General features: G+C 36.1%; 5 protein-coding genes, 1 long non-coding RNA gene and 1 pseudogene across 7 annotated transcripts; 4 read left to right on the top strand and 3 right to left on the bottom strand.

Moving 5' to 3' along the window:
* Positions 1-11,141: 11,141 nt before the first annotated feature.
* On the bottom strand, positions 11,142-27,079 carry LOC125681048 (glycerophosphocholine cholinephosphodiesterase ENPP6-like). The gene is made up of 7 exons (XM_048920950.2): positions 26,296-27,079; positions 19,034-19,182; positions 15,948-16,110; positions 15,569-15,858; positions 14,782-14,949; positions 12,532-12,622; positions 11,142-12,426 (listed from the first exon to the last, which is right to left on the bottom strand). Exons 1-7 carry the CDS (start codon positions 26,513-26,515, stop codon positions 12,197-12,199), a joined length of 1,311 nt encoding a protein of 436 aa, XP_048776907.2. The 5' UTR covers positions 26,516-27,079; the 3' UTR covers positions 11,142-12,196.
* A 4,120-nt stretch (positions 27,080-31,199) lies between these two features.
* Positions 31,200-41,745, top strand: LOC125681040 (glycerophosphocholine cholinephosphodiesterase ENPP6-like). The gene is made up of 7 exons (XM_048921735.2): positions 31,200-32,053; positions 32,861-33,018; positions 34,992-35,157; positions 36,257-36,543; positions 37,014-37,193; positions 41,173-41,287; positions 41,522-41,745. The coding sequence occupies exons 1-7, from the start codon at positions 31,795-31,797 to the stop codon at positions 41,686-41,688; spliced, it is 1,332 nt and encodes a 443-aa protein (XP_048777692.2). The 5' UTR covers positions 31,200-31,794; the 3' UTR covers positions 41,689-41,745.
* A 9,966-nt stretch (positions 41,746-51,711) lies between these two features.
* LOC125681030 (glycerophosphocholine cholinephosphodiesterase ENPP6-like) lies at positions 51,712-61,399 on the top strand (annotated as a pseudogene).
* Positions 61,400-64,789: 3,390 nt separating this feature from the next.
* LOC125681706 (uncharacterized) lies at positions 64,790-106,135 on the bottom strand. Its single transcript, XM_048921899.2, has 14 exons — positions 105,840-106,135; positions 97,473-97,593; positions 96,426-96,526; positions 92,290-92,431; positions 85,030-85,124; positions 83,815-83,920; positions 81,701-81,785; positions 81,175-81,373; positions 70,831-71,055; positions 70,420-70,494; positions 70,206-70,316; positions 68,334-68,567; positions 65,162-65,245; positions 64,790-64,979 (listed from the first exon to the last, which is right to left on the bottom strand). Exons 1-14 carry the CDS (start codon positions 105,981-105,983, stop codon positions 64,902-64,904), a joined length of 1,800 nt encoding a protein of 599 aa, XP_048777856.2. The 5' UTR covers positions 105,984-106,135; the 3' UTR covers positions 64,790-64,901.
* Positions 76,067-79,221, top strand: LOC125659296 (zinc finger protein 862-like). The gene is made up of 3 exons (XM_048890919.2): positions 76,067-76,672; positions 77,101-77,288; positions 77,517-79,221. The coding sequence occupies exons 2-3, from the start codon at positions 77,151-77,153 to the stop codon at positions 78,465-78,467; spliced, it is 1,089 nt and encodes a 362-aa protein (XP_048746876.2). The 5' UTR covers positions 76,067-76,672; positions 77,101-77,150; the 3' UTR covers positions 78,468-79,221.
* A 13,894-nt stretch (positions 106,136-120,029) lies between the features above and the next one.
* Positions 120,030-129,823, top strand: LOC125681184 (uncharacterized). The gene is made up of 3 exons (XR_007372181.2): positions 120,030-120,178; positions 128,656-128,751; positions 128,951-129,823. It is a non-coding gene; the product is annotated as an uncharacterized LOC125681184 (long non-coding RNA).
* Positions 129,824-130,539: 716 nt separating this feature from the next.
* LOC125681129 (serine protease inhibitor dipetalogastin-like) lies at positions 130,540-142,285 on the bottom strand. Of its 2 annotated transcripts, none has more exons than XM_048921073.2 (9): positions 142,188-142,285; positions 141,491-141,680; positions 137,406-137,525; positions 136,791-136,916; positions 136,169-136,288; positions 133,617-133,736; positions 131,827-131,946; positions 130,736-130,798; positions 130,540-130,634 (listed from the first exon to the last, which is right to left on the bottom strand). In XM_048921073.2, exons 2-8 carry the CDS (start codon positions 141,664-141,666, stop codon positions 130,744-130,746), a joined length of 837 nt encoding a protein of 278 aa, XP_048777030.1. In that variant the 5' UTR covers positions 141,667-141,680; positions 142,188-142,285; the 3' UTR covers positions 130,540-130,634; positions 130,736-130,743. The 2 variants fall into 2 exon arrangements, with proteins under 2 accessions (XP_048777030.1, XP_048777025.1); XM_048921068.2 differs by having other exon boundaries at positions 142,119-142,234.
* Between the last annotated feature and the right edge of the window lie 1,894 nt (positions 142,286-144,179).

The raw sequence follows: 144,179 nt of genomic DNA, 5'->3' as shown, positions 1-144,179 counted from the left end.
ACAAAGCCTTTGAGCTGAGTACTGAAGCGTCAGTGCCAGTACTTGATGCGGTTTCAGCCCGCAGAGTGCGAGTTCCTCCGCACACTGCGCAAGTGATCGAGTGTGACTTGAGCGCAGATATGCCAGAATTTATACTGGAGCCTACCAGTATTTTTCCGCCTGGCATAGTAGCTTCGCGGACATGCAATGCCGCAGGGAATAAAGGCAAGTTATGTATTTTAAACCTGACAGACAGGAGTCATATTATTAAGACAGGTACCAAAGTAGGAGAGGCAACCCCTGCTGTTTCAGTTGAAAGTACCGACCCCACAGTGCGCCGTATGTCAGTAGGTGGGGAAAACAGTCATCAGCATATTGCCCCACTCCTAGAACAGTTAGGTAAGAGCGCGCCTGTGGAGGTCGAGTCCCAGGCTGTAGAGCTAGTTAAGGAATTTGCTGACGTCTTTGCTGTGAATGACCTGGATCTAGGAAATTTTTCCGAGATCAAGCATCGGATAGATACTGGTGATGCACTTCCCGTTAAGCAGCGGATGCGCCGCACTCCTGCTGTGTTTCAGAGGAGGAAGAGAGTCATTTAGACAAGATGCTAGAGGCCGGAGTCATCCAGCCATCTTCCTCGGACTGGGCGTCAGCGCCAGTTCTAGTCAGGAAGAAGGATGGCAATGTCCGCTGGTGTGTGGATTACAGGGCTTTAAATAAAGTTACTGTTAAAGATACTTACCCTTTGCCACTCATCGAGGAGTGTATGGACACACTAGCGGGCAACCGCTGGTTCTCTAAGCTAGACGCCAATGCGGCCTATTGGCAGATTAAATTAGATCCGGAAGACCGGAAGAAAACAGCCTTCATTACAAAGTATGGGCTGTTTGAGTTTACTAGAATGGGATTTGGTCTGTGCAATGCCCCCGCTACTTTCGCTAGGGTCATCAACTTAGTGTTGCACAGACTGAACTGGAAAATAGTTCTAGCATTCCTGGATGATGTGTTAGTGCTGGGAGTTTCGGCACAAGCTCATTTAGATAACCTACATGTACGATAGGTATTTGAGCGATTCCTAGCGTATGGTCTCAAACTCGAGCCTCGGAAGTGCGAGCTCTTTAAAACTAAAGTTGAGTTCTTAGGCAGAACAGTGAGTGAGCAAGGAGTCGAGATGGGGGACCAGTACATAGAGGCACTACGTGACTGGCCTGTGCCATGTGATGTGAAAGGTGTCGAGCGATTTCTAGGCTTTGCCAATTACCATCGCAGTTTTATTCCCCCAGTTTTCTCGAATTGCCGCTCCGCTGTATGCGGTGACCGGAAAGAGTGGTTTCCGGTGGGGAGAAGAGCAACAAGATGCTTTTGAAGAACTCCTTAAGTTAATGACTAAACCCCCAGTGCTAGCTATCCCGAATAGTACAGGACACTTCATCCTGGATACTGATGCCTCGGATTATGTCATAGGCGGGGAATTAAGCCAAATCCAGAACGGGAAGGAGAGAACAATTGGTTTTGGCAGCGCAGTGTTATCAGCAGAGCAGCGTAGGTACTGTACTACCCGGAAAGAGCTGCTGGCGGTTATTAAGTTCACCAGACAATTCCGCCATTACCTGTTGGGCAGGGAGTTCACAGTAAGGACAGACCATCATAGTCTGGTCTGGCTGATGAATTTTAAACATCCGCAGAATCAGATTGCTCGCTGGTTGGAAGAGCTGAGCCAGTACAATATGCGAATTGTTCACCGCCCAGGGAAGAAGCATTTAAACGCTGATGCGCTATCCCGAGACGTACCTGATGATTGCCATAGTTCTCTACTAAAGTCAGACTAGATGATTTGCCATGCGGTGGGTGTAGATACTGCACTCGAGCACATGAACGCTGGCATGACTTTAACACCGAGATTGACGATATTATACCTTTATCCCAGCTCTTTCAGGAATCGCCTGTGAGCGCGGAGAGCCAGTCCGCTCAGGGGAGTAGCTGTGAAATGTTAGATCCTACTCTTCGTCAGGCCTTTGTGACGAGCACTTGGGAAGATGTTCCGTTGACAGCAGGTGCCTCTGATTTACCGAGTTTTGAGATCGTTGTCAATGGAGTGTCGAGTTTGAATCCCGAGATTGAGGAAGTTGAGCCTCGGATTTGTCAGGTATGGTTTCATCCTGGGTGTGTGGGTACAAGTGAGGCTTATGCAAAGTCCGTTCCCCAGTATACATGTCCTGAATGTAGTCCCGTCAGTGTCACCATGTGGGATTGTAAATATTAATTAGTTCTTACTGCTAGGGAAGCAGGTATCTTTTTCTATACAGGGATTTTGCCCTGATCGTGATGTCCATTCAGAATTGTGATTATCGGTGATCTAGTTCTGTCGATTTACTTACCCGTGATGTCCGCACTTAGATGTTCTCAGGAGGAGAATAGGCAGAGCTTACCAGTTCCAGGATGGAGCGTTCGCGACGGAGTCGAGGACGTGATGTCACGTTAGACATCATGTCTGTCCTGGGTTGTGATGTCCATGTCCGGATGCGAGAATGGTGGATGTTGTCGTGGGACCACTTGGTGAGAGGGAGACGACGATAGACCTAGTGGTGGACCTGAGAGGACTCAACGAGGGACGCCCAGGACCAGGGACTAATGTGATGTATCATCTTGTGAACTATAGTATTGACTGTTAATATTATAAAAATGTATTATGGACATTAATGTATAATTTTTTTATGTGGTAGGCCCTGCTAGGTTTTAAGTGTATTTATATGTTTGTACATTATAGTTTGTCCTAATGTATTACGGGCGTCCCATATGTATTACGGGCTGGGACGCCCTTTCTCAAAATGGGGAGGAGTGTAGTGGTCCTGGAGGTGCTAGGCACGAATTGCCCTGCCACCTCCGATTACGTAGTACACTGATCACACGCCTGCTGTGACGTGTACAGCTCGTCGCTCTCTCTTGTCTGTTAACTGTCGACTAGGACAGACGTGTTTCTGTCAGCTTACTATTGTATTGTAATTGCGGGCACTGGAATAAATGGGGATTATTTTACCATAGTGTTTCTCTGTTCCGCCATCACCGCAATTGGGTTTAAGTTAATGTAGAGAAACGCTATATGACCATTTCATGATGTTTTTTCATTGTCTTGGACAGGCAGCTTAGGAGCTGAAGTATACCTGTTCACTTTTACACCCAAAAGATCAACTTTTCATGGCATTGATAAAATTAAGGCAAGCAAAGGATGATATCCAACTTGCCATGTTATTCAAGATGTCAGAGTCAACTGTTTCAAGGGTGATTGTTACTTGGATAAATTTTTTATATTTTCAGTTAAAAGAACTTGACATCTGGCCATCTAAACAAATAGTCAATGAAACCATGCCAGATGATTTCAAAAGAAAATTTCCTAACACAAGGGTCATTTTAGATGCTACAGAGGTTCCTATAGAATCAAAGTACTCCTGGGAGTTGAACATTGTGGAAATTCAGGTAGAACAGATAACACTGGAAGGGGAGGGGGATAAATGATTGAATATTATCATGATTTTAGATACAAATCAACTGTTGTTTTTCAAAGCGTTACAACAGCAAACATGGATAATGGAAGGCCCATAGGCCACAACGCTCCTCGAGTAACTGAAGTCGTGTTGTTGTTTTCTAGAATTTCACCCCTTTATATTCTCATGAAAAATGTGACCACATATTATGGCCCAAACATTCAAATCAATATGGTTATCAATGCCTTGCAGTTATGAAGAAGTGTTTTCCCCTGTATATATACATTCAAGTTTAATCCTAGTTGTAGCTAATTCTAAGGATTCATTACTTGAAAAGATAGTCCAATATGCTAAACTGTCACCTGAGTATATTACAGTCCTGTAGAGGATCAATGGAATGGTAAATAATTGTATAATAACTCAAAATAAATGAAATGCAAAAAAATTAAAAACCGGGAACCGGCAGAAAAGTTTGCAAGAATTATCAAGCAGGGAGCAAAATTTTGCGTACATAAATTTCAGCCGACTTATATTCTTTATGACCTTGACCTTTGATCCTTGACCAAAATCCATAGGCTTCTTTGTCTCATCAAGGGCGATAATCCATCTAAGTTTAATTGAGATCCTATAATTTGTTAAAAAATTATAGTGCAGAAAACAAATTTTTCTCCAAATTTCAGTCTATTTATAGCCACTGTGACTTTGACCTTTGACTTTGTGACCCCGGAATCGATTGCCTTCTTGTCTTACTGAGGATGACAATCGATCTAAGTTTGATTTAGATCCTATAATTCGTTCAAGAGCTATGGTGTGGAAAACAAAATTTTCTCCAAATTTCAGTCTATTTATAGCCACTTTGACCTTTGACTTAGCGACCCCAGAATCGATAGGCTTCCTGGTCTTACTAAGGGTGACAATCCATCTAATTTTGAATGAGATCCTATAATTTGCTCAAGAGCTATGGTGCGGAAATGAAATGTTGATGCATGCCCGCCCAAGGCACTTCATCAGATCATAAGCCGAGTTCGACTTCATCGCAACTCCGCTAAAAATGAAACACTAGTCAAATAATGTTATTTATTGCCAAGGTATTTGGGATATTATACTGTGGCTCAAACAGGGAGTGAATGAACCTGACAGTATGGGAAACCTATAGTGATTAATAAACTATACATGTACAAGATCCATAACTACTTTTTTTTCAGTTTGTGAGGAAGAATCCTCATGTCTCTTTCATCTGTAGACAAATAAACTGTAGACAAATAAACAATGTGTTTTGACCAGAGCAATTTCCAATCCTTTGTTTGAATTTCAGTGCAATTGTTTCATCTTCTGTCAACATTCTTGGTAAATTATTCACTGTTGACATCACATCTGCAGGGACATTTACATTTCCACTTATGCTTAACTGTCCACCCCTGGGTTTTTCTAGTAACTGCATGAAAGGTATCCTTGGTGCAACTAAGCGTTCTTCTAAAGAAGATAATTCAAGTTCTGGTGGTTTTGATGGAAAACTCAATGAATTCATTATGGAACATGGTGGAATTCTATTTCCTTTCATATGTTGATAACAAGTTCTGCATATTAAATCATCACTTTCTATTTGACACTTTTGAAGCATTATCGCTGAAATGTTGGATGCTTTTCGGACACTTTCTTTGAACCAATTTTTGAGTGCAACACCTACAAACATAATCTGGCCCAGATACAACACTTTTATGAAACTTTGCAATTAGCGCATCCCCGGTCTCATCATGCTCATTAGCAGGTTGTATTTGTTCAAATTCTGTGTGACAACAAATGTCGCATACATTCAGATCAACTAACTTGTCTTGTCTTTTGACAGACAAACAGCATTTTCTTGTCTTGTAAAGTGTGCACGATCTCTCACAATAAAACCACCCATCTGATACAAGTCAAACTGGACATTTTCTTGACAAATAATTGTCTTATCAATTTATTGACACCAGAGAAAATATTTACAGTAAATATAACTGCTTTTCCATCACAATTTGGTTTCCCAGAAGAATCTCTTGCATGTGGATCAAACACATGAAAGTACGGATCGGAATACAAAATAGACACAGCCGCGTCTTTGCATAAAAAAAATACCTGATTGTGTTGATCCATAAAAACATGAAGCCATGGCTGATTCCAGGGACAGAAAAGGGTCATTTTCCACAAAAGAATCACAAAGATTACCTGAGAATGTTAAACCCACTGAACATCGCAGTAAAGATTTCTCAAAACAAAAGTAACTTGGTAAATCATTTGGATGTAAATATGAATGGGTACAATATTGACGAACATGCTGATACAGCTCATCCCCACGTCTTAAAATAAAATCTACATCCTCCTGTGGGCTCCATTCTCTAACTTCCCTCACATTGATATACTTGCACAGAATACTAACCAGAGCATTTGAAACACACTACCTTCCTCTACCACCTTCCAAAAATACATCAGATCCTTGGTGTAAACTACCAAACGTGCACTTCTCAATTTCAGTGCTACCAGTACCAGACATTCCATTGTCATTTGTTGGTCTTTTCTTCCTTTGATTGGAAGAAACGGGTGATACATATCTTTTGGGCATATTTTTCACATACAATTATTAATAGAATTTTTGTACTGAATTTTCCTATAAAGGAGATCTTTTTTTTTATCTTCACAACTCCATGGGTTTTTTTTAATTCCACAATTTTAAATTTCATCTCCAGAAATTTCCATCTCTAAGTAACTATGCCTTGATACACAGCTCCATGTTTATTCACAAAAATTTCCACAACCCAAGGTTGAAATTATCATCTCCTGAGTGATTCATCTCTTGATATCTCTTGATAATATGCTTTATTTAAAAAATCATTATGTTTTACTATATCATTATTCCTCCTAGATAGGTTAGTGATAGGGGCAAGGATTACTGAACACAATTATAAATGATTACTCTTTGTGATTCTGATTTGATACAATTTCAATGCGATTAATGCTAGGAATGAAAATGCTTAATAAGTGTTTCGATTAATTTTCAAATATCAGACATTTAAGGACTACAGTTTGAAATAAAACTATTGATTTCAAGGAAAATTACCAGGAGTGCAACATCATTGGTGTCATAACAATGTTTTCAAAAATTAGTCACTCTCTTTCATGCAAAAATTAAATATCTAGTTTTTCAATCATATTGTATTACTACAACACTCCTCTACATGCAGACATGTTGAGATGCATAATGTAATGTCAGAAACATGTACCGGGTAGATCTAGTCCATTATTTCTCATGTTCAGTGTTAAACACACGACCCACTGTATCCTTAAAAGTTATCTTGGAAAGGGTGGGTTATCAACTAATAATGTTATCTGAAATCATCAAACGTTTGCTTTTCTCTAATCAATTCAACTTCGCGCTGCATCATCTGAAATTCTCTGCACAGTGTCTGCCCTCATGTGCCACTTGTGTAGTTGATAAAATATTATTTGCGGGTTTTAATATCTAGTTTTCTTCCTTCATGTAAAACTTATACGGTACCAATTTTGATGCACCAGATGCGCATTTCGACAAATAATGTCTCTTCAGTGATTCTCAACCGAAATGTTTGAAATCCGAAATAACTATGAAGTTTTAGAGCTATTCATATAACTTTTTAGTGTTTGAAAGTCATATACCAATAAACAACACAGAAACAGATGTAAAGCAGCTTCAGCTTGTTATATGAGCCTAGTGTTGACAGTCATCGTAGTTTCCACACTTAAAATATAGTTCGATGTCCAACCTATAACTGCTCTGGCTTATATTAACGAGTATTTAATACAACAGAATGCCTAAAAAAAATTATGAAAACAACATGAAAACACAAAAAATCTTGATCAAGTAGTTTACCTTTCACCTTTCAGCACACGTTTACGGTTGACAAATTCTCTCGTCTTCGATGTAAACAGATCACTGTCGCGTATGACAATATTAGCGTATGGGAATTCAATATTTAACAAACAATTCATTCATATCCAAATCAATATTTTATCATTTTGCAAAGTATTGCCAGGTAAAATATTTTCAAAACTTGAATATTGCTGTCTTTGAAAGTATGAATAACAATGTGTTTGAACTATTGTTTATTACGCGTCAGCCAGTGCAATGAGGTTTCGCGCCATATTCGATATTTCGCGCCACGGTTTCAATAGGTCTTGTGTGCAGTTATCGTTCGTTTCCCTATCAATGTTTATAGGTGACATTGCGCTACAAACGACAATTTTCAACCTTATCTTTTATTCTTCTATGTATATCAGTATCAATTTGATCGAAATCTTGTATTCAAATTGATTTGAATACAATATCATTGCATTTACTTGCATGTCAATTATCAAAATTAGATTAATTCAGAAAAGTTACATGGATTATTTAATGGCGGATGTTTATAAAAGTTTATGTTGATTTACCTAGGAGTAAATCAGCTGACACAGAACCCCCGCTGACGACCACTATACAAATCAATACAAATTACTGCGCAGAAAAGTGCGTGATGACCCAGGGAGATTGAACAAAGTTCAACTCCCAAAAACCTGTCCATGTCCAATGTCAGAGTATAACTTAGTCTAATTACAAGCATAAAAATAGTCACTTTTGTATCGGATTCTTTTGGTGGTTCAGCTAGTGATAGACAAATTATTGAAAAATCTTGTCTTTTAGATCAAAGAAATGTGATGTTTGATAAAGATGATAGCATTATGGTAGATCATGGTGCAAGATTTATTTGCATGTCAAGATGTTATGGTGAATACACCTACATTTTTGAAAGGTAAACCACAATTAGAACCACCGGAGGTTGTCAATGACAGGCGTATTTCATCAAAACGAATCCATGTTGAAAGGGTAATTGGATTACGTAAAAGCTTCAAGATATTGAAACATGGAATTCCACGTACTAAAATTTCTCTTGGTTCCAGGATTGTATTTTTCTGCTTCATCCTATCCAATTTCAGGAAATGTTTTGTTAATAAAACTGCACAAATACACAATAACTGTCATGGTTGTAATTATTTTATTTATCAAAACACCATGCCAGGTTGTCTGTTGAGATTAACATATAATAATGATAGGTGTGGCAAGTTGAATTATATTCATCAAAATTTTAGTGGGGTGTATATTATTTTTTAAAATTGTAGATAAACAATGGTATTAACATACAAATGTGCTATTGAATTTTTTTTTTTTTTTTTACAAATTAAGTTTGGTAAAATCCGTGTATTTGAAAATTCAATAACTAGTGCTAACATAGTAATTGGGGCCAGTATTGATAGTCCCTAAACATGTTTCTCTTGAAAAAGTGGTGCTGATTGCATATCTTGACATGAATCATTCAATACACATTTCACACAATAAAAATTTCACAACATTTCCTTCATTTAACTATACAAGTCATAGCATTGAGTATTCAACATAGTTGAGATAAGAAACTCAAATTAAATCAAAGTTAACCCACAGTTGCTTACATTACATTGTTTTAAATCCTGGAAGCAATGTATGGTCTGAAATATTTTTCAAAGAAAGTCTTCAGTTTTGGTAACAGAATTTTCTACGTAACTTCTGTCAAGGTAAATTTTTTGTACAAACAAATAACAAAATGTGTATACAACAAAGAAAAAATTTCACGATTTTCGTCCAAATTTTGTTATTCACTTTAAATGATCAAAATCTATAGTCTAATATGTTTAGAAGGTTTCACAAAAAATAAGGGTTATTCATCATGACAGAAGCTCATTATAGAGAGTTTAGTATTTGTTTTGAAAACAAAGATTGATGTGTGATATTGTTTACGAAGTTTTCAAAATAAATGGATATTGATCCATGTTTATTATATAAATCACATTTCAAGTATACTTTAGATAAAATGTGTCATTTATAAGATAACATTTGTGATTGTACAACATGAAGATGCTTTAAATTACAAAATTAACGTTTCACTGGTTGGTTTGTTTACATAATAAGACTCAGTCTGTGTTTACATAACACAGAATCAAAGCTAAGATATTGCTCTTACCCTTGCATTCAGACGGTCCAAATTTTGGTTGTCAACATTAAATGAGTTATAAGTTTCATTTTTAACATCAAAAATGAAAAATATTTCTTTCGAAAAACATGAACCAGTCCCTTTTAAGTTAATTCAATTAAATGTCCTGCCATATCTTGGGCGTGTGTTGAAAAAGTTCGCCGGCGTAATTTATAATGCATTAGCGATTGGAGTTCAACTAAACATTTTCAACCCGGAGACTGTGCAGGCTAGATTACACATACGTCCTTCTATAGTTTGGGTAAGCAACATAGGAGGTACAAACAAAAAGTACACTAAATATAAAGGTTGTGATAGAATTGTTTGTATGGTAGGGTTATTTGTACGATGTCACTACATGTAAATGGACCATTTTCTCTTGAATACATTTATTGGATGTGATTTTTAAAAACTATTTTAGATGCACCTTATAATCTTTACAAAACGTGGAAATCACATCAATTTGATGTCGGAAACTGGTTATTTCCAACTCTGTTTCCATTATTCATAGTTTAGGTGGTCGTGGTACTCCTTTGTGCGATTAATGATAGATCAACTCAACGGAGGGTTTTCATTGTGGAGAACCAGAGTTTGGTGTGTAAGCACCTTCATAGATCACAGAAGATGAAAAATACTACTGCGACAGGTTTAAAGGGAGATAAGTATTTTAATGATTTTGTTTCTCACTGTTTTACTATCAGAATGCCATGACTTCATTTGTGACATTGGTATTGCTTATTCTCTTTAAAAAATACTTTCTGTATAGATCTGATAAATTACATGTCTATTTGTATGCTTTGCAGAGCAATCATGTAACATTTCCTACAGGAAGTACTCTGCTTAGACTCTTAGTACAGTGTGTATTTCTAATGCATGAAAAGCGATGACACTCTAGTCATTTAATGAAATACAGGTTTAGTGTACAAGATTTATTCTTTCAATACTAGTCAAAAGGATAAGAGTATTTATACCAAATGCTGACACAAGAGAATTTCAATGTCAAAGCCAAAGGAAGTTTCAACGAAATTGATTGATTATTGTTTCAACGAAAGCGAATTCGAATATGGTAGCTTGAAAATTCTGATGGACCAGGATCAGCCATCAATTATGATTCTAATTTTCCCAATTGATGTTAAAAGCATACTAAATGCCTTAACATGCGATATGACTGCCTTTGACACATTCCACAACAAAGACGTAGACTTGTTGGAGGGAAATCTTACAGCAGACATCAAATAGTAATTGCAGCTCAATGAATTACTGTACTTCTTGACCTGTCATCATATGAAAACACTAAAAAATACATTAATCTCATTCCATTTGAAATCATTACAAAAATGCAACAAACCTTTCCCATGACCACGACTGAACCTGTACAAGGCAGTGATGATCATCTCAGTTCCTTTCCCAATTTACCTGAACGCGGATGAATTTACACAATGGATAAACTGAAGGGAGAAATAATGTGCGCAATAAGACAGGAGCATTTTGCAAGAGAAAGCGAGAGAAACAAAGGGAGAGAGTTTACACTCAGCAACTTGTACACATTTTGATACAAAAACAAAACTTTATTTTTTTGCATAGACGAAGATTAAGTCTCGTCATTATGACAAAATAATAAGAAAAGCTTATATACTTCATGAAACCTTTATTTCAATCATTTCTTGATGGTATGGTGACAATTTTATTACACTGTAACATATACCAATTCATATCAGTCAGAATGAAAACAAAAAGGGCACATCGAAATTCAGAAAAGAGAACGCTGAGAATAAAACTAACAAATAGCGTGTCAATTGGATTAAGTTGAAAAAGAATGGAACACCTTTCTGGAGACGACTTCCGTTTCACAGATTCGACGCAAGGCGTTCGTTGTAGGAACTTCCATTAAAGGATGACATCTGCAAGATTGATATCAGGCCTTCAAGCGGCCTTATATTTCCTATAAAATCCCTATATTTGATAACCCCCAATATTTCTGCTTGAAAATGTCATTTTCCCCTATAGTATCCCTATTAATTCCAATAAATTTGTCGAAAATTAAATTTCATTTTGTTTTGCCCGCTTCATTTACTTTGAATAAAGTAGTTTCTGCTTTCCATTATCTTGTATATTTAAACACCACCACCACCCCCCCCCCCCCCCCCCCTCAATGTTTTGGGTCACGTGGTCGAGTAAACTCGGGTGATCTATTGCAATTGGTCTGCATCTATCGTCGGCCGTCTTTCGTTAACGTTAAATTGTGCATTTTTAATGCATATAATTTTTACAAGAATGTGATTTTTACAGAAAAACCCGAATACATTTATAATAAAACTACTTCTATCCATGAAATGTTATACATATTTTTTTTTTACCTAGTTACATATTCTTAACTTTTTTGCTTATCGGATTTAAATATAAATCAATCTTACCCCATCTCTTTATCAAAATAGCAATTTTATTAAAATGCACGATCTCCCTCACTTTCAATCGTTTACACAATGACATTATACTGACCCCCCCCCCCCCCCCCCCCACCCACCCACTAATGTCTTTACTTGTACATGCACAGCGTATATAGGTGAGGTGTTTAAGAAAAATGTCTTAAAAACATGTTTCTACAAGCTACATGATCTACCTGACACAATCCACTACAAATGTAAAAACACCCCGAGACACTATAAACACGAATAAGGGATTCTGCTACTAGTGTTGACAAGATAAGAATTTCAGCGTAGAAGTGGTCACTGAAATCATGATCAAGATGAACGAGACTGTTGTTGATCGTCCAGCAGATGGGTCGGTTTTGACAAGCATTTGCGCAACATTACTCCAAGTTCCATTATTTGCATTAGGTTTAAGTCCGAGGATGTCACACATTATTTGATATAGTTCAATATTACTTATGGGTTGGCTCACAAAATTCTTTTTGAAGGCTGAAATGAAGATGAAGAAATTAATACATCATATCATTACCCCCTCCCAAACTTAATGTTCTACGACAAACTATGATATTCTCTTTTAAACAAATCGCTACTTGCCTGGTCCGGCAGCTCTAAATATTGCTCTCATATCAGAATGAGCATTGCTGTATCCGTGCATCCCTACGTTGGTTGTTCCAGGTTTCATACTCTGATTTATTGAAAGAAATCAAAATACGATTATACGACATGGATGCTGTACACATGATATTGATAAGAGGTGAAGATAAGGAACAGTGATCAATCTCATAAATCCCATAAGCAATGGAAAATACACAATTGGGCAAACACGGACCCCTGGACACACCAGAGGTGGGATCAGCTGCCTAGGAGGAGTAAGCATCCCCTGTCAACTCATGATCAATGATAATCAATAATGATAAGATGCACATCGACCACAGTGCACACCCGAGTCAACTCCTTATATAGAGATAGGGTTTGTAAGCGTTGGAACCTAATGATTTTTCATGATTAAAGGAGCATTAGCTGTCATTTTGTCACAAAACATTTAATTTAATGAAAACTGCCCCCATCTTATGCATTTCAGAAATAATACCAGTATTTAATTATTTTTAAAGACTTTTTACCCTCAAAACAAGCACATGAATATGTAATTCTGGTGATTAGATAAGTATTGCCTCGCAAGCATATAATTCTTCCTTATATATTTCTCTAAACTAAAAGTGGGTATCTAACGTAGTTTTTTCAGCTATGTTTCTCTTCTTTATGTACAAAAGAAATGTTTTTATTAGTCATTGATATCATAATATGTATTCTCATGCCATCGAGAGATTTTGAAAAAAACATATGGTTGCCATCACTTTCAAGTGGGGCGCAGCCGCCCCCCCCCCCCCCCCACCCCCCGCCCCTAAAATTTTCAAATTTAAGGTAAATCGCGGTATCTTGTTTCGAAAAATGTACTAAACGATAAAAGAAGCAATAATTTCTTCCACTCCTGGAGAAATAAATGAAAAAATCGTTTGATTTCTTGAATTACTTTAATGGGAGAACTTAATCATCCCCCCCCCCCGAAAAAAAATCTTTAAAATTTGGGTCATTTTATTAATTTCACCTTATTAAAATGATAGAAAATAGTACAAATGACTAAATGGGAGAAATGTCAAGCCCCATAAAATCTGTATAATCCAGAAGCTTTCGGGGCTTTGCCCCCTGGACCCCCACCAGGGCTTCGCCCTGGACCCACTGCCTCATAAAGTGGCGCCCCCGTAACCGCAATTCCTGGATCCGCCCCTGGCTGCCGACCCTAAGCCCCCGCTTAATTACGCTCAATCGCCGCTGGACTTTCTAATCAATTTTATTTCACGAAACATTGGCGAGTTTCACCTCTCGATCTCAGCTTCCGAGGCGAAAATGCAAATGGCGATGTGCTTACAGTCCGCTTAGCAACGGCAAGGGGGATAACTGCTCATGCACAGTCGCTTGCTATTGGGGACTAGAAACTACCCCAAGAAACTAGAAACTTCCCCAAGACGGAAATCTTCATATGAGTGAAAAATTCTCCAGCGGGACGTTAAACAATATACAATCAATCATAACACTGTACCTTTGTAATTGTTTGGAAAAACACACATTCTATTCTGTTTTGCGTGAAACTCTGGCTCAAATACATGTATGCTTTACGGCGTGATTGTTGAGACGAGCGCAGACCTTTAACATCAAGTAACAAAATAATGGACACCTGGTCCGCTTATTCATTTAGCACAGAAAATATGCATAATATGCAGTTGATGTAAACAGTGACGTCATATTTTCTTTCAACCAATAAAAACTTTACAAATATGAGAAGACTTGTCTGGTTATTAAAATGTTTGTAGTACAAAAATGAAGAATTTGACCATTTATTTTATCTACGGGAATTTCGATGCCGCAGTGACGGTGAACATTTTCACAGCACTTTGGGCAATCGTTATCATTTTACAGCTTGTCTCGCTTGTGTAATCTCCTTAAGGTCATGTTATGAACTAGTTGTATTTAGATTGCATTAGAATAAGCGTTTCTATACGAGTGAGGATTGATTGCTTGGTGGGTTTTTTTAAAAGTTTTATTTATTTATTTTTGTTTTACGTCGCGTCGAGAATTTGTCACTTATATTGGGTCGTCAACGAGTGGGAGAAAAAACTCCGAAAACAGCATACAAATACAGCAAAAACCATGATGATATGTTTCATAACCTGATATTGGAACAATTTGGAAATCTTATACACATGGTTGAAGTTGGTCAAAACGTTAATAAAGAGGTCAGAAACTTGTGTTCTTAGAGAACTACTGAATTTTGGTTTTACTACATACTGTGCAATTGTTGCATTTCCATGGTCCCACTATTGCAATCCCGTTGTCGGGTTCTATCACAATTGGTGGTGTACGCCGATGGATTTTTAGATGATAACTGTCAGGAATAGATTCCTTTTTGTAGATCGTTATATTTGATAAGTTTGCAGTGAGTAAATCGTTGTACACCTGAAATTGATGAATTCTCATGTAAATACTTGAAAAGCAGAAAATTCTTTGTTGATTTTCCCAGTAACTAAAATATCCTTGAGAAATGCTAGATTTTCATACCCCCCCCATCCCCCCCCCCCCATACATATGTACAACTATATATATGACACAATGATATAAAAACAAGGAGCAGATGTGTTGCCTGAACGATCATAAGTATTCGTACATATACACTAAATGTCATACAGAAAGGGGATCCGGGTTAGAATAGGTCCTCAGTACTCCTTGCTTGTCGTAAGAGGCGACTAATGCGGCGGTCCTTCGGATGAGACCGCAAAAACGGAGTCCCCGTGTCACAGCAGGTGTGGCACGATAAAGACCCCTCTCTGCTCAAAGACTATAAGCGCCGAGCATAGGCCTAAATTTTGCAGCCCTTCACCGGCAATGGTTACGTGTCCATATGAGTGAAATATTCTCGAGGGGGGCGTTAAAGTATATCTAATCATTCAAACGAAAAGGTCATGCTAAATTTTCTTGCCGAGTTCTACGTTGTGACAGATGAACAGTCTGAGAGATGATTCACGAAGTAATCTCAAAGCGTCGCCATATTTTGCAAGTAACACAAAAAGTAGCTGACCTTATCAAGTTTTCCATCCATCGGCCATATGCTGACATAAGGAACTGGTGAGAAAATCACTTTAATGTCGTTTAATTCTATGGCTTCTGTAATATTCACCATCTTTGTTATGTTTGTCATTCCATGGTCAGAAAAAATCATTATGTTAACATCGTCATGAAGGCCGAGTGAAGTCAGATTTCGCCTGAATTCGCCCAAACTGTTGTCAATATCATGCAACACTGTGGTCAAATTGAGAGAATTCACTCCAAATTTATGTCCATAGTGATCCGGAGCTTCTAAGTATATCCCTGTAAATTTAATACGAAAGCTTGCATATATTGTTTTGCTATATAAAATGTAAAACATGGTACAAGTATGTATTTTTCGATAAAATTACCTATGAGATCTGCCGAATCGTTCTGTAGTAGTCCTACAGTCTCTTGAAGTGAATAATCAAACTCCGGTACCAAAGAAAGCTTGTATTTGACGCAGACTGTGGGTTTGGTCTCCCTTATAGTCACCTCACATCCGGGCCAGTAAAAGAAGTATGACTTCTTTCCCTTCAATATATTTATTAAGAATTTGACGTACTTAGATAGACGGTGCCTGTGTTAACAGTTGACATATATTAGGAAAGTCTTTGTGAAATATAAACAATTGTCCATTGGACTGAAAACTATAAACAAACACATATCCTGATCAATAGTTTTAAGTCAAAGTCAACAATATATACAATATGTAAACCTCTGTATTTGCTTTTTAACAAATCACTGTCTGAAAACACATTTCCCAGTTGTTGGAAATTAGCCCATGTGCTACCTCTTTTCAAGAAAGAGGACCCTTCACTTTCATCAAATTACAGACCCATTTCTCTATTAAGCTGTGTGAGTAAGATAATGGAAAGAATCATTTTAAAACATGTCTATAATTATTTTCATAGTAACAACCTGTTTTATAAGTACCAAGCTGGGTTCTTGCCTGGTCACTCTACAGTTTACCAGCTTATTGAAACATATCACAGTATAGTGAAGAATATTGATGAAGGTAGATCATGTTGTATGGTTTTTTGTGATCTTTCTAAAGCTTTTGACAGGGTTTGGCATAAGGGACTTCTTTTTAAATTACAAAAATATGGAATATGTGGAAATCTTTTTCAGTGGTTTAAAAGTTATTTGTGTAACAGACGTCAGAAAGTGATGTATAAGGATTTGTTATCATCCAGCTTAACTAGCAATGCTGGAGTGCCTCAAGGATCTGTACTGGGACCGCTCTTGTTTTCAATCTATGTTAATGATGTAGCACAAAATTTGTTATCGTTTTGTAGATTGCACGCAGATGATAATTCAATTCAATATGCAGATAAGAATATATGTAATATAGAAAATGTTATGAATCATGATCTCAAAATTCTTGAAGAATGGTCAAATAACTGGCTTTTGAAATTTAATCCTAATAAAACTAAAGTTTTATTTTTTACCAAGGCAAAGCATAATGAAATTTCAAAACTGCTTTTTCAAAATTGTCAATTAGAACTCATTTCTTCCCACAAACATCTTGGTCTCACTTTTTCCAATGATTTAAAATGGTCTGTGTATATCAATGATATTGTAAACAATGCGTATAAAAAACTAGGACTTCTAAGGAAACTCAAAATCACTTTATGTAGAAACAAACTATCTAAATTGTATATGACTTTTGTTAGACCTATACTTGAATATGCTTCAGTCGTATGGGATGGATGTTCTTCTGCAGAAATTGAAAAGTTAGAAAAAGTACAGCTCCATGCAGCTAGAATAGTAACGGAACTGCCAATTCTTGCATCCAAAGAATCATTATATTTAGAAACGGGTTGGGAAGCACTAAGCAAAAGACGGGAAATCGCAAAATTAATGACAATGTATAAAATTCACCTCAATCTTGTACCACAATATTTAGGTGATATCATTGACAATTTTCGAAAGGATACATCGCGCTACAATACTCGTTACGAATATGACTATATACCTCCTAGAACTAAGCAAGAAACATACAACAAATCATTTTTTCCAGATGTCATTCGCAAATGGAACTCTTTAGCAAACGAAGCAAAGAAAACAACCTCTATCTGTCAGTTCCGTCGAAACATTTCTAATAATATCAATATTTCAATAGTGCCTAAAAATTTTCTTCTTGGCAAAAGAATAGTAAATATAATTCATACTAAATTAAGACACAACTGTCTGCTGAACTATGATTTACACCGAAAAAACATTGTCAATTCTCCTAACTGTCATTGTGGTATGAGAGAAGATGCATATCATTTCTTCTTTGTTTGTAAAAGATTTTCAGTAGTAAGAAATGTTATGTTTAACGAACTTTTTCAAATACAAGAATTATCTATTATTGATACACGGATTTTACTTTGGGGCAGTGGCAATTTGGGTTATGAAACTAACAGCAAAATTTTTAATGCTGTTCACAAATTTATACATAATTCAGGCAGATTCTCATGATAGTAATTCACTTTATGCTAAATGTACATGTATTTATTTTATCTATACATATGTTTTATGACAATTGTTATCAATTAATCTAAGGTGAGAACCTCGTAAGTTGTAAGAACTTGTGTTCAAACCTTTTGTATGCAATAAAATATGTTCAAACCAAGTGTTAAAAACCAGAATCAAAGTTCATATATCAGTGTCAACGGAGAAAATGTCTATAGACACAAATGATGTCTAACAGTAGACATTTATAAATATAGTAAACAGTTGCTTGCATCTGGAGGACACATTTGATAACTAATCTTTTCACAATTGAAATAACACCTAAAGAATAAAAATCACAATAATCAACAGCTTACTACATCACAATAATCAACAGCTTACTACATCACAATAATCAACAGCTTACTACATCACAATAATCAACAGCTTACTACATCACAATAATCAACAGCTTACTACATAATTTCTTTGAATTTGCATTGTGTAACGCGGATTGGGCTATTATCACAAAAACGTTTTAAGGTCTGTTAAAAATTGTGAAGATAACTAAATTTCTAACGTGCAATTTCCAACCTTTAAAATTAGAATATGCACACTCTGCTCTTTAAGCCATTTACCATACATGGGACGGGCGGACACACAGCGGTAAAACAGTCATTTTACAATTCGCCCTATATACATGTAGATAATTAAAAGCGAGAGTCGAAATCTATTATATTATTCGTTATAGAGTCATTCACATCATTTTTGGGAAAATTAGTATTCTGAAAGTATTTAATCATCGTATTTTCCATTGAGTTCTTAGATGAGACTATGAGAGATACATTGTAACCACAAACTGGAAGCACCCAGTTCTTCTAACAATATTTATCGATATACAACTAATTTTTGTGGAGATATTTAATTGTATATACTTTGTAATGCAGCCCGATGATCTTATAAGACTAAACCGGATTATGTCCCAAAAGGACCATTGAGGGTAAAATTCTTGACCCACCTGCTTCTCTGCTGTGACCCAGACGGGCTCTGCATCGTCCCACCAAAACGGCAGATACTGGTCAGGATTTGCGCCAATAAGGAAGTTCTTGCCATGAATAGTATCATGCATAAAATTTCCAACCATGCCGTGTGATTCTGTGTGCAAACCTGTATCATAAAATATAAAGTCATCTTTCCTTTTGCTTCAATAGTCATTTAAAGGACATATATACACCAATCTACCTTGTATTTTTCTGATGAATAAATTGCAATTAGCTACACCAAGTCGACGATGATGTTTTGTCAAAATGTAATCTGTATATTGTAATATGATAAAATTATAAAAAGGAAAAAAGGTGGATTTACGTTTCCACATCCATCTAAAAACGCCATAATCAATTTAAGATATCTAAGCGCTTCACATTAAAAGCATACAATTAAAAGTTTTTGAAACATCCTGCATTAAAATAGCATTATGTGTTGGTTAAAGTCTGCCAGTCTTTAAATTATTCTGTAAAACCATGAATTGTCGCTTTCAGTTAAACACTAAAGGCAATGTTAAAGAAATGAATCATGAGATGTTATTTAAAAACGGCCAATGATTTTGGCACGACGTAATCCTATCGGTAAAGCGTTCCATAGTGTAGGCGCTGAATAATTAAAGCGCTAGTCTTAATTCCAATCGGGTTCGAATCCCGCTCACGCCGGTAAGTGAGAACATTTCTCAGTTTACTTTCGGAAGGTCGGTGGTCTCTTCCCCGGTACATTGTATCTGGGTTCTCTCTTCCACCAATAAAAAAAAGGGCGCCACCAGATAACTGAAAAAAATTTGAGTGTGGCGAAAAACAGCAAAAACAATAATTAAAAAAAACACCAAAAACAACAATCCAATCCGGTGAACGTTCAGAAGCATCCCATTTTTCGATCGCAAGTTTTTTTTGGGGGGGATAATACATATATATTATTACTACAGTAACTTGATCCGAAGAGTCGGATCACGTCGAGTTGATAGGCGTGGATCATCAGATCACACGAGACGCAAAGCGTCGAGTTTGATCTGATGATCCGCGCCTGTCAACGAGACGTGATCCAACTCTTCGGATCAAGTTACTGTAGTAATGATAAATTTATTATATACCCCCCTTATGCATTTTAAATCCACATTTATCAGATAAAAAAATTAATGTAATCCAAATTATCAAAAACACAGACATACCATGAAATTATGTTTTGTGTACGCAGTTTTGTTTGTGACGCGGTCAATATTTTCCACAAATAGCATTGCGTTGATGCATTGTGACGGCATCAGTTTCAGAGGATACTGATACTGAATCAGAAAACCACAGTGTGCTAATCCGGAAAACCGGATCACACGCTGTGAAATCCACAGTATCAAAGAACGATACATTAATGGGTATATAATAAAGGGTAATAACGTTACTAAAGAAAGTGGGTCAAATTCTGTGGACTGGTTTGCAGGTTATTCATAAAAACTATCCTGACACAGTACATACATTGATCTGAGCGTCTTCGTGTAGGGAGGTTTGCCTTTGACGACGCATTATGACGATAAGCATTGCTTACTACAGAGGAAAATAAAACATAAAATAACACGGCTTCGGAGCAAGGGCACACACTACATGGATTGAGACAGTATTAATAAAAGGTGAAGATAATGAACGATGGTAAATTTCATAACTCATAATTATTATTATAATCCACCTGTGGCGTCATTCTTTGTTCGAACGCTTACTTATTTTTCAGGGTTGGGGAATTTTAGACAACTACAGTGTACTTAGTGCTGTACTATCGTGTTAATTATTACGAGGGTCATTAAAATAAAACGAAGGCTTTTGGTATAACTTTTTTCTGAACGTCATATTACATCCAAAATTGGTAGGCATAAAATAAATGATTTCAATTATACTGCTGAAAATTCAGATATTTTACGATATATCGGGAAATATTTCATAAATCTAAAAATGAGGTCACGGCGCATGATGAAATTTTGCTATTTACCAAAATGCATCATATGATATTTTAATTAAAATTGTCAAATCTCTCAAAAATAGCGTTAAAACAGAATAAAATTTATCCGTTCAAGTAGTTAAGGAATGCATTTATTATTTTTTTCGTTGAATGGAGGTATAACACGAAAAAATAAGACGGAAAACTGCATCATTGCGCGTAGCGCATGATGCAAAAGTTTTCCGTCTTTTTAGCTCACCTGAGCTGAAAGCTCAAGTGAGCTTTTCTGATCACCCGTATTCCGGCGTCCGTCCGTCTGTAAACTTTTCACATTTTCAACTTCTTCTCAACAACCACTGGGCCAATTTCAACCAAAGTTGGCACAAAACATCCTTAGGTTAAGGGAATTCTAAATTGTTAAAATAAAGGGCCAGGCCCCCTTCCAAGGGGAGATAATCAAGAAAAGGTAAAAATAGGGTAGGGTCATTAAAAAATCTTCTTCTCAAGAACCACTGGGCCAGAAAAGATGAAATTTATAGATAAGCTTTATTAGGTAGTGCAGATTCTAAATTGTTAAAATCATGGCCCCCGGGGGTCGGATGGGGCCACAATAGGGAATCAAAGTTTTGCATACAAATATATAGGGAAAATCTTTAAAAATCTTCTTCTCAAGAACCACTGAGCCAGAAAAGCTGAGGTTTATATGAAAACTTCCTTATATAATGCAGATTATAAATTGTTAAGATCATGGCCCCCGGGGGTCGGATGGGGCCACAATAGGGGGTCAAAGTTTTACATACAAATATATCGGGAAAAATCTTTAAAAATCTTCTTCCCAGAACCACTAAGTCAGAAAAGCTGAGATTTATATGAAAGCTTCCTTATATAGTGCAGATTCAGGTTTGTTAAAATCATGCCCCCCTGGGGTAGGATGGGGCCACAATAGGGGATCAAAGTTTTACATACAAATATATAGGGAAAATCTTTAAAAATCTTCTTCTCAAGAACCATTGGGCCAAAGAAGTTCACATTTACATGAAAGCTTTCTGACATAGTTTGCAAAAACCATGGCCTCCAGGGGTAGGTTTGGGGCCATAATAGGGACTACGGTTTTACATGCAAATAGATATGAAAAATCTTCTGATATGGACCAAGGTGACTCAGGTGAGCGATGTGGCCCATGGGCCTCTTGTTTTTTTCGTGGTATGCCTCCACCCAACGAAAAAATAACAAATTCATTTCTTATCATTTAACATTTTAAAACATTGAGTTTATATGATAAAACATGATATGATTTGAGTTGAATTAACGAGTTATTCTTGCACTACATTCTATGTCATTTCGAGATGGGGGTAGTAATATGTGAATACACAACTTTTAGAAAAAAAACTAAATCCGTTAGGCCTAATGACGACTTCCACAAACTGTTGAGCAAACGGGTTTCTTGTGGACTGAAGTTTGCAGTTTTAAAAGTGATGAGTTAGAGATAAGTCCTGTTGAGAGAAAATTGCAGGAATTTAGTTTGTTGAGTGGAACTGGAATTAAGTGCAAAGTTCGATGTCGGTACTAACCAGGTTGGGAACACTTCCCCTTTAGCGAGATATTCTCGCTAAAACGCGATTATCCCTCTTTGGCGAGAAATAAACATTACCATAAACAGGAGTTTTGGCGTCTTTATTGAAAATAATGGCAAATCCTGTGCAACGCTGAATAAGTGCGACACGCACTCAACATGATGCGAATTGTTTCTATGAAATTGACAACATACATGTAGTAATGAAATTGCATATCAAAGTTGCTGCGTAAGAGGGAAGCAGTCTGAAATCCAATACACATCATCAGTGTTTTTGTTTTGATTCATATATTTGCAGAAGTATCAAACATTTTAGCACTTTTTCTTCTTTTCACGTGAATCACGAAAAGATGTACTCCGCGGGTGTTTTTCTCTGTTGTACGCGATATATTTATTCTCGCTAGAGATGGATAATCGCGTTTTAGCGAGAATATCTCGCTATAGGGGAAGTGTTCCCAACCTGCTAACGGGAAGCGTGCACGTGGAACACGTACATGATCAAGATGTGGAATGCCAGGTAGGATTCTCTTGAGGGTTGTCACGGCTTCCAGGTGGCCAAGTGAGTGTTACAGAGGGTTTTTCGAGTTATATCAATGAATTCCTAAGGCGTCACAACTGTCGTACGGAAGCTCAGCACATCTTACAGTGAGGGAAAGTGTACCGGGTAGTAGATAGACCCAGGATTTTGACAGATTCTGCGAGAAAAGAGGTAAAAATAGAATGAGATAGAACTCATACGTGAACTAAAATTTACGTTGAGATTAGTATGTCCGTTGGAAAACCAAGAGCTAGGAGAAACACACACAGGACTCAGGAATTCCAAAGGGGGGATGTGAACGTCAAGTATTAGCCAAAGTACTCCGCCATTTTGGGTGCCTAATATGGAGCTTTACTCACAATTTGTGGTGAAAAAGGGGGGGGGGGGTCTGCCCCCTCCCTTAATCTGCCATTGGGACTTGCGAAGACATGTACAAGTCGATAGTGCTTTAAAGGTAAGTGCTATTTTTTACCTGAAAACGCCACGTGTTAGTTTAAAAACATTGGTCAATAGGAACATGGAAGGGTTAACCGTTTCTGTTGAAAATAATGATTTAGAATTACACAAGAAGCAGGGAGTAATTTAATACTTGAAAGGCGAGTCTGGACCCCTTAAGGGGTTTCTAAATATTTTCTACACAACACCTTTGCTGCCATTCAAAATCACATGATGTAAATATGAATTTTAAAAGTCTGAGTCAGCATGAAGAAACATTTGCATTACGGATGATCTTCAAAAGCGCATTTGAGAGCAAATCAAATTTGTACATCCAAATTGTTCAAAATTGTCAGTATCGATATGATTTTTATCATTTTGTTAATACGTGTCTAAAAAAAACCCACTCGATTGAAATATGGAAAATGAGCTGTAGTGTCTCTTTAAGGTGGCTCACAACACCTTGAAATGGTCTCTCAAATCAGTACGAATTGATTTAAGAATAAAAGATTAGATGATATATAATTAAGTATACAATGCATATGCCAAAAAAGGCGGAAAATAATTATGCATATTTGGATAAAAACTTGATTTTCAAAACAATTCAACATATATGAACAAAAGACTCTGGCGGGTTTGAACTCCAGATTTGCGGTTCACCAGCCCAATGCTTTAACCACTGAGCTACGATGATAGACAAACAAATCGATCGATACAAATAATTTCACAAAACATTTAAATCGCCATATTGTGGCATGGTGTCATGAAGATATAAGCTTTAGTGTAGCGAGTTGTTCTGATTGACCTGATTACATATATTATGAAATTATGAAGTGCATTAACCAACGTTTTAACTTCGATATACTCAATATTAACATTTTCTTTAAGAATTATGAAAAAATCAATATATGCACCCAGGGGTGCATAAGCCGAGTTGCAGGGGATACATTGTAAAGTCAGGAATGATGTGGCATATTTATAATTGTGAAGAGCTAATTTCAGTTTTAAACTTTTCAAGTTACTGTCCAGAAACCATATTTGTCTGAAGTTTTCAATCTATTTTTTGTCACTGTGACCTTGACCTTTGACCTTTTTTCTCCAAAATCAATAGGGGCCTTGCTTTGCTGGTATCCAACAATATAACCAAGTTTCATTTGATTCAAATTAAAAAAAATTGAAGTTATTCTCGGGAAACTAATTTTTTTTTAAAATCTATTTTCGGTCACTGTGACCTTGACCTTTGACCCATTTTCTCCAAAATCAATAGGGGTCTTCCTTACCTGGTACATAACAACATCTTTATTAGTATCATTTGATTCGGATTTAAACTTTCTGAGTTATCACCCGGAAACCAAATATTTCTGAAATTTTCATTCTATATTCGGTCACTGTGATCTTCACCTTTGACCTTTTTTCTCCAAAATCGATAGGGGTCTTCCTTACCTGGTACCCAACAATATATCCAAGTTTCATTTGATTCGGATTTAAATTTTCTGAGTTATCATCCGGAAACCAATTTTTTCTGAAATTTTCATTCTATTTTCGGTCACTGTGACCTTGACCTTTGACAATTTTTCTCCAAAATCAATAGGGGTCTTCCTTACCTGGTACCCAACAATATATCAAAGTTTCATTTGATTAGATTGTAAACTTTTTGAGTTATCATCCGGAAACCAATTGTTGACGCCCGCCCGCATCACCAAACCAATAGCCAATCGACCAGGGGGTATAATGACCATTATTATTGTATACAGCGCTTTATCTAATTGACACAATTACCCTAAAGCACTTTACATGTAAAACAAACTAAAACCAAAGAACAATAAAATAAAATTGATGCATAAAGACATTTAGGACCGGGGAAATGCTTTAAATCGACTGTTTTATCGTACCACGTCATCAGGTCATTATACCCCAATATCAGGTTATTATTATACCCATGTCATTTTTTTTCTGTCAAAGTCAAATAAAAACATATTTAAGATGCATTTTATATATTTTTTGATAAATAGAAAATGTTAATATTGAGTATATAAGTCAAATAAGTTTGGTTAATGCACTTCATAATTTTATAGCTTGATAGAAATATATGTATAAATCAGAACATTTATACCCTCCCTGTTTAAGTCAAATTTTGTTTACATGATTTGACAGCAGTGAACTCGTGCAGACTTTCGTAATCAGATTCACTGTCCACAATGTTTATACTTTCTCGCGGATTTTTATTCACATTTAATGATATTTTGCTGTTCTTATAATCACTGTGCTCTACATGTAGTTTGTAAGGTCAGTTAAAATACATAGCATTAGACACTGTTAGGACCAGCAACAGGGATTCTCTTTATTTCTTATGAAACTGAGAAATATTACAATCGGTATTAATTTATTTCCTAACATGACAGTCGAACAAGGCCATAATATAACATCGATATATATTTAATTACAGCTAATCTTATGCAAAATTCACCTGCGTTAGATAGCCAAAGTCTGTGTGACGTCACCGAGTGACAACGATGTAGTGCCAATCGGAACTCCTCGAATGTCTCGCGCACTCGACAGAGATGTAGTGCAACTGTTTATGTGTTTATTCTCATATAAAGGGTTATATAAATTTACATGCGTTTTGAATAATTCGAAAATAAGGTCTGAGACTATCTGACAAATGGTGACAGTAATATGTCACCATAATATATCCCATTATTCAGATCCAAAAGATGAATACATTATACGTTAGCGTTGTGATCTTTTAAACTGATGATAAATTTACCTGTCATGATGGAGTAATAATTTGGATAGGACAACGTAGGATAATCCGATGTCATATACTCGGCTTTCACGCCATCTTTCGCCATTTTAGCAAAGCCAGGCAAATCCACATGGTCAAAATAATCCCATCGAAACCCATCCATGAGAATCACCACAAGCTTGGAGCAGGAGACGATATGGAAAGTCCCAAAGAACAAAAGTAATTTTGAGGCACGGTACATTTTGTTTCAAGGAAACTAGATTGCTAAAATAGAAACTAGCTAGTTCTATCCAGATGAGTCTTCAGACGAGTGACATAGTTGTAAAATTACTGTCGATAATACTGATACGGCGCACCGTGTTTGTCTAAACAAACATGCACACCTTGAATTCACTTAAATTGTAGTATTCTTAAAGGACGCATGGCATGGAAAATTTCATTCGGAAAATCACTCTGTTAGCCTCTTGATTTAAAATTCACAGAAAATCTTTAAGATCAGAGCGCACAACTGTATCCTAGAATGCCGACAGTTTATCATAGTCACGCTTGTGGACTTCCAAAGGAGCAATTATAAATTTGCTACAGTAAACAATCAGTGAGTACACGTAGATCTCGGAGTGGCCGGACGTGTTTTGTGAACGCCCCATACATCTGCGTTCTATTCTGCCTTTGTTACAAACGTTGCAATGATTGTATGAGTACATGATAACTGGCTGTTTTCAGTGAATGTTTTAAATTAAGGAAAAAAGACGGAAGAAAAGTATAGGTAGTACCGACGATAGTAGTATTAAAGAAGAGTCACCAGTTCTCGGTCAAATGATAAGCTAGGCGAACTATGTCTTGTATGAAAATACACCTTATCAAAGCCGACACACAATCCTACTGCATCGCAAGAAACTAAATGTATTCAACAAACAATTTGAATGTAAACAGAAAACTTTATTGTATCATAAAAAGGGGACAAATTAGACCAGGCCTGGGGGGTTATAAGACTGTTACCGTAATAATACTCAAACTCAGCCATATTTATTTTGAGTACAATTCAGAGCAAGCTCCGAAGCATACTCGAAAAACCTTTATTTGAGTATGAGAATAATTTTATAAACGTTTTGTAACATTGCTGGAACTTGATGCGACCTCGCCGGTATTACCGGGCCGCCGGTTTTTGACCTGCTGAACACTTGATTGGAAGCCGATTATGCGTGCGCATCAATCGGGCCGGCCCGCTGGCGCCGAATTTTTTGACAGGCGTGAGCGGGACCAAGATGGTGTCGTTTGTAGATATGCAAGTTTTGTCAGTTTCATTAACGAACAGCAGCTTCTACATAAGTGCATTATGCATATATTTTTACAAGATCTTGTAACAACATATATTTTTATTATTCATTTCATCACATTTGTCAATGCATACACCTCGAAGACCCTACATTTATGAAATAACAAAAGAATGTGAGTTGTTTAGTTACGACTCATCCAATCTTACAGGTCAGTTGCCAATTTTTATTTTTATTAGGGTTAAATAAATAGTTCTAGAAAAGCCACTTGCAGTTGCAAGAGAGGCTAGGACAGACAGCAGTTTATGTATGGTTGTCCGATTATTGTCTCAAAATAACTATATGGCATGCTATCAATAGATGTCTAGTTAACATAACTGACACACACGGCATTGTTGCGGTAATGAATACTTCGTCGTTATCATCGTCAAGCTCTTCTTCTGAAAATGTGTATAAAACTGTAGCGGTTATGCTGGGCGCAGCCATATTGGATTTGGAGCCGGGGTTGCCGCCACACTTGATTCATTTTCAGCCCGGTCACATGACCGGCGGCCCGATTTTGCTGCGAATCAAGTTCCAGCATTTGGGTACGAGTACGATTTATAAGCACGGAGTTCCAGTTTGAGTATGAAAACGTGCTCAAAAAATTATAACCTCCAGGCCAGATTGTTGAAGTTGGATATAACCGAATATAGAAACCGAATGGATGTACATGTAAGTGTTTCGCAAATAGAGAGATGAATCAAATCAGTTGAGGGGAAAACAGTTGAAATAGAATCTGTTGAATATTTACCTAAAAACTTTAAGAATTTGACCACAAATGCAGCGAATTGTCTGCACAGCTGAGACAATATTGCAAGGGGCAACAGTGTGAGATAAAACCTGTCAGTAAAGATTTTGGTAAATAGTGACATTTGTAGTTTAAAGGAGGCAGTGTTGGACTTACTGTAGATCCATGAAAAATACTTAGGTGTTCACTGCACTTGGTTGCGAGTCAAACACTGAGGATACGGAAGGAGAATTGCGGGACTTTATCACGAACTAGGAATAGAACACAACATAGAGTTTGGGAATCTTCACCGTTTTGGACGCTCCGTAACTTAGTGTAAGTGGGAAAAATGGTCCGATAGTCGCACGGTTCCTGTGTCCTGGATATGTTGTCAACGTCAGGAAAACGTACTATTAAACTGAAAGAAAAACTATATAGGATGCGTAAGCAATATCCATCCGAGATTGATGATAGACGACGCGATTTATATTTCAATTCAGAAACAATCCAAACGATCAAGACACAGGACTAAAATGGCCAAGAATCGCATATACAATAATATAAGGGAGGGTGGGGGGGGGGGCAAAAACGTTTCACAAGTTTGATAGTGTAAATAACCGCCATTTACAACGATGCATATTCTTCACACCTACGACGCATTGAACAAACTTGGTTATGCAGACATGCGTAGAGAATGTTCTGTCATATGCAGAATAAAGAACGACGCGAAGAGTTCAACGTAGCAGAGGGTTTGGCTCTTGATGTAAACGTCGTTCCATTTCATTTCGAACGTTCTATAGGCGATAAATCCGATGACATCGCAGGTCAGGATAGCACATTCACGTTTTGCTGGATCCGCCACTGCAATGACATCATCAGAAAAACAAAATTCTGAGTTAAACAAGTGTATTTTTTCTTATGTTCAGTCGTTTATTCATGAGACCAAAAGATTCAATTGATGTTCAATTTATATTTTTTGTACATTAATTTTCTACAATAATATTTATATTAATGCAATAAGTCTTTTTATTGCCCAGTAACCCATGAATTTGCTTCTTTCTTTCCAAAATCCTCTCATCAATAAAATCACCATATCTTATCCTCCTCTAATGAATAAAAAGCCTGAAGAACAGTTTGTCGTGTGTTGCCACCTTTGTGACGTTTAATAATTTGTTTGAAATTCTCAAAAGTATTATTAACAATGTCATATAATTTTAACAGACAAAAAATGTAAATATGAAAAATAAACTAATTTTGTAAAGGGAGATAATCCAAATTTCCAGTAATTAAAACTTAGACTTAACCGAAAAATTATGAAAATGGGTCTGAAAACGCCACTGACTTGACCGAAACAGGGAAAGTTCAGACCCATGAAGGAAAACTGTGGCAACACACATCAAACCATAAAATTATCAGTAGTGGGTAACAATTACATAATTTGGACATTGCAATATGGGAATAAACATATGTCCCATACTACAACAGAAACACAACTTGTCCATGAGACATGTAGGAAAATATACATGTATCTATTACAACTCAATAATAATAATGATAAAATTGCTCTTTGAGAGATAAACATATGCCCTCGTTACAACAAAATCAAAGTATTACCGTCATTTGAGGATTTGGTTTTTATGTGATCCTGAGTATTAACAAATGACTCAGGCACAAATGTTCTTGATAAGGGATAAACATATGCCCCATACAAACAGTACATCGCATGTAACATTTCTCACTGTCATTTCACCACCGTCATATATGTGTGTAGCTTGAACATTTACCAGCCTAAGTATTAACAAATGACTTAAGCATATGTCCCCGTTAGGTAATAATCCTGAAACACACTTGGAAGTCAAGGTCCTGCACATGTAAAGAACACTGAGATCTGCCTTTTAGCTCCACTTCAACCCAGACATATATCAACATGGTGTCACATGTCTTATGTAAGATTTAAATGCATCTGATTTCCATCTGCCCAGGAATCTAATCTGACTATCACTCATCCCCCGTGATGCACAGTAAGAGGCCATTCCAATTCGAAAAGAATGTCCTTTGAATCTATTAACATCCAAATTACAAAACATGAGACTCTCTTTTAATATGTTTGAGAATTCGTGCCTTGAGACAGGGATATTTGGGGGGTAGCAAAAAAGGGGCCCTTCACGCCTCCCTCTCATTTTTAAGTAGTAATCTAATGCCCCGACTGGACAATATTTAAAAGAGTTGCACGAATTGATTGTAAGTGTAAAGACTTTACCACCAGAGTGTTTATAATTTTGAAAGTGAATCAAAATTTTACTTTTTAGAAAAGTAACCTGTGACATTTGCAAGATATGATTAGCAGTGCAACTTGATGTTATTTCTCCTATTCTCAGGAACCCATGGAAAGCCAATAAAAACATTGCTTGAAATAGTACTTTCTTATAAATATTTGACACTGTATTTTCTAATGCCCCACATATTTTATGTAGCACTGCAATTGTTATTGGTAAACGAATATCCATTGAAGGTCTTGATTTGCGACAAGAACTTAACAGTTTTTGAACAAGGAAGCATGACGTATTGTCGGGCAAGTTATTGATTCTATGTATATATGCTATTGATGAAATAAATGACACAATAGAAGAGGCTGCATAACCTTCAAAGCAAATAAATAAGAGGTAACTCATAAGTTATTTGAACTTGTTTCTGATCCTTTTGTATATAATGTATGTACAATAAAATAAGTTCAAAACAAAACAAATTATACAGATTTTATATTGTAAACAGGCAAGAATTTCAACCAATAAAACAGAATCAGTAAACAAACCGTTCAGTTGTTTCATTTTAAATACTCTATTATTTATATAATTAAAAGTTCAATTATTTTGTATCTTTATTTTTTATTTTTTTTTTGTAAATCTACTTCGTAGTTGGTAGAAACTGGAAGCACAAGTTCTACCGCGTATGTTGTTACAAGGTGAAGGTCAGTTGATCCGAGTGTGTATTGAATTTGAAGACCAGAACAGAATTATGTAGTGCTTAGCTTCGATATATCCATTTTCTCGCAGTTTATCAGGATCTCTTTTCAAGCGGTTTTATAAAAAGGTGACTGGGTGGGAGTTTTTAAAGATAAAGTTCTTGCTCCAACAAAAAATTATCCCCGTCTTTTTTCTCGTACCTTTCTTCGAAAAATTGAAAAATACTCAGTCCAAATCCTTTCTACCGACAATTAGTACACCCGAGTGCTTCGTGTGTAAAGTTTTATTTGATAAAGATTTTTGCAAGAAAACTATGATCGCAAGAGGATCGATCCACCTTAAGTGTACAAAGAGGAAATAATAAGATAGTCTAATTCGTGACCTACATTGTTTAAATGATAAAGTTTACGCACACAAGACTTGCGCTCCCGTTTGTGTTCAAATGCGCTGGTGATGATGGAGGTGTATTGTTAATGTTAACCCGCAGGAAGATTTTACATTCTCTACCAAGAAGATGAAGTGTTGCAACTTTATCTATCGAAAATGTCTCTTCCTTGGGACATTCTTTTTATTTTTTATTTCGTTCGCTGTAAACGCATTTGGACCACGACTGCTTGTAATTTTACTGGATGGGTTCAGATGGGACTACTTAGAACAGGGTGGACAAATGCTGCCTGGATTTCAAAGGATTTATGAACAAGGAGTAAAAGCTGAGTATATGATTCCCGTGTACCCCAGCTTTTCGTATCCCAATTTTTACTCGATCATGACGGGTAAGTCTTCTTTTTATATATATATATATATATATATATATATATATTGATAAATATATTTATACAGCGTAAACAATCCATAACACAATAATACTATTCTGATGAATGTTTATTTCTGTGTCCAGAAGTTTTAAGATATTCATTCAAGATCTGCAGGCCATCTTGGTTTTTAGTTTATTGCGAGATATGGTAGGCAACTGAAATTGGGCTATATTTCAAATTTCACTGAAGCAAGATGTGAATATTCTAATTGTCATATTCATAAGCATGTTTGACGGTCAAGATGTTTATCCTCTCTAACTGGGAAACTAATCATCTAATGTAACTTGCATATTTTCTGTGTTTAGCAACCTCAATTTATCTCCAGAATTGTACCGTGTCTCGTCACCGAACTTACTAGCAGCAGACCTATACACCTGTAGGGAAAATCTACGGGGACTTTACAAACAAGAATTTTGATATACGATCAACTTTTACTGCACACCATTTAGGAGTCCTCCCAACGTTTTTGTATCATTACATTGCAACCTCACGAATTTAGCATCTAGGCCATTTGTTGGCGTATTGAATACGAAATACATGTACAATCTTTTATTCAATCACATTCTTCAAAACAAGTGACACATAATATATACACATGATTGATTAATGCAAAAATGAGTATCTATCGCACCTGCAGTATTCCTGGTTGCTAGAAAGTTTTCTTTTCCAATAGTCAGACTGATTTTGAGATTCTAATTCAGATTCATTTATATTTGTATTATTTTTTCAGTGATTTTAGCAAACATGATTACAATTTCTATTTAGGAGTACACAGTGAAAGTCATGGTTATGTATCAAATTTTATCTTTGATGAAAAATATGATCGAAACTTGTTTATGGGAGACAAATCGTTTCAACAAGAAAAACAACGTTCTTTTTGGTGGGATGATGCAGAACCTCTATGGGTGACAGCCGAAAAGCAGGTGAGAAGTCGCACAGAATAAAGGTAGAGCATTAAAACTTTTGAATATTGTCACTTGTAACTATAATGAGTAGTGCGGAATTCTCTCTCTCTCTCTCTCTCTCTCTCTCTCTCTCTCTCTCTCTTATTTTTTTTAGTTCACCTTAGCTTTTCTGATCAAAGTTTGTCCGCTGTCTGTCGTCGTCTGCGTAAACTTCTCACATTTTCATCTTCTTCTCCAGAACCATTGGGTCAATTTCAGCCACACTTGGCACAAAGCATTCTTGGATGAGGAAGATTCAAGTTTGTTCAAATGAAGGGTCATGCATCCTTCAAAGGGGAGATAAATCGTAAAATAGGGTGGTAAAATTTAAAAATCTTCTCAAGAACCACTGAACCAGAAAACCTGAAATTTACATGAAAGCTTTCTGACATCGTGGAGTTTAAGGTTTGTTAAATCATGACCCCGGGGTAGGATGGGGGTCATAATAGGGATCAAAGTTATACATGCGAATATATAAAGAAAATTCTTTAAAATCTTCTCAAGAACCACGGAGGCAGAAGAGTGAAGATTTACCTGAAAGCTTTCTAATATAGAGTAGATTCAAATTTGTTCAGATCATGGTCCCCGGGGTAGGGTAGGGCCACAATAGAGAATCAAAGTTTCATGCAGATATATAGGAAAATCGTCTCCAGAACCTCTGGGTCAATATCAGTCAAGCTTGGAACTAATCATCCTTGGGTGAAGGAAATTCAAGTATGTTGAAATAAAGAACCATGTCTCCTTCAAAAGGGAGATAATCACAGAAATGCAAAAAAAATATGCCGGGGTCATTTTAAAATAAGCACTGGGCCAGAAAAGCTGAAATTTTCATGAAAGCTTCCTGACATAGTGGAGATTCAGGTTTGTTCAAATAATCCCCCAAAGGGTAAGGCGGGACCATAATAGGGGATCAAAGTTTTACATTCAAATATATTGGGAAAATCTTCTCAAGAACCACCTGGCCATAAGAGTGGAGATATAAGTGAAAGCTTCCTGATATAGAGTAGATTCAAAGTTGTTCAGATCATGGCCCCCGAGGGTAGGGTGGGGCCACATTAGAGCATCAATGTTTTACATGCTGATATATAAGAAATCGACTCCAGAACTACTGGGCCAATTTCAATCAAACTTGATACAAATCATGCCTAGGTGAAGGTGATTCAAAGGGGAGATGATGATCACAATAATGTAAAAATATGTTGGGGTTATTTAAAAATAATCTCAATAACCATAGGGCCAGAAAAGCTGACATGTACGTGAAAGCCTCCTGAGAAGGTGGAAATTTTAAGTTTGTAAAAATCAGGATCCTTGGGGTTATGGTGGGCCACAATAGGGAATCAAAGTTTTCTATACGATTGTATAGGGAACCAAACTTGGCGCAAAGCATCCTTAGATGAAATTTGTTAATATAAAAGGTCATTCTCATCTCCAAGGACATATGATAATTAATTAATTATCAATGTAGTCAAGTTTAATAATTAAGTTTGTTTAGTCGTTATCTTTGAAAAGTTTTTTTTCCTGATCCAAGCTGCTTGTATAATGAAAGTTTTGCTCAAGCTTGTTTCTTGCTAGGAACTGCTGCTCAGGTGAGCGATATGGCCCATCAGCCTCTTGTTGTAAGTCCAAGAACTTCTGGTGAAACGATGTTTTCACTATATAAAGTTAGTATCTACTAGTAAATAAAAAGTACACATATCATTTATATTGATTGGATAGATGGTGAAAGGGTCGTAAACCAATACAGAAACATAGAGACAGTGTAATTAAATCACCTAAATTTATTGGAATGCAAATGTTTATTCATTAGCAAGACATCATTGACTTTACGTGCGCACAGGTGAAGGGTTCATTCCAGTCTATTCCAACTTCCATCGCTGAAAAATGTTCTGTTTCACAAAATCCTGAATATTAGTACATGTATATACTGTTTCAAAACGTTTGTGTTATTTCAGGATAAAAAGTCATATTTCTTTTACTGGAAAGAGTGTGATGTTGCAATAAGGGGGGTTCGTCCAACGTTCTGTAAACCAAATACAATGATGACAGCTATTCCAGAATTGCAATATTCCATCACAGAGTCACTGAATCTATTACAAAATCGCTCGGCGGACTTCATAGGTAGATATCCATTTTATCACGTCAGTATGGTATCCCACACTATACACTGTGATTGCATATTTAATTTAACCAGATATGATTTGTCTGTTGTTTTCTACTAGGTATGTGTAAGTAAAGAATGGAAACATATTTTTTGCATATTACAAACTACATGTATCCCATTCTTTCTTACTTTAAATACACCCCACAACACAAAGAACGTAGATATTTTTTATATTCATGCTAATGTAAAACTTATACGGTACCAATTTTGATGCACCAGATGCGCATTTCGACAAATAATGTCTCTTCAGTGATTCTCAACCGAAATGTTTGAAATCCGAAATAACAATGAAGTTTTAGAGCTATTATAGCCAAAAACAGCGTGCCAAAAAAAGTGGAGTCAAATTCGTCTAAGGATAAGAGCTATGCATGAGGGAGATAATCCTTAATTTTGAAATGAATTTCTAAATTTTATAACAGCAATTAAATATACATCCGTATTTTCGAGTAAGTAACGTAATATATTATTTAATATTACACAAAGAACGTAAATAATTTTGTTAAATTTGTGATCATATACTGTTTAATATTTTACAAAGACCGTAAATATTTATTATATCTGATTATTTATTATATCATTTCACACACTTCCCAAAGCATGACCAACCATGTGATTTTCATCTGTTTCTTTATTCCGGAACACTTATTGATATAATAAGTACTCTTTACGATCAAATATCCGGATTGCTTTCTATCACATGTGTGCTTACAGGAGTTATGAGACTGATCACTGTTCGTTATCTTCGCCTTTCATGGTCATTGATATAGCAATTGCGTAGCTATATTCCATTATCACCTGCATGTGGTTGTTATGGTCCCTCAACTGTTTTGATACCATACATGTACCTGATTGGGATCAAACACCCAGCAGAAATAACCATACCCTCCCTGTTCACGTATCAAGTACATAACAAATCTATATTTTGTATGCTAATTTCCTAATTTGATGTCGTGCTAATTTTCACTACTGCTATCATTGTAGCTAAGATAATATAACATCACTGCATGTACCCTGACAACAAATTATCTCATTGTGTAAAAGAGAACATTGTTTTAGGAATATACAATGAAGTTGTTGATCATTATGGACACAAGTATGGCGTTGGCTCCAAAGAACTGGAGGGAGTAATCAATGACGTTGACCATGAGATTTACAATCTCATAGAACATATGACGTCACTAGGGCTAGATGACGTCAGTGTTATGATATTTTCTGACCATGGGATGATCAACATAAAAGAAACGGTAGATTTAAAAAATATACTTGACATGGATGATATAAAAGCTTTGATTCCCGAAGGAGCTACTGTAAAAATCTGGCCTAAAGATGGAGCTGTTGATAAGGTTAGATATATCATCACATAACAATTAAGATTAATACAATACAGTGGCGTAGCTTCCATTGAGGCAACCGAGGCAGCTCGGTAAAAAACCCACCTTTTACGTTGTTAAAATGTCGATAGCTTCTCCCCCTGCCTCGGTAATATTCGAACCCAAGCTACGCCTATGCAATAACTACTAAAATCGTTCATGAAAATAGGCATCATCATTCTATGATTCCGCGTTAAGACTGTAAGAAAATAACAACATTAAAATCTATATATTATTTTGGACCAAAAATCTTTAATTGATCAGTGGCCTTTCAAAATGATTGACTGATTGATTGTATCTTGTTTAACGTCTCTCTCGAGAATTTCTTTCAAAATGATGACAAACTGCAGTTGAGAAAAAAATCCTAGGTACTTATATCTGCGGTGTAGATGAAGGTCGCTAAAATTGTGTTCCATATGAATGTCGATAAAATTTATTTTTAGGTATATGCTGATCTTCAAAATGTCGTTCAAGACGGAAAAATCACAGTGTATAAGAGGGACAACATTCCAGAGCGATATAACCTTAGACGACATTATCGAGTGTCTCCTATCTTTCTGGAGGCTGACAAAGGCGTGTACATCATCACATCGCCCTGTAAATGTGTTGGGTGCTCGACATGCGTAAGTTGTTACACTTTTAACCCATTGTATAATACAGTAGGTCATTGTAATTCAAGTGTTTGTGTCCTATCAACGAACTACGTACAGAACTGTTTAATGGGCCAATCCGAAAACATGAGTTATCTTTCCTTGATCCGGAACGTAGTGCGCTTGCGTAACAGTAGTTTAAGAATTCCGGGTAGTATATTCGAGAAGCGTCATTATCAACAGTGCAGAAGGCTGCAAATATATTGCTGTATAATTTTACAGCAATCGCGCCAACAAATATGTTACATGTAACGTTAATAAAAAATCACAATGCATAAGTTTCCTTCATGCACGTGAAAATAACCAACTTTGCATGTAAAAATAATAGAAAATAATGAATGTTGTAAATAGTAGAGCCCCCCCCCCCCCCCCCCCCCCCCCACCCACGATAGAATGTTCTATCGTTGAAGTGATGTAATTTTATACGGAGGGCCTGTCCCGAGACAGTTAGATTATTCTAACTACCCCCTTCCAGGATTTCACGTGTTTTATGACTGAAATTAATATACATGTATACCATATTTTCAATTGCATAGATTTTCTCAGGATCTTTACTTAGAACCCCGTGTTTTAACACAGTCAAATTTATAATAAATGTTCGGAGGTTGCTTGTTCAATATCAGCGATAAAAGTTCTGACACAATAAGTATGTCGGACTGACACTTCTGGATTATGGAAATGTCCACCTCCTTCGAATGGCGTGTAAAATTTAACCCAGCCTTACTTGTAAATGAGAGGCCAATGACAGATTTCCAGCTGACTACTCACAAATACAGTTTCAAATACAAGTATAACCATAAAGAAATTTATCGTCACAAACCATCTTTAAACTGACAATTACACATGCAATGTTTTGAAATCAAAATAACTATAATTGAACCCCTGAACTTATAGTAATACAATAAAAGAGGGAAGATACAGAGACGTCAAAAGCATTCTATTGGGGGTTCAACTTACCTATCCCCTAAAGAGTACATCTGAGAGTGGCACGTACCCCCTCCCCCGGACCACACCTATGAAAAATAATTCATATCGATCGAGCAATATTTATTAAATAAAAAATTATTTTGATTTAATTACCTATTTTACTGCATTTTGAATATATCAGTTGAGATAAACAATCCCAGCTGCATGTCGCACATGTACAAATGATTTGCACACGGAGTGGACACGTCCAGTTACCTTGGAGAGAATTACCCAAACATTGCAATCTGGTTTATTTTTCAAAGAGTTGGTTGGTAGTGATGGAATAGTTATAGCCCTGATAAAACAGTGAGAGCGTTGATTTGCTACTTTATATAATTTTGGGGGGGGTTTTGTGGAGGGGGTACCATGATATGCAATATCCATACACGTGTCGATCTTCGTAAAAACCAGAGCTTTGAGCTGATGAGTTGCCATCATCTTTTGAGAGTCAATAGCTCTGTTCTGATTTCGTACAAAATAATTATGTCAGTAGCTATTGGAGACCTTTGTAAACAAGTGGATTTCTGATTTCCAATTCATTTTTTTAAATTCTTCTCTCCACCCCCACCCACCCCTGTCTCGATCAAGAAATTCTTTTTTGTTTCCATTAACATTTTCTTACCTTCTCGTAGAAATCATTTAAACTTTTTTTCGATTTTGAACAGCATCCATACTCAACATAACACATAAAATATTGCGCAGCCTGATTATGTTACTACCCGGAAGTTGTCATATTCACACTAAATGTTAGAATACAAACTTTAAGAGAGATACCTCGCGTTTTCGGACAGGCCCATATATACTGATCGACAAAAAGAAAAGGAAACGCATGTTAGTGATTTTTGCTGAATCTTTACCAATCATTTTTAAAATACATTTTGTGTTCTAGAATGAATTCCCTGATGACTCCTTCAGGCTTGTTAAATTTATCGATATTGTTTATTGGATAGATATTCTATAAAAATTAAGGACAATATTCATTTGTTTTCATTAAATCCTAGAATCAGTCCTAATGCACGTGCTTTTGGCACCAGTAGTCTACCAAATGTGTGGGTCCTCGATATTTGATTGCGTTATCTTTAACAGTAACAGCCTTTTGAGAAACTCTGCGTCTGAATAATGCTCAACGCAATTGGACTACTGGATTGATTGATATTGTTTAACGTCCCTCTCGAGAATCTTTCACTCATATGGAGACGTCGGCGACTGAAAAGTGTATCGCAATTTGCTATCGTAAGAAATTTCAATGTTGCGAGGTTGATCACCATACCTCGCTTTTGAAGCAGATATTAACAACATGCTTCAACAAATCATCGTCTTAGTGCAGGGAGACCTCGCATGACGTCAGCAACACAGTATCGCTTCATCGAATTTCGTCATCGTTTCACAACAGCGTAATCTAACCCCTGCACCATCAACTTGTTTGTCAGTAGTCGGCCTCGATTTAAAAAACTGACCATCAGCAGAACAAGCTCTTGTGTATCGAATAAGTTGAGGAATATAAACACCATATGCAGGTGATAATAGAATATTGCTACATAAATATGGAAAGTTGACGATGGAGAAGCTGAAATCATCCCGTTCGTCATAAGTTTAGCTGTTAGTTTGCCGTTAATATTTACTTTCAATAAAATATCTAAGTATGAAGCAGATGTGGAAGACTCTGTGGTGTCTTTTATTTCGAGTTCGCTAGGAAATATCGAATCGACATATGCATGAAAATTATTATTGTTAATAGATAACACGTTGTCGATATATCTAAATGTCGAATTGAAGGCCACAGCAAGATATTTTAAAATTTTCTTCTCACGTAGACGTTTTTGAATACATTCGGCTTCATAGGAATGTAAAAACAGGTCAGCTAACAAGGGAGCACAATTCGTGTCCATGGGGAGGAATTGGATAGGCGCATCTGCCAAAGACAACCACAGCCCCATACTCAGCAACAACTGGCCCACGCTCTGTAGTTAGAGTGGAGTAACGCCCCTAGACAGTTTTGAAAGACTTCATTCTGTCCTGGGGAAGGCTTTGGCAGACAGTCATTGGTGCTCGTGAAAGGGTACAAACTATTGATCGTGGCCTTGAACTATTAATTACTATAATTATCATTAGTGGCTGTGATACTTTGATTATTAACCCGGCGTTTACACCATTATTGTGTTATTAAGTACTTCTGTTTAAAAATGAATATGAAATTGTACTATTCGCTTCTTCCCCCCCCCCCCTTTTTTTTTTATCTGTACATGTATATGGACAGTTCATGTAACCGAGATATATATAAAGAAGCACAAATCTAGATTGTAAACATTCAGCATGGTGAAATGAATCAAAGTTAACAAGTTATAGATGTTAATTTCTGCCATACTTACAAGATACACTGTACATACATCTATTTATTATACCTCAGTATGAGAATTCTACATGTACCTACATGTCCGGTTAGCGTAATGGTTAACGCAGCGACCTGAGTTCGATCCTCAGGATTGGCATGGTTGTATGTGAGAGGGTATGGTGGTAGCCCATGTGGACAAGTTGGTTTCCTCCGGTTCCTCCTACATTAATGACCCTTCAAGTCAACGTCTGAGCCGACGAGAAGCATTAATATAAGTTGTAAAACTTGTTTGATGATCGTCGTAAAATAAATAAATTTTTAAGTTTTGTGTTTTTTCCTCTTTACATATCTATAACTGCCAGACCACAGATTATCGTTTGTTGCTTTTAATCAACCGCATTTTATTCACACGCTTACTCACAATAATTCATGTAAAATATTGCAGAGCTCGTTCAAAATAATATATATATACGTATATACTACTGTATGTACCAACCATTGTCAAGTAATGTTTCTAGATACTAACACGCAAGAGGAAACATTTTTCACGATTTTCAGCCAATTACATTCGAATATTTTACATTGATGTATAATAACATTATATTAATTCATCGTGTTCCAGGATTCCAAAATATGAATATTTACGTTTTGCAGAATATAAAGTATTCGGACATTCCTCAATATGCAGGGACAGGCGATATGGTGGCGACACACGGGTATGATAACGCTGACACAGCTATGAGGGCGATATTCTTAGCCTCTGGACCAGGTCATTATTCAACATGCTTACTCACACATACATGTATCATTCCACTATGATATGTTTATGTGATAACCTTAAATATTCATAGTTATCATTTCTACGCATACACTGTATATAGCGAACAAAAAACCCGCGGAAATGAGGAAAAGATTCCTCTCGTTATACGCAGTCATTGGTTTGTTCTTCGCTCAAAAGGTTACACAATTATGCATTAGAAATATTATTTTTTTTTTTTCGCAGGATTTAGGAGGAGTTATACTAGTAAACCATTCTACAACGTTGAGTTATACCAGCTGATGTGTGACATTCTAAATGTGAAGCCAAACCCTCATAATGGAACATGGTCCAATATATCACCCATGCTGTTACACCCTAACTCTTATCATACCAGAACGGACGAATTATGATCCTGTAGTTAGATATTTTATGTGTTATATCGAATATATTGGCATCACCTATCTACAGAACTGTGTTATATCAAATATATTAGCATCACCTATCTGCAGAAGTGTGTTATATCGAATATATTAGCATCACCTATCTGCAGAACTGTAGCTTTTTGGGAAGATAATTCGGATAGAGAGCTACAGATCTACATGTACATATAACCCTTATACAACATTCACAGCGCACGATTAAGTCACATACATGTACATGTACGCTCTTCAACAACGAAAAAAAAACCTGGTATATTATGGGTACCCGTGAACACAGAGTGTTCAGCGAGCCCGAGGATAATGTCCAGTAAATATTAAAGATTGATTCTCATATATACATGTATGTTTTTTTATGAAATCTGGTAAATGTACAGATATTATAAATAAAAAATAATACTCCGTTTACCTGATTAAAATATAGGGCTCACGGCAGGTCTGACCTGTCGACATGGGCACCTGATCCCACCTCTGGTATGTTCAGGGGTCCATGTTTCCCTGCTCTTGTTTTTGTATTCTTTATAGGAGTTATGAGATTGATCACTGTTCGTTATCTTTATCTTTTCATTAAAAAAGTGTTTCCAATTCGTACCCTACATTTCAACTCGATTTATGATATTTTGGTACATACATAATTCCTGAATTTATTGATATATCGGTATATTAAAATACATAACGCAATTAATTGATCCCAATTTCATTACAAATACATATTTAACTTACCATTGGGACATATGCTGTCTGACGTGTGTTAGGCCGTTCTTGAATAACTCCGTTTACATTGTCAAGATGTACATTGTAGGGCTCATGGCGGGTGTGACTGGTCGACAGATGATGCTTACTCCTCCTAGGCACCTGATCCCACCCCTGGTATATCCAGGGGTCCGTGTTTGCCCAGCTCTTAATTTTGTATTCCATATAGGAGTTATGAGATTGATCACTGTTCGTTATATTCGTCTTTCATTTAAAAATTCTGTTTTCTCTAACAATGTCAAACCATCTACCTGTCTTAGTTGGTAGTTTTGAATTCCCATTTCTAAATCCACAATATTTCTTGGATGTGATAGTCGTAAATTCAATAAATAATTTTCAAACATTACTGAATTTGTAAGCAGTCTGTAATTGAAACCTTTTCGGAGAAGTTACAGTGTGGTGTACGCCTTATATCTAAACCCAAGATAGATTTACTGATTTTTCGTGTCACACATAGGTCAAACCACATTCATCAGAATTTTTCTGAACAAATTTCAGACTTTCCTATATTTTTCACTGCACAAAATGTTTTACAGACAATTTAGAACGTTGTCAATTACATATTTAACCCCCCCCCCCCCCCCCCCAAGAAACCATTCTTGACATTAATTATTTAGGAATACATGTTATATTCATCGTCAATCATGAAATTTTGTGGTTTTTCAAGTTTAATATACGCTTACACAGATTAAAGGTTAGTTTTGTAAGTTTGCTATTTTGATAATCTCACACTTCACATCTATATAAAGTATCGTTTTGGAAATAGATAAGTTCATCATTATCAACCGTACATAGATAACAAGTAAAGCTTTTTTTAAAAAAGCTTGCCGTCTTTAGCAGCAACTCTATATTCAAAGTCTCACACCGGTAATTATTTTCACTATATTACTATAGAGGAAAAAAATTCATTAAAAATCAGTTTACAGAATTGATGCCGAATAACGCAGTCAGAAATGTTCTATGTTACCCATCTCGTCTGCCGACACCAGAAAAACACCACCCTACGCGGCATTTTCGAACATAAATTACCCGCAAACAAGACTACCTTCAAATCCACGTGTTTTTCACATGTGTGTAAACAGCCGGAGTACATCTCAGGAAGTAGCCTCAGCTACCAACAGCAAATAGTTCCTTTGCATACACTTGGTTATTTCTACAAATTACACAAAATTTCCTAATCAGGGGTGCAAAAATTAAGAGAAAAGAAGAGGAAATCAGAAAACTCGCGCAAGGAAAAAAATATTTCTTTAAATATATGGAACTACAATTGACTAAGTTCATTTTGATTGGACAATTACCGGTGTGATACCTATAGAGCGAAGTTGAATTATGTCCCTTGTCTTCATTATTGAATTGAGCTAAAATAAATAATCTCACGGACATCATGCCTACAAAGCTGTGTCCTGACTCCCATTGTAAAAGTTTGTATTTATGAAGGGTATATGTACTGGAAATCAAAATCACTGTTCCCTGTATTAGCACTGATTAAAGCCTCTATATCAAATGAAACTTGAGATTTTCAGTGTGTATATCAAAATATTTATTTTTTAACAAAGTTATGAAACAAAACAAACTAAAAAGATTTAAATTGCTCAAATTTGCATAAAAATTATTCTTGCATATTGTACAGTACAACTGCTTTAGAAATTAACCAGGATAAAGACCTGAGAATATTGTAATAGTTTTGCCAAAAATTATATCATTAAATACATAGAGTTTGATGGAAAAGATTAATAATTGTTATTCAAATTTGAGCAATTGTAAGGAAAAAATATTCTGAGGGAATAGAATAGTTTTAGAACAGATGTGTTGAAAAAAACAAAAACTTTAAGTTTACCTGATACAGACAGTCTAAACTTACAGCAGGGGTAATTTTAAGCAACATAATATGTAATGAAATGTTACTATCCTATTCCTTCTTAAGATTAGCAAAGTTATCAAATGCCACTGATAATACAAACAAAAATGGTTGCATTGGAATCACTGATTGTCAATTAAAATTATTCTATATGTCTACTTGCAACTTATTTTAATAATATGACATATAAACTAAAATGACAAGTGAATATTGTAATTGTCTAAGAGTAGACAGCAATTTTTTGTTAATTTGTGCATGAAAAACTTAAAACATAATCTAAATGTAACTGTTCCTGTAGTGACCTGTACTTGAGACAAATCTTTATCACCATCATACAAAGAAATTCAACATTTATTACTCAGACTACTTTGTCTTCAGCATATGAAATGTTACTGTCCTACTCCTTCGTTAGCAAAGTTTCACAGACATAAATACCATTGTGTCTCTGATTTAAATCATGAAAAAACGTCCCTCTATGATATGTAAGAAAAAATATGAAACAATCACACATAATTAACTATACTTCTGGAAGTCCCTGAAAATGCATAAATTAGACTCGTTTACCTAAATTGTAATAACAGGTGGATGGATTATTCTTTTGCATGCTTTAAAATAAACAGTGATCCTCATTTTGAAGTCAAGCCTTATTTATTTTTATGTAATTCTTAGCTTAAGGCATTATTAAAACTGTTTTGTAGGGATTAGCCCTACCGAATAGACAAGAGTTTTTCTGTTTGTATGCAAAAATGAAAACATTGCTGTAAATGAAGTAACCATAGAAATGCTTTGTATTAGTTGCTTTTAAAAAAGTAATGTGTCAATTTCATGAATTGCATTTTTCTTTTGTTCGTTTTGTCGATTTTTTAAAGATTGAAAATCTTGAAAATTGTTAAGTCGTACGAAAATTAGAACACCAGAAAATTATCTCCCTTGCCTTGAAGAACATTTCAACCAATGAAATAATTGAAAATTTTCACTTCATGCACTTTCTACCAATGAAAAAAGAGAGGACGTGCAAAGTCCGAAGACTGTAAAACACTTCAACTCTGTATGCCGTCTTCCAAGGAAGACGGTAACAAATAACTAAATACACAATCAGAGTGATGCAAGTTTAAAACGGTGTTCATACCTGATATAGTCTAGATATGGATTTCAGTAACTGATGGAATAGTTTCGATATGATTGGTTGGTTGTATATTGTTTAATGTCCCGATTGAGAAGTTTTCACTTATAAGGAGATGTCACCATTGCCGGTGAAGGGCTGCAACATTTTACTTTACGCTCGGCGTTTACGGCCTTTGAACAGGGAGGGATCTTTATCGTACCACACCTACTGTGACACGGGGCTTTGATTTCAATGGTCTCATCCGAAGGACCGCCCCATTTAATCGCCTCTTACGACAAGCATGGGGTAATGAGGACCTATTCTAATCCGGAACCCTAACTGATAGAAGATTCTACATACTGGTACAAGTGTCTAAATATGGATGTCAGATATAGTAATGTATCCCCGACCGGTTTGTAAAACCAAAGGGAACTAGATGTTTCTTCTGTCTGTCCGTCAGTCAGATTGCCCCATTGGTTATGCAGTAATGCTTGCAAATATTTCTATTAAAACTGCAGTCAGTGTAGTTTCAGAGTGACAAATTACATATAAAGTTCGAATTTCGTAACGTTTGATGGACAGGTGTGAAAAAATTAATTTTGATATTTTTTTATTCCTTGGGATCGGGATCTTGTTCCGATGAAAAGGCTGTAAAACTGGGACATCTGAATAGAGACAGTTGAGGAAACTCGGTCGTTTATTGTGTGAAGAACCGCTTCATTTATTTAACATTTCAAGCAAGCTCATTAATAGCAAAAGAAACATATCAATGAAAATTCATATCAAAGGGGTATTGAGGACCTATTTTAACCCATATCCCCACGGGATTGCCCGTAGCTGATAGAAGAGATTAGACATGGAGGCCTGTAACTGATAGGAGGGTCTAAATAAGTTGAAAACGATGTCCGGAACTGATATTTCTTAAAACAATGTCCGTAACATGTCCTTGCATTACAATACATTCGTGCATTACCGCCGGACACGAATTTTGTTCCTTTATTAGCTGACCTGTTTTTATATTCTTATGAAGCTGAATTTATTAAAAAAAACTTCTAGGTGAGAAGAATCAGTTTCTTGCTGTGGCCTTCAATTCGACATTTAGATATATCGACGACGTTTTATCTATTAACAATAATGATTTTCATTCATAACTCCATTTGATATATCCCTGTGAACTTAATATAAAATACACCACAGAGTCGTCCATTTCTACTTCTTATTTTGATATTTTATTGAAAATAGATACTAACGGCAAACTGACAACTCCACTTTATGATAAACGGGATGATTTCAGCTTCTCCGTCGTCAACTTCCCATGTTTATGTAGCAATATTTCATCACTACCTTTATGTTTATCAGCTTCTCTTACCCAAACTCTGCTCACCGTAGCTCGTTTTTGCTGTCATAAAAAATCTGAACAAAAGAATGATTGAGATTGAAAAATTGTCATTTATTACAATACCAAATGACGAAAGAAATCTTCAACATAAGATTTTGGGGGAAATCAGATAATACATTTTACATCAAAGTACCTGCAAAGCTAAATTACTCAAAGTCTGATTTCCCCCAAAGAAGACAAAATAACTTAAATAATGCTACGCTATAAGATGACAAATAAAAATTCATCAAAACAAACCCAGAGCAAAAAGATGGCGAACAAATAAGGCCAACCCAAATGACGAAAAAGCCTATATAAAAAGATTGCATAGCACCGGAGTAAACCTCCATATTGAGGACGAAAAGTTGGGGTGGTGGAGGGTTGAACAAAATGAAAAAACTTTGATCCGCTTTACCATTTGTATTCACTGAATCCCATGTATATGGAAAGGCTAACGTGTGCAAAACACAAGCTATCGCGTTCCTATCCAAGCCATTGATTGGCTACCAAACTTGAGGCCCCCAACGGGGTAAAGTTATACGAGGTCCCCAATAGGGTAAATGACACATATATACGCTTTAAACATAAATGCTATTATGTTCCATAATATTGATTGCATATAGTGTTTATATCTCTCAACTGATTCGATACGCAGGAGCTTGTTTTGCGTATGGTTAGTTTCTAAATCGAGGCAGACTACTGACAAACAAGTTGATGGTGCAGAGGTGTAAGCAGTCTCGTTTAAAGTCAGCATTTCGCAAATTCTGTTCTTTCTAGCGATCTAGTTTGCCATTACAACCTATCATTTGGGTCAAATGGTGTCTGACGTGTTTCAGGCCGATTGTTAGGCCTTTCTTGTCCCACAGATTTTGACTACGGATAACTCCGTTTACCTGACCTGGATATAGGGCTCACGGAGGGTGTGACAGATCGACATAGGATATATAGAGGATATCTATATTGCGTGTTTTGATATTTGGTTTATCAAAGTTGATATGGTGTATTTATTTGCGAGGCTTGCCGAGAACGAATGAATTCATACCGGTCATTCAAAATTGACACATTCTTATTTACTACACAGAGATTGATTGATTGATTGATGTTTTCAACCACACTAAAAAAAAAATTCAGTTATCTGGTAGCGCCCAGTTTTTATTGGTGGAAGAGAGAACCCAGATACCATGTTCGTGGGAAGAGAGCACCGACTACTACACAGAGAACGAGACTTCAGTCTAAATGTACATCTTGTGACTGTCCCCTACCTATACATTATACCCTTGTTGACTGTAGGGATTTTTCGCCCACAGGAAACACACTTTTTAATCTAAATATCATGTAGTATTTTGCACAGAAAAACCTACTTGCATAGAGTATACATGTATTTAATTTACTCAGTACGGCCAATTACTCACGATTGAAGCTTTTTAGATACGATGGCTTGTCAAATTTACTCACAATCTAAAATATACTTGATATGTGTCCAGTTACATGTTCAAAGTACAAGTAAGACTTACATGCAATTACGAAACTCGATGTAAAATAAAAGCGAGTATTGTTTATTGAACACAAAGCACCTGATAGATATGAATCACTTCAAAAATGCAAATAAGCTGTTGCAATGGTAAAACGATCATTGTACAAAGATCAACATGAATAATAGCATTATGTAGACTATAAAAACTAACTTTCATCATAGATGATTTGTTAGCTTTTTAATGAACAATCCAAAAGAAGCCTGCTCATGAAAGAAAGAAGCGTTCATTTATTGTTAAATGTAGATTGATTGATTGTATATTGTTTAACGACCCACTCGAGAATTTTCCACTTATCTTGAGACGTGTTAAACATATAATTGCTCAATATTTCAAGCGTTCAAACTCATAATAAGGCTGTAATCACAAAAATGATATACGTGTACGGTGAGAATTCTCCAATTCGGCTCCTCAGAAAACTGGTCTTTCCTGAATATCGGCCGATTTTTAATCTTACCATTTCCTTGCATAAAAATACTCACAAAACCGGCAACCCCTGAAAATCGGATATCGTCCATTTTTATAGAGCATTTGTTATAGGGGAAGGCAACACCCCCCCCCCCCCAAATTTACAGGATAAATGATAGGATTAATTATATGATAAAATATGGCATACTATACTGTTGATATACGACCTAGATAAGCTTCAGTACAAATTTGAAAACGTTAAAAATTGAAATTCCTGCTATCTATAGAGGCTGCCATGATGTGGAACTCTTTTGTATTTTGTACCACAAAATCAATAAATTTGACGTCACACCGTCTGTTCCGGTTTTGATGAGATTCTAAGATCATCAAAAGTGTGCATGTGGGAGATTTGGTTGATGCCTTCCTGTAAAGCAGTTAATTACACTAACTCGAAGGGAAGATGTGAAAAGATTTTTTCTCTCGAAATTCCTGACCCAACCAAGTTATCTGAAAAGAAAAGACTTTGTTAACTTGGGATCCATCATTTGCGTATTTGACAATTTGAGGTTCGAGACATTTGCATGAAGAAATGTGTACTGCCTTCCTGATCTGCGACTTGACTGAATGTCTTCTTTTCCTAATTTCTTCTTTCAAAACGACGGGTTCAAATCTATACGGTTCCAAACTTAACTGTTCGTGACTTTTCATGTTTACAGTGCTGCTGCTGAAATAAACCGGAACCGACTGTGTGACATCATGAATTAAACTTAATGGCTGCTCTCTTAGCGGCAGGTAATTTAAAATGTATGATGGATTGCTAATGGTTTAATCGTTAAGCAAGGATTTTGGTTGTTAAAGACTGTCATTTACGATATCAGTAAGTAATATTTTATACATATGTACATAAAATCAACAATTAATGTGGGTAGGGTTGCCTTTCCCTTTAACAAACGTGTGTAATTTTCCCTCAAAATACTGGCCACCTTTTTAAGACCAGAAAAGTTTAGTCAGAGGAGTGATCAAGATCGGCCAGGTGTGAAAAATGGCCAACGGGCCAGGTGGGAAATTATCCAACGGAGGTGTGAAGAATACGAATGGCTTTTATAATTTCTATGGTTTACCTTTGATGTCAAGGCGGTGCAAGTCCAAGTGACCTTTCCAAATTCCGTACAAAACAGGTATTGAACACAGTATCAAACGATGTATTGTTGCACTATAATACCGTATGGATATAAGGGGAAGTAAATGAAGAACAAACACATGACTGTTAGTGATTATCATTTACAGATAAATAAATTTTCTTGTTTTCCATAGACTTAAAATTCCTAATATTCAAATTACAATGTTATATTTACTACTGTACTTTTCACAAACGCCAAACCAAATTTGTTAAAGACATAAGCGATGGACATAAACAGAGTTTTTATTGGTAAGAGGAATGCCAATAATGTAATCTGTAATAGATTTTAAATTTAAATTTAGATGATTTCAGCTAGAATATTACTGGTACAAGCGGATTGATTTCATCTCCACCGATCATTAACTAGATCTCCAGATCAAAGTGAACAGTACCTATTTTGTGTATTAATTGCAGCAATCATACGGCTTGGGTTGGTAATAAACATGTTAGTCATGTATGTAGTTTTATTTTCAAGAGTGAAATAATAGTCCTTGACATGAACACTATACTTTATGTTTCGTGGTATGAAGAAGAAATACCTCATGAAGATTGAAATAAAATGTCTCTAAAAGCAACTTCTCGGTAAACTGGTCACCCCTCTAAACCGGCCGGGTTTTTTGTCGGTCAGAGAGCTGGTCGGTTTAGAGAAGTTTCACTGTATTGATAATAAAATAACTTCATGCAAGACTGTTGAAACCCATGTAACATCACTTTATTTATTAATAGCCTACCTCGATTTTAAAATTGATCATACAGAGAACATGTTCTAGCATACCGAATCATTTGAGAGACAAACACCATAGGCAGGTGTGATAGTTAATATTAATCATTATTTTATCTTTTTATACAATTAATTCCGCAATTTATTAACTTGTTGCGTATGCGCTAGTTAGTCTTTGATACAATGGCCTTCCAACCAAGTTGTCCCTGCCGTTTTTTAAGTTAAACCACAAATACGGCACACCAAAAAAATTTAAACCCCCCCCCTCTCTCTCTCTCTCCTGCGTAATTATTTCATTGTTTCTAGATAACCGACTGTTCATGAACATTAGATGAAGGGTTTCAATTTTACTCCTATCGGATTTCGGTGTCCACAAGCCTCTGCCTAACTTCCATCGTTTCAAGAAGTTGCACGATAAAGGATTTTCACAATAAACGGGAAACTTTGTAAACGCTAAATACGATACTAGTACACGATGAAATTGATAAACACAAAACACAATAGCAAAGGGGAATAAATTTGATACGATGGGATACACGTACGATACGATAGAATACACACACGATAGAATTGTGAAGAATAATGTTACGGGTACTGTAGATCACAAGTCACCTTATGTCAACGTCTATTCACACAACATCTTTATATATGGAGAATTAATTTTATTCACACAATGACTTCATATGAAGAATTAATTCTATTCACCAATGATTTTGATATATGTATCAACCATTCTAGCTATTTTATATCAAGAACTAGAAATATTGATACAATTCTTATTATATATATTAAATGATATCAAACATACATTTACAAAATAATCATCAATAATCGGATTTTTCTTATTTCTTATTTCTTTTACCGTTCGAATTACTTTTCTTAACAAATGATAACAACAAATGATTGTTTATGATAAAAATATTCCACTTCTCGTATCAGATGATTTGTGTTTTACATAAAGAGATCAAATTTCTGAAAGCTTGATTAAGTCATTCATATCAACACATAAGCAATATATATTGAAACGGCACTCCATACATGTCACATGTATATGACTTTAACGAAGTTTAAAATCCTTGAACCTGTAGATGACAAATAGTGAAAACAAACACGATTCAATTTCTAAGTGTATAAAGAGGAAATAACAAGATACTGGTAGTGGATAGTGGAATGCACGACCTATTTGTTTAAATGATAAGGTTTACAAACACAAGACTTGTGCTTCTGTTTGTGTTCTCTAAATGACAAGGTTTACGAACACAACACGTGTGCTCCCTTTGTGTTTGTGTTCCAATCAAATGATCTGGTGATGGTAGAGGTGTATAGATAAATGTTAAACCAATGTAAAGTATTGCATTCCATGCCAAGATGATGAAGTGTCGCAACTTTATCTGTCGACAATATCTCTTCCTTGGGACATTCTTCTTATTCTTTATTTCGTTCGCTGAAAACGCCTCTGGATCACGACTGCTTGTAATTTTACTGGATGGGTTAAGATGGGACTATTTAGAACAGGGTGGACAAATACTGCCTGGATTTCAAAGGATTTATAAACAAGGAGTAAAAGCTGAGTATATGATTCCCGTGTACCCCAGCTTTTCGTATCCCAATTTTTACTCGATCATGACGGGTAAGTTTTCTTTTTTCACATCATGGTAAACATTTGTATACATTGACAGCGTACACACTACATAATACAAAAATGCTAATCTCATGAATATTCAAGATCTGCAGGCCATCGTGGTTTTTATTTTATCGCAAAATATGGTCGGCAAACGAAATTGGGCTATATTTCAAATTTCCTTATCACACAAGCAAGATGTATACTTTGAATGATCTAATGGTCACATTCATTAGCATGTTTGGCGGTCGATGTTTATCCCTTGTAACTGGGGAAACTAATCATCTGATGTAACTTACATTTTTTTTTCTGTATTTAGCAATCTCAACTTTATCTCCAGAATTGTATCGTGTCTCGTCACCAAACTTACTAGCAGCAGACCTACATATGTATATAACTAGCAGCAGACCTACATGTGTATATAACTAGCAGCAGACCTACATATGTACATGTATATACCTGTGGGAAAAAATTACGGGGACAAGAACTATCAAAAGAACTTTGATATACCAACAACCTTTTCTGTGCACGATTTAGGTGTCATTTCTGTCATTTAATTATATTCTTCATATCATTACATTGATACGATTTCACCATCAAAGACATTTGGCTGCCAGACCATCTTTTTCACTGAAACTCTTCGAAACGATGAATGACATGATATATATACACATGATTGATTCGTGCAAAAATTAATATCTATCGCACCTTCAGTATTCCTGGCTGCTAGATTTGTTTTTGCCAATGGTCGAACTGATTTTAAGATTCTAATTCAGATTCATTTATATTTATACTAAGAGCAAGGTACATAAGCCCGATTTTCGCCTCAAAATTAGGGGAAATCTAAAATGTGGTTTCACTTGGTTTAATCATTATGATTTTGCACTTGTCCTTCGTCAGCGAATTTAGCCATCATAATTACCATCAATGGATTTTACCTTTAGGAGTACACAGTGAAAGTCATGGTTATGTATCAAATTTTATGTTTGATGAAAAATATGACCGAAACCTCTTTATGGAAGACAAATTGTTCCATGAAGAAAAACAACGTTCGTTTTGGTGGGATGATGCAGAACTCTATGGGTAACAGCCGAAAAGCAGGTGAGATGTCGTATAAAGGTAGAGCATTTAAATCTCTTGTAACTAATCAGTAGTGCGGAAAGTCAAGCACTTTCGGTGAAACGATGTTTACTCTGTGAAATGTCACTGTCTCCACTAACAAATAAATAAATATATATATCAATATCATTTATATTGACTGGATAGCTGGTGAAAGGGACGTAAACCAATACAGAAACATAGAGACAGTGTAATTAAATCACCTAAATTTATTGGAATGCAAACGTTTACTCATTATCAAGATACCATTCACTTTACGTGCGCACAGGTGAAGGGTTCGTTCCGGTCTATTCCAACTTTCATCGCTGAAAAATGTTCTGTTTCACAAAATCCTGAAAAATAGTATATATTGTTTCAAAACGTTTTGTATTATTTCAGGATAAAAAGACGTATTTCTTTTACTGGAAAGAGTGTGATGTTGCAATAAGGGGAGTTCGTCCAACGTTCTGTAAACCAAATACAATGATGACAGCTATTCCAGAATTGCAATATTCCATCAAAGAGTCACTGAATCTGTTACAAAATCGTTCGGCGGATTTCATAGGTACATGTCCATTTAATCACGTCAATATGGTATCCCACAGTTTAATTACATACATACTTAAACCAGATATTTTGTTTGCAATAAACCCGTGTTGTGGTTGTTGTTTTGTACTAGGGGATACGTAAAGAATGGAAAAATGAAAAAAATCTGCAAAATACAAATTACCTCATTCTTTACATATTCCCTAATACAGAGAACATAAATATATTTTTTCATATTCGAGCACGTATACTGTTTCATATTTCACAAAGAACGTAAACATTTTATATGTCTGATGATATATATATATATATATATATATATATATATATATATATATTGTTTCTCATTTCACACACTTCGCCCCGCATGCGGAAGGCCGGGGTTCGAATCCCGGCCGCGACAGTCCTAAGTCGTTAAAACAGGTAGTGACAGTTCCATCGCCAACGCTTGGCATCAGGTGTGAATGTCACGGGTCCTCGGAGATGACCTTAAAAACGGATGACCCGTGTCAAAGTAGGTGTGGCACGTTAAAGAACCCTCACTGCTCAATGGTCATAAGCACCGAGGATAGGCCTAAATTTGAAGCCCTTCACCGGTCTTGGTGACGTCTCCATATGATTGAAAAATTCGCGAGCGAGACGTTAATCACAGACTTTGCAAAGCATGATCAACTATGTGGTTTTCATCCATTTCTTTATTCCAGAACATAATATATACCCTATACGATCAAATATCCGGATTGCTCTTTCACATGGTCATTTATATAACAGTTATATTGTATAGGAATATCCCATTATCACCTGCATGTGGTTCTTATGTCTCTCAACTCTTTTGATATCATACCCCTATGTAAAGGAAGGTCTAACAACTCGTACCAAATACGTCAGACAGCATTCGACTCAGTGGTGCAGTCCTTGAAATGTTCTTCTTTCCCACTTGAACGGTGAGCGAACGGTGAACGCACGCAGAGCGAACGCTGAACACAATTTGGTGGACAGTTGGTAAACGGCGAGCGAACGCAGAACGCAAACGGCGCACAAACGATCGCAAATTTCACATCAATTCACGCAGCAATCATACACAAACAAAAAGCAAATTTCATGTGTACATTGTGTACAGTAATACATGTACAGATACATGTACATGTATACATGGAAAAGTAGGGAAAATGCATGTTTCAAATCATATTCTATAATATATAGAATGTTTGACCATTTCATGATAAATTATGAATATTGATGCGTCATCTCGGGATACTATTAGATTTTAACCAATAATATATGGTATTTATTTTTTAATGCACAATGTATGTGAAAAAGAAAATACTACATTCTAGTAATTAGCGCTGTAGTGACATCCAGAATTTACAGGTGTTCATGTATGGCTTCAAACTTTACGGGCTCGGTCGTTTGGGATACATGTAGTTAACAGACACCCACATAGGAAGTCATGATAGATGCATTAAAGTTTATTTCCCACTTAGATTAAACACTCAGATTTTGTGTCATTCACTTTATCGGAACTATATCGACCTGAAGTAATAATCCCAGAATCTATGTAAGTACAAAATATCTTACTAATATCATTAGTGAGACCAAATATTGCAATTTAGATCGTTTAATATTTGTATTTATTATATGGCTAATAAATAGTCTATTATAAAGTCTGCGTAAAATCTAGAGAATGTTAGCGTTCAATATCCTGAGAATTTATTGAACGCCAACTTTGCATTGCGTAAATTGTGTGCGCCCGAAACATTCCGAGTATGAGCGTTAAATACCTTACCGTAACGACGTAAACAAGCTGTAATGACGGGTTTCATATTGAACAGTTAAGAAATGCATGCTGATATTTCACACTTTCACCTTAGATGCCAATATTGATGAATTCTCGTCTATTTTGGCGTATTTTCAGTGAAAAGGGATATAATTTAACAACTAAATACTTTCGCTATATAATATAAGGGTTATTGAACTTATATTGGTGAATATTGGCTCGAGTTGGCTGTAAAAACGCCGAGCTTGCGATGCAGACAAAACTAACTAGTGTATTACGCACGAGTTCTTTTTTCATGTTTGCCTCTCTATCAAAATTGATCCTTTTAATTTGGTGTTCCGAATGACAATGCAAAGACAAAAGAATGCACGCTGAACGAACGGTGAACGTGAGCGGTTGGTGAATGGTGAACGCAAAACGGTGAACGCACGGTGAGTGCACAGAAAAATGGTAAAGTAGAACGTTTCAGGGACTGTATTTGAATTTGAGAATTAGATCATCATAATAACCATAGACTTTGCGAAATGCTGACTTTAAATACTGTTACAACCATCAGTAGCATGCTTCGATTAAAAATTGATCATACAGAGAACATGTTCTAGTGTATCGAATCAGTTCAGAAACATAAACACCATATGCAGGTGATAATGGAATATCTGCAAACAAATACGGGAAGTAGACGACGGAGAAGCGGAATTCATCTCCATCTACTTGATAAAATTTGCAAATACCAGCTATCACTGGGTCGAATGCTGTCTCACGTATTTCTTACCAATTGTTAGGCCCTTCTTTACGTACTGATTTTGACTATGAATTACTCCGTTTACCTGATTAAGATATAGGACTCATAGCGAGTATGATCGGTCGAGAGGGGATGCTTACTCCTTCTAGAAACCTGTCCATATGAGTGAAATATTATCGAGCAGTATGTTAAACAATACTCAATCGATCATTTGTTCATAGCTATAGAAAATTTCTCCTTGTATTGTCACGATAATTTTGTGTTCTGCTGACATGAAAACTAAGATTAGTAGTATTAACATGCAGTGCCTATAAGACATTTCATTTCACAAGTTTCGCTTCTGTTGTCACCGTTAATATATATTTATGTTATCAGAGTAAATAATTCACTGCATACATATAAGGTGAAGATAACGAACAGTGATCAATCTCATAACTCCTATAAGCAATACAAAATAGATAGTTGGGTAAACACGGACCCCTGGACACATCAGAGGTGGGATCAGGTGCCTAGGAGGAGTAAGCATCCCCTGTTGACCGGTCACACCCGCCGTGAGCCCTATCTCTTGATCAGGTAAACGGAGTTATCCGCAGTCAAAATCAGTGTGCCAAGAACGGCTTAACAATCGGTATGAAACACGTCAAACAGCATTTGACCCAATGCGAGGTTGTATTGACGAACTAGATCGTTATAACGACCATAGAATTTGAGAAATGCTGACTTCAATCGAGACTGTTGAAACCCCTGTACCATCAACTTGTTTGTCAGTAGCTTACCTCGATTTAAAATACATATTATAACAAAATGTTATTCCATACGATACACTGTAATCTACACTCCAGCTAATAATCTCTACTTCTGCAGTCATGATAACGAAGAGAGGTTAATGGTATGCATGCTATATTCTTATTGTGTAAAAGAGAACATTGTTTTAGGAATATACAATGAAGTTGTTGATCATTATGGACACAAGTATGGCGTTGGCTCCAAAGAACTGGAGGGAATAATCAATGACGTTGACCAAGAGATTAACAATCTCATAGAACATATGACGTCACTAGGGCTAGATGACGTCAGTGTTATGATATTTTCTGACCATGGGATGATCAACATAAAAGAAACGACAGATTTAAAAAATATACTTGACATGGATGATATAAAAGCTTTGATTCCCGAAGGAGCTACTGTAAAAATCTGGCCTAAAGATGGAGCTGTTGATAAGGTTAGATATATCATCACATAACAAATAAGATTACAACTACATGTACTAAAATCGTTCATTTAAATGCGTATCATTATTCTGTGATTCCGCATTAACAATGAATGAAATTTTGTGTTCAAAAAATTAACAACATCGAAATCTATACATCATTTTGAACAAAAACCCTTTATATCATCTGTGTCCTTTCAAAAAGATGACAACTGCAAATTGAGAAAAAAATCTTAAATAATTAGATGATGGTATCTCAAATAGTTTTCCAGATGATTTTCGATTAAATATCGTTTTAGGTATATGCTGATCTTCAAAATGTTGTTAAAGACGGGAAAATCACTGTGTACAAGAGGGACAACATTCCAGAACGATATAACCTTAGAAGACATTATCGAGTGTCTCCTATCTTTCTGGAGGCTGACGAAGGCGTGTACATTACATCGCCCTGTAAATGTGTTGGGTGCTCAACATGCGTAAGTTGTTACATTTTTAACCCATTGTATATTACAGTAGGTTATTGTGATTCAAGTGTTTGTGTCCTATCAACGCACTACATATAGTAACTGTTTAATATATACTGATCAAGAAAGAAAAGGAAACGCATACTAGTGGTTTTTTATTTGCTGAATTTTTTCAAATGATTTTGTCCTACATGTTTACGGTCTAGAATGAATTGCCTGATTATTCCTTGTAATTTCACATGTAACGCTATTGTTTACTAGATAGATATTCTATAGAATTTGAGTTTTGTTTTTTTTTAAATTACATCCTAAAATTGATCTCTGAAAAATTCGATTGTTGTAATGTCCTAATGCACAAGATTTTAGCCTACCAAAAGCACGGATTCTCCATATTTGATTTCGTTGTCTTTAAATGTAACCACGTTTTGAGAAATGCAGTGTCTGGGTGATGCTCAAAACAACAAATGGAAGTGTGTCACAATTTACAGTTGAAAGACATTTCAATGTTACACGAAGCACCCTATCTCGTCTTTGGAGCAGATATAAACATCATGGGGTGACAAAAGATCGACATAGAGGAGGAACAGCAGCATAGTATTCTTTCATTCGATTGTATCATCATCGTCAGCGATTTACGAAAGCGTCATCTACAGCATCTACCATTCCAATGATTCTCAGAATATCATATAAGAGTGTTCGCAATCGACTATGGGATGCTGGGATTAAGTGTGCAGATCTTTCGGAGGCATTTTTAACTCCGCAACATCACCGGAACCGACTTCAATAATCTCAAGACTCGTGGTGTATGGCCACGGCAACGCTGGCGGACAATTTGGTACAGCGATGAATCTCGATCTGTACAGCCTGATAGAAGAGCTATAGTTTATGGGTGACAAAATGAACGTTTCACACAAAGGAGGATAACCAGTTGGAGAAGGTAATTTTATGATGTGAGCAGCAACATTATATAGAGTCAAGACAGCATTGGTTCATCCGCAGGGTACTTTGACGGCTCAACGGTATATTGATGAAGTCATACAGCCACACGATTTTCCAATAATGCACCTTCATGGCGCCGTATTTCAAGATGACAAAGCCAGACCACATACTGCTTGTCTAATACCTGATGTTCTGCAAAGGCACAATATCCAGTTTCCTCCTAGGGCAACCAAAATCACAAGATATACACCCTATAGAACATGCATATGACGCCAACGACAATGCCTCTGTTACAACTGCCCCAAGCCCTGCAGGTAGAGTAGACAGTTTCCTAATGGCGTCCATGGTGAAGGCGTTGTCAGGCAGTCATTGGAGCTCCAGAGAGGTATCACTGGATATTGAACTTGGGTGACCTTGGATGTGTATGACTGTAATGATGAATACTGGTTGTGATACTTTGAGTAATAGCCGGCGTTTATATCGTTTTGTGTTATCAACTATTAAGTATTTCTCATGTCTTAAAATGATAATGAAATTACACTGTGTGTTTCATTTTTTACAAGTATATGAACAGTTCATGTAATTGAGAGTAACGTTCTCAATGATTTAGGAGGAGTGAAAATGTTCCTTGTTAATCCTATTTGTTTTATTATATACTCTATGTACATGTAATACAGATATGATGTTTATTGGTTTATTTTATTTAGATTGACGTAAATATTCAACATGGTAAAATGAATCAAAGTTAACAAGTTCTAAATGAAATGCGAAGATAACAAACATTGATCAATCTCACAACTCCTATAAGGAATACAGAATATATAGTTACTTTATTTTTTACTTTCTGTCATGGTCACACGGAGCTTGGAAAATGTACCTACATGTATTTACCTGTCAGATTGCAGATTATCGTTTGTTGCTTTTCATCATTTGCATTTTATCTAACGTGTCGCTGTAACACACTGGAGAGTGTGTTTAGAAATTCTACGTCGAACCGTCCATGCATCATTTTGACGCATATGATACTTTTTGATAACACTATTGTTGCTAAAGAGGTTCACACCTGGCATTTGGAGTAATGCCAATTTTTGGGAAGTGTATTTTTTTTATTTCTGCATTGAAGGAGGATTATGAAATTATATTTAAAAAATGTGGTCGCAACGCCTGTTATTGAGCTTCATTATTTGAAGGATTTGCTCAAGAATAAATCTATTCTAAAATGGTAGTTTTAGAATACATAGAAGCAAAGCATATTTACAGTGTTTTGCTTACAGTAAAAAAAATTCCGACCGCCAAAAAAAATGTTCTCTGATTCTTTCGAATGTAGAACTACCATTGTTCTGGAGAAAATCCTCCAAATGTTGAAAAAGATATGTGACAATTCGTCATTGATAAAGATGTTACTTTTTCGTTTGAATTTTCCCTTGCGTTGACTTTCGTCGTCATTTTCCCGAATAATAGGTCATGCCAAAGTCACGTGAACATTCATCGTTTAAATGCCATCATTCTAATCATCCTGGCGGGTGTGAGTTTGTTCTACTGGGAAACATTCAAACGTTTTTCAGCGAATTAGATTTGAGTATATTACATTGATGTATAGTGACATTAAATAATTCGTCCTGTTCCAGGATTCTAAAAAAATGAATATGACCTTTTGCAGGATATAAAGTTTTCGGATATTCCACAATATACAGGAACTGGCGATATGGTGGGGATACATGGGTATGATAACGCAGACACAGATATGAGGGCGATATTCTTAGCCTGTGGACCAGGTCATTATTCAACATGCTTATTCACGCATATCATTTCACTATATGTTTATGTGATAACCTTACCATTTCTACGCGTATGTAATGTAGAAAAAAACTTTTTGTCGTTGTAAACAATCATTGATTTGTTCTTCGCTCAAAAGGTTACACAAATGTACATTAGAAATATCATTAAATGACAGGTATATTTTCTTCCGCAGGATTTAGGACGAGTTATACTAGCAAACCATTCTACAACGTTGAGTTATACCAGCTGATGTGCGACATTCTAAATGTGAAGCCAAACCCTCATAACGGAACATGGTCCAATATATCACCCATGCTGTTACACCCTAACTCTTATCATACCAGAACAGACGAATTATGATCCTGTATTTTAATTAATTTATGCGATATAGAGAATGTATTGGTATCACCTATGAGTATGGGTATGGATGATGTGCATATGACAAAGAATTTGATTTCCTCAAAGTTTGAGAAGTATTGAAGGTGTGTATGTGGCAAGTTGTTTTTTTTTAATATTAGAGAAAATTACAGGTTATTGAATTTACTTTTGAGTAAATATTACATGGAGAGTACATGGTTTGTCTGTTTTTCCTTCGACAGTTTTCAAGTAAGGACATTCTTATTATAGAGTGTATGAGTATGGACGATGTGCATGTGGCAAAACATTTGATTTTCTTCAACTTTTTAGAACATTACACTTTCTTAAACTTGGTCAGTTTGGGGAAATATTGTATAGAGAGTACAAGAATTGTCTTTTCTTTCTCCTTTCATAGTTTTCAAGTGAGGACCTTGTTTTACAGAGTATTTGTATGGGTATGGAAGATGTGCATGTGGCAAATATTTTGATTTTCTTTAATTTTTGGGAAAATTGCAGGTTGTTGAACTTAGTCAGTTTTGAGGAAATATTATATCAAATAAAGGATATGGTTTGTCCTTTTAACTCCTTAGTTTAGAAGCTAGTGTCTTTGTAAATACCTTAAAGATGTGCATAGTGCAAGGATTTTGATTCTCAAAAAAATGTCTTTCTTTTGATGTTTTAAATATTTACAGGTTGTTGAACGTGGTCAAATTTGGGGGAATACTGTGCACATAGAACTCTTTGTTTGTTTATCTACCTCCTGTCACAGTTTTAAGCCAAGACCCCTTATTCATAAGATGTAAAGAAAGTACGCCACAGCCTCATGATGGCTCATACTGCCTGAAGAAAATTTCTACAAATTATGGCTTAGGATAAACACCTTATGGAAGCAATTTTGAGGGCACCGTTTACGGCACTCTTCTTAAATCGAGGAAGGTTACTGGCATATACGTTGATGTTTCAGGGGTTTGAACGGTTTCGTTTAAAGTAAGCCTTTTGTAACTGCTATGTTCGATATAACGATCTAATCTATCTACACCTTTTACCAATACAACCTCCCTTGGGGATCCGGGTTAGAATAGGTCGTTTTTCGTGCTTTTCGTAAGAGGCGACTAAATGGGGCGTTCCTTCGGATGAGAACGCAAAAACCGAGATCCTGTGGCACGTTATAGATCCCTTCCTGTTAAAAGACCGTAAGCGCCGAGCATACAGTGTAGGCCTAACTTTTGCACAATCCTCTACCTCTTCTTTTTCGATGTAACTGCCCTCTAGTGTGATACACTCAGACCAACTGTGTTCAAGTACCATCAGCGCAGAACTGAAAAAGTCAGGGTCCATTACATCGACCCACTCCTCAACTACCGTCACGACTTCTTCGTCAGACCGGAAATGTCATACATTTCAAGTTTTGGAATAGGACGAAGTTGCTAGGAACTAGGTCAGGCGAATAGGCTGGGTGTGGTATTGATTCATACCCGTTTCGCTCTACAGCATCCATTGTAACTCTGCAAGTGTGGACTCTCGAGTTGTCCTATTGCAGCAAAACACCTTTAGAGAGTTTACCTCCGCTTTTTCACGGATGGTGGTTCTCAGCTGTGCTAGCAAGTTTGCATAGTACACTCTAGTTATTGTACTTCTCTTAGGTAACGCCTTTTGCTTCCCAAAATACTGTGGCCATCACCTTTCCAGCAAATGGTTGCGTCTTAAACATCTTTGGCCTCGGGGACCCAGGCCCTACCCACTGACGAATCTGGCTCATAATAATAAACCCAAGTCTAATCTACAGTCACCAGACGCAAAAGAAAAGCATCGTTTGACCTAAAACGCTTCATACTGATGTTCTGGTTGCCATTTGCTCATCGCTAAGGGATTTGGGGACCCAACGGGATGTTAGCTAGCGCATACCTAATCGATCATGTATGATTGTTGAAACGCTACCTTGTGAAATACCTAACGCCTACACTATTTCTTCCTCCTGAATTCACCTATCAGAGTAAACCAGATCCCGAACTTTCTTTCACATTTATTCGTCGGTGGCATCCAGTGGGTGGCCAGATCTGGCTTCATCTTCCAAAGACGTTTTACAGCGTTTGGATTCCCTACCCAGAATTTAACCTGAACATAAGATGGTGCAGAAGACCCATAAACATCGGCTAATTCGCCGTGTATTTCCTTGCCTGTTTTACCTTTTAAATACAAGTACCGAATTATAGCACGGTATTTAACTTTACATGCAAAGTATGCCTTTGCACCACTAGCCATGTTTGACATTCAATATCTTATCAAAGAATTACTCGATACGCATGCAATTTTGTACCCAGGTAGAAAACATGTATTGAAAGAAGGCATGAAAATCGCTACCGTCTCGGTCAATCGGAAATGGGATAGTTTGATTACTTATTGACTCGCCCTCGTACATCCAACCAATACAACCTGTCATTGGGTTAAATATTATCTGACATGTTCGGCCGCTCTTTGCACACTGATTTTGACTACGGACTACTCCGTTTACCTGATCATGAGATAGAGCTCACGGCAAGTGTGACCGGTCGACAGAGAATATTTACGAGATATGAATGTCAGTAAAAGTAATTAATACATAAATCTAGATATGGATGTCCGTAAGTGATGGAATAGTCTAGATATGGAAGTCCGTAATTGATAGGAAGGTCTATATATGGATATCCATAACTGAGAGAATTTAAGGTGTAGTCTTGCAAATTTGCTATTTTGGTATCCCCAACGCTTCGCATCTATATAAAAAGATAGAAGAGTTTAGATATGGATGCCTATAACGAGTTGGTTGGCTGTATATGGTTTAACGCCACGATCGAGAATATTTCACTCATATGAAGAATTCACCATTGCCGGTGAAGAGCTGTAAAATCTAGGCCTTTTACTCAGCGTTTGCGGCCTTTGAGCAGAAAGGATCTTTGTGATGCCAAACCTGCTGTGACACGTGGGATCGGGTTTTGTGATCTCCTTCGAAGGACTGTCCATTTTAATCGCCACTTAGGTCACGCCAAGGGTACTGAGGACCTATACAAAAACGAATCTCAACGGAATTGCCCGTAATTTAGAAGACGCTAGATATGGATGCCGATAACTGATAAGAGAGTCTAAATATGGAAGTAGGTTAAAAGCGATGTCCATAACTGAAATGTATAGGAGAGTCTAGATATGGATATCTTTAACTGATAGAAGTATTTCGATGTGGTAGTCCGTAAGTGATAAAAGAGTCAATATTGTAAACTCCTAAATATACACGTATATGCAAGGAATTTCTTTATCGTGTAATTTCCCTCATCACTCGCGAATCAAAATTATTCGCTTTTATTTTTATATTGCTAAAATACATGTAAAGACTTTTGATCAACAGGACACTTCCGAATTTATGGTCTCGCGATTTGAAGTACCGGTAAACGAGTCATTTCGCGATATTAAGTACTCGTGTGAAATGAGCAATCTACAGTATATCTACATTGCTGATAATGATTATTGGGTGGTCCCAGTTGATTGTTTCAAATTGTAAATAAATATTTGCTATCATTCCATTGTTGTATCAAAAATTAATCCATATGATTATTGAGAAGCATAACAATAAAATGTCCGATTTACGCAATTTTATGATTAGGAGACGTCATTCCAAGTTAAGAATCTCCCACTTAACGGAATATTCTGTTAACTGTCGGTTCACTCGGGAGGTGCATCTGTTATACTACATTTTGGCAGCATTTTGCAAATCTTCATCTTCATTTTTCTTCATCAAACAGCAAGCTGCCACGATACCAATTAGCTGAAATTGAACAATCATGCACAAATATCTATTGACAAAAGTGTTGAGAGAACGTTTGAACGAAGAATTCTGAAGCATATTGTCATATACACGAAGGAATAGATCTTCAAGCAGTGTATACTTCGTACATGTACATCTTTTCAGGTGAGTTTTTCTTGTGGTTGGTTAGATTGTTAGCTTACCTCCAGTGCGCCAACACCTGCAGCTATTCCAATGACGATATTCAGGTAGGACTCAAACTTAGACTGTAGTTGATCATAGCATCCCTGAAATATAATTTAAAATTATCCAACAAATAACGATTGCCCAGTCTCATGAACATGTAGGTAATAAACATTACAGGGAAAAGCGCGTGTGTCCATGCTATGAATTCAGTAGGTCTAATAGTAAAGGAGAATTATAAGTTGTGTGTACATTATATTGACTAATTTTATACTACACACGATGTCAGCCAAGTATAATGTACGTTTTAATTCATGAGAGGTCACGCAGGCTGTCGTTTTGCAACATACAGTTATACTTGAAGCCCTCTCTTATGTCTACGCAACTTCTCGAGACTCTTAACCCGCATATTGAGACCAGTCTATGGAGGAATCTATGCTAGATGAGCCATATACGCATGCAGGATCAATGCACGTTCTGTAACACCCAGAAGCCCGAGGCTTCGGACATTCTTGCCACGTTTACCTTGTTCATATCGTATATGGAATCCAAACTTGAAAACTTAAAAGAATTGTTCTCAACCAGCAATAATTTTAACTCCTAAGCTTGATAAATTTAGAAAGAAGTCTGTCAACTTTAAACAGTTCAGTTCAATTCTAATTCAGAAAAGGTTTTACGAGTTTCATTCCTTAACATCTTTATGAATTAATTCATTTTAGCGATACTAGTGACTCAGTAGCTACAATTGATGAAACCATTTACAAATTAAGCTGACCTCAAGATTTATCTGAATTTCCCAATCCATATCAAGTCGTCCGTATGCTGCAAGCGGGCATTGGTCAGTGGGAGGAAGCAGAAATGTTAAATAGTCCTTCTAATGCGGAGGAATAATCAGATATGATTAATAAATCATCGCCCAAGACCTGGTCAAACATTTGTGACAACGCCAGATTAACTAGCACACATAAAGCAACGTCACTTGCGGGGAATAGGTGGTTGTTGCGAGGCACACGATTGGACGTCCATCTTAGATATTAAAACGCCATGGAATCCGCTGCACAAGACCTTACACGGGTTTATAACTTAAACAGCATCACCGACGTTACAGAGTGCAGTGGGTCAAACTAGACATGGGTCTCGTTCCCTGACGAATCCAGAGTTAACGTTAGTAAAGCTGAATTTACTTTCTTGTACTTGTATGTAGACAATTGTGTCCTTGAAAGTAGCAGATGTGGCAGATGTAGTGTCATTGTTTAGTGTGCTACATGTATTGATACATGCATGCATTGTTACTCCAGTTCATCCTTGTGAATGGAGTTTTAAATGCAAGACGTCTTGTGGATGTACTAATACCCTTAATGCAACAGTAAAAGCAAAAGAATGAACTAATTTATCAGCAGGACGATGCACGCATACACACGGCAAGATTGACTCAAAATTTCCTTCAAAAGAACAATTACAATGTTCTAGATAAGCCTGTTATGTCCCCTGACTTAAAATTGGCGTTCAGTAATAGTTTAGATATTACACGCTAAATTCTCCAAACTTTAGGAAAACACTGGTGTGACCGGTCGACAGGGGATGCGAGGATCCGAAGTGGATTCCACCCTATCCATTTTTAGGGGTCAAAAGGAAACCAGGGACTACTACTTATTGTTGTACGACTGGAAATGCATAAATAAGCACATTTGTATAAAATAAGGCTAAAATAACGAACAGTGATCAATCTCATAACTCCTATAAGAAATGTAAAATAAAGAGTTGGGCAAACACGGACCCCTGGACACACCAGAGGTGGGATCAGGTGCCTAGGAGGAGTAAGCATCTCCTATCGACCGGTCACACTCGTGGTAGGCTGTTGATAAATAAGTTGATGTTATAGGGGTTTCAACATCGAACATATAAATGTCTTAATAGTTATGTTCGTTATCACGATCTGACTCTAATTTACAAATACAACTAGCTAATAGATCGAATGCTGTCTGACATGTTTCATACCGATTGTTTGGCCGTTCTTTACATACTAATTTTGATTAATATTACTCCGTTTAACTGGGTTACAGGCGGATGTGACCGGTCAGAAGGGGATGATTTCTCGTCTTCGGCATCTGATCCCACCTCTGGTGTGTCTGGGGTTCGTGTTTGCCCTTCCCTTAATTATGTATTCTTTAAAAGAAGGAGAGGGACTTCTAAGTTCTTAGAACGTGTTCCCAATCCTTTTGATTTGATTAATAAAATATGTTCAACACAAAAACAAAGAATTATGAACTTGATCATTGTAGGTTATCTTCACTTTTTTCATAACATATAGGTAGTAGCAGACGTGTACTGTTAGCATATCGTGGGATCTTCCAGAAAGTCTACATTTAATTCCCAATATGTACGTCAGTCTTTACATCGTATACTATCATGTCGAAAATTAAAATCATTACGGATAGCTGAAACGCATGTTGCTACTGGGGTACCCAACATACATGTACATATACCGGTACATGCCAATAAGTGTACACATGCGTGTCAATAACTGTACATATAAATGTCAATAACTGTACACATACATGCCAATAACTGTACACATAGATGCCAATAAGTGTACACATACATGCCAATAAGTGTACACATGCGTGTCAATAACTGTACATATAAATGTCAATAACTGTACACATGCGTGTCAATAACTGTACACATACATGCCAATAAGTGTACACATACGTGTCAATAACTGTACATATACATGTCAATAAGTGTACATATACCGGTACATGCCAATATGTGTATATATACATACCAATAACTGTACACATACATGCCAATAACTGTACACATACATGCCAATAACTGTACACATAGATGCCAATAAGTGTACCTATACATGCCAATAACTGTACCTGTACATGTCAATACTGTACCTATACATGCCAATAACTGTACACATACATGCCAATAACTGTACACATAGATGCCAATAAGTGTACCTATACATGCCAATAACTGTACCTGTACATGTCAATACTGTACCTATACATGCCAATAAGTGTACACATACATGCCATTATGTTCCGACTTATGCATGTGACAATGTTAAACTCAAATTACACACTACAGTGGTTTGGATGTTTTCAAGCCATAGTAGCAACCTCCCGCTAATGTACCAGACGTACAGTATGAAACCCTTCTCGTGTCTAAGCTTACCTGGTTGTAGTAAGAGTTGGCTGCATTGACTGGACACTGGTTATTGGTCATGGAATTGTAAAAAGTTACAGGATCTGACGGGAATGCGTCCGCATTGGAGAATTCGCAGCACGTTGGCGGTATAATAGCAGTGGCCGTGGTGTAGGTGCCACCAGTCTGGTAAACGTATGTCGTGTTCCAATTCGTCACTGTGGAATTGAATTCCAAACCTGATTCGACACCACAACATTGGAACTGCGTGGGAAAAATAAAGATTACATGGATTAACTTCTACAGAATGAAGCAGAAAACAAACACGTGAGGAGAACATCTGAAATACCGGTAAATGGTCCATGGATCCTTATCATTCACCCGAGCAGACGTATTTTACATGTAAAACTGTAAATCCCCACTGTGTTCCGCCCTGGTCCCAGAAACCATGGTGTGTAAAGATTTGAAATCTACTCTAGATGCGGATACTTGCATGTTGATTTGACAAATACCCTTGTGGTACTTAAAGAAGTAACTGGATGAGTTTTTGGTACGCCTAGCTGGCTATATGGGTCATGTTTTGAAAATATACCCTATGTAGAAAGTTTAAACTCCCATCTGCACCCCACCATAGCCCAGAGAGTCATGATGTGATCAAACGTAAATCCACAGTACATTTGTACATGAGGAAGCGTGAATACGAATTCAATTAATTGTACCCCAAGGTTTGTGATTGTAGAAATATATACACATGAATGTCTACTAGGTTTGTGATTGTAGAAATATATACACATGAATGTCTACTAGGTTTGTGATTGCAGAAATATATACACATGAATGTCTACTAGGTTTGTGATTGTAGAAAATATACACATGAATGTCTACTCCAATGTTGGACTCGAGTTCATATTTTGAACGAAGTTCGATATTAATAATCTAATTGTTGATGCATGCACGTTAAACTGATGAAAAATTCCTATTTAGATTTTATAACTGTTATTGTGGCCCTGTCCTAACCCCTTGAGGGGTTATACCGGTAGTTTGGACAAATTAAACTTCATGAAACACCTCATGAATAGGTACAAACGGTAAACCTTTATTGTGACCCTGTCTTGGACCTCAGGGATCATGCTTTGAATAATGATGCTTGCATACTGTAGAGTTGTTGGATTTCGTGGGTGTCAATTTTCACAGGTTTCTTGGATACCCCAATCCCATGAACTTCAAACCATAACAAAATACACAGTTTATATAATATTTCAATGTACAGAAACCATATCTACGAAATGACATCCCAACTAAAGTGCAAGATATTGACAATCCACGAAAACTGAACCCCTCAGGTATACCCTCTCCCCATTAATTTAATAAATAGATCTAAAGTATTGATGTGAGAACAAGGTTTCGTAAATATTTTATTTCCTATACATTCCTATAATTGTGGTCCCATCCTGGAGCCATGGAATGTGCACTACAAACTGGTGTTTGAGATATTGTACCCTTGTTAATTATTTTTTAAAAGATTATATATTCTATGTACAACTTCCAAATGTAGCCCTGCCGGGATCACGTTTTGACGAAACTTAAATCTATACTGCATTATGGTAAGAAACCACCATCCAGGTTTAAACTGGTAGGGAATATGACTGCCTTTGTATATCCCATTTACCACTGGTTATTTGTAGTCAGTGGATATGAAGAGTAGAATAACAGCAAATTGCGACTACGAAAATAACGACAGACAATATTTAATCAGAAAATCTCACTTTAACATACACCTTTGCAAGGTGAGGTAAAAATTGAAATTTGCAACATAAAACTGAGAATCTGTATGATATAATATATATACATGTACTATGAATTTTGATCAAAGTTAAATTAAGAATACACATCAACACTGACCAATATAAAAGCCAGATCGAAAGCCAAGCTCACGGTGTCAGACGTGTCGTAGGGTCCTTTGTATCTTGTCTGTAACAAGGTATTCAGGTTGTCTTTGGCGTATTTGTCAAACTAAAATTCGGTAATAGGAAATAAGTGTTACATTGTATACGGTTACACAAGGTTTAATTCTAAATCATTTTTATGCACTTTCAATTTTCGTACAATCACTTACGTCATTCTTGAATACGACTGCCAGGACACATGCTGCGACTTCCACAGCGAAAATCATTCCAACGATAACTGCATACTACAATGCATTGATTTAGAATGTACTGACGGGCGCAAATTACAAATACATATACATGTTGGTATATAGTGTATATAAAATATTTTTAAATTTAATATTTTGACCACTTATAATGAACGAAGACAGCACCAAGTTTTTTTTTATTAACTATGCAATTGCAAGTTACTAGCAGCACGTGCACGCATGCGCACACACACACACACACACACGAAATGAGAAAATAACTTCTTCAATTTCATATTTTTTAACAAGTGTGTTTAAAGGTGTCCAATCACGATGAACCTTTATAACACGCTTCACCATTGTTTGCAAAGAAATAAATACATAGACGAATACCATAATAAGCATGCATTTGCTTTTCGTTATGGCCCCACAGCATCCCAGGAAAGCCACGCCAAATATGAACCCCCCTCCCGCGATGAGGGCGTACGCGGCTGACTCCAGCAGGGATGGGACATCCAGACTGTCTGTGTCCACACTTGCACTACGGGTCAGGACCAAAATCTGGTTTTTATCGACCAAAACAAAAACTCCAAGACCCAGGCATGCTCCCCCAAAGAGCTGAAATGCGAATAGTACATTGTATTAATAACTGTCGCGTGTCATATTTTACCTTTACCATTGTCATTTGATTTATTTGAAATATTATTTGATGACGATCCTTTTATTTACCAAGAAAATTAAATTGAAGAAAATGAGAAAACATTTGGAACAGCAATCTCCGCATCCCATCTTGGTATCTGAAAATAATTAATGAAACAATGTACGCAAGATATTCTGTATTTATGATGTTAAGGGTACATATCTAATGTTTTAATTACTTAATGAGGATTGCAAACAGCCCTTGGGGCAGGTGTACCTACTTACGTAACAATCAACCAAAAATGACATATCAAGTGAAAATTGTCTTTTACATGTATACATGTAGTGAGGTAAATCTTGACATGACCTTTTTTACTTGAATAGTTACACCTGACAATAGCTCATAAACAAATATTGTATTTAGACTTCACGATTTGAAAGTCGCTATGAAACAGGCGTTTAGTGTTTCATTTAAAAGGGTTAACAAACATTACTTCCGGTTTTCAGAATTCGGCAAGTTTTCAAATTTTCATGTACATTGTATATTGTTTTACCGAAAAATCACCCCTCCCCAGCAAAACAAACTTCCATTCTACAGACTGAATTTCTATTCTTGTTTTTAAAAATTAGTAATATTTACAAAACAATTATTTCTCTCTTTTTTATCAAAAATATCTTTATAACTTCATACTACAAACGTCTCATTTAACAAACTTCAATACTGATTATCTGATTCTACCTACCTGTAGTTGATGGACGGTCTCTACTGTGTTCGTAAGTTTAGCGTGTGTAGCAAGGGAATTAGGGAAGGAAACGACGTCAGTAGAAATACCATGTGAAGAAAGGGGGGTAAACATAATGGTACTTAAGATAGTGTATCAATATTATCATAAACATTTATGATGTTGAAAATTATTTCAGTGGCAACTGAAACACATTTCAATTGTCAGGTCATTTAAATATCCATCAAGATTGTGACCGACGGTTTAATTTAAAATCTAACGAAAACACAATATTGAAAGTCACGTTCAAGTTCATATCTGTATTATTTCGGTAATATTATAATTCTTTAAATAATTGAAGAGACACAAATTCGGCAATGTAAATTATATTAAGGCAATGAAATAGTTTAATATTTTTAAACAATTTCAATTCCGTGCAACTAAATCTGCGATAATTAATTTTCTATCTCCCGTTTTAATACTCCAAAATAATTTCCTCCTTTATCATGTACATGTGTTGCCTACAAAAAAATAAATAAATATTTTTTTAAAAAGCTGTTCGCTTCGTGACCAATACGTTGTGGTTTCAAACCCAGCTCGTATTTTGGGTGTGTTAGACCCAAGCAGTTCTTTGTTCTTAAGTTGATTTAATGTCACATTCGATAATTTTTTACTCATGTGGAGACGTCACTGGGCAGCTTTAGGCGAGGTGCAACAAATTGACGCTTACGGCTATAGTAGTGGGGGTTCCCTATCATGCCTACTGTACATGTAACAAGGAACCTCTGTTTTTAAGGTCATGCTTACAAACTACTTAGTTTCACTACTGATACAAATGTATAAGAAATAGGTAAGGACTGCTCCTTTGCCAAACGCTCGGCATTTAGACGTAGGAGACTCTAGTATTTCGGATAAGGTCCCGTGCAGCAGTAGACGTTGGAACAATAAAGAACCTCACTGCTACGGCCCTGAGCTCTTAGCATACGTCTAAAGTTCGTATTATCGGTAGAAGCGTCACTATTTACGTACGGTACGGGTATTACATGTACGTGCAATTTCTTAATCTGTATTTCCCCACGAATCTAAAGAACTAAATGTAATGCATTTGGTAAATATGAATTCATAGAGACCGCCCCTACTCTGAAAGCCGTGCATTTGACAATTTTGGTATATTCTTCATCATGTATCCAATTTCAAGTTGGTTATTTCATGTCGAGGAGTGAGAATGATTCAATTTTTAAAGCAATGAAGCATTTTCACAGTGAAAACCCTTTAAGTCGAATCCGTCCTCGAATTAGTCCGGGTACCCTTATCCCAACAGGAATCATCCATTTTACAACTTTGGTAAATGCTCCTCCGCCCATCACTACTATGTATTCAGTGTAGTTGTCTGATGTCCAGGACAGAAGAATCTTTTCAAAAGTTTAGTCATCGAGTCCTACACTTTCTCAATTATCATTATGCATCCAGTTTGCTGTTTATACATGTACCAAGGAGTCAAGAATTTGACATAAAAGTTAGTATATAAACGACCGATCCTCTACTTTGCACTAGTTCTGGCTCAGATTTCCCGAAAAATCCCAAAGAGGGTGTTGCACCGAAACGGGAATTTTCCCTAATCGGAGCTCCGTGCCAGCATTCGTGACGTACATGTACCCCAAGTACTAGGGACAAGCCTAATACAATTTATGTGTCAATACATTATACATGTAGTCTAAAGATCATTTTTGAAATCATGAAAATTAAATTGACTTCTTTTTTTCTGAGTATCAGATAAGTGTATCAAATATCTAATATTCTATACATGTACTACTACAGTCTAGTAGCTTTTCTACTCGTATGTATTATTTTCTACAACCAACAATTGGCAACTGTACACGACTCTGACCACAAATCAAAATATGGGAAGTTTAATACGCATTTGTAAAGTTCAACATTATTCGAAGTACATGTAAAAATTGATTCAACATAGCAATTTGCTATTGGAATACATATAAACTCGAACTGTTTAACGGTTATTTACCTTGTTTGGCCTTAAAGTCTTTATTCCAAAGCTTTGCATAGTTAACGTTCACAACAGATTTTCGTAATAGGCACCATGCCTTTGTCAACAACTTTCATTCAGAAAAACGTACAAGTTCTCGTTTGCAGCCTTGACTATTAAAACACAGGTATTGCATGCTGTATTCGGCGTGTGTGTTGAGAGTCCTATTCCCAAACTAAACAGTGCCCAGGTTGGAAGCTTATTTCAAACTCAGCACATGGTAATAAACAGCGATTTGACATGAAACATTTATAAAAACTAGAAGCGTGTTTCAATTAAGAAAAAAAAAATCTAGATGGAAAACGTAATAAGAAAAAAAAATGTGTTCGTGAGGGAGTCGAACCCGGTCGTTTTAAAAATAGAAAACATCTTTACATATAAGAGTCGACGAACTTACCAATTGAATCACGCAGTAGACCATACATTACTACGGAAACTTAATGTACAGGTGAAGTTGAAAATATTACCTGTGAAGTCGTTTCGATTTTTTCAATTTACAAAAAAAATGCGCTCGAGAAACAAAATTTCAAAGCGACAACTTTTTTTTAAGGAAAACTTTAGAAACATGATCATGCTAAATTTATTTTGTTTCACGGAGGCAGTTTTTCTGAAATTCGGGGATACCCCTCCATTTTAACGCTAAAAATCATATAAATCGCTTATTGTCTGATTTAAACTCGAAATATTTTCGCTAATTTTGTCAATACACGTCTTTTAAACTTATTTTCAAAATTATTGAATCAAGACATGCATTCCAATTGGTTTTATCAAATATTTGAATAACTTAATTTTTTCGATATTTCATGCAACACCTTTAGGCAAATTAACATGAGACGTGCAACACCTTCTTTAAGTTTCAGTTTTCTTTTATTTCAACAGTCAAAATTTGAACAAAATCTCAGACTTGAGTCCAAGTTTCGACTTAAGATCTTTTCGAGAACTCCAGGTCCAAGATGTAACATTTTTGGTAGAGATATATCTCTATTTCTGAATATTGAGTTTTATTAGTTGGGTTGTCTAAAAGCCATCTTCCAGGAGAAATAACGGAGCCATGCATCCCATCTCTAGCAACAGAGCCCCTGCGTCAATGTCCATAGATTTCACAAATCTGTAAGTGGTCTTCGTGCTCATCACGACGATGCACATAATTTATCTGAGCGAAGATCTTAAAAGATTGCGTAACATTTTAGATGTTATCCACTCATTATAACCCCAGGGGCAATGAAGTTTAGAATTTGTGATCTCCTTGAGGGGGTGATACATGCGTATAGGTACGATTTCCTATACCCCATCAGACCGCAGGGATCGCGCTGGGCTTCGCCAATGTCGCCAATTGCGATTTTTTATTTGATCTGGCGACAAAAATCGGCCGCTGGCGATATTTTTGGCGACAAGGTTTTGTATATTGAAATTGGCATATATCAAAATTGACCGCATATCGGAAGCACGTGCTGCTAGATTTAAACGCAGGTAAAGTATATGTAAACTAGCGCAGTCTGCTAACAGGTGCTGATTGACAGATCAGGTAAGTTACAAACAATCGATAATTGGATTAAAGACCACGAGATGGTGACTCGTAATTATCAATTTAATAGTTGTGATAACACAGTCGTTGGCGATTAAGTAATTTACTTGCTCAGATCTGTGAAGGATTTTAATAAAGCGAATGAAAATAAAGGTCTTTTTGTTCGTCATTTGAAGCCGATAGCCAAGCGCAACTGAGTTTGAGAAAGTTGAAAGAGACAGAATATGTATTTGATATTCCGATACTTATCCCAAACAAAATAAAAAGATCACTTGATACCATGTACATACATCGTAACGGTCACATACATTTTGCTAAACATGGGTAAGCGCAAGTTAGAATTTTCAACTCCGACAAAATCAAAAGTGCAGAAGTTAACGGCATTCGGCTTTCGATCAAATTCCAGTGATCCGGAACCAACTACACCAGTGCATTCAAAAATCAGAGAATGTGCAACACCTTCTAAGACACCCGTTCATTCAAAAATCAGTGAATGTGCAACACCTAAGACACCAAGTTCTCGGAAATTCATGGACGCTTGGAAATTTGGCCGTCCGTGGTTACGTTATGACGTGAAGCTTAAACTAATGTTTTGTGACTTGTGCATTAGTGCCCAAGTAGTGTACGTTTTCACAACTGGATGCGATATTATGAAGAAAGAAAGTGTCACTAAGCACGAATTGAGAAAAGGTAGGAAACTTCTTTTTATATAAATATCTATATGTATAGATTGTATATTTTTATAATATATTTTTTCTAAACTGGTCGTACAAATTTGCTTTAAAGTATCTAACCTCCTATAATTACAAGCTTGAAAAGATTTGCATGCACCCCCCCCCCCAAAAAAAACAGCGATAAGATTATTAGTATATATAAATAGGAAATCTGCTGTAGGCCTCTACAAATACTCCTGCGCGCGAGGGGAATTTCAAAACTGACGTAATGTATATATATAGCCAATATATATATATATATATATATTTTAAAGTCACGTTTTAAAGAGCGTAAAACAACGAAATACTCAGAGGAATTTGATAGTCTCGTATTTCTTTTAAACTTCTAGCAAGGGAATGTGATAATAAAATGCAGAAATTTACAGAAGATCACCGATGATCTTAATTCTGAAAGTCTGATCGGGACACGTGAACAACTATCATTTGAATTCGTGCAGTGAACAATCGATTAAAAAAGACAAATGAAATATGTTGTACAGCCTCATGAATACGTACTTGCTATGATTTAACACTGTTATTTACGATGTGGAAAAAAATTGCCGAAACTCGGACCATACAACTTCGGAAATTTGTACGACATTTATCATAGAGTTAATAAGAAAACGTTTCTTTTATTCAATATTTGGCCATATATATAATATTTTTGTTAGGTTACTATTGTTCAACATGTAATTTTAGAGAATTACGTTGTGTATATATACATGGTGACAATATTATGATTTGGAAAATTACTAGTGAATCGGGAGGGGGGGGGTGGCGAAATGTATATACATGTAATTGGTATAAAAATATACAACTCAGGGACGGACCCAGGGATTTTTTAAAGGGGGGTCCACTACTAATTTTGGTTTTGAAAGGGGGTGTTCCACCTTTAAATGCCACTTTAACCTTATTTTAACTAAGTTTTCTGACAAGGGGGGGGGGGTGTCCGATCCCCAGGAAATACCCTCTCTGGATCCGCCACTGTAGTGTCTTTATTTCAATGTTTTGATTTTTCAGGTGATAACAGCCACACCTTTGCAGCGACAGTAAGCAAACAGACAAGGGATATGGACAAGGCAAAGGTTGCAGCATTGTCCAAGAGCAAGAATGCCATCGTATCTGCCATGACCAATGTAATGTTTGCAGCACAACATGACATTGCTAACACTATTGTGCCTGAACTCCACCAACTTTGTATCACACAGGTATTTATATTAGAGTACAATAATACAATTTTGAATTGTGACATTTTCACTATGCCATAGCAAATTACCCGGTAATTAGACTTCAATGGGATGTCCATAATTGACTTGCCTTTATTGTGGCATTACTTGTGTTTTGTTAATAATAATGTCAATATGAATACATGGACAGTATAATATTGCTCTTTATTTATCCTTGCAACAGACTTTTGGAACATTCCTCTATTTCAGGGTGCAACTCAACTGAAAGACCTCAAAGTGGACAACCACACATCATACTCGCACCACAGTAGCACTAAGGAATTTCAGCAGTCTATGGCAGAGGTAGTGGTAGATCAGTTGTTAGGTCAGGTTCAGAACTCTGGAGTGTTCAGCATTATGCTAGATGAGAGTACAGATGTCTCTGTTCATCAGAATCTAATGGTTTATATTAGGTACTTGGCTAGTGTAGGTGGTAGGGTTCAGCCTATTACTCGGTTTCTTGGTATTAGACAGTTGTCAACTGCAAATGCAGAATCCATTTTCACTGTACTTGTAAGTATGCTCGAGTCTTATGGTTTGCCTCTTGACAAGTTGGTTGGTGTTTCAACAGATGGTGCTTCAGTTATGGTAGGTTGTAAGAGTGGTGTTGTGACTAGGCTTAGGGAGGTGACTAGTGGTTTGTTGGCTACTCACTGTATTGCCCACAGGTTAGCTCTTGGTACAGGAAATGCTGCAGACAAGGTGAGGTATTTGGTAAAATTTCAGGATGTCATTAACAGTATGTATAAGTACTTTGCCTATTCTCCCAAGAACATGTCCAGGCTTGAGGGTATCCAAGCAGTCCTTAAGGATTCTAAAACCCGTCTGCAGCAGGTCTTTCATACTAGGTGGCTAACTTTTGAAGGTAGTGTGCAGGCAGTTGTTGACAATTACTCTTCCCTAGTCAGTGTATTTCTTGAGGACAACTCTGCTAAGGCTCTTGCTATGCATAAACCTATCACCACTTATAAGTTCTTGTACACGGCACACTACCTGGCTGATGTTCTTAGGCATTTGGCGATTCTGTGCAAGTCCTATCAGAGGTCTGATATTGACTTCACAGAGGTGAACCCCCTCCTTCTGTCTACTGTTGAGGTTTTGGAAGGTCTCAGATCTGGATCAGGTGGCAATCTTTCTCAGTTTCTTAACCAAGTCACCTGAAACCCCAGAAGTTGATTCAGTTGGTTTGTGCACTTTTGAGTTTAAGGGTCACAATATCAGGGACAGTGCCCAGCAGAGGTCAGAGGCTTCTTCAGCCTGTTCCCAGTTTGTAGGTTTAGTGATTGACAACCTTAGGTCTAGGTTTACAGAGGAGGGAGATGCTACAGTGTTAAGGGCTCTAACTCAGTTGTTTGACCCATCGTTTTACTCACAGTCTGATAGTTCTGTTCTTTCTGAGGCTTCTTCTGTAGTGTCCGACTATCTATCTTCTTGTGGTGTAGGTTCAAAGTCTGACGTGGAAGCTGAACTAGTTAATTTTCAGGGTTATGCTAAGATCCAAGTTGCCAAGAACCCCCATGTTTACTTAGGTGTTAGGGACTTGCTTCAGCTTAGCATAAGGTCCAAGTCTACCTACCCTGCCCTTGCTGTAGCTGCTGAGAGACTTCTTGTTGCACCTGTCAGCACCGTTGATTGCGAAAGAGGTTTCTCAAAAATGAACATTATAAAAACCGACCTGAGAAACAAGCTGTGCATTGAAACACTGGAAAACCTTATGCGTTTGAGCCTCTTTACTGAGCCTTTGGACTATGGAACTGCATTTGACAAGTGGGCATCTACCAAGGCTCGGAGGATCTTGATGTAACACTCAGTGATAGACTCTGCCTTAGTTAATACAAACAGTGCGTGATGATATTCTAGTGCTTGATATTATAAACGTTTATGATATTTATTATAATAAATTATGAAAATTGTTCACTGTCTTACTATAATGGGAATAAATACAGTAAAACATAGATAAGAGAAGCAAATACACACATATCAGTAGAGATATAAAACAACTCGCAAGTCAATACATTGACACATCAAAAATGGTCATAAATTATGGTGTTTTTTCTGGCACTTTAGCTGGCTCCACTTTCTACAAATTGGCGACAAAAAATTGCAGCTGGCGATTTTTCTGGCGACAGAATTTTTAAAGCCAGAGCAACCCCTGAGACCGTTGCGAGACGTTGTACATAGTAATATAATACCTCACCATAAATATTTAAATCCAATTGCCTAGCCGGGTAACTTTGTAGGTTAACGTGTCGTCAGATGATCTGTAGTTAGTGTGATCGAGTCTAGCAGTTTTATTTTCGCAGATTACTTTCTACTAAAACTACACTTTTAACTGAAGGTACATTTGAAGCTTTTCAATTTCAGTATACTGTAGTACATATCCTCCACTTTCCACCCATATCTCCGCTGTGTTATTCCACCTTTACAAACATGTTTCATATTTACGAAATAAATTTCGATTTTGAAAAAAAACCGAGCTTGTGAACCGTGACGCTTCACGCCAGCATATTCATCAGCGCTTCATGAAAACTACGCCGGCGTGAAGCGTTGCAATATTTACATTCTGCTCTCATTTTTGTCGGAATTTAAATCAGCTGGTTAAAATAGACGTACGTTTGATATCAAGAATCACGTGCACAGTGTTCACAGCGGCGCCGCATTCATGAGGATATGGCTATCATTACAACTGGTAAAGGTATCCACTTGGCTAAACCATTGGAAATGTAATTATAAAATACTGAAGTGATATTTATTAAAATCTTAAACAAATAATAATGGAACGATTGAAATTGACATCAAACGTTAAATATATCAAATAATATTGGTTAATGGCTTTGCTTTCATTTGGTTGGGGGATGGGGGACTTTCTGGTAAGTTTGGATGGTCCATATATACAATATTTCAACGTAAAGTAATCCTGGATGCAAATCAGATAAATATGCTTGTATAAATTTTCATGATGAGCTGTATATGCATGTACATGTATGTAATGGATACATGTATAAAATGCAAATAGAATAGTATTTATAGTGCAGGTTAACTTTCATATTTCCTTCCATCATTATTCGCACTCAAAATGAAATAGACAAAGTACGAAATGACGGTGATTATAGTGAGTTTCTTGAATGAATCATGACAAACAATAGTATCACAACGACGGTTGTCTGGATATCACATTTCTACACTTCAGTCGTGCTTCTATATGCATCAAACGTCACTTCCTCTCCGCCCGCTCGTGGGCGTCCGTATGAACGTTCATGTGTGTTATTTGCCATTTCTTCATCCATGGTCCTTGAATCGTGGCATCAAATTCTTCATCAACTATCACCTACAAATAAACGTGTATGAAAAATAAAATCGTGAATAACAAATTAGAAAAGGCTAATGTTCTTCCAAGAAAAAATACATTGTACATGTAGCTACAGATATGTGATATTAGTAAGAAGAAGAGGGGGGGGGGGGCATGTTGGGTATTAAACCCCGAGATTATGAGAAAATAAAATCCCAACCCGAAGGGCGCAATTTTTATTTACAGACAAATTCTCGACAACGAGTTGTATATTCTACCTATACGCATTACTGTTACGGCGAAGTTTTTCACATCTCTTCTTTAAGGAATTGCGCATGACGTCAGGGTATAAAACCTCTATGCTCAATGACGCAAGCCAACTTTTTTTCTTTATGTCAAGGAACTTATCAAGATGGTCATGGAAATTTTTTTTAAATCAAACTTGAGATATCTAGTTCATACTAACTCATTAACAAGCACGACGTTTTTCTGAAAAAGGAAAACACCATTTCCTTAATGCAATGGGCGGTGCTCAACATCATGTGTAATATCAGTTCATTTCATATAAAATATACTTGCATCAACAAAGCCTTCAACAGATTTCTTTTGAACAACGGTTCTGTCGACAGCCTCGAATTTCTCCCAGTCCTGCTCCACGTTTTTTCCATCTTTGCGCAGTAACAGTCCGTCTTTGAGATTGTACAGTCCGTAAGGCTGGTCTGGGCGTTGCCACCGGAGATCCAGTGCCCAGCGAATTTGTTTGGAAATGTTTGGAAGACTAAAACAAAACACAGTATATCTAATTTATAAATTCACTATCTTGTTGAACTATCAATCCGTCATTTTTAAGAAAGTCTCTTGGTTTTTTGGTGATCTGAACGTTACATACAGTATTTAATTATTTACATCAAACAACGATTTCAAAAAGATTAATGGTGATAAAAATATATGCCAAAATACCAGTCTGCTCTGTGATAATTTGGATATGTTAATTTTATTTATTTTTCATTGGATGTAATTTCAACATTGTTTTCTATTGCCTCTGAATTTTTTAACAAAAAAAACGAGTCTCTTTTTGATACCAATCTTCATAATAATGACCAACCTGCGATGAGGAGTCAGGTTATTGAACAAAAGCATTCCTCCGTATGGAACTGGACATGTGATGACGTCATTATCCATGTCCACCCCTGAGTGTGTACAAATACTAGTTAGAAACATTATGTTCACGGTAATAACCTTATACATGTAAATATCATATTCAAATGAAAGTGTAATTAACACACATTACTGTACATATGTTTTTGTTAACCGATTGGAATGAAAGTATCTGGATCTATTTTGGAATATACACGAATATCAACATGTATACATTTAAGAAATAAATACATGTACGTACATGAGGGTATGAACTGTGACGCTTCACGCTTCCAGTGGCATACTTCAAACACGTTTGTGTTTATAACAAGTATACCGACGTGAAGCTTTGCAGTTCATAACCTCATGTATTTAAAAAAGACGTTTATTTTTACATTCTACTTTTACTTCTGTGAAAGTTCCCTGCCGTTGAAACAGACAAACTATATTCATATGCGTACTGTTTACAACTGCAACGCATTAACGAAGGAATGCCTAGCATTTTAATTTCTATAGATTGATTGATTGTATATTGTTTAAAGTCCCTCTCGAGAATCTTCCACTCATATGGAGACGTCACCATTGTCGGTGAAGGGCTGCAAAATTTAATCCTATGCTCGGTGCTTACGGCCTTTGAGCAGGTAGAGATCTTTGTCAAGCCACATTTGCTGTGACACGGGGTCTCGGTTTTTGCGGTCTCATCCGAAGGAAAGCCCCATTTAGTAGCCTCTTACGACAAGCAAGGGGTACTGAGGACCTATTCTAACCCGGATCCCCATGGGACTGTAATTTGTATAAAAATCAAAGGCAGACCCATTGGAAATTTATTTAAGAAATATATTTCAGTTTTGAAAATCCATGATGGCGTGAACTGCGACACTTTACGCCAGCAAAAGTATACCGGCGTGAAGCGTGGCTGTTCATACCCTCATGAATTTTCAAAAATAAAATTGATATTTTACATTTACATTACTTTCATTTCTGTTGGAATATTCCCTGCCGTTAAAATATTGAGTATTCGTGCTATATTTATCAAGATTGTTGCACACATCGTTCACATTCATTAGGAAATGGCTATCATTTCAAATGGTAAACATATTGAAGGTAAAAACATATAGAAATGTAAATATTAGGGTATGAACTGCCACGCTTTATGTCGGCATACTGAATAGATCCCAACATACATGACGTACAAGTAGCAGTAACACGTCTTTGCTCATATCTTCAGACTGTTACTGTATAGACATCTCTAGCCCCGATATTATGATATTTGTGCTGTTATAGACATTCACCTCTAGCCCCGATATTATGATATTTGTGCTGTTATAGAGTCTTCTTTAGAAGTTTTTTAATGATTTTCTCTATAAATTTGTACGTAAAATTTTGATCCCCTATTGTGGCCCCATCCTCTACCCGGGGGCCATGATTTCAACAAACTTGAATCTGCACTATGTCAGGAAGCTTTCATGTATTGTTTTACTTTCCTAGTCCAGTGGTTCTTGAGAAGAAGATTTTTAAAGATTTTCTCCCTATACATTTTATTTTGTATGTAAAACTTTGACCCCCTATTATGGTCCCATCCTACCCCCAGGGTCCATGATTTTGAAGAAAAAAAATGAATCTGCAATATGTCAGGAGGTTTTCATGTAAATCTGAGTTCCTCTGACCCAGTGGTTCTTGGGAGGATTTTTAAATGATCCCACCCTATTTTTGCAATGTATCTCCCATTTGAAGAGGGCATGACCCTTCGTTTGAACAAATTTAAAAGTCCTTCATCCAAGGATACTTTGTGCCAAGTTTGGTTGAAATTGGCAAAGTGGTTCTAGAGAAGAAGATGAAAATGTGAAACGTTTACGCCGACGCTGCCGACAGACAACAGACAAATTTTGATCAGAAAAGCTCACTTGAACCTTCGCTCAGCTGAGCTAAAAACTACCAAAACGGACGGGCATGTTACTTTTTATATCACGCACTCACAAATTGAATTATCTTTTTCAGTGCAATTTTGGTTATCTGGCTAGTGTCCAACCTTGGATCAGATAATTTTCCGTTTCAGTACATTACATTCCAAATCATACATACCTAGTGATTTCTTCATCTCTTCCTCCTCCATCATTACGTACCACGTGTTTCCCCAGCAGCACTGATGAGTGGCTACGCGACCAGTACGATGACCTCCTTTTGCAACCTACGGAACCAAAGAAATGTACTGGTGAAGGAACTATGATGAGAAGGTAAAGATAACGAACAGTGATCATAACTCCTATAAAGAATACAAACTAGAGAATTGAGCAAACACGGACCCCTGGATATACCAGAGGTGGGATCAAGTGCCTAGGAGGAGTAAGCATCTCCTATCGACCGGGCACACCCGCCGTGAGCCCTATATCTTGATCAGGTAAACGGAGCAATCCGTAGTCAAGTTCAGTGTGTAAAGTACGGCCTCAATTGTTATGAAACATGCCAGACAATGTTTTACTCACTGACAGACCATTCAACTCCCTAAATGCAGTGCCGTTCAAACTTAAGTGTACTTTGTACAAGAATCCCAATGTTATGTACTTTCTAATCTCCTATTTGATTAAGAATAAGAAGACTCTTAGAATAGAAGAAGATAATTTCTCGCCATCTTCGGTATACCATGTTTCGCAATGTTGCTCTTTCAGAATACATCGAGCGTAGGCTTGGTCAAAGTTCATATTCACGTCACAGACTGATCTCTGAAGTACACAAGTGACAGGATATGTTGTCTAAGGCTGCGCTTAAAGTATGTGTTCTTAATACAAACTTTTGAACAATTAATATTTTGTGTAAATTTTTAGTAAAATTGCGAAAATTGTATCACTTTTGATGTCATGTACTTCAAATAACCGTAAACATTTAACTAATTATATGACATTGTATTTGTCATTATCTCTTGTAGGACATTAATAAGATTTAGTCTTCCTTTCGAGTTCAATAGGCACAAAAAGGGTTGCTATCCTTCCTTGCTTTGACCTTCTGACATGAAAACGAAACCACCTATAGTGTACAAAGTAATCTTCATGACGTTTTATAGCTATTTCGTGACTAACAAAAAAAAACCCTTTCAGATATATAATTTGTCTTCGTGTGCAACAATAGAAGGGAACAAATTGAACAGTGCATCGTGATGGAAATTCACAGGGTGGAGGCATTTACTGTGGATTTTAAATTATGAAGGACAAAAGATGAAAAGATTCGTGTTTAAAGCATTTAATACATATATTGTAAAACATTCAGTCATTTCCCAGCAAGCATTATAATTACTTTACATACCTGCATTCCTCCATTGAAATCATCAGTGTCTAGTAACGGGATCCAGGCTGTAGGAATCAATACCTTGTACGACTGATTGTCGAAATATCCGCTATCTAGTGTTAAAATCATCATTATAAGGAAACATCATGGCACTGTGCATGTAGATAGCCATATCATTTACAAAATACATTCATTATGACAAAATTGGAGAGATTGCACTCTTTGAATTCATAACTTCACGTTTTCAAACAGTTTGCATAGTTTATACAATTAATTTATTTCATAAAAATCAACACTGTACGATATACAGAATATAATTTAATTTTTGAAAATACATGAGGACATGAATGACGTTTCACTCCAGCTTACTTCATGGTTCAGCGCGTTATGAAAATCTGTGGCGTGAAGCGTTGCAGTACATACATGTGTACATACATGTACCGTCACGTACTTTACGCAGCTATGTTAACTACTATGATGAAGATTTTGAGTGCAGACTGCCGAGTAGGGACCCGGCTACACTTGGTTTGCTGCAGGGAAGTGCAAGGCAGATTTAGATAATCACAAACAGACTAGACTCTTACTGATTTAGACAATCACAAACAGGCTTCCCTCTTACTGATTTAGATAATCACAAACAGACTAGATTTTTACTGATTTAGACAATCACAAACAGGCTTCCCTCTTACTGATTTAGACAATCACAAACAGGCTAGATTCTTACTGATTTAGACAATCACAAACAGGCTTCCCTCTTACTGATTTAGACAATCACACACAGGCTTCCCTCTTACTGATTTAGACAATCACACACAGGCTAGACTCTTACTGATTTAGACAATCACAAACAGGCTTCCCTCTTACTGATTTAGACAATCACAAACAAGCTAGACTCTTACTGATTTAGACAATCACAAACAAGCTACACTCTTACTGATTTAGGCAATCACAAACATGCTAGACTCTTACTGATTTAGGCAATCACAAACAGGCTAGACTCTTACTGATTTAGACAATCACACACAGGCTTCCCTCTTACTGATTTAGACAATCACAAACAGGCTTCCCTCTTACTGATTTAGACAATCACAAATAGACTACACTTTTACTGATTTAGACAATCACAAACAAGCTAGACTCTTACTGATTTAGACAATCACAAACAGGCTTCCCTCTTACTGATTTAGAAAATCACAAACAGACTAGACTCTTACTGATTTAGACAATCACAAACAGGCTTCCCTCTTACTGATTTAGACAATCACAAACAGGCTTCCCTCTTATGATTTAGACAATCACAAACAGGCTTCCCTCTTACTGATTTAGACAATCACAAACAAACTAGACTCTTACTGATTTAGACAATCACAAACAGGCTTCCCTCTTACTGATTTAGACAATCACAAACAAGCTAGACTCTTACTGATTTAGACAATCACAAACAAGCTAGACTCTTACTGATTTAGACAATCACAAACAGGCTTCCCTCTTACTGATTTAGACAATCACAAACAGACTAGACTCTTACTGATTTAGACAATCACAAACAGGCTTCCCTCTTACTGATTTAGACAATCACAAACAGACTTCCCTCTTATGATTTAGACAATCACAAACAGGCTTCCCTCTTACTGATTTAGACAATCACAAACAAACTAGACTCTTACTGATTTAGACAATCACAAACAGGCTTCCCTCTTACTGATTTAGACAATCACAAACAAGCTAGACTCTTACTGATTTAGACAATCACAAACAGGCTTCCCTCTTACTGATTTAGACAATCACAAACATGCTAGACTCTTACTGATTTAGACAATCACAAACAGACTTCCCTCTTACTGATTTAGACAATCACAAACAGGCTAGACTCTTACTGATTTAGACAATCTCAAACATGCTTCCCTCTTACTGATTTAGACAATCACAAACAGGCTTCCCTCTTACAGATTTAGATAATCACAAACAGACTAAATTTTTACTGATTTAGACAATCACAAACAGGCTTCCCTCTTACTGATTTAGACAATCACAAACAAGCTAGACTCTTACTGATTTAGACAATCACAAACAGGCTTCCCTCTTACTGATTTAGATAATCACAAACAGACTAGATTTTTACTGATTTAGACAATCACAAACAGGCTTCCCTCTTACTGATTTAGACAATCACAAACAGGCTAGACTCTTACTGATTTAGACAATCACAAACAGGCTTCCCTCTTACTGATTTAGACAATCACACACAGGCTTCCCTCTTACTGATTTAGACAATCACACACAGGCTAGACTCTTACTGATTTAGACAATCACAAACAGGCTTCCCTCTTACTGATTTAGACAATCACAAACAAGCTAGACTCTTACTGATTTAGACAATCACAAACAAGCTACACTCTTACTGATTTAGGCAATCACAAACATGCTAGACTCTTACTGATTTAGGCAATCACAAACAGGCTAGACTCTTACTGATTTAGACAATCACACACAGGCTTCCCTCTTACTGATTTAGACAATCACAAACAGGCTTCCCTCTTACTGATTTAGACAATCACAAACAGGCTTCCCTCTTATGATTTAGACAATCACAAACAGGCTTCCCTCTTACTGATTTAGACAATCACAAACAGGCTTCCCTCTTACTGATTTAGACAATCACAAACAGGCTTCCCTCTTACTGATTTAGACAATCACAAATAGACTACACTTTTACTGATTTAGACAATCACAAACAGGCTTCCCTCTTACTGATTTAGACAATCACAAACATGCTAGACTCTTACTGATTTAGACAATCACAAACAGGCTTCCCTCTTACTGATTTAGACAATCACAAACAGACTAGACTCTTACTGATTTAGACAATCACACACAGACTAGACTCTTACTGATTTAGACAATCACAAACAGGCTTCCCTCTTACTGATTTAGACAATCACAAACAGGCTTCCCTCTTATGATTTAGACAATCACAAACAGGCTTCCCTCTTACTGATTTAGACAATCACAAACAGGCTTCCCTCTTACTGATTTAGACAATCACAAATAGACTACACTTTTACTGATTTAGACAATCACAAACAGGCTTCCCTCTTACTGATTTAGACAATCACAAACATGCTAGACTCTTACTGATTTAGACAATCACAAACAGGCTTCCCTCTTACTGATTTAGACAATCACAAACAGACTAGACTCTTACTGATTTAGACAATCACACACAGACTAGACTCTTACTGATTTAGACAATCACAAACAGGCTTCCCTCTTACTGATTTAGACAATCACAAACAGGCTTCCCTCTTATGATTTAGACAATCACAAACAGGCTTCCCTCTTACTGATTTAGACAATCACAAACAAGCTAGACTCTTACTGATTTAGACAATCACAAACAGGCTTCCCTCTTACTGATTTAGACAATCACAAACAAGCTAGACTCTTATTGATTTAGACAATCACAAACAGGCTTCCCTCTTACTGATTTAGACAATCACAAACAGACTAGACTCTTACTGATTTAGACAATCACACACAGGCTAGACTCTTACTGATTTAGACAATCACAAACAAGCTAGACTCTTACTGATTTAGACAATCACAAACAGGCTAGACTCTTACTGATTTAGACAATCACAAACAGGCTTCCCTCTTACTGATTTAGACAATCACACACAGACTAGACTCTTACTGATTTAGACAATCACAAACAGGCTAGACTCTTACTCATTTAGACAATCACAAACAGGCTTCCCTCTTACTGATTTAGACAATCACAAACAGACTAGATTTTTACTGATTTAGACAATCACAAACAGACTAGATTTTTACTGATTTAGACAATCACAAACAGGCTTCCCTCTTACTGATTTAGACAATCACAAACAGGCTAGACTCTTACTGATTTAGACAATCACAAACAGGCTTCCCTCTTACTGATTTAGACAATCACAAACATACTAGACTCTTACTGATTTAGACAATCACAAACAGGCTTCCCTCTTACTGATTTAGACAATCACAAACAGGCTTCCCTCTTACTGATTTAGACAATCACAAACAGGCTTCCCTCTTACTGATTTAGACAATCACACACAGGCTAGACTCTTACTGATTTAGACAATCACAAACAGGCTTCCCTCTTACTGATTTAGACAATCACAAACAGGCTTCCCTCTTATGATTTAGACAATCACAAACAGGCTTCCCTCTTACTGATTTAGACAATCACAAACAGACTAGACTCTTACTGATTTAGACAATCACAAACAGGCTAGACTCTTACTGATTTAGACAATCACAAACAAGCTTCCCTCTTACTGATTTAGACAATCACAAACAGGCTTCCCTCTTACTGATTTAGACAATCACACACAGGCTAGATTTTGACTGACTTAGACAATCACAAATAGGTTTGACTTTGACTGATTTAGACAATCACAATTTAAGCATGTCAATTGCAGTCGTTAAAATATGTCCTATAGAAAGGGAACTTAGCCTTTTAAAACTATTTCGAGTGTTTATTCATGAGAAGATTACATATCATAACAAGATGACAATTATGCGCCTTGATATGACGTCATCACATGGTCTTTTTAATAAATATATCCCGAACTTATCTAAATTATAACACTACCACAGGGTTTAAACAGTGACAACAATGGCAATACACCCAAACAGTGATAATAATGGCAACACACCCAAACAGTGAAAATAATGACAATACACCCAAACAGTGACAATAAAGACAGTACACCCAAACAGTGATAATAATTTCAATACACCCAAACAGTGACAATAATGACAATACACCCAAACAGTGACAATAATGACAATACACTCAAACAGTGAAAATAATGACAATACACCCAAACAGTGACAATAATGACAATACACCCAAACAGTGACAATAATGTCAATACACCCAAACAGTGATAATAGTGACAATACACCTAAACAGTGACAATAATGTCAATACACCCAAACAGTGATAATAATAGCAACACACCCAAACAGTGACAATAATGACAATACACCCAAACAGTGAAAATAATGACAATATACCCAAACAGTGACAATAATGACAATACACTCAAACAGTGATAATAATGTCAATACACCCAAACAGTGATAATAATAGCAACACACCCAAACAGTGAAAATAATGACAATATACCCAAACAGTGACAATAATGACAATACACTCAAACAGTGATAATAATGTCAATACACCCAAACAGTGATAATAATAGCAACACACCCAAACAGTGACAATAATGGCAATACACCCAAACAATGACAATAATGACAATACACCCAAACAGTGACAATAATGGCAATACACCCAAACAGTGACAATAATGACAATACACCCAAACAGTGACAATAATGGCAATACACCCAAACAGTGACAATAATGGCAATATACCCAAACAGTGATAATAATAGCAACACAACCAATCAGTGACAATAATGACAATACACCCAAACAGTGACAATAATGGCAATACACCCAACAGTGACAATAATGGCAATACACACAAACAGTGACAATAATGACAATATACCCAAACAGTGATAATAATAGCAACACACCCAAACAGTGACAATAATGACAATACACCCAGACAGTGACAATAATGTCAATACACCCAAACAGTGATAATAGTGACAATATACCCAGACAGTGACAATAATGTCAATACACCCAAACAGTGATAATAATAGCAACACACCCAAACAGTGACAATAATGTCAATATACCCAAACAGTGACAATAATGACAATACACTCAAACAGTGAAAATAATGACAATACACCCAAACAGTGACAATAATGACAATACACCCAACAGTGATAATAATAGTAACACACCCAAACAGTGACAATAATGACAATAATGGCAATACGCCCAGACAGTGACAATAATGTCAATATACCCAAACAGTGACAATAATGACAATACACCCAAACAGTGACAATAATGACAATACACCCAAACAGTGACAATAATGACAATACACCCAAACAGTGACAATAATGGCAATACACCCAACAGTGACAATAATGGCAATACACCCAAACAGTGATAATAATGGCAATATACCCAAAGTTTATCGAAAGCACTGATAGAATTATAACTAGGTTCAGTAAGAAATGATTATAATTATCACTGATGTTTAAGAGTTTTCATTGAAAGTCTTTTTAATCAACAGGCGATTCTAACTGTACCTTTCACCAGTGTATAATAATTTTTTTAAAAGTATGCAGCATGGTAAATAGTCTTTCTTCCGTTGAATAAAATTGTTATAAGATAGATAAATTCTTAGTGTTTCACGCATATATTTTATGGCATATATCATAAATACTCTACATTTTGTAGAAATTTACATGACACGGTTAACATTTATTTTAAATGTGTCATCGTCACTAGATATACAGTGATGAAGTTGTCAATTTACTTTCATATTGATCAAACACATATTCCTCGACAAAAGTAGGACAGCTGTATTACCCCACCCCCGATCTTAGTAGCTATTAGATTTATTTTGTTTATAAATCAAACTAGCACAAAAATAGAATTCGAATTCAATACTTTAAAAAAATGAATTACTTATTATGTCAATTGTGACGTCACAATTACGACGTCGCACCGTTTCACGGATTTTATTCCAGCCAAGTTTTTTATGACCTGCTTTAACGTAATTCTTAGAATTTATCAACCTAGCCATGGTGACTTTACTTTCTTTTTGCTTGGGACTTGTTTCATATATTTACATTCTACTTTCATTTCTGTTGGAATTACCAGCCGTTAAAATAGACGTACTATATTTATATGTATTGAATATACGCGCATTGTTTACAACTGCAAGGCATTCATGAAGAAATAGCTTTCATTACAATTTGGAGACCGTGATATTGAACGCGAAATACATCGGGAATATAAATATTGGACATTGGTTAACGGACGATCTTTGTTACTGCTGTATACAATGTATGCTGGGATACTATTTTAAGACAAACGTTGAGGGGCGGATAATGGGGATCAATACACAGAATATTTCAATTTTATCTAAAATAAAATTTTAAAAGAAATTTCCCATACATTCCTACAATAAACTTTAGACCCCATGACAACTAATGATGTCATTTGAACAAATTTGAATCACATATTATGATATACTACTCGTATATTATTCCTTAAAATAAGTTTTTTGAGAAATGGCATTTTCCGGTATTTCATAGAGCCCCCTTCCACAAATATAGCCGACGAACCTTGATGCCAGGGTACAATTGTTGCATTGTTTTTCGGAGTTTTCGTTCTCAGATTCCAGACTGGCGACGTCGCAATATCAGGACCAATCAGCTGCTCGATGACGTTCAATAATTTATCGTTTGACCAGAGATCTCTAAACGCCTGAAATAAATCAAACACACTAAAAGATACATATATAAAACAACTTACATAGTCACAATCCTGTATATTATGATTACAACAAAGACATTCCCAGACGTCGAAAAACATGCTAGAAATAATTAAACATAAATTAATAACCAATATTTCAATAGCGATGGTCATTTGTTAAAGGACACATCTCGTGTTTTCAAAGTATACAGAATTATATGCATTTTGTCTTCCTTATGCTTATAGAAATTAATTGTAATAGTTCGTTCGCTGAAGTATTGCGATAATTAGCCACAATACGGACTTAAATCTAAGCCCCGATTTCAAAAAGCCTAGTTAATTAGATAGGTAGTCACGTGGTACAGTAACGTCATATGCGACCTTCGTCGATCAACTTGTTGTAAAAGTAGTGTTAGATATTTTTAAAAACTCGGGTTTTAGGGGCCTAATTTATTTACCATGGATAACATTTATTTCGATGTCGACAAATTCCCCGAGTCTTATATCTTTTAGCCACCAGTGCATACAAATAGCGACCCAAATGTAGCGAGAAAAGCGAGTATGAAATCTGCATAAATTTGCGAGTAAATAATGTTTACCAGGGATCACTGTCTAAACACAATTTGGTAATGCCATTTCTGTAAACAACTGTAATTAGCGTTGTTGTTTTTCTAAAATAAACAGTGCAATTATTATTAAATTTATTTATGGAGAAGTTAGATAGGCCTAAATTATAATACGATTACGACAACTAGGCCTACTGTCACGGGTGCATTTCGAAAAAAAAAAATAATAATGATCAAACTTATTGTGAAAATCACAATACTTTTAAATTATTTTATTAAAACAATTTTATTAGGCCTAATCATTATTTTTTGTTATCAACACGTTGTTACTTAGGAAGTGGGAGCGCGGCGTGCTGTTGTTGTTAACACGTATGCGTTCCTTAAAAAAAATGAAAGCATTATAATTCAATTCAAAGTCGGAAAATATTATATTTTATTATTTATAATTGAAAGTTCAATTATTTTTTATCTTAAAATTTCTTTTTTAAAACTACCAGTTGGTAGACACTGCTAGCAAAGTTCTGCCTATATGTTGTTACAAGGTGAAGGTCAGTTGGTGCGAGTGTGTATTGAATTCGAGAGCAGAACGAAAGCATATGCCGTAGGCCTATATGTAACAGTGTGTAGCTTCGATAGAACCATTTTCTCGCAGTTTATCTACGTCTTTGTCCAAGTGCTTGTTTGAAAAAGTACAGGGACAAATTCTACTGGGGGGTTTTATGGCAAAGTCGTTGTGCCGACAAAAAATATTCACGTCTTGTCCCTCATACCTTCCTTCGAAAATTGGGGGAAAAAACACAGTCCAAATCCTCTCTACTGACAGCAAGTACACCCTTAAACGGCACAAAACACCCTAATGCAGTGTTATTTACAAGCTGTTAATGTGATAATTGTTTGTTTGTCAATTAAATCTAATCTGTTTATGAAATGGTTACAGTCTGATTAAAATCAAACCTCTCACTTCGCTCGATATACGGATAGTCGCTGCGTGGGAGCGACTATCCGTATATCGAGCGAAGTGAGAGGTTTGATTTTAATCAGACTGGAAATGGTTATCAACTGTTTTCAAATATTCTCGCTCGAGGTCACATATGACGTCACAGATAATGGCGCGTAAAATATCGAAGAAAATATGCATATCGCAAGATTTGAATTTCATCGCTTTCAAACTCGAAAACTACGCAAACTGTTTCATTTAAAACACATGTAAAGTTGTTTTAGGCATGAAATTAATTAATTTTGCTGAAAAAATTAAAAAGTTTAAAAACATGCGATGTGTCCTTTAATGTCAACGCTTTTAATGTTTATCAAAAGGCCTTCGTGGCAGAGTGGTTAGAGCATCGCGCCCAAAATCACACGGCCTCTCACCTCTTTCGGCGCGGGTTCGAATCCCGCTCGCGCCGGTAAGTGAGAAAGTTACCCAGTTTACTTTTGGAAGGTCGGTGGTCTCTTCCCAGGTACATTGTATCTGGGTTCTCTCTTCCACCAATAAAAAACTGGGCGCCACCATATAACTGAAAAATTGTTGAGTGTGGTGGAAAACATCAATCAATCAATAATGTTTATCAAACAATCCCTTCTAATTTTGGCCTATACAGTACCAAACCAAAAGTGTCTCGGCGTGAACCTCTAGCATGCTGGAGTATGTAATCATAGACATACATATTATGTAGACTTGGCACTGAACTTTGCTTATTATGTTCAGACAATTTGTCATGACCCATAACTAAGGTCAGGTAGCCATCATCAAGGTCACTGAGAAAATTTTATCAAATATGTTTCCAGGCCTTGAAACTTGAAATACACCAGAAGCTAAAATTTGGCACAAGGGTTGTGTATATCCATGAACCATCATAATCTGGTGTTTTGACCCATATCTAGATGATTCCACTCCATTATTATTTAAAAAGAATGTTTAAAACTTAGTAAATTCAGTTCTGAGAGCTTAAACCCCATTTCATTCTCTGTTAGTTTTGTGCTACTCATGTGGCCTCTGGATTTATACTTTTCCTTGTTTACATGTACTACATCTTGTATAAATCTTGAATTTTGGTTAAAGTATCAGTGTCGGGATTTTCATATCAGATTTCAGCAAACAGAAACTAGGTAAATATGAGTTACCTAATATGCACATTCATGCAATTGTCTTTAATCTTCTTTTTTTTATTTATGCTAAAACCTACTTATAAAGCAAAGCTATTCTGCAACACTAATGATTAAACCATTGTTTTAAGACAGATGATGGGTTGATGGTCGTTTACTAAAATTACAGAATAGAATTGAGGTGTTTCGACAAAACAAAATTGATAGATATTATACTAGATTTGCGTAATGTTGGCATATTACGTAATTTCATGAAGAGTATAGATTATAAATGAAAATAATGTGCACCGACACGCACATGATACGCCCGTTAGATGTTTATTCATCATAAACAGATAAAAGTACATGACACAAAATCATGTCAACCTTAATAGGTGCAAAGATTGCACCAATATCTTTGCTTTTAGGTCTGAGGTAAAATCAAAATTATTCCTTTTAATGTGTCTATTGCACATTGCAATTGACTTGTCAATAAATCTCTTCAACTGTTCACATAACTACAGAAATATTCTAAAATATATTTTCATTTTCTCATATATACATGTATTTAGAGAAGTTCTTTCAAATCACAGAGTTTTGGCACAATCTGAGCAAACTGGTATATTTAGTGAAAAGGGAGCTAACAAAGCAGCCATAAATTCTCGGTTGCTCGCGTCAAACTCTCAAAACGTCGGTATTAATCGTGATAATGCATAAAAAGTTTTTTCCCAATTGAAAGCTAGAATATTCTGTTTTGTAAAAACTAAATCGTTTACCTGACTTCACAGAAACTTTGAAAAATAATTACAACTTCCGAGAATTAGGTCGCCATGGTTAACCCTACACCATTTTCTCCATGGAATTTTCCTTCATTACGCTGGATTTTGTGCATCCGTTGCAGTCCAACTTAGAACTACCGTTTAAAATATAGCTATTGGTGGTCATCCTCATAATATTTGAATGAAGTTGATCGTCCGTTTCGACAAAAAGAGTCACAACCATATTATAGTTGTTCAGCACTGGATGACTCAAGTTCAGACGTTGCAAAACTATTGGACAATATTACTATTTTGATACAGATCTTCAACGGAAATTCAAAGTTTTCATTTGTTGAATCATTTGAACTCTGAGTCTAATAGCTGGTGAAAACGAATCTGATTTGCCGAAACGGACAATCAACATTCATTCAAATATTGTGAGGATGATCACAATTAGCTATATTTTAAACGCTAATTCTAAGTCGGACTGCAACGGATAGCGGAACGACCCGTAGTCAAAACCAGTATGTCATATTGTGATTTTGTAAATTGACCTCTATAAATATAAAAGGAATTCAAAATTTACAGAATTGCACTTGCCTGCGGAAGTTTTCCGGTCTTGTGTAAAATGATATTAGCTCCAGGAAATTCCGCCTCAATTTTTGTCAAACGTTCAAAAAATCCATACTCCTTGTACAACTCTATAGATAGATATATATTGAATACATATGAATAATACACAACGTAATTTCATAAAATAGGATTACATAAGTTACTGTATTAAATGTTTTAACAAGAGTACCGTCAACGGTACATAATACGCCCGTGAAGAGCTAATATAGGGTGTTTATCTTACATCATGATTTGTAGAACTTGGCTTCAAGCAGTATCAGCAATCATTCGGGTGTGACATACTTTCTTTGCGTCGTAAAAACAAGACAAATCATGTACTCTCTATGTAATATTTTCACTTGGCATAAGATGCATGTGCACCAAGTTTGATCTCTCAAGACACAAAACAGACTTCTCCAATAACTAGTCATTTGAGTCATGACCTTTGTACTTGTGAAAATCAATGGGGTTCATCTATTCTTTAGGGGGTACTAGTGTACCTCTTTTGATGCCTTTCATCAAATGATTCACAAGATATTGAGTGGACAATATTTTCTTCTGTACAAATTAGTTTGATCCCTTACTTTTGACTTTGTGACCCCAAAAGTAATAGGGAACATCTACTACTTAGGGGAGTCAGTGTACAAAGTTCGATGTCTGTCAATCAAAGGGTTCTAAAAATACTGAGCAGACAATATCTTAAAATGTCAAGATTGACCCTTGACCTCAATCAATACGGATCACCTACGCCTAAGCTAGAGCCAGTTTATCAAATTGAACAGACAATATCTTCCAATGTCCAGACTGACCTTTGGACCTTACAACCAATAAAGGTCATCTAATCTTTAAGGGAAATGAGAGTCGCAGGTCTTTCGGACAAGACTTTTTGAGGTCACGTGTCTTGGCAGGCGGGTTATGATAAAGAAGCCTCACTGGTTTAAATTTGTGACACCTCATCTACAATTGATAATGTCTTAATCTCAAAGGGACGTATACAAAAATCCAAAATAAATTTATACATAATTCCGTGCTTACTTTTAATCTTGCCAGCGTCGTGAAGTTTAATGGCCAGCCCATCTACCAATTCATTAATAGCCTCCCTCACTGGATCTAACTCTGTCTTGGTGTCAAAAAAATCCTCGATCAAAATGTAACCCTACAATGAAAATATGTTTCCTGAAACACACGATAATGGATAAAATCAGTACATCATATTACGATAAATATGCTTTCAAAAAATCACAATTACATGTATAAACCTCACAAAAATGACGCGCACCGATGTGGGTTGAGTGTGCTCTATAATGATAATTCGTCATACTTTATACTTTTATCATACATGTACTATATACCTAGTGGATATAATTTCATATAACATATGTCGCGCAGATATATGAATATCTTGGGTAGTTGAATAGAAACTTTTACAAACCTATTTGTAGTTAATATGTTTATATTTATATTCTTTGTTATAGAATACATTTTAACAAAATCAGTGCATTCCGTTTGCTTGGGCTTAAGGGGAACTGGTATATTAATTATAATTATCATTGTGGGCAGTAAACCCATATCGTTGACTTCAAGAAAGTGGTTACAGTAATAAACATCAAGATAAAATCTAGCTACATACATGTAACCGTAGCTCTCTGGAAAAAATATTGGGAGAGATAATCTCCGATCTGTCCCAATATTTTTTTTCAGAGAGCTAGTTTTGCAGCTAGATAAAACCAAAACGTCCATGGGCCTTCACACACCACAAAAGCTAACTACAGGTGTTAGGTGTGATGATGGAATGGTGGATCTGTCAAACTCCGTCAAATGGATATCGTTTGTTCTTTGTAACCAAAATAAATCATCGCCTCTAGTGTTATTGTTTGGACAAATATAACTCGTGTTTTGTCATTGATCTTTATCGTGGACAAATGAGCTTGATGCAGGGTCGATGTCGGTCATGTGCACTACCAGATGTCTCTCCATTACCAATTACAGGCTGTTCAAATAGAAATATTGGAGACGAGCAACATAAAGACATAGTGATTCCTATATTTCATCGAAAGTTAAACACGTGATTATACATGTACATCCTGTTCGTCTGCTTCGTTCAGGAGAAAAGAAGAGTTTCAACGATATGTGTATTCACAAACACCCACCCACCCACCCACCTATGGCTCTGCAAGAACAAGACGGACGGGCACGGAATTTTAAGTTAAAAAGGGACATAACTCCCAGAAAAATTATTGAATCAGAATTTTCTCGGAATATGCACATCTGCACATTGTCAGTATCGTTATTAACTACAAAGTTTGATGAAATTCTGTTGAGCGGTCTCAGAGGAGTTGCGCAGACAAGAACAGGACAGATCGCTCGAAATTCTAAGATCAAAGGGAGCTTAACTCCCAGAAAAAGTATTCAATCAGAATTTTCTGGAAATATGCACATCTACACAGTGTGTCCTTACTAACTAAAAAGTTTCACGAAATTCTGTACAGCGGTCTTCGAGGAGTTGTGCTGACAAGAAAGGGACTGACAGACGGGTCAAAAACATTATAACCTCCACAACTTCGTTGCGTGGGGGTATAATAATTATATTCTCATGTAAAAGTTTGATTTCGTATTGAGGCCTAACACTGCGCCCAGGGCCCCTGCATTGTACAAACTTGACTTTGCACTACCTGGGAATGCATGTATCTTAATACAACTAATGGTGACCCTCCTGTGCTTGAGACGCTATGCAATCTGATTAAAATCAGCTCCTCAGCTAGGTGGTGTGGACGTAATTATAAATGTTTTTGCGGTTACCGTTAGTATTAAGGGGTACGATGATCTCCAGCTTTCAATGAAAATTAACATAACGAGCTTACATATGTATGTACTGCGTCATTTGATTTTCTCACAATGCTGGGGTCAGTCATATCCCCAATAATGACAATAAAACCACTCTTTAGTTTCCTTTCTCACATCTATGTATTTTGTACATGTATTATTCACTTTCTACACATCTAAGTTGTCATGGTGACCTTTGTTCTCTCTATAAAAGAAACGAGGTTAATTTCAACCTACAGTGAAAAAGATGAACATTGCATAAGATCGATATAAGTACATGGGATATAATGATCATCAATGTGTACTTTAACATCATTAACGTTTTAATGCAAGTGGAATTTAACCTCAAATAAGAACTCCCATGTTAAAATGTGCTGGTAAAGATACAGAGTATAAATAGCGAATGTCCATGTGTACCCCTTCCTCGGGTGTTGCTAAAACGCGGAACGGAAGACGGAACGGAAAGTATTTTATGCAATAATGTTATGAGGTCAACAGTTCGTAAAATTCAAAGGCTTATTATGAACAAGGGAAGCAGAAATTACAGAGAAAACAGAAAGTCATCCTCAGAATCCACCATTTCATATTAAAGGGATTGATTCACGTTTTTCGAAAGAAATATTTTTTATTTTTGATGTTAAAAATGTAACTCATTTAATGTTGACAACCAAAATTTGGACCGTCTGAATGCAAGGATAAGAGCAATATTTTAGCTTTGATTCTTTGTTATGTAAACTCGAGCCTTTTTATGTAAATAAACCAACCAGTGAAACGTTAATTTTGTAATTCAAAGCATCGTCATTTTGAATAATCACAAATTTTAACTTTTATATGACACATTTTACCTAAAGTATATTTGAAATGTGATATATATATATATAATAAACTTGGATCAATATCCATTTATTTTGAAAGCTTCGTAAACAATAACACACACCAATCTTTGTTTTCAAAACAAATAACAAATTCTCTATAATGAGTTTCTGTCATGATGAATAACCTTAATTTTTATTTTGTGAAACCTTCTAAAGATATTAGACTGTAGATTTTAATAATTTAAAGTGAAAAACAGAATTTGGAGGAAAATCGTGAATAAATCCCTTTAACACCTCATACTAATGCATTAATGTATTTTAAAACAGTGAATTTTGTGGATGAAACAGGTGTTTGCTTAGTTTTTGCATAGTAAGTCTTAATAGAAATATTAAGCAAGCGCCTTTTGGTACCATCCTTTTTCCCGGCTTTACCCCCCCCCCCCCTTTGTCATGATGAATACCCCCCCCCCCCTCAGATTGTGACAGTATGTTGTTTAACAAATGAAGAAGAAAAATAAAATAAACATACTGAAAAAGACTTGATTCATAACTGAACCCCTTTCACATTTTATGACCTTTATTCTGGCTGCTACTTTAAGAAAAGATTTTATGAGCCTCTCCAATGAATAAAACGTACCCCCCCCCCCCCCCCCCCCCCCCAAAGAAACATTGTAAAAGATAAAATAATTTTTTGAACGCTTTTCCCCAAACATAGTCTTTTTAAACGAACGTGCTTTTCATCGAACTAGATATGTTTAATATAATTGAATTCGAATTTGAATTTAGTTCTACACCTGGTACAATATACATTTATGTATCACATCAAATTTTAAAGCGAACGAGTCCGATGTGGAAAATAGGTTTGCCTCTTTGAGATGAATCTATGTGAAGTTCGTATATTTACCGATATCCTGCGGATTAATGCTGAAACTGAAGAGATACAGCTGGAATGAAAGATTGAAACAGAACCAATGCAAACTAGAGTGAAGTTTACGACCCATAGTAAGATGAATTACACAGATTTATTTCATAATATATGAAATTGCTAAAAGGCTAACACAGAATTTATGCTTGAATGGAATTATTAATCTAAATGTTAAGCTATGCAAGTACATATATTTAGTTTAGAAATGAACTGCCAGAAGTCCTCCCTATTTAGGATTGGAGTGCTGTGGTCACCAATTCACTGTTAGTTAAAAAAGAAGATAAACCAAACACAAGATGTTTTTAAAGTTGTTGACTTAATAAGATCATAAATTGTCGTTGTTTTTTTTATGTTTTTTTTTTATGCACATATCACACTCCCTGTTCTAAGCACACATATTCACGGTATTATGTGTAAATACATGTGCGTTAATCACGTTTTGCCGGAGGGGGGTATATGAACCACGCGTGTTCTGTTCATTCTCTACCCATAGGTGTCATTGCTCACTAACACCTCTGTCAATGCTGAAATTTCAAAATTCTTGTAAAACGCTTTTTAAATTCTTATACTAACGTTTAACTTGATTCGCTTTTAGAAATCAATTTATGATGCAAAAATTTAACATAAAGTTGTTTTCTCACTTGTAAACAATTCCCAAATCGTTGACTTTAATCAAAATGAATCACCCCCCCCCCCTATTTCTGGCGTTATCGTATCTACATTAATCATTCTAATTCTTAAATTCCGTTTCGTTCCGCGTTTTAGCAACACCCCCTTCCTCAATAATAAAAATGAAACGAGGTTGAGTTAGGCAAGCAGGGATAACGAGTGTAATATACCGTGGGGATCCGGGTTAGAATAGGTCCTTAGTATCCCCAGCTTGTCGTAAGAGGCGACTATACGGGACCCTTCGCATAAGACCGCAAAAACCGAGGCTCCACGTCACAGCAAGTGTGGCACGATAAAGATCCCTCCCTGCTCAAAGGTCATAAGCGCCGAGCATAAGCCTAAATGTTGTAGCTCTTCACTGGCAGTGATGACGTCTCCATATGAGTGAAATATTCTCGAGAGGGTAAGCAAGGGGTACTGGGGACCTATTCTAACCCGGATCCCTACGGAATGCAAAATTACAATACATAAATATGTGTACTCTGCGTAATCTATAGTTAATCCTTATACAATACAATCTCTTTTCTTGCAACTGTCAATGATGACTACCATTTACATATCTTCTTTAGGTCAGGTACGAGAGGGGGCGATTGATTGATTGATTGTGTATTGTTCAACGTCCCTCTCGAGAATTTTTCACTCATATTGAGACGTCACCATTGGCGGTCACGTGAAGAGCTACAAAATTTAGGCCTATGATGGGCGCTAATGGCCTTTGAGTAAGGAGGGATCTTAATCGTGCCACATCTGCTGCGGTACGGGACCTCGGTTTTTGCGCCATTTAGTCGCCTCTTAGGACAAGCAAGGGGTACTGAGGACTTAAATCTCGACGGGACACGACAGGGGGTGTACATGTACATGTATGCATATTAGGGTCGTTTAAATATACCCCTCCATTTCTAAATTTTGTTCTCTCATAGGTTTTTCCAACAAAAGACACATCTTTCATTTGTGTGGTTCGGGGCAAGGAGACCCATGCATGGAGGCGTCGTATTTCTATGTTACGTACATTTCTATGTCTGTCGAGCCTACTTCAGCTATGTGGTCAGTTGTATAACATTGTAAAGTATTAACGTAATATAACGGTCACTGTTAATACATGTGTACTATGTAATAATGCTCGTAGTGTTTGTTTTTTCATTATTATTTAATTTATTATTTTAAAAAAAATTGTTTCATTTCTGTAATGTCATTTTAAAAGCTCATGCAATCATACACCATTCCTTAACGTCTAACGGACGGTTTTCATGATTCCTTTTCAGCCATATTAAAAAAAAAAGTCTCAAGTAATTCTAGGATTAAAAATATTTTTCTGATATTAAATTATCACATCTTTATATGTAGTAAGAAGAGATAATACTTCAAGATACATGTAAATGAAAATCACACTTCAAAACAAGTACACACCAAACCCCCTTCAGTTGATGTGTTGCATGTATTAAAACTGGCCTCAGACAAGGGACAAAGATCAAGGAGACAATTCAAGTTAACGATCCAACACTGATAGCGAGGTGCAAAGACCGCGAGAGCACCCTGTGACTGCGTAACCTGCTAATCACATGTATACTTATCTTTGGGGCTATGACCTCCATGTGTCTTGTACTATTACACGAGATACGTCCATGTAGGCTGCTGAACTCATTATAAATTTATTACAGTCGTTTAACCGGTCACGCTGTGTTGTCGTACACGCGCCCTACATAATCGCAGTTTCGAATATCCTTGCTTCAAATATATTATGTTTTTCTATACTAGTTCTAAAAATTCTGCAAATATGAAGAATAAGATGACATGGAGATAACAATGGTTACAAGCTCTCAGTTCCTACTTTCGAATTTATTTTCCGATTTCGAACCAAGCGCCATCTACCGATGCTGACATAATGAAATAAAAACGTATAAGGCAGATCGAAATAAATGTTAGAAATGCATCACTTAGAAAATATATGAAGCATGGAAACTTCACAATTTAATTCACTGGGATTTATTGGTGAAAGAAATAACAATCCATGGCCTGTAACCGCAACATAGGGGGAAATAAAGAAATAAAACTCTAAATAAAAAGTAACAATAATAAATTCAGTAAAAAAACAAAACAACTTTACTACAAAAACAATAATGTTGCGATATCATAATACTTTTCGCTGAATGTTTGTAGCGTCCTTCTTTTTTTAATTTTTTTATTCTATTATTATTTATTTATTTATTTATTTATTATTATTATTTTTTTTTTTTTTACATTTTACTTGCACTGCCTGTAATGTTCTCTTCACAAACTGAACAAGGCTAAATATACATTCTATCAAATAGTTAAATGATATGGCAACACCACCACCCTTTTCTTTCTCTGGAGCAAGTTCCAAAGGCGTGTCGTGCCAACTGGGTCACGAACAATGAAACATTCCTATTACAATGAAAATAAACTATTATATGTGGAAATACTTTCTCCTCCCAGGCACCTGATCCCACCTCTGGTATATCCAGGGGTCCGTGCTTGTCCATCTCTCTATTTTGTTTGCTTATAGGAGTTATGAGATTGATCAATGTTCGTTATCTTCACCTTTCATGTGGAAGAGGGCTTCTCCTATTCGTTGTACGCAAGTTAACATCTTTTAAGTTTTATGTGTATAAGGGTATCTCACCAAATGTCACTCTAAACTTGTGAATTTTTTAAAGTTGTAACGTGTTTCCTTTTCATGTGGTCATTTCGTTTTAAAATTCATTCTCAATTAATTAAGTACTTGCACCTACGACATATATTACATGCTATATACACATTTACTCACTTATAAAATCCGGGCCAGTATGATATTTTGTTATATCTGTATTAGTTATCTAATAACATATTTTCGGTTTCCCGAAACATCGCATTTCCACCGGTTCAAATCTAATTAAAATCTAATCTATAATTAAAATCATCACTTCAAAGTATAAACTGTGGGAAAATATACTGTTGGTTGTATATTGTTTAACGTCCCTCTCAAGAATTTTTCACTCATATGGTGACATTACCATAGCTGGTGAAGGGCTGCAAAATTTAGGCCTATGCTCTGCGCTTACGACCTTTGAGCAGGGAGGGCTCGATATCTTTATCGTGTCACACCAGCTGTGACACGGGGCCTCGGTTTTTACGGTCTCGTCCAATATTGCGTGTGTACTACATAAAAACCACAAAAGATGGGTGGAGTTATTCAACTCCAAGTTTGAATTTCCAAATAGCATGTAGCTCACTACACTAAACCTTATACCCTTTATGACACTATGCCACAAGATGGTGATTTAAATGTTTTGTGAAGTTATTTGTATCGATCGATTTGTTTGTCTATCATCGTAGCTCATTGGGATGGTGAACCGCAGCTTTGGATTCACATCCGCCAGAGTCTTTTGTTCATATGTATTGAATTAATTATTTTAAAATAATGTTTTATCCTATATTTTCTGCCCTTTTGACATATATGTACTTATTATATATCATCATATCTTATATGATTAAATCAATTCGTACTGATTTAAGGAACTATTTCAGGGTGTAGTGAGCCACCTTAAATCTGTAAACAATGTTCTTCTAGAATATTTTATTATTCAACACTGGCATTCGAAAACGTTTATTGAATCTATCTCACTGGTATAATACAATTACATGACAATCAAATAAAAATATACTAGTTCATGTAATCATGTAAAAATACCAATATTTACTGCAGTAAAAAACATGTCTGTTCACTGATTACCTACTCACTTCGAAAACGATAAAACGGCTGCATTTTACCCAATCTGACTAAAGTACAGACCTATATTATTATATATATATATAATAATATAGGTCTGTACTTTAGTCAGATTGCATTTTACCTGTAAAATCTCAAAATACATTACGCAATGACAAATTCTTTGTAAGTTTTAAATGATAATACTTTCAGGCCGACTTTTGTAATGTTTAAATGATGGTATTTTTAGTACGCACTGCGTGGTATCTGCTTTGGATTTAACCTATGTGACAATCTTCTATTTATCGTACCTTCATTTTTTACGGAAACATTTCACTTCCGTGTTTCCATACAAACAGAAAGAGACGCTATTATTGTTTTTAAATGCGATTCGTTGTGTACATGTAATGCTAAACTTTCTTAGCCAGTACATAGGTTTGATAAACATAAAGTGACTGACAAACCTCCTCAAAAAACTGTTTTACGAGGTGTTCAGGAAGCTGGCCCGGCTTTTTCTCCTTGGGCTGTGGTGGCATCGCCTCGATGTTAAAACATTCTGGATAACATTCGCTGGTCATCCCGGGGTATTCAAATTCCGTAGACTCCATTTCAGACTGAGAGATGTAGGCACCAACACACGGCTGTGACCAAAATTTGTTTACACTTACAGAATATACACAGCTGAGTATTAAAGGGCGGATAACTGCATTGTGTATCGATGTATGAAGGTCAAGGTATGCACGTATTAGAGTGACGAAAAAGTATGGAGAAGCACTAGAACTGTAAACACCCAAACTCATTAAAAGGGGTACAATCGCTGTCGCCTATATTTTTCGGAGAAATAACATCAGTAGACAAAAAGAAAAATATGTTGGTTTTTTTTTGGGGTGGTGGTGGTGGTGGTGGTAGCTTTTACATGCAGCTTTAGTGTGTGAATTGGGAACATGTATAATTCTCCCCCTGTTTTATAGCCAGAGAAATTATATTTTGAAATGTTCGTTACTGTCGACGATAGCTGATTTGGTGAAATAAACGGCTTTAATAAAAAATTAACAGAGGTCAAGACAATGTCTTTTGTATTATTTTTAAATCCCATACAGCATCCGTCAGGGAAGCACAATTTCTAGTGTCACAGCCGCATTTTACGCTCAAAAGAGTGTTCATTTACTCTGTCACCGAATCGTATCATTGGCACGTACAATGAAATAAAACATTAAATACTGTGTTAGTTAGGTATTAAACTCAGTATATCAAACTTTCACGATTTACGTAGACCATCTACGCTGCTAATAATCGTCTATTTTATGTAATTTAAATTTCCATCCATATTTTAAAGCGAATTAATGGGTATGATTTGAAAAGGGAACACGAATGATTGAATATTGTTTATAAAATTGTATTAATTGCTTGGTATTATGCATCAAACAGCTATTGTAAACAATGAAATATTAATGTACGTTATGAATCATAACGAACATTTCACATTTTATGTAACTACAATTTTGGGGAAAGTGAAGATTTAGAACAACAAAAAAATGTCAAACTTGCTCAATATTGCCAATAAAGATATTAATATAGTATCAAAAGACTTGTCAGTGGTGAACAAAATTTAACAAATAAAGGGCGAGTAAAATAACCATATCTAAAACCTCTAAGCTGTTTCGCTGAAACTATAGTATCACGCTTAAGGTGTGGATTCTATATTTAATACGTAAACTGATCAAATGCAAACATAACAAAATTAGTAGAAAGGGTAGGCTAATAAGTATTTTCATAAGGGCTTTGATAAGCAGCGTCCGAAAATTGTCCTAGGATAAATGGTAACACAATCTTTCATTTCTCGGTAACGAACAAGTCATTTCAAGCAATTAAATTTCATTTTAGATTATTTTGTTATCATGAGATGGCCAAAATCACCTGCTGAAATACAGAAAGCATATCGAGAAAGAGTAAAAGCTAAGAACACCCCATCATGTCAGCTATCTCGGAGCGACAGAATACGCAGAAATTTTGAAACGTTACAGACAAAGAAAAAAAAAGAAAGAGTTCGTGCAGAAGAGGCAGCTAGAAATGAAGAACAGCATTTAGAAAACATGGATACAAGTGGGTACGAGAGTTTAGGAACACGGAATGACTTACCAGGAGGATTGATAGTTCGGATGCCTTTTAGACGGAATGGTCCCAGAAAAAGAATTGGTAGAGAATTATTTAAGATATGTAGAGAATTGACGAAAATGAAAACAGATTATGCAACACTGCAAAGGAAATACAAAACAACACTTCGAAGACTGCAACGAATGAAGCAGAAAGAAGCAAGGAAAGAACCAAGTACACCGAGAAGCAAGACAAATTTACAGATATAGGAAGTTGGTCTACATGCTGACCAAGCCAAGAAAATTAGAAAACATCTGCTCATGAGTAATGCTTTGATCGAAGAGGTAAAAATGGCAAAGGAGGTAAATAATCCAGGAAAATTAAAAGTATCAAGAAAATTTAATGTTATTGCAGGACAAATCATTAAGAAGTACAGATGTATAAGCACACTTAGTAGAAAGGTAGGATTGAACAGAAATAAAAACTTGCCCTAGCAAATACAAAGTCTATTGATTTCTCAGAACAGAAGCGGTCAAAAGAAGTGAAGCGCTATCAACATACCGTGATAAATTCATGGAGTGTGACGATAACAGCAGACATTTACCCGGCAAAGCAGACAAGATCAAAACCGGGGTGCATACAAGTACACAGACACGTGTTTTGACTGATTATTTGTCTAATTTGCATGCTAAGTTTATCAGAGAGAATCTGTCAGTAAAACTTTCTCTTGCCTCTTTCCAAAGGATACGTCCCAAGTACATTCGAACAACAGCATTCATCACATGAGATAGCTGCCTCTGCACTAAACACCACAAACATGACACGGACACTAAAAGCACTTCGTCTAGAAGGTGTCTCCGTTCCAAACAACACAGAGAAATGCTTAGAAAACACTTCTATGGAAAATATCGGTGATGCAATCAGTAACCCAGAAGTAAGCTATGATGAGTGGGGACGTGTCGTTGTTGAGGATATGGGAAAGAAAAAGATGGTTATGAAAATATTAAAAGTTGTTAAAGCAAAACAAGATTTCATGTCACACCTCGAGAGTCAGACACAGGAGTTTAGAAGCAAAGTGAAGATAATGAACCTCAGTGATCAATCTCATAACTCCTATAAGCAATACAAAATAGATATGTTAGTCCCCGAGGGTCTCTACAGCCCAGTAGCTAAGTACTTCGTTACTAGCTTGAAAATACGGATGTATATTTAATTGCTGTTACAAAATTTAGAAATTCATTTCAAAATTAAGGATTATCTCCCTCATTCATAGCTCTTATCCTTGGACGAATTTGGCTCCACTTTTTTGGCACGCTGTTTTTGGCTATATTTAGCTCTAAAACTTCATATTTATTTCGGATTTCAAAGATTTCGGTTGAGCATCACTGAAGAGACATTATTTGTCGAAATGCGCATTTGGTGCATCAAATTTGGTACCGTATAAGTTTTACATTGTCAATATGCAGATTATTCAAAACCATTTGTCATTTCAAAAACTATCCGTACATTTCCGTAACAGTGGAACGTTGATGATATATTTCAGGTATATTATATGAATATCTAAACAATCTATATAAATATGATACAGCAAAATGAGGAGATGATATGGTAACGTACATTTTTAAGTGTAAATTAAAAAAAAAAATCACCTATCTTTGAAATAACATATCTTGGAAACCATTTAATTGATGTTGAAATTATTTAGATATCACATATTTAACATAGTTACTTTGATTCTAAGGAGAGGTAAACTTCTGTTTTAAACTATGGTTTTCAAAAGTTTTATCTCGAATTTGTACCCCTTTATTGAGTTTGGTGAAACATTTATGAAATAAATGGCTCATGTGATTTTTTAAAATTATTATTTTAACCGACTTCCTGCGAAGAAATGTTTGGCGTAGATGTCTTGATTAATCGCATTACATTATTTTCGTGCATTGCATTTGAGAGTAGGGTGCTTGTCAAGAGTACGTAGGATCACCGAGGTTTCCCTGTAAATTGAAGACAAAAATCAATGTTTAGCACACAGAAGAACGGTTCGCATTTTCGACTAGCCCAGAACCGTAGGGCTAATTAATTTCTTTTTTTTAATTTGCCACCCGATGTCCTTGGGTAAATTTCTGATAGGGAACATATTATACTGTCATTGCATCTAGCGATGAATACCTACATTTCATTAGTTAGTGTTAATTAGCGTTAACACCTTACAAGTGTTAAGCTTAAGTAATCTTTCACCTTTACCACAATATTTTGCACTCATATCATGACCAATGTTCTCAAATTCCATTCTCCTGTGTATATATTTATTGTTTATTTGCATTTTCTCTTATTTTTTGACAGATATTTCATAACATGTATTACCACACACATCTGTATATTTATATTGAACTTATGTTATTACATCTCTTCAAATGTTTATTTACTTGTTAAATGTTTTCTTTCATTTTTCTTTACTTTTTCATTTTCATCTTTGTCATGCAACAAGGGCAAATGTACATTAACCATTTAGTAAACTAGAAGTGATAAAAAGAATTAGATAGGTTACATGAGGAATATGTTTTGGTTCCAGCTAATAAAGCTTGTAACAACATTGTCTTCGTAAGGCTCATTATTACAACTGTATATTAAACGAATTTGGCATTAATTCCACTTTTGGTAATCGTACTTATAGTCCAACTGCCCTTTCAAAAGACGAAATTCTTAAAAACCATGTTTCCGTTTTAGACACATTTAATATCCCAGTCAATGGGTCGGATGAATATGAGTTACCGAACCTGTACTGGATTCCTAAACTTCATAAAAACCCTTACAAAGATACATTGCTGGATCCAGTAAATGTTCTACCAAGCCCCTATCTTTGCTTCTCACAAAAATATTAACAGATGTGAAGGAGAAACTTCAAACATACTGAGCGACTACATATACCAGAAGTCGTGTAAATCAAATGTGGATTCTAAAACATTCTACAGAACTTTTCGTAAACTTGAAATCGCAAAACTTCTCAAATCAACACCATCAAAACGTATGACTTTTCAACACTTTACAAGATCATTCCTCACGATAAATAAAAGACTAGACTTTATGTCATCATAGACAATTGCTTCTTCAACAAGAATGGAAAACGCAAATATTCCTATCTAGTGATCAGTCATCCAAAAAAAAAAATACTTTGTTAAACGCCACTCTGATTCCACGCACAAGTACTCAGAAGTTGAAATATGCTGGAGGTCCTCATTGACAATATCTTCGTGGTCTTTAGTGACCGGGTCTTCAAACAGTCTGTTGGAATCCCATGGGCACGAATTGTGCTCCTTTGTTAGCTAACCTATTTTTATATTCCTATGAAGCAGAATTTAATGAAACTTCTACGTGAGAAGAAAAAATCTCTTGCTGAGGCCTTCAATTCGACATTTAGATATATCGACGACGTATTATCTATCAACAATAATTTTCATTCATGTGTCGATTCGATATATCCCCGTGAACTCGAAATAAAAGACACCACAGAGTCGTCCACTTCTGCTTCATACTTAGATATTTTATTGAAAGTAGATATTAACGGCAAACTAACAACTCATCTTTATGACAAACGGGATGATTTCAGCTTCTCCATCGTCAACTTCCTATATTTATGTAGCAATATTCCATTATCACCTACATATGGTGTTATATCTCTCAACCGATTCGATATGCTAGAGCTTGTTATGATTATGGTCAGGGTTTTTTTTAGTACCAAAGCAGGCTACTGACAAACAATTTGATGGTACAGGGTGGTCTTTGTAACGATCTAGTTATACAAATTATCATTGGGTCAAATGTTGACTGACGTGTTTCATACCGATTGTTAGGCCGTTCTTGGCACACTAATTTTGACTACGGATAACTCCGTTTACCTGGTCAATATATAAGGCTCACGGCGGGTGTGATCGGTCGACAGAGGATGTTTACTCCACTTAGGTACCTGATCCTACCTCTGGTATATCAAGGGGTCCGTGTTTGCCCAACTCTGTATTTTGTATTGCTCTATAAAATGGTCCGTATATTTTGTCTGGAATGTCAAGAAGCATTGTCACAAATGGAATTATGCTGAACTTCGTGAAATCATGATCCAGACACAGCAAAAGCCTGTTCCTCGCCAACTATGACTCTTATACCAGATCTACAGAGCACTGCAACTTTATAATGATGTTTGCCATCCATGCACATAAATGTTGCAAACTTTCAAAATTTCACAGCAAATTCTTTCAAATACCGAAAAGCAGCTGATGCATAGTGCAAGTCAAAGTGTTCTTTACTTAACTGACGACTCTGAATTGATTGTTTGGAGCGAATTAAAAAAATTATCTCAGTATTCTTGTGGGTCAACATTGTAAGAACTAAAGACAGCAGACAACAGAACACCAAAAATTAATGCCCTGTTAGACAATTGTTTTTAAGAGTCAATTTCAGTTGTGATATGGCACTAGAGGTTCCATACTCTAGTTCAAAGTGTTTTAAGGACATTTGCTTTCATTGGGGGGTGGGGTGGCCTTCGGTGTTGCATGTAATTATTGTATAAGCACAATAAAAGTATATTTCAAATTTTTTTTAAAAAACCCACAAAGATTGATGGTAAATCATCGTCGGAAATCCACGGTTGATTACGATTCGTTCCTCTCTCCATCACCCGTGGGCATTCATTCACACTGGCTCGTTCTCATGAATAAACATTTAAAAATATCGTCCAATCAAAGTAATCGGTAGTAACGGAACTCTTGTTTTTAAACGTAGCATTAACTTAACTTTGTTATCACAACAGTTGAATACCGAAATTGGGCTGAAAGCGTCTTGTTGATTGGACAAATTCGCTGAGGGTGTACGATGAGCGCCCAATCAAATTGCCTCATTAATTATTCATGAGAACGAGCGAGTAGGAATGAATGGACCGACAGGTGATGGAGAGAGGAACGAAGTGTAATCAACCGTGGGCTTCCGACGATGATGGTAAATTTAGTTTTTTTATTTTGAAGAAAAATATTTATTTTTTTTAAATTCTACCTGCTTCATCAAAATTTTGAAAATTTGGCCCGAGAAACTATTTATTCATTTTTTTGGCCTTACAATGTCATTTTCTAGTACCGCTATCAAGTAATAACCTGTATTTTTGTAGAGTTTCTTGTCAAGTGATTTTGAATTATTTCTCTGTAGTATTGCATTTTTGAGATACATGTATAGTATGTTCGAAGATAATTTTGATATCATATTGTGACCTTGAAATCTTCCGAAATATGCATACATGTATATGTTACGCTTTAAAATGGACTCATTTGCAAAAATAATCGCATCGTATGTTAGTAGTGCAAAAGCTCAGGTGCATATGTTACATATGTATAGCTAGTAATTTATTTTATATATATTATGAATATATTGATGTTTTAAAAAGTGCTGGAATTTAAAGGAGTGCGGGCAACTCCCTTACTTCGCTGACGACAAATTATATAGCACGGTTAGTTTGAGTATACACTTGCTCTTAGCATTTTCATTTAAATCAATCAATGCTGCAATGTAGTCATACAATACAGAGAGGATTTTTTTTATCTTTCTACTCATATCATTAAAAGGTCACCTTTACTTTTGCTCATTAGTAGGGTCTCTTTAGGTTTTTTTAAATTACGTGTTACATGTATTTGATAAGATGACGTCACGGGAAATTATCATGTGAGAAATATAATTATGATAGCTCGCTCGCAATTAACGTATGGGTAGTATTATTTTTGTGTTTAACCGTAGCACTTGCAATTATACTTCAGAATTTGAGGTGTAATTCAACACCAACATTATAGTACTTATCGCTGTGGAAGGCCTTACCATACTGCTTTAAATTACTGTAATAGAACTCTAAAGGTTTACGATAGCTGAGGAAATATCCCTGCATCATCAACGGAAACAAGACCTTTATTTCGATCCCAAGTCGAGTTGTTTGTGTAATATTCTTCGTGAGATCACCTTGGTATTTCATGTTAAAAATTTGCCTATGATCAGATAGATGTTTTTATCGTCACACCAAACAGCCCTTCATTCTTCTCCTCAGCCTCGAGTTCTATTGCCGTGTTACACTATAAGGATAACCTCACCTCCAGTACTCTGTATTACGAAGCTTATAATCTCCCTCACTTTGTTCGTCCGAATATAAATTAATTTTAAAATGCTGATTTCCATGAAATAAGAAACTCATGTTATCAGTATAGGATAGCAGCTTGCTAGTACTTTATTCTTTACAAACATAAACACATCATATTTTCAAATTAAACAAAGCAAAAACTGTTCATATACATTCTATTTGATACTATAATCACTGTCCGCCATACATTTTTAGTAAATGTACCTGTACATATCTAATGTACATGTATAGCACTTCAAAACTAGCGAGTGTGCTTAGAATGCCGTCCAAACACATGTTCGCCTATTTATATGCCTTAACCACGTGACCAAAGCAAAAAGCCCATTCAAAACGACCACCAAAAAACCCCGCACATAATTTTTTAATACAAAGACTTCCACTTAGTGTCTTCAACATTCACAACTTTGTACCCACGTCTATGTCACCACATGGCGTCTTAATCTTTTGTGTTTGAGTAAAATATCGAACAATCTATAATATATTATGCGATCGGGCGGATGTCATTTGTGAACACCAGGAAATAATTACGAACTTTTGTAAATAGTTACGGTGAATCAGACGATATCGATCACAAATGGGTATGTCTTAAATTATATCGATCGCATACAGTAAAAATACAGAGAAATAAAGAGAGTACAAAGCATTACTGAATGCAATCAACCATGTTATCAAGTTTTACATTTTTTGTGGGTTAGAATACATGTAATTCAACGATAACGGAATTGAAAGTAATGTGTATCTACACATGAATTTCAGGCACTGTAGAGAAAAGTACTGAAAACAACATTCGACACAAAGCCCCATCAACCTTATAAAATCAATTGACTGTAACGAAACGAAACTTGATCTGAAGGATACAGTATAAACTACTGTCTGGATAATAAAAATTGAAGTTCATTCAACCATGAAACTAAGTCTTACAAGTTTGAATAGGCCAACCGTAACAATTGTTAAAGCTGATCTGTATCTACGCATTCGGTAACTACATATCAAATTTCAGATTCCTAAGTTAAAGCATGGTGAAAAAGTCAAGAAAACTATATTCGGCACAAAGGCCAATAAATCTCGAAAAAACAAATCATTTGAGACGAAACTAAACAAAGTAGAGGTAAATGAAAAGGGAAGATAGCAATGTGGATTCAGAAGGAACAGGTCATGTGTAGACAACATCTTTTGTCTGAGAAACATCATTGATAAGCGTTTGGAATGGCGATCCTCATTGTATATTGATTTTATAGACTTTTAGAAAGAGTTTGACAGCATACTTTGGGTCACGCTGTGGAAAATAATGAAGGGATATGGAATACCAAAAAGATCATAAAAGATATGTATAACGGATTCCGATGCACAGTGAGACATGAAGGAACAATATCTGAATGGTTTCTGATAACATCTGGTGTGAGACAAGGGCGTATCATCTCACCATTCATGTTCCTTTTATGCATTGGCTGGATGATGAGACGAGTGACAGAGGAGCCTCGTTGGATTTCACTGGACATTTACAGCGAGTCTAGAGAATATAGACTTTGCAGATGACATCAGTCTATTGAGCAACACGCAACTAGAGTTGCAGGACTGGGACACCATAGGGCGAGCAGCGTAAGACAAGAGCCAATGGAGAAACCTTGTAGCCGCCTTATGTGTAGACATAAACGGTGAGGATTAAGTAAGCATCAGTGATCATTCTTATAAACCCCATGAATACAAAATTAAGAGTAGGGCAAACACGGGCCCAAAAGGTGGAATCAGGTGTCTTGGAGAAGTAAGCATCCCCTGTTGACCGTTCATTACTGACGCGAGCCCTAGATCTCGATCAGGTAAATATTTTTGCACGGTTTCGTCCAATGGTTCATAGGAATCTTGCGAATGTTCCATCATTCTAATTTCTATATTTTTCTACTGCTGTGGGGATCCGGGTTAGAATAGGTCCCCAGTGTCCCCTGTTTGTCGTAAGAGGCGACTAAATGGAGCGGTCCTTCGGATGAGACCGCAAAAACCAGCAGAAGGATAATTCGTACCCTCAAGTAGGACCCAGGGTCACCCGAAAGTAGTTTTTATATCTCGAAATAAATGTGCGTAATAATAAATACAAGTAAAACTCTTATCTGTTAGAAAAGGGTGAATATGCCTACTTTCTGCATGACTTTGTCGAAGCACAAATATTTCGGCAGGTAGACATGCTCCAATTTACGTTCTGTTATGAATCCTTTTATTAGATCTATCCATTTTTCTGTGTTTTTCTTTTGTTTAATAATTACTATTATTATTAATATTATCAATCTATATTTCTTTTCCTGACGGAGTAATGTTTTTGTTTCAATGCTTACAGATGAATACATTATATAAAACCAAAGAAATATGCTTCAGTAGGACCATATCGATGTAGGGGAATTGTTCCCAACCTGTTGATCAATGGTTCTACAAAGGTTACCCGTGGTCACCATTATAATATAATGATCAAATAATGGTTACCAAAGGTCACCCATTTATGTAATGGTCGTATAAGGTTACCAAAGGTCACCCATTGATGTAATGCTCATACAAGGGTTACCTCTGGTCACTTAATGATGTAAATGTCATATAAGGGTACATGTACCTCTAGTCATCTATTGAAGTAATGGTCATATATGGGTTACCTCTGGTCACTTATTGATATTATGGTCATATATATGTAAGGGTTTCTTCTGGTCACCCATTGATGTAAATGTCATATAAGGTTACCTCTGGTCACCCATAGATGTGAATGTCATATAAGGGTTACCTCTGGTTACTAATGATGTACATATCATATAAGTTTCTTCAGGTCACCCATTGATATAATGGTCATATAAGGGTTATCCCGTCACTTATTGATATAATGGTCATATATACATGTATGTAAGGGTTTGCTCTCGTCACCCATTGATGTAAATGTCATATAAGGGTTTCTCCTGGTCACCCTTTGATGTAATGGTCATATAAGGATTTCCTCTGGTCACCCTTTGATGTAATAGTCATATAAGGGTTTCCTCTGGTCACCCTTTGATGTAATGGTCATATAAGGATTTCTTCTGGTCACCCTTTGATGTAAATGTCATATAAGGGTTTCCTCTGGTCAGCCATGGATGCAATGGTCATGCAAGGGTTACCTCTGGTCACCGTTGACAAAATTGATAGAAATGTGTCCAGAGGTAACCGACATCTCAGAGTATGGATGACCATAGGTCACCCTTGTTTATATTGCTACTTATATTTCAAATGCATATAGCCAAGTAACAAGTGGAGTGACCACATGACTAATCTCCAATGTCCGAAATCCATATTTCCCGGTATCTCTTATACACATCTTGCAGACACGCCTTACATATGTTATATTTCCCATTTACAACAATTCTAATTAACAATTACAAAGTCAAACCATAACATAATTTAGACAAATTACCCATGAACCATCTGAAGATAAATTTGGACAACATTTACTTAGGTTTGGTAAAATTATGCCCAGTAGATAAGAAGATTTATAAACGAATAGACAAATTATCAAAAAAGCTCATTTTATTCTTTGGCTCAGGTGTGCTAAACATTTCACCTTGACACTGTTGTAGAATCATAAAATATAATCCAACGTAACATGATTTTCATGTCTGAAATCTATAGGTGACTAGAGGTCACCCTCTAGGTGCAACACTATCTTACAGTTATCTGTAAATAAATTACAAATAGATAAAAGGATGATATTCCAAGTTCAATTTCACTACATTGTATTTACCATAAGCTAGGTTCATATCACATTCTCGTATTTGGGAACATTTGAGGGATGCAGATAACAGTGAATTATCATTTTCAAAATTGGGTTATTTTTTCTTCTAAGAAATGGTGACATGCAAATGATCAACAATGACTTCCTCAATATTCATTATTAGGGGTGTAATTTTTCCTCTTTTCAAAGGAAATCCTCTGATTTGCTCAATTTTCGAAAAAGTGAAACACTCTGGATTTGATCTAAAGTGGCAGAAAATGATATTTTTCCAGGCAGGGCGAGGTGTTTTCCTCCCCTTTTGACCAGTTTCCTCTGATTTCTGAGGAATTCAGTCACATCCCTGATTTTCCTTTGGTAGTGTGCAATACAGTGTCTGCATTGTACTCTCACTTTATGTTGGGCTATTTTTATAGCGTAGTAAACTGTGTAGAAAATAGGGTGACCCGAGGTCCTATAATGGGGTGACCCTGGGTCCTATTTGAGGGTACAAATTATCCTTCTGGCAAAAACCGAGGCTTCGCGTCACAACAGATGCGGCACTTGAAAGATCCTTCCTAGATGAAAGGCCGTAAGTGTCGAGCAAAGCCTTTGTAGTCCTTTAATGGCAATGGCAAAGTCTCTATATTAGTGAAAAATTCTTGAGAGGGACGTTAAACATTATACAATCAATCATCCTATCTAGAGTATTCCAAAATAGGAGAACTATGATGACGGACATATTTTGGTCGGAAAGAGCGATTGTATAAATGAATATAAGAAATGAATGGCTGGATTTGTATTCAGATGGATGAATCCAATACTTGTACACATGTCCGGTAACCTTGAGTTCTATGTAATCAGATTATTGTCGGCATAGCCTTGTATTTGTGAACATGACTTTGTTGTTCGATATACCAGTGTGGGATTTGATAAACACGAACAACGTCAATGTGGATCGAGTACGTAGCAACCGTAAGTCATTTTTGTTGTCCTTCTTTATTTCATCTAGAATCTCGCGATCTACGCTGTAGAGCTCGTGAGTTTCTAATTAGAACTCGGGTATCACTAATTAGAATTCGTGTCTGAGTACCTTTTGTTACATTTTTTGTGTGTGTTCTCAATGCATTATATAGAGTGTCGATATATTACATTCCCAAACAATACATCAGAAGGCTTATTAATAAAGCATTTCATACATATACATGTAGATATATATTTCTAGATAGCTATACTTATGAATTAACAAATTCTGCCAATAAACTGGGAAACGCTTAGTTACTGCTTAAACCTTTTAATATTGTTTCATATACGAGATGAAGTCTGTAAGCTATAATAGAATCTTACTTGATTAATAAATATCGTAAAATTAATTAAACATTTTTTTTTAATTTTACGTGACAACTAAGGATAATGAAGTTAATCCGTTGTTTATCGATGCTTGATTTTGGTCTTATAGAAGAAATCAGTTTTCATAAGTGTGGGATAAATAAAATATTCCTGTTCGTTTCTTCCATCCGTGATTTTAGTGATGAATCAGCCTCATGGAAATTTCTAGAACGAAGCGAGGCAACATCCTACAACCAATCATACATTCTCGGGCCTCTCCAGCTAGCCGAGAAGTTGCGATTGGCTTACTACATTATCAGCAAAAACCTGTGCAGGTGTTCAGTGTTAATTATAATAGATTTGACTAGGCCCATATTTATCATTTCATGAAGATTTATAATTATATTACTTATATACATCTCATTCAACCCCAATGTTACGACTAGCTTTTTGTAATAATTTATCAACAGTTACTGATATGTACAAATACATGGATAAACACAAACATTTTTTAATTTTTGTTGAACATGTTTTTTATGACATAGATCTTGAAAGTAAATAATAAGTCGAAAACTGTCCAATATGTCAGATATCGAATGGTCCGGGACTGTTCTGGGAAGTTTGCGCCTTATAACTTAAAATACTATACCGCGATTAGGTTGTACACTACCTGACAAGGTCCAGGAAATCAGGCCACTGTTTACAATATAGCAGTTTTTCTGCTTGTCATTCTGGTGGCGGACCCAGAGGGGGTTCCGGGCGGGGGTATTAATGGTAGAACGCTCCCCCTTTCAAAGATTCCTGGATTCACCATTGCATTCATACAGTGCATGATGTTTTTGATTATTGCGTTTGACGAGAAGAAACGACGTATATTCATAATTTTACACTTAAATTATCGCACTGAACAAAAACTACCATAATATACACATTTGGAGTACTGGGTTTCAAATTTTGAAATTATGAACGACCGTTCATTTTGTCTTTGGTCACTATCGGCATAATGGATACAATTGCATTCGTAAAACCAATATCTAATTTTCAATACGGAGAGAAAATATTTATGTTACATAAGGAACATTTAATTTGGAGCTCCAAATTACTTCCTAATAATCAACAAGATTTATTTACTCTAAATGATATCAATAAATATAACATAAATAATGGTTTCAATTATTCAGAAATTTTTCTAAAATTCATTTGAATTAAAGATATCGTTCATTCAATTCATGTGCGCAACAATTCAAACACGCATTAAAGAGTCTTTGCTCTATGCAATATTACTGTGGTTTCCCGCGGGATTTCATCTAGTTTCTGTATAATTCTATCAGTCTTTGAAATACAGTCGTGATTTTCAACCCGCCTCCCTCCTAAGGTGTGGTCACACCTCTTCCTATAAGACATACCGCATCACAGACAGAAGAAGCATTGACAGAAATTATCAAGCATGGGGAAATTCAGCATAACTTGGATCGTCGCTCTCACTGCTCTTGTTATTGCCTGCGGTAAGGAAGCTCTACTTTAATCTATAATCATGATTGAATAGCCAGAGAAGATTTTAAATGTACGTTATTAGAATTAATGATTTGCATGTCATATTATTATTTTAAATTACAATCACTAAATGAAGAATATTTTAATGATTTTCTTTCATCCATGTTTCTTAGCAAACCCACCACTGCATGGTAACATTCGTTTAATGTAGCCTTAACAAGAATAGAATTGTTTTGTGTAAAACATTCAGCTTATAAACCTTGTTGCTCCAGTGCTACATTACCGTAGAGAAGTTTAGGATTTCAAAATGTTTGTTATATCAACCTTAGGAAAAACTTCACACTTTTTTTTTTTAGAATGGATTAAAAGTATAAGAGAAATATAAAAATCCCGTATTATGCACATCAAATAAAAAAGTGCGTACCATCTATTTTTCTGTTTAGTAAACCAGAAGTGATAAAAGAACTAGATACGATACATGAGAAATATGTATTGGTTACAGCTGACAAAGCTTGTAACAGCATTGTCTTTGTTTCTAAGGCTCATCATCACAACTGTATTTAAAATGAACTTGACTAATTCCACATTTGGTCATCCTACTTCTACTTAAAGTTCTCTTTCAAAAGATGAAATTCTTCAAAATCAGAATTGAGTTTTAAACACATTTATCATTTACCAGTCAATGGGACGAATGAATACGAGTTACCGTACCTACATGTATACTAGATTCCAAAATTTCACAAAACCCTTACAAACATATATACATTGCTGGATCCAGTAAATGTTCTACCAAGCCCCTATATTTGCTCCTTACAAAAGTATTAACAGGTGTGAAAACGAAAATTCAAACGTATTGTGCCACAATATATGCAAGGAGTTTTGTAAATCAAATTGTTAAAAATTCCCAAGAACTTGAAGTAAATTTGAAATCACAAAACTTTTCCAAAATCGACAAGAGTACCGCAAATGGTGCAACATATGCCCATTGGACCTGTAAACACTTTATGTAAAACTTATACGGTACCAATTTTGATGCACCAGATGCGCATTTCGACAAACAATGTCTCTTCAGTGATGCTCAAGTCGAAATTTATGCACTCTGAAGTAAAGCCATACATATTCCGAATAGGAACGTCTTTAAGTAGGCCATGGTGCACCAATCCATCTAACATGTGAACTGATTATATATTTCGCAAAGGGAGGCAGTGACAAAATGTCAATACAATATCTGTATCCATGAGAAGAAGTCCAGAAAAGTATTTAACCTACTTTTAGCCCTAAAGTAGGTCACGGTGCACCAATGAAGTTGAAATGTGAACTATTTATGTATTCTCTGAGAGGGAGGTTGTGGCAAAATTTTCGGGCAATACTTGTATTAAGACGAAAGAAGTAGGTCATGGTGCACCAATTCAGCTAAACATATAGAAATGCAAACAGAACTTTTCATTCCTCCGAGCAAAAATAAGGGTTTTCCTCTACATGATAATACGACCTCGAGCTTTGGAAACAATAGGCATAATCTGCTTGGCATAAGGTGTATGTGTACCACGTCCTTGCTTCAACAGTTTAGTCAATATCCTGCCTATAAGGTTTCCCTAATAAATGATAATACGTCCTCGACCTTGAAGAACAAAAGCCCCCCCCCCCCCCCCCCCCCCATTTGGCATGAGGAGTATGTGTACCAAATTGGACGGTCCTAGTCCCAATAGTTCGGACTGTATTCAGACTACAAGGTTTTCCTATTAACTGATACTACTCCCTTGACCTTGAAAAACAATATGCATATTCCCTTCATCGTTATCAAATGTACCAAGTTGTAAGATCCTGGAGCTTACGGTTCATTTTGCATTTGCCTACACGGTCCGGAGAGACGTATTACACAATACCATAATACGTCCCGTATTTGACGGGCGTTTAAAAGCATAAAATCATATGACTTCGATACTGTACACAGCCATTCCTCGAAATGACTACGTTTTTTTTTTACATAGACTGCTACTTACTCAATAGATCACGGGAATATTCACATCTTGTGACCATTCATCCAAAGGTTACTTTGTTGAACAATCTGGTTCTATCTATTCTGAAGTTGATATTAAAAAGAGTTTCTACGTGGTGTTTGGTGACAGGGTCTTCCAATAGTCTGTTGGAATCCCCATGGACACGAATTGTGCGCCTTTATTAGGTGACCTGTTTTTATAGTCTTACGAGACAGAATTTATTCAAAAGGTAATGATATGATATGGACAGCAATAGCCCATACAGGTAGGACATCATACAGGTTACTTTTACGACTCAACGACATATTGATAAAGTCATACAGCCACACGTAGTTCAAAACAATGCAGTATCCTGGGGCAGTATTCCAATATAACAACGTCATATCACATACAGCTTGAATTGTCTAATAAACACGCAATATCCTGATTCCTTCTTGGGTCATGCAATTTACCAGATTTCAACCAATCGAGCATGCATGGGACGAACTAGGTAGGCACATCCGCCAAAGACAACCAAAGTCTCAGACTCTGCAACAACTAGACCAAGCTCTGCAGTTAGGATGAAACAGCATCCCTAGACAGTTTTTAAAGACTTAATTGGGGTCCACGAGAAGGCGTGTCAGTCACTCATTGGTGCTGGGACGAGGGGGGGGGGGGGGTTGGGGGTTTACTACATATTGAACGTAGCTGACATTGAATAAGTTAATGGCTGTAATTATCATTAGTGATTCGATACTTTACTTATTAACCAAGGGTTACATCATTTATGTGTTATAAATATATCATTTATTAAGTATTTCTCATATCATAAAATGAACATAAAATTGTACCTGTACTATACGGTTCCTTTTCGTGACCAGTGTAGCATCTTGTGCAACGCAAGCTATGATTTAATTTCAGATGAAAGGAAAAGGTTGAAAATATTCATGACTAATCTAACTCTCTTAAGATTTCGGTTGATCTTATTTGTATAATGTATGCGTTGTGCGCGCCTTCAAACGAGTCGTAAAGAAGCAATGGCAGTAAGTTTTGACATCGAGTTGATTGACTGAAGATGACGTATCAGACTAAATATATTGTAATATCAGATCGTATGTAAAACGTTAGACATGAATTGCAAGGAAAGTAGCACGTGCTATGCTACAAGACAATCATGTGGTCAGCACCTCGCTTATTTTGGAAAGAAAGACTTAGTGTTTATAAAGATTCATTTGTATATCTATAACATTCGGCTTGTTATAAATAGAAAATGTTTATAAAGACAAGATGTATTTGAAACTATTTTCATTTATCTCTCTACAACCATAGTTTTTTTGTATGCAAATCAAAAAGTGAAATAACGAAGAGTAACCGAACTCATAACTCCTATAAAGAATACAAAATTAGGATTAGGGCAAACAAGAACCTCCAGACACATCAGAGGTGGGATCAGGAGGAGTAAACATCCCCTGTCGAACGGCCACACCCGCCGTGAGCCCTATATCTTGATCAGGTTAACCGAGTTATCCATAGTCATAATTATTATGTATAAAGAACGACCTAATGACGGGTACTATTTGAAAATAATTAATTGGGTTTTGTTTCATTTTATTCATAAGATATTGTAGCATATATTATTTATACCTGGCATAAAAATGAAGCACGTGTACCTGTAACGCGGTAGAAGATGAAACTCGTTTTTTTCATACACTGTCCAGCATATATTGTGTTCAATAAGCGAAATTATTTTTGGCAATGTACTACGTAAATCCTTTAATGTTTTATTCGACTTGAATCTCACCAATTTTGTATTGGAAATTTTCCTACGACAAACTGCTAAATATTTATATTAATGGACGAGACTTGGGTTTACTTTATACGAAATAATAATGACTCCTGGCTACTCGATTAAATAAACTAGGTTTGACGTCTATATGCCATTAACACAGTAAGCATACTCGTGTTTTTGTTTAATCTATACTATTTACCTGATAAAAATTTCCTCTTTTTATTTAGTTGGTGTGAAAGATTTATGTTAAAAACCTGAATACACGACCTAACGGGTTGCGAAGCTATCGAGCTGATCAAACGTCTATCGCAAGTTGAGAAAATCGAAAGGTTCAAAGGGTAATCCACTCTGGCAATCAAACCGAGATATGCCTAACAAACTCTAAGACAGTTCATTTCCCCTCGTAGTCAATAATTGTCTTAATACAATAGGATGTGGATTCCTTATCGGGGAAAACAAAGTCAGCTAATTTCACGACATGTATACCGGTTTATCTTTAACACGACAGATTCTTAATCATATTTTCTTTAATCTTCTAATCATTGTCATTTACCATCTCAACTCGCCTTTTGATTCGGTGCCTTTTAATGAATAAAATCTTAGCTACATATACAAACTAAGACTAATGAAACAACTCAGATAGCTATGATACATGTATTAGAATTTGATTAGTTTCCGAGAGATGAAAATTACTTTCAATTTGACAGTTCAATATCCTCCATCACTGCATGTTTTGTAATCACCAAAGCCGAAAGCTTAATGAACTTTTCTGATAACCTTTTGTCCGGCGCACGTCCGCCTGTCCCTCCGCAAACTTTTAACATTTTCAACTTCTTTTCCATAATCACTAAGCCAATTTCAACGAAACTTACCATAACACATTCTTGAGTAAAGGTGATTCAAATTGTTCACAAGAAGAGCGAGATCTTTTCAAAACGGAGATAATTAAAACGGCAGGTTCAGAAAAGTTTAAATTTACATGAAAGCTTCCTGACATATGTTTATCCTCCTAGGCATCTGATCCCACCTCTGGTATATCCATGGGTCCGTGTTTACCCAACTCTCTATTTTGTATTGCACATAAGAGTTAAGCTGACAAAGCTTGTAATAACATAGTCTCTGTTTGTATTTTAAACGAACTCGGCATTAATTCCACTTTTGGTAATCATACTTATACCAACTGCCCTTTCAAAAGATGAAATTCTTCAAAACCATGCTTCAGTTTTTAGACACATCTGCTATCTGTCAATGGGTCGGATGAATATGAGTTACCGTACCAATACTGGATTCCTAAACTTCATAAGAACCCTTACAAACAAAGATGCACAGCTGGATCCAGTAAATGTTTTACGAAGCCCCTATCTTTGCTCGTCACGAAAGTATTAATAGCTGTGAAGGAGAAACTTCGAACGTACTGTAAGACTACATTTGCCAGAAGTGGTGTAAAGCGAATGTGGATTCTGAAAAACAAACCCTAAAGAACTTTTAGTAATTTGAAATCGCTAAACTTTTCTCAAATAACAACATCAAAAGGTATGATATTCCAGCACTTTATATGACCATTCCTCACGATATATTAAAGACTAGACTTTTTGTCATCATAGGCAATTGCTTCTTCAACAAAACTGGAAAACGGAAATATTCATATCTAGTGATCAGTCATCCAAAATTCTTTGTTAAACACCATTCTGATTCCACTCACACGTATTCGTAAGTTGAAATAAAAAATATGCCAGAGTTCCTCATTGACAATATCTTCGTCGTCTTTGGTGATCAGGTTTTCCAACAGTCTGTTGGAATTCCCATGGACTCATTTCGATGAAAGGCAATGGTGACTTGAAAGGGGAGATGATCAATGCATTGACAAATTGGGTGGGGTCATTATAAAATTTTCTCAAGAAATACTCTGCCAGAAAAGTTAAATTTACATGAAAGTTTCCTGAAATAGTGTAAATTCAAGTTATTTCAAATCATGGCCCTGGGGGTATATGTAGGGTGGGTCTACGGTAGGAGATCAAAGTTTTACATGGGGAAACCAGTGTTGGTGACTACCCATGTGGAAAGTTTTAGATTTGACACAATGCCAGGATCGATAATTGCTAAGGAAACGTCATCGCCATGTATTCTAAGAGTTAAATCAATGTTAAGCAAAGCCATTTGGAAGACCATTCTACGTATACTTTCTTGTACTTGAGAAAGTGGCAAAAGAACGTCCACTGTCGGAAGTAGAGCCTTTTCGGGATTTGACCCAATGAGGTTGTATTGTATAAATCAAAATGTCCAAAGATCGCTAGTTTTCACAGATATGATGGTCCTGATTTCAAGGTGTAAAAAATCACTGTTGAGGAAAATACATACACAACAGATCCCACCTCTGGTATTAATCCGAGATTCCTCTGACTCTTAACCCCGCTTTTATATTTGACATGTGCGGGGGAGAGTCAGAGCGGACTCCATATTGAAAAGTGGGAATTCAGCGACACCAGCTGGTGTCGCTGCTTTACCTACCTCTTACAACTTTATTTCGCGGACCCATCTTCCAAGACGCGAGGATTCAGTTATCGGAAGGTTATTCTACAAATACATCATGATTAATACGATGCTATCGCCGTTTAAACGATGGAATTTTGTGTTTACATGTGCTGACGTCATGCGCAAAGAAATCAAATGGCGAGGCGGCGACCTAATTCAAGTGATGCTCCATTTGTCGGTGTTAGGGCCGTTTAAACGGCGATAGCATCGTATTAATCATGATCTATTTATCGATTTATCTTCCGTTAACTGAATTCTCACGTCTTGGAAGATAGATCCGCGAAATAAAGTTGTAAGAGGTAGGTAAAGCAGCGACACCAGCTGGTGTTGCTGAATTCCCACTTTTTCAATATGGAGTCCGCTCTGACTCTCCCCCGCAGAAGTCACAAAATAAAAGCGGGGTTAAGAGTCAGAGGAATCTCGGATTACTCTGGTATATTCAGGGGTCCGTGTTTGCCCATCTCTTTATTTTGTATTCCTTATAGGAGTTATGAGATTGATCACTGTTTGTAATCTTCACGTTTGATTAAGACTCGTTAACAAAGGAAACTACGAATTTCCTCTCTAATGACCTTACCTTTTGAAACTTGCGTTCTCCTTGTAATTTATCCCTTTGTAATTATAAATATTGAACTTTTTTTTATGTTTTCCGCCACACTCAACAATTTTTCAGTTGAATGAGATGTAAGACTTCTTGCAAATTTCCTTTTAGTGAGTATCGTCGTTAAGATGTATATTTAATCTTGTAATACACATGGTGCATCTACGTACAATTTCAGCATTTCTTACAAAAATCACCGGTAGTGGGGGCTTTGAACTTCAAAGCCACCACAACCGGTGATGCGTTTCATTATAGCTTTCGCTTCTTAACAGGAAGTTCATGTTTTTGAGTCCCTCTCGTGACATTGCCACGTCAAACCTAGGATTTAAATAATAGATAGTGGCCACTCCTTCTACAAACAAGTGAAAGTTGGAGGTCTTTCGGGTGGGACCTAATAGCGGTCCCGTGATGCAGCAGGTTTTGCACGTTAAAAAACTGCAACGGCTTGATCAATTGATTGAATATTACTGTTTAACATCCATCTCGAGATTTTTTCACTGATATGGAGACGTCACCATTGCCGGTGAAAGGCTGTAAAATTTAGACCTATGCTCGGCGCGTATGGCCATTGAGCAGGGAGGGTCTTTATCGTGCCACAGCTGCTGTGACACGGGACCTAGGTTTTTGCGATCTCATCCGAAAGACCACTCCATTTCGTCGCCTCTTACGACAAGCAAGGGATACTGAGGACCTACTCTAACCTGGATCCCCACGGGATTGCTACGGCTTGAGCGCTAAGCATAGGTGTATGTTTGTGAATCTCCTCTAACAGCTCGTGACGTCTCGATGAGTAAAACATTCTCAAAGGAACATACAACAACAATTTCTGACAAGTTTCGTCTAGTGACCTTGACCGCTTATGTGTAGCCGAGAAAAAACTATATAACAAGGTATATGTATTCATGCCAGATAAGTATCTGCGCAGCCTTGTTGATTAATTGTATATTATTGTTTAACGTCCCTCTCGAGAATGTTTCACTCGTGAGACGTTTCCATTGCCGATGAAGGGCTGCAATATTTAGGCGTATGTTCGGCACTTACGGTCTTTCAGCAGGAAGGGATCCCGGTTAGAATAGGTCTTCAGATCCCGTGTCACAGCAGGTGTGGCACGATAAAGACCCCTCCTTGCTCAAAGGCCATAAGCACCGAGCATAGGCCTAAATTTTGCAGCCCTCCACCGGCAGTGGTGACGTCTCCCCATTAATGAAAGATTTTCGAGAGGGACAACAATATTAAATCAATCAATCATTCAGCAGGAAGGGATCTTGATAGTGCCACACCTACTGTGGCAGGGGCTTCGGATTTTGCGGTCTCATCAGAAGAACCGTTCGCCCCATTTAGTCGCCTCTTACAACACGTGAGAGCTATTAAGAACCTATTCTAACCCGGATCCCCATGATATCTCACTCCCTTATTAGAAGGGGATAACTATAATTTGCAGCGAAATGAAGCAAAATAATTGTCTTAAGACACAAGCTATGGGCTTTTCTATTCATGCTAATCAACACGTCGCAAATATGAAAAACATGTCTTGATTTATTATATTTTTGTGTTTTTCAATAACATATGTGGTATCATGTCATTTAGGATTGTGCACAGATGCCTGCGCAGAACAGAAGCCTTGTTCCAAACGGTGTCCCTTCCGATACGTACATGACCAACAGGGTTGCAACATGTGCCAGTGTAAGTAATTGTAGGACAAATGGAAGTTTATTCGATCAATAAAATGCCACTGAATTCGAAAATATTTCGGTGAAGTATAAAATCAGTGGGAAAAAAGTTTACAGCCCATTTAAACATACATGCACTATTAGATGCTATACATAGTACTTTTTGTCGATAAACCATCATCGTTATCAAATATACAAATTTCCAATTGCAGGTTGTCCAGTTGTGCGATGTCCCTTTTGTTGGCGAGGTTATATAATAGCCAAGGGAGAAAACCGTTGTATGTCGTGTCACTGTAAATGGGGACTCTGAACCAACATTTCATCGGCATGTTATTTGTTAATTGATTTTAATGTAAGTAATCAAGCATTAAATGGATAGTTATTTCAGGGGTGCGAGTTTTCCTCTTTTCAGATGAAATCCTCAGATTCGCTCAATTTTCGAAAAAATGAAATGCTCTGGGTTTGATGTAAAATGACAGAAAGTGATAAGTAGGGTGAAGTGATTTTCTTCCCTTTTTGACCTAGACCAGATTTTCTCTGATTTCTGAGGAATTCAGTCACATCCCTGTTATTTTGACGTCTATTGCACTGATAATTCACAGTGGTGTTGCAGATAGATTATATAATGCATGTTATTAAAATTCATCTGCATATCTTTAAGCGTTGTCAGCACAATAGATATTAAAATAAACATTTAATGCGAATATTTACATTAAATTCACACGTGTCCTTTAAAGAATATTGTAATATCTCATTCCCTGGGACTTTCCGTTTTTATTAATTAAGGAGTTGAAACAGCCATGGAATAGCTGAATGATGATACCTGTACTCTCCGTACTGTAATTGTGATGACATCGTTAATTGTTTAATTAGTGAGACATTATGATGTTCATTCGGCCATATGTTTGATATTTTTTGGCAACCAAATTATATTGTAATGTATATATTGTTGCATACATGCAAGTGTAAAAAATAATCAATTTTGATGCATTCATTTTAGAAATACGATTCTAATAGGCCTGCAAGTATCTAACTTGCGCATGCGTTTTAAAAAGGATATATCTTGATTAGCTAGATTTGCTCACATCAAGTTAAGAATGTATAGCACACTAGAGAAGATTGTTATGTATGGAAAGTAAAGAATACATAAAATACACATTTGAAACTGAAAATTTTAGCATTTATCTCATTGAGATAAAAATGCACTTTAAGCAGAAAGTCTTCTGAAAAAATCTCAGGATCTACAGATTGCAGCCGAGTTAACTACATAAAGCAAGGCGTTATGCTTTAAAAGGAAAGGAAATATATGACAAACATGTATTTTTCCATGTGTGTTTCTAATAAGAACTCAGTGTGGTGTTGTCCTATTCATCCTTAATGCATTACAGTATATACATGTAAATATAGCAACATAAAGTACACTCTAATATAAACTTTTCTTGGCAAATAATTGTGAACAAATTGCTCTTGGCAAGTAATTGTGACATTTATCCATGTACTAAATGAGAAAGACCATTATCTTACTTTCTGATTTTCAATAAAAGTACCTAGTTGTAGTCTTCAACCTTTTGTTCGTTTGTATATTTTGTTTTACATGTAACAATATTAACATTATGTTTTTTAAGGCATCCACTGATTTTTTTTTTTATAACTGAGACTTGTACACAAACGCAATGTGCAATATCTCGTTACAGAAATATTCTCCAGCGAGACGTTATACATAACATTCGCATTCCATCAAGTAATTATCGAGTAATTATTTCTAATCAATGCATATATTCAATTGTACAAGGCGTGTAAAAACGTGTCCCAATTAATTTATTAAGTATCACACAAGCCATACAAATACACTGTAGTCCAACAAATCTGATTTTCATCATCTCCTTTTTTTGGAATCTAAATTAGAAAATACACATATGATTATTCTGAAATGATTATCACCTTAAATGTGAAATATGTGTACAGTGTATCTATTGAATAATTAATTCTATCCTCACTTGAGTTCCTATGCACCAAATGAAGGAGAGGGACATTCTCCGTCGGACACAACAGCTATCCCGCTATAAACAAAACAAAGGTGGAAATTACGTTAAATTGCACCACTCATATTTAAATGCGTCCATATCGATTCTTGCCATTCCTTTACTTTTAGATCTCAGGGAAAGTAAAGATGACAGAGACCATCAACAGAAGACATCAGATTGTCACACGAGACTCTCTTTCCCGACGAAAGAGAAATTCACCTTATAAATTTTCTTAGGGATAGGTAAATACCTTATAGGAAAAATATTCTCCTGCAATATCTTAAACAAAAATTCGTGGGGATTTAAAATTTCTATAGGGGTTTTAATTTTCTTGTAAGAAAAAATAATACCGGTTGGAAAATAAGAATCCTATCATTGTTTTGTTTTTAAAGAATAAACAGAATGGCAAGAAATTTAGGTATCAAGTCGTGAATTAGATTGATTATAGACCAGGCTTGGATTTCTTGAAAATATCTCGAACTAGCTTAAGTTGGAGTTTTCTGTTCAAAATTTGAGTAAAATCTCATACTTAAGTCCAAATTTCGACTGAAGTTTATTTCGAGAAACCCAGGCCAGATACTGTTGTGTATCCGTCTAGTCGGTTTCATTTAAGTTTTAATTCGAAATATATGCCAACATAAGAATAACGCTGATTTTGTAATGATTTTACAATATACATGTATGATTTAAAATTGTTTAGGTGAAAATCTTAGTTTAATATTAATGATGTATAAAACCAGATTTATATATTTGGGTTTCAAGTACAAAAATTTATAATATTAGATATGTGTATTCCAAAACAATGTACTAAAGAAGTGAATGCTAACAAAGAGTAAGTGTCGTGTTGCGTCAAGAGAGAAGGGACAAGTGGACTCAGACAAGCAATTTACATTACAATGCGTCCATAAAATGTATCTCGAACATTTGCCAACTACAGGCGCTCTATTATGTCCACAAACACATCGACAAAGGAACACTTAAAACAGTAAGGGTTACATGTTCGTTATCTCCCGATCACAGGAGTGTACGATGGGTACTGGTACAACAAACTCGTGAATACTTACAAGCATTCTGCGTCACACGGCGTGCCATACGTTTTCCCATCTTTCCCACAGACTGGTTTGTATAGATGAGGACAGTTACACGAATTTGGGCACTCTCCTTTAGAAGCAACCTTGATACCTCTAGATAGAAAAATCCGAACATTGAAAGCTGAATATTGTTGAAATGTACGTATCTAGTAGCTTGGAAGAAGTTCGCATTTCATCTTTTGAGCATAACGTCGGAAGATCCTAGTATAATTATCATAGGTACTAATTTATTACTGTAACAGTTACTTATTTCACAGGCCCAAATATATTACTTATTTTCTACTTGGTCCTATCTAGTTGAAAGTTCACATAGAATAGGTTTGGGAAGGACTTTACTTTGTTACGGAATATTATTGATTTTTAAAAAAATTCAAGAGGCTCATGGAACACATCTCTCACCTAAGAAGCATTTCCTACCAATAAACAAGCTTGAGCAAAACTATCGTTATATAAGCATCTTGGTTCAGAAAAATAAAATTTTCCAAAGGTATCAACTTAAAATTCAATAATTATCGAACTAAATTATTAAACATGACTACAAATTCATTAATCATCATATGCCCTTGACGAGTATGGCCTTTCATATTAATAAATTTTATCTAAGGATGCTTTGCGTCATTTAGTTTGTTTCCCTTCGCATGTAAAACTTTCATCTCCTATTGTGGTCCCACACTAATCCCAGGGGTCATGCTTTTTACAAACTTGAATCTCCACTTTGTCAGGAAGCTTTCATGTCTGGACCAGTGGTCTTAATATTTTTAAATGCATTTTTGTAATTATCCACCATTTGAAAGGGGCATGGCCCTCCATTTAAACAAACTTGAATTCCCTTCACCTGAGGATGATTTGTATCAAGTTTGATTGAAATTGGTTTAGTGGATTTGGAAAAGATATTCCTATACATCAGTATGTTAAACTTTGATCCCCTAATGTGGGTCCATCCTATTCTCTGGGGTCATGAGCTGTACAAATTTGAATTTACTCCATACCAGGAAGCTTTCACTAAAATCTCCAATCCTATGGCCCGGTGGTTCTTGAGAAGAAGATTTTAAAAGATTTTCCCTATATATTCGCATGTAGAACTTTGATCCTTAGCTATTGTGGCCCCAACATAACCAGGGGGTCATGATATTAATTAACTTGAATCTCCACTATGTCAGAAAGATTTCAGGTATTTCAGCTTTTCTGGCCTAGTGGTTGAAAGACGATTTTTAAATGATACCACCCTATTTTTGTGGTTATCTCCCTTTGAAGAAGGCATGGCCCTTCATTTCAACAAACTTAAATTCCCTTCACCCAGGGATGCTTTGTGTCAAGTTTGGTTGAAATTGGCAAAGTGGTTCTGAAGAAGATGAAAATGTAAAAAGTTTCCTACGACAATCTTAATAAAACATACATTGCACTCGGTACATTTTACAGTAAGTAGCCAAGATTATCAATATTATTTTTCTGTGGGAACACAGGTATACAAATAGACGTATTATTTGCTTGGCCGACAGTCATTTCGAATGTCCATGATCGTACGAGTATATTTTAGATTAAAATAAACTGGCGAAATGAATGTCTATATTGCATTACAAATAATAATACATGTAAATATCATTTTACATAAAAAAAAATATTTTAATTCCTTGCTAACATATATGCACCTTATGGCTGACTTGTAAATAAATACAAAATATTTAATATTACATGAATAATTACAGTAAATAGTGTTTTGAAAATTTTCTTTCCATATTACGATTAAAGAAAAAAATACATACGCGCATTCGGCATAACAGGTGTTGTCATAGGTGTCCCCATCGGATCCACATACAGGGCTGTACTCGTAGGAACACTTGCACGATTTTCTACATACCCCTGTGTATTGGACGTACACTTTTCTAGAGAAAAATAACATCGGTCAATTAGCTTTCTAAAGAAAATTTGAAGAACTTCACAACATCAAAATTATATGTAGTTTTGAAAATTCACCAAAGTGTATGCTGTATAGGCATCTTGTTGGTAATTTTTGTATACAGTATTATTTAACAAAACCATTAGACACGTACAGTAAGCAACTTATTACCCGATTCAGAACGTCATCACATTCATTATGTATAGAAACTGGTAGACATAATAATGTTCCCAGAAATATGAGAATTTGCAAACAGTGTAGTTTAAATGATATCGAAGATGAATTTCATTTCATTCTAAGATGTCCTTTATATAACGAAATAAGTGGGACTAAAACCGGCAGTGGTAAATCGCTATCTTGCGAAGTTGTTCCCATTATTTTGGACAATTTGTTTAATTTGTTAAAACATAGTCGACAAACGTACTTCGACAATCCATCATTTTCTTTCGGCTCATACCCCAAAACCTCGTCTAATTGTTTCTTCAAGCAAAACGAACTCCCGAAAATCAATCGACGGTATCTGTCTTGTACTAATTGGCCACAAATTCTACACCATAATGCCGTCGCCATGCGTGTTTACTGTTTAGTTTTGTTTTCGACCGATTATAAAAGCCGTTGTCTGATTGGTTTGCAGCTTCAGGCTGCAAACCAATCATATTCTTCTTCTCGAGCCCAACTTTTAAATAGCGACTGATGTCAAGGGTTAGTGCGAGGTAACGAATCAATAACCCTTGACTTGTGAAGATGGTGTATATAAACTTATAAAATTACTTAGTGTAAATAACGTTACAGAACTGAGTAATTTAGGTAAATATCTTAAATATGCCACAAAATTACGTAAGGAAAGTGTTGCTAATTAGCACAATAGACTATTATATATCTATTTAATGTACTTTTTGTTAATCAGTATTATAATGGATGAATATATGCATGCATATGATTGCATGTTAAACAATATTAGTTTGAAATGTTATTTAAGTTTATGCACTCTCCATATACGGTATGTTGTTATATTTTAAAACTGTATTGTAAGTAATTAAGTCCAATGAGCCGCATGGCTCACGGAAATAAAGAAACATGAAACAGGAGGGCGAGTCAATAAGTAATCAGCCTATCCAATTTCCGATAGACCGAGTCATGCCTTGTGTCAATAGATGTTTTACACCTGGGTACAAAATTGCACGCGTATCGAGTCATTCTTTAATAAGATATTGAATGTCAAACATGGCTAGTTTTGCAAAGGCATGCTTTTCATTTTAAGTTTAGTACTGTGCTATAATTCGGTACTTGTATTTAAAAGGTAAAACAGGCGAGTTAACCGATGTTATTGGTATCATATACATGTATATCACAATGAATTATTACTTTTTAAGAATTTCTAAAATACAATTTTTGTTCAGGGAAATTGTTTTAGTCACTTAGTAAAAATCAACTGATCATCGTTTTCTGCAACAGTTTCGCCAGTAGACAGAAATTTCTCTTCGCGTACATCTGAGAGACTATCAATAAGAAAACCGAACATTTTCTAGGCTTTGGCGATCCGGAATTCCGAGTAGTGGCCGCAACAGGTTTTAAAGGAACTTCCTCAAGTGCAAACTCCAGATTTTCTATTGCCAGTTTTCGCTGCGTGTCAAACAGAGGGCAAAAATATTTATGCTGCCTGTAGTCCATTACAATTAAGTCTACGATGGCTCGTGTAAAACTGCTTGCTCGATACATTTCTGATTCGTGGCGAAGTTAGAAAGTTTAATATCAACGGCAGTTTCTCTTGTCGCCATATTTGATACGTAAAGCTGCCAATCAACTGAGGTGTTGAGATCTTTAAAGGGGCATGGACACGATTTGAGCTGAACATTTTCAAATTTTATTTTTCCACTGTTTACATAACAAAGACTTGTGAGCTCTGTATCTCCCATGTATTTCGGCAACTGACATCTCACTTTTTGCTGACCATTAGAAATGCCATAGTTAAGCATTCTAAACATTGAAAATGGAAAAATAATTTGTCTAATTTTCAGTTCAAATCGTGCCCATGCCCTTTAAGTCAGTGTTGTCAAAACGTGACAGATGTTTAGTAATGGAAATCTCCGAAAATTTATAGTGCTGTGTAGGAATGACAAATAAAGAGAAAATATTTTATGATTAAATCTTTCCCCGAGTACTGATTCGATACTCGGATCCCCCGACGAGTACTCGAGTACCAAACGATGTGCTTACTCTTTGACAATCCTAATATTGACCTTAATCAATGGTTTTGAAGGACGAATTATACTAATCAAACCTTTGTTTCAATACTTCATTTTAAATACAATTAGTTTCAGTTGTGATTTTGGATACTATATTCCAGTTCTATATTTTTATTATTCCATAGAAATAACTATATGCCTGTAAATCTTTTAGTACACTGTATATACTTACGCACAGTCGGCTTCACACTGGTTACTGTAGGTCTTGTCGTCTGAACCACAGACTGGGGCGTGAGCTGACGAACACGTGCATTTTGCTTGACATGGCCCGGCATATAAAACCTTTACACGACTGGGGAAAAAACCACACAGTTAAAAAATACCTCCACTTCACCCTCTCTCAATAGTATGATAATCATTATTCAACTTTCAGTTCATGATTAAATCATTTTTAATTGGAAAAGTATACTAAATTCTTTTTATTCTGCGAAAGTCTCCTATGCTCATTTTCGTAAAAGAAAAAAAAATGTTTTCGCATAATTACGCGAAACGTTCTAGAAACAACACAAAATTCTAATCAAGCAGGTGATACGTATAAGTAGTTCTCTACGTGAGGGAATACCGAAATGCATTATGGTCAAGTCTTTGAAAAATGAGAGCTTTGTTAGGAGAGGGCATTCTAAGTTTTAAGAACTTATACTCAATCATTTTGGTATAACATCCTGACAGTATAATATGTTGAAATCAATTTTTGTTATTTCAAAGAATTATATACATCTCGTGATATATCCTAGTAGTACATATACTTGTGAAAAACAACCGAAGCATTGAATAATGGTAATACGTGGCCTTACTATTCACATTCAGCACTACACCAGCTAGAGTAGGTACGTCCATCTTCAGCGCAGACTGGGGAGTATGTTGATGTGATGCAACGGCAGAACTTCCTGCACTCACCTGTGTGCGCTACCGTGGTGCCTCTGTGAAATAGTTCGTATATGTATTATTTTGATGACTCAAATGGGAAGGCAACCCTTCATTTATATCTTGTATCAATTCTCAATATTGAATAATGTGCATATCAGAAGACAAAGAATTGTCAGATTTATCTACGTATTGCAATTTATCACATAATTAAGAAGCGATCCCGTGGGGATACAGGTTAGAATAGGTCATCATTACCCCTTGCTTGTCGTAGAAGGCGACTAAATGGGGTGGTCTTTCGGATGAGACCGTAAAAACCGAGGGCCCGTGTCACAGTAGGTGTGGCCCGATAAAAATCCCGCTCTGCTCAAAGGCCATAAGCACCGAGCATAGGCCTAAATTTTGCAGCCCTTCACCGGCAGTGGTGACGTCTCCACATGAATGAAATATTCTCCAGAGGGACGTTAAACAACAATCAATCAATTATATTAAGAAGCAATACCCTTGCTACTGAGAAAGAGGAAATGCAGAAAGCCATCACTTACGCACAGCTCGCCAGACACTCATTGTCATACGTCTTTCCATCATTGCCACAGATTGGTTCGTTTGTCTTCGGGCATACACAGCCTTTTGAACATGGTCCGTCATTAACTTTGTAGACAAAACTATAAATAGAATTGATTTGCTGTTTAAAGTTTTGGAAACTTCTGCATCATTGGAGATGATGTCCCTAATCTCAGAATTCCCAAGATCCTTAAATTCCGTGATAGCTCACTGATAACAAGACAACCCCAACCCCCAAATAAAAAACCCGAATATTTAGCTTGTTTAAGAAAGAAAAGTAAATGACAATAGTTTTTATTACTATTTATTGCTTGGTTTCAAATGGGTTTTTAAAATAACTATTTTCTATCAGAATTAGTTGTGAACAATAAAGATTTAGCAGTACACATGGAGTTTTGAATTCATTAAGTAATCCTTTAAACTGTTGATTTAATGGATATTTGTCTTGAATACTACAATTTACAAATGAAATATTATTCATTAGATATTTTGATAGAGCAGTGTTTAATAAGCAGAGTGATGGATGGATTTTTCTTTTCTGTTCTTAGTCACAAATCGTCACGAACAATTGGCGTCCTGTGAAAAGTGCTATAATGGGTAATCTTTATGGAGCTATGATCAACACATTCGTTGTTGTGGTTGCTTTAATCAATGTAATTACGAGTAAACTACGGAACTGTCATGCCAGTCAGAAGATGTACAACCGTTCTTGTTGGTCATGGAACATTAGTATTGTTACACTGTGTAATTGACCTTGTTTTGTATTTTGCTACAGATTCGCAGTAACCTCCCAAAGACCGTAATGATTCGATAGATTTGAGATCAATCATGCTCACACACTACACATTATTTATACCTTTCTGTATTTTTGTTTCCATGTAAAGCGTATAGAATTAACGAGGATATTCTCGTATTGCAAGTTGTTAAGCCCTTCAATATAAAAAAAACCCAATTACCATTGGTGCATTTATTATGAGCAAGCGTACATTCCAGGATGATATTAAAGATTTATATTTAAAACACATGCTTGTTAATGAGCTAAATGTATTGAATCCATAATGGGGGAAAACAACAGTCACCTTAACATTGTTTGATTTCTCTGCAATTCAATATAGTTCACATTGAAAAGTTTTATTTTTCTTGAGGCTGATTCCAAATTTGGAATATTGGTGGTGCTTTAAGGTGGCTCTTTACACCAAAATGTTATTGAATGGCTTGTTAAAACACTTCTTATCAAGTATGATTTCACCATCGAAAGAGTGATACAAGCTTTCCATCATTTTACTTGAATGCTTTGTTGATTCTCCCCGGATTGATGAAACAAGAGATTCTGGAGTTCAAATTTCGCTGTGATTTGATGCATGATATTAGTTTTAGGCACATTTGGTATCCCAGTCGGTGGGTCGAATGAATATGAGTTACCGTACTTATACTGGATTCCTAAACTACATAAAACCCTTACAAATATACATCGCTGGATCCAGTAAGTGCTATACCAAGCCCCTATCTTTGCTCCTCTCGAAAATGCTAACAGCTGTGCAGGAGAAACTTCAAACTTACCGTACGACTATATATTCCAGAAACGGTGTAAATCAAATGTGGATTCTAAAATATTCTAAACAACTTTTAGTTAACTTGAAATCGCAAAACTTCTCAGATCAACAACATCAAAACCTATGACTTTTCAACACTTTACACGACCATTCCTCACGATAAATTAAAGACTAGATATTTTGACATCATAGACATTGCTTCTTCAACAAAAATATAAAACGGAAATATTCATATCTAGCGATCAGTCATCCCAAAAATACTTTGTTAAACACAACTCTGATTCCACGCACACAAGTATTTTGAAGTTGAAATCAAAATTATGCTAGAGTTCCTCATTGACAATATCTTCGTGGTCCTTGGTGATCAGGTCTTCTACCAGGCTTTTGGAATTCCCATGGGCACGCATTGTGCTCCTTTTTTAGCTGACCTGTTTTTATATTCATATGAAACAGAATTTATTCAGACACTTCTACGTGAGGAGAAAAAATCTCTTGCTGTGGCCTTCAATTCGACATTTAGATATATCGACGATGTTTTATCTATTAACAACAATAACTTTCATTCATATGTCGATTCGATATAAACCTGCGAGGTCGAAATAAAAGACACCAGAGTCGCCACTTCTGTTTCATACTTAGATGTTTTATTGAAAGTAGATATTAACTAACAACTCGACATTATGACAAACGGGATGATTTCAACTTCTCCATCGTCAACTTTCCATATTTATGTAGCAATATTCCATTATCACCTGCATATGGTGTTTATATCACTCAACTGATTCGATACGCAAGAGCTTGTTCTGCGTATGGTCAGTTTTTAAATCGAGGCAAGCAACTAACAAACAAGTTGATGGTACAGGGGTTTCAACAGTCTCGTTTAAAGTCAGCATTTCGCAAATTCTATGTTCTTTATAACGATCTAGTTTGCCAATACAACCTATCATTGGGTCAAATGCTGTCTGCCGTGTTTCATACCGATTGTTATACCGTTCTTGGCACACTGATTTTGACTACGAATAACTCCGTTTACCTGATCAAACTATAGGGCTCACGGCGTTTGTGACCGGTCGACGGGGAAAGCTTACTCGTCGTAGGCACCTGATCCCACCCCCAGTGTGTTCAAAGCTCCGTGTTTGCCGAACTATCTATTTTGTATTGCTAATGGGATTTATGAGATTGATCACCATTCGTTATCTTCACCTTTCATGAATGTCTAATAAAACATGCCAATGATAATCTACTCTTTTAGATTAAAAATATTTATAAAAATTGAAAACGTTATTTGTTAATATCTTTTTAAATCTACAACTAAAATCCTCCAAAAAACATGTCAATTAGAAAAAGTTATATCGAAAATGTGCATTCTATACGGAAATGAAATATTGAGTTTTCAAATTTGAACCAAGCCCGATCGGGATTATAAAAGGTTAGTCATGTAGAACATTGTAACAAAAAACTACATACCCTTAAGGTCGATTTAAATGGTTTGAATATTAAATGAAGATATACCGGAAAGTAATTCCATGGTGAAAAGAGCAAAAGATTAATGGCAAAACTATGATTATTTTAGTAATTTCTATCAATTTTTATCGGGATCGCTACTTTTTTCTCTGGATTGGTTCAAATCTAAAACTTAGCGATATTTCTGAAAATTCGTCATTTCATTTCAATTTCTTTTTAAAATTTATTTGTCTACGCAATATATCTTCTTCTTTTTTTGAACATGTTTCATTAAGATTTTAGTTATAGATTAAAAAACACTTTATAATTTTATAAATGTTTTCTTATTTGAAAAATTAGAACATTTGCTTGAGTCTTCTTCGCATCATTTTTATTCCGGAAAAAAATCACATACAATCATGAACATGTAAAAATAATTGAGAGCTTGTATTTCTCTTTCAATGGTGAAATTATACTTCATATGATGAGCTTAAACGAGCCATTAAATATTTTTGTGTGTAATGAGCCACCTTAAATATCTATAAGATATAAATTTTAAATCTAAACATTATGTTTTGAAACATGAATAACTTTTGAGTGGTCGGCAGTACAGGTACTTGTCGCACATTATACCGATAAACTATCAAAGGAATATTTTGACAGATTCAAGAGTTTAAAATACCTGGTGGATCCACAAATTTCTGAATGGAGGCTCAGCGAATTGTTGGGTGTCTGGAGATATCTAAAGACCCCAGGGTGAAGCCCCGGAAGGGGCCCATGATGCGAAGCCCCTGAAACTGCTGCGTTTTGACAAAAAAAGACACAATTGAGTGTTTTGGGACATGTTTCAATAAATTTAATCGTAGAGGGGGTCCTCCACCGCTGAGGAGTGCATGGAGGAAAATTGTTTTGGTCACTCGTATGTTCATTCTTGTGACAGTAATGTGTACTGTCATTGTTTAGCTTCTGGGTACAAATTTCGGACATAATGCCACCAAAGGTCAAGACAATGTTTTGATAAAAAAGAATTTTCTCTTTAGTTAGAAAGGTTATTTGTGCCTATTACTTACCCTGTGCATTCTAAAAGGCATTGGTTGTTGTAAGTCTTGCCATCAGTTCCACACACGGGAGCGTAATTCCTGGGACAGTTGCATCTGGGAGGTGGTGGGGGAGGTGGTAGAAACAGCGCCAAAGCCGTTGTCATGACAGAGACGTGAACGGACAGTTTACACAGTGTCAGCAGCATGATTGAAAAAAAATCTACAAAATGACGAATCGTGGTAGAATACAACATTATCCCTACCAGCAGATCCACACATGTTACAAATGTTCCAGCGCTTTAGGCTAATATTACATGATCTTAGTTTTTTAGATTTATTCTGCTACAATAAATAACGATATTATTTATGATTATTTTGATATAGAACAAACTAATGTGAACTCAATTTGACCTATCTTAGGAAAGTTAGAATCAATATCAATATAGATTCAACCTTTGATAAATTAATTATGAAATGTATCTTTTCATATTTCTTTTTTTCCCCTGATAAGCATGGATATTCAGGGAGGAAAATATTTATCTTTTAAGCTTGTAAAAATATTTTGTAAATGCGACTTTAAGAATAATCATGTGTTCATCATAAAACATGTTCAGATATTTTTTTTATGTTCTATATAGATATGTAATAATAAGACTACCTTTAGAAAATTAATCCACAAACCAACGAAGTAAGAAGATACTGACTACAGATCTGATTTAACACCTACTTTATATTGAACACAAAACTGTCGTGATGGATGTCCTATTGTTTTTCCACACCGATTCTCCCAAAATTTCACCTTTTATATACAGAACTGTATATTTATATATGGCGCTACCTTGGGGAAACAACAAATTAATTGAAAACATCGGTGGTCGTGGAAGAGTCTTGTCAACGTTTAGTTGAATCTGACGAGAGACCACTTTTCACTTCATCTGTATACGGCAAAGGCGTGTGGAGTGCATTTAGTTTGAAATATCCTGAATTGATCCAAGTACTGAGAATGTAGGAATAAAGTTATTTCGCAAAGTATATATAAATTTTTATATCAACACATATAAAGACTTTAAAAAATCACAAAGAATACTAGGCTAGTCAGGTAGCAGGGAATTTGACTTTCTGCAATCAAAATTAATTCAGCGCATTTTCCAAATTTGCCATTGCAATAGCTAATGCAATTGAAACAATTTCCTCCAAATTAAAGCAATTCAATGGGATTTGACATGGAGGATATTTTTTTCGTAATAAGCTCTATAAGATACTATCAGCGATCTTATTGCACTTGAAATGTTAGAATTTTATAAATGTAGATTTCATATTGTAAAATTTTCCCGGGTAATTACCTTTTGATTAGATGTACATGTAGTGTATATTGCTATGTCCTAATATTTAAAAGTTATAAATAAAATGTCGGGGTAATTAATGACACCATTATTAAAAAGATGTGATTGTAATTTTAGGGTGAAATTTAATGCTAAACCTACCTAGTTCTTTTATCAATACTTGCTTACTATCGTATATAAATATTTTTCAGTTACTCCATAACACTGAATATATAAAATAGCTAGTAGTGCTGTATAAACATTGACAACAAATTATAGACACTGCCAACATTGTATGTAGTGCTGTATTTTTGGTTGTATTTACTATGATGTTCAAACAAAGGTTAGGTGCACGTATTTTTCATTTATTCGCCTTGTACAAAAAAGTTTGAAACATTTTTGAAAAATGAAGAAATGTCGGATAAAACGTACATGTAATACACTTGTTTTGTAAAATCACATAAAAGATCTGAAGGAAAAGACGAATTGTAAACTGTGTAATTCAATGTTACAAATATGTTGCAGTAACATTAAATTAATGTTAGTTACTATTGAACAAAAAGCGTATCTCTCATAAAATAATATACAGTGGAGCCTCGGTAATCCGGACGCCATTAATCCGGACGCTTCACCTTCCGGACGATTTTTCTAGGGAACGGAATTTTTATACGTTATTTTGCATCATTAATCCGGAAATTCGCGTTCCGGATCCGGACGGTCACTTTTTACTACAAAACGTTATAATGCATTGAAAATTGTACCGTTAATCCGGACGGTAATTTTGTTTAGGGAAGGTCTGTGTCGGCCTATTTTAGCAAGGCTTAAATTATAAAGAAAACAAGCCAAACTGTCTAATTGAAGCGATTACCTGTACCCTGTCAACACCTCCCTCCAATTAGGTGGTGTGTGATGATAAGTCTGTTAGATAGCACGTGCCGATCGAGACATTGTATTGCCAATTTTCGCACATAATATCTTTATTGCGTTTAGGGGTGACTTTTGTAAATAAATCTGTAGCATATTGTTTTATAGTCTTGATCAATACCCTAATAGTATTAATAAATTAAACATCATGCCGTAATGATAATTTTTAACTGCAACACATATCAGTTGTACTGACTCGTAAATTGATATCGGCTTATTCACATCCAAAAAGTGTAGATTATACTTCTAGATTCTGGATTTTATACTGTTGATTGGCGTGAAATATGTGTATGTTCATGCACATGTATATGTAGCATAATTTTTTAACGTTTAGAATGTCACGCATGTAGAATGTACCTGTGTACGATTGATTCTTGTTACGATGTTGTAGAGCTTTATTGCTTTCGAATTTTTAAACTCTGGGTAGAAGTGAGAAAATTACCATTTTAAGGAAAATGACAATTAAATTCTGT

This window comes from Ostrea edulis, chromosome 1 (assembly GCF_947568905.1).
Source record: "Ostrea edulis chromosome 1, xbOstEdul1.1, whole genome shotgun sequence".
Classification (NCBI taxonomy): Eukaryota; Metazoa; Mollusca; class Bivalvia; order Ostreida; family Ostreidae; genus Ostrea; species Ostrea edulis.
Note: the sequence above shows the minus strand (reverse complement) of the source record. Positions and strands in the feature narration are given on the sequence as shown.

Excerpts from the sequence above, each read along its gene's own strand:
- LOC125681129 (XM_048921073.2), bottom strand. The coding sequence starts at position 141,666 with ATGCTGCTGACACTGTGTAAACTGTCCGTTCACGTCTCTGTCATGACA. Across the intron at positions 131,947-133,616 it reads ACCTGTTATGCCGAATGCGC|AGGTATCAAGGTTGCTTCTA; the intron begins GTATGTATTTTT and ends TTTTCTATCTAG. Across the intron at positions 130,799-131,826 it reads CCGTGTGACGCAGAATGCTT|CGGGATAGCTGTTGTGTCCG; the intron begins GTAAGTATTCAC and ends TTTTGTTTATAG.
- LOC125681040 (XM_048921735.2), top strand. The coding sequence starts at position 31,795 with ATGAAGTGTTGCAACTTTATCTATCGAAAATGTCTCTTCCTTGGGACA. Across the intron at positions 35,158-36,256 it reads TCGCTCGGCGGACTTCATAG|GAATATACAATGAAGTTGTT; the intron begins GTAGATATCCAT and ends ACATTGTTTTAG. Across the intron at positions 37,194-41,172 it reads GTGTTGGGTGCTCGACATGC|AATATAAAGTATTCGGACAT; the intron begins GTAAGTTGTTAC and ends TACGTTTTGCAG.
- LOC125659296 (XM_048890919.2), top strand. The coding sequence starts at position 77,151 with ATGGACAAGGCAAAGGTTGCAGCATTGTCCAAGAGCAAGAATGCCATC. Across the intron at positions 77,289-77,516 it reads ACCAACTTTGTATCACACAG|GGTGCAACTCAACTGAAAGA; the intron begins GTATTTATATTA and ends CCTCTATTTCAG.
- LOC125681706 (XM_048921899.2), bottom strand. The coding sequence starts at position 105,983 with ATGGAGTCTACGGAATTTGAATACCCCGGGATGACCAGCGAATGTTAT. Across the intron at positions 83,921-85,029 it reads ATTTCAATGGAGGAATGCAG|GTTGCAAAAGGAGGTCATCG; the intron begins GTATGTAAAGTA and ends TTGGTTCCGTAG. Across the intron at positions 70,317-70,419 it reads CAGTCGTATTCAAGAATGAC|TTTGACAAATACGCCAAAGA; the intron begins GTAAGTGATTGT and ends ACCGAATTTTAG.
- LOC125681048 (XM_048920950.2), bottom strand. The coding sequence starts at position 26,515 with ATGTACCGTGCCTCAAAATTACTTTTGTTCTTTGGGACTTTCCATATC. Across the intron at positions 14,950-15,568 it reads TGGATGGAAAACTTGATAAG|GTGTACAACGATTTACTCAC; the intron begins GTCAGCTACTTT and ends CATCAATTTCAG. Across the intron at positions 12,427-12,531 it reads ATTTAGAGCTGCCGGACCAG|CCTTCAAAAAGAATTTTGTG; the intron begins GCAAGTAGCGAT and ends TCTTCATTTCAG.